Source organism: Lontra canadensis, unplaced genomic scaffold (genome assembly GCF_010015895.1).
Source record: "Lontra canadensis isolate GAN:19392208 unplaced genomic scaffold, GSC_riverotter_1.0 scaffold51, whole genome shotgun sequence".
Classification (NCBI taxonomy): domain Eukaryota; kingdom Metazoa; phylum Chordata; class Mammalia; order Carnivora; family Mustelidae; genus Lontra; species Lontra canadensis.
In genome coordinates this window covers 13115405-13216954 of record NW_022631045.1, presented here as the reverse complement: position 1 = coordinate 13216954, position 101550 = coordinate 13115405, and the positions used below count along the sequence as shown (strand labels likewise).

At 39.7% G+C, this 101550-nt stretch overlaps 1 protein-coding gene across 6 annotated transcripts; it reads right to left on the bottom strand.

The window, feature by feature from the left end:
* Positions 1-15900: 15900 nt before the first annotated feature.
* On the bottom strand, positions 15901-79376 carry RNASEH2B (ribonuclease H2 subunit B). Of its 6 annotated transcripts, none has more exons than XM_032874108.1 (11): positions 79213-79376; positions 55101-55172; positions 53211-53318; positions 49063-49139; positions 44827-44941; positions 37574-37638; positions 35680-35785; positions 32874-32955; positions 31132-31174; positions 26917-26997; positions 15901-16552 (listed from the first exon to the last, which is right to left on the bottom strand). In XM_032874108.1, the coding sequence occupies exons 1-11, from the start codon at positions 79262-79264 to the stop codon at positions 16520-16522; spliced, it is 834 nt and encodes a 277-aa protein (XP_032729999.1). In that variant the 5' UTR covers positions 79265-79376; the 3' UTR covers positions 15901-16519. The 6 variants fall into 6 exon arrangements, with proteins under 6 accessions (XP_032729999.1, XP_032730003.1, XP_032729998.1 ...); XM_032874107.1 differs by lacking the exon at positions 15901-16552 and adding an exon at positions 23841-24275; XM_032874111.1 differs by lacking the exon at positions 15901-16552 and adding an exon at positions 23841-24275 and having other exon boundaries at positions 53211-53332; positions 79213-79235.
* Between the last annotated feature and the right edge of the window lie 22174 nt (positions 79377-101550).

Genomic DNA, 101550 nt, shown 5'->3' with positions numbered 1-101550 from the left:
GTGAAAGGAAATAATTTTAATTCCCAGCCCTGGGAATTATGTGAAGCAATAGAACAAAAGCGGTATTCCCCAGGGCTTTTCTGAGAGTAAGATGGAGGGGGAAAATGTAAAAATCACAGGAAGGGCAGAGCTGGGAAAGATAGGGAAGCAAAGCAGAACACAGCCAGACACCCAGCTTCCTCAGCCAGTTGCCTTCAGGACCCAGAAGGCTCCTCTAGGCGTCTCTCTGTGGGGATGGAAACACCTTCTGCCTCAAAGACTTTTGGGATATTCTCAGAGGCTTGGTGAGGGGAGTGGACAGGAAGTGGAGATGTGGGTACGGCTATGCATCTGCATTTGGGGATGAACAGAAAATTGCTTCTATTTTACCTAGATAATAAAGAAAAGCTGAAGGCACACGTGATGTTGTGATTCACCCTCACTAGGACCTTACTTGGCCCAAGAGGCATTAAGTGTTTTCAACCATTCCCAGGAAAGCATGGGTAGGACCTGACTGCCCCCAGCTAATCCCGGGGGCAGAAGGGGATGGGAAGACAACAAGAGTTGAATTCCCTGCCCCAGGCTTCTGGGAGGCAACTGTGTCTTGTGTCTGGCAACAGGCAGGTGTGACCCATAGTTCAGCAAGGTTACAGCGAGTCAGGGTATGCGGAGTGCAAGGGGCAGAGTCCAGAGATGTGGGTTCTTGTCCTGACTCTACTGCTCAGTATCTTGGTAACTTAGCCTCACCCACTATGAAACAGGCTTAGTGACAGCAGTCCTACCTACCTCCAAAGTTTTCTTGGTGAAGATTCAGTAAACTATTAGAGCACCAATAGGACCACGAGACTCACAGTAATGTCGCTACTAACAATTATTAACCATCAAACACATGCTAGGCCTCATATATGTTACACGTTACTTCTGTTCCTGGCAACAATCCCATACTAAGTCAGCTCTTCCAGGCCCTACTCCACAGATGAAGAAACAAATTCAGGGAGATCCAGTAGCCTGAGACTACATGGCTGAATGCTGGACAAGTGCCTGAGCAAGATACATGCTGCTCGATGTTGGGGCATCAAAACATTCAGGACCCTGGAGCCGGGTAGAGCCACCTTTCAATCCTGGCCCTACCACTTACCAGCTGTGTGAGTTTGGGAATGTTGCTTAACATCTCTGCGCCTCAGTGTCCCCATTGTAAAATGGGAATAATTAGAGAACCTGCCTCGTAGGGATGTCAGATATATACACAAAGCATTTCGAAGAGTTATCCACACTTTGCCAGCCCTTTTCAAGTGGTGGGATTTTTTTTTTTTTTTTAATGCTCTTAGTAAGTGATTTCCCTGCTAGAGCAGGGACAAGGGAAAATGATCCAGCTCATGATTCTTGTTACCTCCCCTGTGTACTTCCCTTCAAAGTCCTTTAGCTCAGCTGTAAGCAAGAACGAACCCACCCAAGACCATGAACCCTGGTAGGTGGTAGCACTGTTGGAGAGAGGACCCAAACGGTTGTTTGGTAGAGTGGCAGCTTTTTGTTTTGTTTTTGGAAGAAGAGAAGGGGCCCGCAGCCTGGGCTCCCCGCCGGGAGCTTGCCTTGCTTCCTTGGCCCATAGAATATGCCACTTAGCTGCCTAATTATACCCAAGATGGCCAGAAACTGGGAAGCAGGTGCCCTTGCCCTGGTTGAAAACGGAGCGGATTCTGTTCAGTGTTTATTATGACTGGAATCATTATTTCCAGCTCTAAATGAATAACCACATCCTGCACTGGGTATCCTTCTGGAGCCTACTGTTGACTCCGGAGTAAACACTGGCGGAGACCAACTTCAGGTGCCCAGGGAAACCCAGCCAGGCTGCCGACATGCTCTGCGAGCCCCTGGCACTCTCAAGAGAGCCTTCCTTCTTGGATGTGCTTCTCTGTGTGGGAGCCCTTGGGGGCCCACATGCCAAGCTGGAGGGTGTGAACATCCATGAGGAGGGCAGCTCAGCGTGGGGGATGGCTGCACCCCTGCATGCCGCTGCAAGGGCTACGCTCCAGCAACATCTGGTGGTCGGCCTGATGTCCATCCGCCGAACATCTGGCTGTCACTCCAGAAACAGACTGTAGTTTATGGGCCACAAATGCTTTACTAGCCAGGGAAGGCACGATGAGTCCACGCTGAGCCCCCTCCAGGCTATAGGACCTTGGAGGAGAAGCAGCCCCCTACACACACCTAGAGCCTGTTAGGTTCATTTCAGGCGGCAACCCCATCTGGCTCGAGCCCCTCAGCTCCCTGCACTCCAGGCCATGGTCCTGGGCACAGCAGACTCAGACCCAGGCAGATGGCGGGTCCGGCTTCTGACCTGGTCTGGCTAGCCAAGCACTGTTACAGAATCACTGGCCTCCAGCCCACCAAGAGAGGTGGACACATTCATTAGTAAGAACTTGAAAACATCATCCACCTTTCTTCCCTAAGGAGCCCAGGGCTTAATGGAGAGCTGCTACAGCCAGTCCCCCCCCCACCTCCCAACCCTTGTACACCAAGTCTCTGGAGATGAAGTTCATGGACGCAGGTGGAGGGGACTCCAGTACGTCAGGATGTCCCTTCTGCTGCTCCTGTCCCCATCTACCCGGCTTTCTCTTGGGTCATCTGAGCCTGGTTTCTGAATGCTGGGGGCCTGGCAGGGGCTGGGGTCTTGCCCCTCTTCTAGGTACCACTGCTAATTCTTTACAGCAAACCAGACTCCCCACCCCTTCTTTCTCACCCTGTCTTTTTTTCCAACTTTTCCTTCAGCTAGAGCTGTGTGTGAGAGAAAGAAGGCGGATCATGTGCCTGGCGGAGGAATGAGATCATTTCTCTCCCCTCTTAGCAGGCTTGCTGTCTGCTAGTCGGGGTTACTGGAAGAAAGCGGGAAAGCTTGATTTCCACAGAGAGCCATCTGGCTCCACCAGACTCACGCTGATGCTAATCTGTGGGTTTCTTTTTCTTTATTCTTTTTTTTTTTTTTTTTAATTTTTTGTTCCTGGGCGTACTTCATCCGCAGCTGCACTCAGACCTGGTCCATCTGAAGGCAAGCGTGCATTCGGAGCCTGTGTTTTTTACACCATTACGCACGCCCTGTCCCCTTGTAGGTGTCAGGACACCATTGTTACCACTGGTGGGTCTATGCAGTTGTAATGTCAGCGCTGTACTTTCAAATGGAAATCAGGCAATTATGCTCCCCATGGAGAAATCTGACAGATGCAGAAGTTTTATACCGCTGGCTGTGCTGTGCGGACAAAGGCGACCCGCGCTCCCAGGAGATGGGGAAATAAACAGAATATGCTTTAAGCGTGCAGAAAAATCTAGGAACTGTGGGATGGGAGTTCATAGATCCTGTGGCTGTTTAACTTCCATACAGGATCGTGATAGGTCGATGAGCCGCTGAACCCATCCTTGTGAAGGCGGCATTAGCAACCCTGGGTACAATGTGCATTCAGACACCGGCAGACGCCGCTCTGTGCGTCTGTTTCTCCGTTTCCAAACGCACAGCTTCAGAGTGTTTGCCCTTGTTTTGCTTCCCTCTCAGCGGGGGGCTCAGGTTGGCCTATAGAGAAGAGGAGCTGCTTGCAGCCCGAGGTCTGTGGGATGGAGCCGCTTCCTGTCAACATTCAGTGTTAGACAGGCAGGTGCTCATGCTGGAAAATGTGGCGGCTACGTTATCGTGGCTGGAACTGGTCGTGTACTTGGCATGTGCCCAGCCCCAGCCAAGTGCTCTGGTCCTATGAGCATGAGGTAGGTAACTGATTTTACGGGTGGGGAAAGAGGAACAGGGACGCCTGGATGGCTCAGTCAGTTAAGTGTCTGCCTTCAGCTCAGGTCATGATCCCGGGATCCTGGGATCGAGCTCCCGGCTCTGCGGGGAGCCTGCTTCTCCCTTTACCTCTCTCTCTTTCATGAGTAGATAAATAAAATCTTTAAAAAAACGAAAGAAAGAGGGACAGAGCTAAGTGCAAGACCTGGGCTTTAGTTCAGACCCCTCCCTACCCCCTGCCCTACCCCGCACATCTCTGGTCTTGGCTCTGGCGGTTTGGCTGCAGCCTCACTAATGGTTCAACAGAGAGTGGCGGGGGTGGGGGTGTGTGGGGTGGGTGGAGAGGCACACTCGCTCATGTGCCCTTGACAAAGCCCGTGATGTCAGACACATATAGTTGGAGCGAACCAAATAGGAGAGACCTAAATAAAAGTTCAAACTTAATGTTTCCCAGTAGATATACAGCAGTGGAAATGAATGATTCGTTTGGAGCCTGAAACGTGCAGTAAGATTCATCACTCAATGTGTCTAAAAATGAGTTTAAATTCACTTCTATTACCGAAAAGTGAAGTGCCCCCAGATCCTGGTCATCGCTTTCTTCTGTAGAGGAAGAAACAACTAGCAGCAGGCTGTGGCTCATGGCTTTGGACTTCAGGAGTCCCTGAATTTCCCTACCACGTGGCTGCCTTGGACTAACATGAAAGCTGATGACAAACATAATCGAGAGAAAAGGGAAGACATTTTATTTTTCTGAAAATGTATTTGTAAACTAAGCATATGACAAAATTAATAAAACAGCTGTATATAGTAATTGCTGCTACTTTTCCAGATCAACAGGTGCCATTTTGAAAGTCCACGAAACACCATTGCAGGGAGAAAACATTAATGGAACAAAACCAGAGGTTTCAGGAGATGAAATATTTACTAACTGGCTAGTGACTAACAAACAGCAGTCACACATACAGCACTCTCTGATTTCTTTACCCAAGGGTGGAAAAACTAAGAGGATTCAAAACTTTTTAGACTGTTAGCTTGGTCTTAAGTTAGGAAAGAAATTAAATATCTGCTTATGGAAAAATTAGCTTTACTTTTTCCATCTCTATTGAGTACATTTGATTGAAAATACAAGAATAATAAGCTTGCATTGCAGAAATGAAAAGTATCGTTAAAGTAGTCTCATACATAAAGACCTTAATCCAAAAGGGTTGAAGACACTAGTGACAAGCATAAGAGACTAAAGTCACAAATCAATCAAGAACAGGTCACTTAGGAGCCCGAAAAAGCAGCAGGAGCGTTACCCCATGGGGGGTTGGATGCGCCAAGTTGAGTAACCCCCAACACCACCCCGGCCTTGTGTCATAGAGACCAACAAGCACTAAGGACCCAAAGGAGGAAAAATAGGAGCAAAGAAAATGGGAAACTCATTTAAAAATTGGGAATTAAAATTTTTGAAAATCCAAAAGAGCTAAAGCAGAGAGGTTAATTAGCCTCAAAATATATGTCATAGCTAATGTCATTCAATTTGTTAGTGTCCAAGATCAGTTATTAGCATATAATATCTTTCCATAAAGAACTTGGCTTAATGTCTTCATCATAAGTTCTTTACATATCAAAAAGTATTTTTAATTAAACATTTGACAAAAAATAAATCAGTTCAGAGAAATCTCTAAAATATTTTCGGATTCAATTGTTTGCCATACCAAGTTTTTTGTTTTTTTTTTTTAAACCTCTGATTAAAGACGAGTTTGGTTTGTTTTGCTTTTTTCTTCTCCTTAACACATTTATTTGAAAATATTATTGTAATCTTGTGATTGTGACATTTTCAAAGTGAGTATGATTGGCAAAATCAGAATTGATTTTGGCCCAACTCTTCCAAAAACTAATGTGTGTGTGTGTGTGTGTTTGAATATGAACCTGGCTCTCAGGTAACATGTATTGTAAATGTATTGTAACTCTGTATGTGACTTTGTGTGCATATCACCACAGTACTTAGCATCTTAAGAAAAGTGAAGCAGGTTGCTATCCAAAGAGGGTACAATAGAAATGTGACAGTGCAGGAAAGCTTTCCACCAACCAATCTAGCAAAAACATACCAAATTTCTTTTTACCTGATTATGGACAATATGCACTTTGAAAAACCATGCCATTTATTAGAAGAGGAAATACATGAGACAGTGAGCAGACCATATTAAAAAAAAAAAGAACACATGGGATTTTTCAGATTACACCTTTCACACCCTCAAGAAAAGTCTTTTCAGAGGGAGTCCCAGTTACTCAGTTACTCATGAGTCACAGACCTCAGCTGGACTGAGTTGAAGGAATGATTGAAGGCCATTGGTTTAGATCAAAATGGTAATGGTAGTCATCTTTGGAAGCTAGAATTATGGGTGACTTCATTTTTCTTAATCATGAGTTTCTGAGTCTTCCAAGTAATAATGTGAAGCATTCACAGCATGATGCTTAAATGAGTGGGCACTGGAGCCAAGCCATGAGATTTGGAGTCTGGCTTTATGGCTCATTGTCTTATCCAAAGCATTTTCCACCTTTGGGCTCTCCATTTCATCTCTGAAAAACAGAAACCATCATAGGGCCTATTTCAAAAGTTGTTAGGATGACTAGTGAGATAATGCTTGCAGAACACCTAGTATCTTCCACGTGTAACTAACTGTGTAATAAATGTTAACTATTTAAGAAAAATCCTTTCCCAGTCCACGTCTGTACAGTTTCTTACAGAAAGAGAAAAAGTGGAAACCCTAAGTCTCATTTATGAAGTCAGTATAATTTCCATATACCATCTCCCCTGATCCCTGGTGTACGTGAGCAACCCTTCTGTTCCTTCTCTTCTACAGTTGCCTGTGTTTTTCATTCATACATTCATTGCAACCTGATGCTAGTTTGTTTGTTTATGTGTTCTGGAAGGAGCTGCCATGGTCAATTTCAAGCTACCAGTGGTTTAACAAATGGCTTGGAAAACTCCTGAATATTTAACAATTAGCATACCACTGGCTAATCTTCTATTTTGACAATTTTGACATATTGAAAATTGCATTTGAAATGGCACTTTGGGTTTGACAATGAGGAAAAATAACCCCCTTCTCCATACTCTCAGACCATCACAAATAGAACAATTAATTTGTAGGCAGTATTATTAGTGGGGGCCATTGACTGTAACTAAACAGATGACCAAATGGACTATTTTCTGGGTTGATTTTTATTATTGTGATGGTGAAATGAAGATTTCTTGGAAACCAATGGGACTGTCAAAATAGAGCCCATCACATGGATCCCCAAAGAGCTCCAGCACCCTGAGGAAATGAGCAGGGTTGAGCAACTTTGCATTTCTTTAAGATTTCCAAGTATTTTGTTTTCCACATCAAATTTTCCAAATTCAAAAGTCAAAGTAACATAAAAAGTCATATATTAAGATTTTTTTTCCTATCTCTGAATCTATCCACCTATTGCTCTCATTATAGATAAGCATTTTTAACTGATTTCTTGTTAATATTTTTTTTATGAAAATAGCCACAAAACACACATGGGTGTTTTTATTCCCCACACCTACCGACTTTACACAAAAGATGTTATCTACATTGTTCTATACTTCGTTTTTTCACTTAACAACAGAACCTGACATTTTTCCACATCGGTATATAGAGAACATCCTGACTCTTCTTTACAGCTGCATGTTTTCATTATGTGACACATTAAAGACAGCCCCATTTTCCTTGTTCCTCTTCCCCATCCAGAGGTAGATTCTACTTCCCTCCCCTTGAATATGTGTTGGTCTTAAATTATTTGTTCAATTAGCAGAATACAGTGCAAGTGAGCCTGTGTGTGGAGGTTAGGCATGAAGAGGCCTGCTGTCTCTACCTTCTGACACTCTCCTGGGAGAAAGATGCTAGGGGAGAAATTGGACTCCCCTGAGACCATCAGGCTGTGCGGAAGCCAAGCTAGCCACATGGAGAGACCACGTGTGGAGAGGTGTTTGGCCAGTCCCTGGCTATTTAAGCCATGCCAGCCTGTGTGCCAGACGTGGCAATGAAGACCCTGGAGGCCTCCCATGATCTCAGCCCGGCCAACATCTGACTCTAACCCCAAGATAAAGCCCAGCTGAGTCCAGCCAACCCACAGAACACTGAGCGAAGATGATGCATTTTTGTTCTAATCACTATATTTTGAGGTCCTTTGCTACATAGCAATTGGTAACCTGAACACAATATGCAGATGCACATAATTCACTTAATTAGCCCCTTCTAGATCAACATTCGGGTTGTTTCTGATCTTTTGTTATGTCAATCAGTGATGTCATGAATAATCTTACCTATATATTGTTTCGCACATGTGCAGGTTTATAAATTCCCAAAACTGGAATTAGTGAGTCAAAGGACATGCATTTGCAATTTGGTGCATTTTCATTCATTTAAAGTGCCAAATCCTTGCCCATTTTCCTACTGGTTTGTTCTTTTATCTCAGTTTCTAGAAAATGGGTTTTTTGATATGAGGTACAAATAGTTTTCCCAACTTATCTTGTCTTTTGACTTTGCTTCCTAAAATTTTTGCTAGGAAGAATTTTATTTTTAAGTCTCCCATATTTCTTCCATTTCTTTTATCTTTTACCATTTGGTCTTTGATCCATTTAGAATTCATCCCGATGCATCTAACTTTGTTTTCTAAATTAGTACTTTTAAAATCACATATTAAATAGGTCCATATTTTTGTTACTGATTTGAAATGTTACTTTTATCATATTCTAAATTTTAGTATGCATTTAGGTCTATCTGTAGTATTTTTATTCTGATTGTCTATTCATCTGATATCACACTCTTAATTTTTGTAACCAAAAACTATCATTTAATATGTGAGATGGCTAGTATGTGCCTTGTTAGTCTTGTTTCAAAGAATTCTTCTGAATAGTCTTCCTAATTAATTTTCTCATGTGAGCTTCAGAATCAACTTGTTGAGTCACAAAATAATCTGGCAGTATACTAATTGGAATTACACACAGGGACATTTAATTTAGGGAGACTTGCCATCTTTTTTAGGAGGGTCACTCCTTTTATCCAAGCATATGGTATGTCTACTTTTGTTTAAAACTGCTTTTGTATCTTTCAAGATCAGTTTAAAGTTTTTGTTTCATAAAGATCTGGAACATTATTCTGGTTATTTAGCTTTTTTTGTTGTTATTCTGAGTGTAAAAAGGTCTTCCATTACATCTCCTAACCAGTTGTTTAAATGTATGAAAGCTTTTAAAACTATTTATTGATTTTATGTTAAGCCATTCCATTAAATTCTTTTTTTTTTGTAGTCTTTTTCAGATTATCAATCTTATTGGGTCATCCAAGTATACAAACATTTAATTTGCAAATAATGATAATTTTATATCTTTTCAATTCTTGTGGGCCTAATTTCTCTTTTCTGTTTATAACATTTTTAGCTTATTCTTGACTTTACTAGGAATGCTGTTGGTATTTCTCCTTTAAACATAATGTTGACTTTCAACTTGGTTTATGTTAGCAAGTACACATCTGTTCCTATGTCACGGATTTCCTTTTTAGATCAATAGTGGAGGTTGAATTTTACTACACATCTTCAAATCATCTAAAGAGATAAATACATAGTTTTTTCTTTGGTCATTTTTATATGGGAATTCATGTAAGTAGACTTCCTAAAATTGAACCATCTTTGACTGGAATAAATCCCCCTTTGTCATATTATTATTATTCTTTTAATGTGTCACTTGAGTCTATTTCGTAGAATTTTGTTTTGTATTTTTAAATAGCTTTGGTTTTTAAAAGTTGTACAATTATTACCAGGTTTTTGTATCAATCTTAAGCTCAGTTCTCATGTCCTGTTTAATAAATCTTTCCTACACCCATATCCATTTCATTTTGTTTGGTTTTCTCATTTTTTTATCCTCTAAGCTCCTTACTGTGTTTTATCATTGTCTATTTTCTCTCTCAATTCATCTTCATTTCTTTGATGGTTTATTTTTTCTCCCATTTCTCCCCTGAATTTCTCCAGCTCACTCTTGGTCTCTTGTCTTGCTGTCACTGCCATTGGGTAGGACAGTCCCGCCTCTCCTTTGTGCCCCGGCTTTGTAGAGGTGGGCACAAATATTTATGACTGTGCCATTAAATATTTCACATCTGTAGTAAAACACCTTTTACTATTTTCATCCACTCTTTGGCAGCACTTCACCCGCCATTTGCTTTTCCTGATCTTTCTCTTGTTTCATTTCTTGAATCTCTAAAATAATTTGGGTAGATTATTTTTAATGTCTCACCTTGGAGGCCCACGAGTTTTTCTTGGACCAAATATTTGCAGGATCACATCCTAACCTAGTAGGGATTTTCGTTTTGAGTCAAGGTTTTGTGCATGAGTTTTAAATCTATTCTCCCCAGCCAATAAAGACAGGCAGCTATGGGGGTTTTCAAAAAACACCTCTCTTCTTTTTTGCTGCTTGCAGATAGGGCTTGCCCGGCAAGAAAGAGTGTGTGTGTGTGTGTGTGTGTGTGTGCTTTCATCTCGTCATTTCTACTTTTCACAACTAAATTGGGTCCAGAAAGTTCTTGCTGCCCTTATTTGTGCATTGTTTCCTCGGTAGTGACACATGAAACTCAGATTCTGCTCCTCACCTCACCTCTCCCTTTTTATGAAGGTATTTTTCTGACTCATCTTGATTTCTGAAGCCATACAGTCTTCTCTCCTCTTTTTCATGCCCCAGCCTGCTCCCCTGCTGTGTGGGGAGCTATTTTTTAAAATTATTTATTTATTTATTTATATTTGCTGTTTTTGTTTTTGCAATTTCACTGTTCTTAGTTTTAGCTCCCTCTCAGTTTTGCTGAAAATGGATATTTTATTTTCATTTTTTATTTTACTTTTGCCTTCCACAACTTCAAAGAAGGGGAGAGACAACTCTCCCATTTTTATACTCAAACTGGGAAAAGTCCATGGACATTTATATTTCAAATTCAATGTGAACAGTCTAAAGGATTGAAGCCGTGAATTTGGTGAAAATCTTCTAAAGGAAAACAATATGCGACTTACTTTCCAGAGCATGGAGATGTTTTGAAGCCTAGGATGTATTTAAAGTATTCAGGATATTTTCTTGGTTTATCACTGGGGCAAATCATTTCTCCGGACTTCATTTCTCCAACGAAGGGAAGGATTTCTAAAGCCTTACGGCAGAGTGGACAACCCAAGGTTTAACTCTCAGAAATGAATCACAGATGGTGGAAATTAGGCTCAAGGATACTTAGATGGGGTAGAAGACCTTCCTGGTCTAGAAGCCCAGTGTTCTTCCCTAAACAATTCTCTTCCATGTGCTGGCCTGTTCTGCCAGAAATGCATGGACTATGGTAACATTTCCAGTCCCCAAGCCCTTTGGCTCCCCTCCCTTCCTTCCTATCTCCATGGCAGTTATTTAAAAACCAGACATTTTAATACACATCTTATTGATATAATCAAGAATACAACCACGATAATTAGATCCACTCTGCTATTAATCCCCCAATGACCAAATCCAGGGTGTGTTACGGTAACTACATTTTGTCTGTTCAGGCTAATGCTCTGGAAACTACTCCAAACAAAGGGGTATTCATTTACTCAAACTTTAATCAAATAATTGTAGGCAAATTAGCCATTTTTAAATCGGACAAAACACGTCTTTTACCGAGCTTATCTTTTAAAACAAGACAAAACAAATAAACAAAAAAACCCATTGGTACTTTTGATCATGTTTTAAAAACGTAACCCTGCATTTCAACTGTTTTTCACTGTTCACTAATGAAATCAATGCAAATAACCTTTATATTAGTTAAAAGAAAAAATGTGAAAAATTCATTTTCCAAAAATATATTTGCTTAGAAATTCTTTTCACCTTATGAACTTCCTTGGCCTTATAAACCTGTCAGCAGAGCAAACTAGGAGCCAGTTTCCTGCAGCCATAAACCCCACCACCCTTTTTATGAGTCTTTATTCTTCGGAAATGTAAACTCTTGTGCTGAAAAGCATTCACTGGGAAGATAAATGAGTAGTAAAATGATTAGTGCCCATTTAATGGTTTCTTACCTCTGGGCTGGTTTACAGCTGAGAGCCGGACGGATGGGCTTTGAAAGCTGACTTCCTCTCCGCACCTGGGTAGATGGAGTCTTCTGGGGCCTTGCCTGGGCCTGCTGACCCCAGGGCCTCTGCACAGCTGCTCCTGGCAGGACTCTTAGTCTTTGGGGTGTCTCCTTGGAGCGCACCTTCTAACCACAAATTATCTTGAAACCTGTCACTGCCATCTTCCGGTCACAGCACCAGGCCGGGAGAAGGGAAATGATATCCCGAAGAGATTCTTCACACCCCTTGGGAGCTGAGACTGTGTCCTCCTGCGACATCACTTGCTTCTCCTTCTGAGGGAGGGGCGGGCCCTTCCGCCTCCTGGCGCCTCGCCTCAGGCCACGCCCACCTAGATCCTAATCATTTCAGTTCAGGCTCACCTGCGGGTCTCTCCTCCGCCACCCCCTCCCCCACACCCCCAATCCCCAACGCTCTCTTTCTGTGGCTCTTCTCTTATTTTTGTGAAGCTACATTTCCTGCCATTCGACACCCCGCAATCCCCATGTCTCCCTTTCTGGGGCTCTGCCCTTCTCATGTGAAGCTACATTTCCATCCGCTTCCAAGACCTCCACCGGGCTTTCAGGCTCTGGGCAAGCTTCCGTCACCCAGCTGACCTTGAGCTGCTCCTGGATTCCCTGAGCAGCCATGCCCAGGGGCTGCAAAGTTAGGATCGCTCACAGCTCTGCCAATTAACAGCTGATGGGCTTCCGAGCCTGCAGTCTTCCCTGGAGAAAAGTTTAAAGATGGCAAATGGATGGGCTTACATTTGAAGGAAGAGAGGGCTTCCCCAAGACAGTAGGTACCATATGCATGCTCATTACTGAGAATGAGCTCTTGCCAAATATTCAAAATCCGTATTAAAATTAATTGGCCTCAGCTTATATATGTCAAGCGACGCGCGTAAAACAGAGCGTGGTACCGAGAGCTGGTGCAGACTGCGGTAATGGTTGAACACACCGTTCTCAGGAATGACGGCACCAGGATATTCTTAGGAGGGACCCACTCTGAAATCACCGATTTTTATGGTTTTGAGTTCTTCTGCTTGTCCTAACTAGTCCCCTCTTCTCATGCTGTTGAGATAAAAAGGTGGTGTTTTTTCTTAGTGTGCCTGCCCACTGGCTGTGAGCTAGGAAACCAGAAACGAGTTTTAGGAAGTCTTTGAAAATAAGAATAAATTGGCCTTGAGTGGAAGCCTGGACCTTGTGAAATACAGTTTTCAAAGGCAGGGTCTGGCATGGAAGGGCAGGGCTGTGGGGGCATTGGGAGGGGCTGTGCCTTGAAATCCCAGCGCCCAGACACTGCAGACCAATTCTATCAGACTTTGCAGGGGAGAGGCCCTAGCGTGAGTGTTTTTCGAAACTTCCAGATGACTCCCAATGTGCAGCCAAGGTTGAGAAGCCTTCCCTGGTGCCCATACTGTGTGTCACTCTATGTGATGGGATTACCCAACCTGGGAGAGAGGAGATGGGAAAAGCCAGGGAGCTTGCATCCAGGCCATTGCTCCCTGTGTCTCCCCCACTTCAGCTGCAGAAAATTCTTCTTGAGAAAAAAGGTTGACTGGCTTTGACTGTATTAAATTTCCTGAATCATTTTTTATTCTGCTTTTTGGGGAAGAGTGTACATTCTTTATTTGTGTCATGGGGATCTAGTGAAAACTGTAATATTTCTTAGTTCTTTGGAGAATTTTCACAGGATAGATTTAACTCCAGCCCTCTGAAGCTGTTTTCACTTTCACTTAAAAAATGGGTAATAAACCACTTCATAAATGTCAAGTACCATGCAATGGTGGGGACACAATGGTGGGTTGAGGGGTCCTGCAGACAACTCCCATGTTTGAATATCTGCCATAAGGACTCACAGGAGTTGTCAAATAGTTGGATTCACAGCTTAGATTTCTTACAGTGGTGTACTAAGGGTACACAGCCAGAGCACAAGGGACAGAGACACTGGTGGAGTTGGGAGCAATCATGTACCGTCTCCTTAAGCTCTCTCTCCCTCCCTCTCCTTCCCGTGAGGGGTCACAGAGTGTAGCTAAATCTTTGCACACATTCCTGATTGTCTCCTATATTTCTGACAGTAGGTATAGCTGATGCAAAGAGACTACAGCATTTTAAGGCTTTTGATATTTTTTTTTCCCAACTTGGCCTCCAGAAGTTGCCCTTTTTTATATCCTTCCTAGCAGTGGCTCATTTCCCACATCCTCTCTGGCTCTAAGCAGGACTGTTTTCTAGAAGTCCTTGACCATCTGACAAGGAAGGAATATTTCATTTTATTGAGATATCAGTGACCCACGTGTTGAGGGTGAAACATGTAAGTCCGGTTCAGCTCTATGGAAACTAGAGACACAGGCCATATGGTCTCTGCCTTCCAGGCTGCTCACAGGCCAGGTGGGGAAGAGCCTTATGCTGTGGTAGCAGGCATGCAGAGGAATGGGCTTTTTTGAAAGGACTGGGGTCTTATTGCTATTGATCTACTTTTAGTTTTCCTATGAAGTATTTCTGAAGGAAATACTTCAATAGAATACTTCAATAGAATCATATATCATATAACATATATAAATATATACCAATTTAATAAAACAATATAGGTAAAACAATAAGGAAGTTTATGGAAAGTGGGGGGCTGCCAGCTAGAAAAAGGATAGAAACTGAACTTTGGAAATTGGATGTCTAAGAAAAAAAGCAGATTCAGGGCCAAGGAAACAGTACCTAGAGGGGCCTGGGCAAAGGTAGGGGTAGGGCTCATTTTTGCCTATGCTTATCTTTTTAACTTTTGGGGGGAACTATATCATGAATTACTGTGTAAAGATTTAAAGAGTCATGAATTTTTTATAATTTAGGTGTGTTGAATTTAAAGTGTTAGTAGTTCTTTAAAGTTCAGAGGCCAATGGAGTATGAGGTTGGGGCACAGGTAAGAGAGTGGGGCTTCCTGTGACAACTCAGCTGTCACCAGTATTCGGTGACTTTGGTCACTAAGGAGTGGGTTACATTTGAGGCAGTAAGTGAGTGAGCAAGTGTGTGTGTGTGTGTGTGTGTGTGTGTGTGCAGAGGTGGGGAGTGGGGAGGGAGGGAGAGAGAGAGAGAGAGAGAGAGAGAGAGAGAGAGAAAGGAAGCAATAGGCCAAAGACACAATTGGACAGTGGAGCCAGTGGAAGACACAGAACTGTTCCGACAAGGCTTTCTGAAGTTGGGGCAGCCTTATACCTGTGGGAACATGGTGCCCACACAGAGGTTTCCCAGAAGTGTCTTTCTGGAGGAGAAAGAGATAAGGGACAGCCAACATGTGGCTGGTTCTCCTGCCCTGAAATGAGGTCCTGAGAGGCAAACCGATTTGCACAAGGAGGCACAACACACTAAATCTCTAGCGTGGGCAGTTGCTTTGGGCCAAAATATACACCGGCCTCCAATGACTGGCCTTGGGATGATGCAAGGAGAGGACAGAAAAGGCTAGATTTAACTCCACAACTGTATGTTGCACTCGGTGTCAGACTCTTGGTTCTTACCCAAGTGGCCTGGAGTCCAAACAGGTGATTTCTGCTTAGCGCTCCCTCTTGGAAGCCTGTCATACACCTGATTTCCAAAGCAGGCTCTCAGAGTTGTGTTTTTGAAGAGGAGGGTTCACATATCAACTACAGAGCATCAACTACAGAAATATTGAAAGGTCTTCAATGTTAAAGCAAATTTCTCTGTGTGAAAGGAGGTGTGGAAAAGACGACAGAGCAGTTTCCAGAATGAGGCTCTATTTACCTCCTGGAATTAGAGAACCAGAACAAAGTCGTTTCTGGAAGAAGAGGTTTGGGTCCTGAGCGAATGCAGGAAGATGACTGAGTGGGTTCTACCCTACTCCTCTTGTGTGTCATGTGGATGTGCCAGCTCAAATCTCTGGGTATTTTTGCACAAATCTCTTTACTACTGTCCCCTCTCCCCACCAATGTATACACTGTGCATCAGAATTCCCCACTAACTTACTTTTTGGTCTCTACTTTCAACTTTCCCATGTCTTATGCCCTTACTTAAAAAAAAAAAATAACACACATACTAGACTTCTTTTAAAAATGAATCAGTGTTTATACCTCCAGCAGATTGTAAAATGTACATGTCCAGGTATCATTTTAAATTAGTAGCTGCCAAACTGATAAGGAGTAAAGAAAAGTCAGGCTTTTTCTTTTTTCTTTTAAGTCAGGGTAGGAAGTTGGCTCGTCAAAGTTTTTACTGTGGAATCAAGTTTTGATAGCACACATACCTACCCCACGCTCATCTAGCCCCAAGAGGGGACACAAGCCAACAGGGTCAGGTTTCAGAAACGACCCCCATTTCACCATGTACCTTCCTCTCCCACTGTTTTGAAATGAGAACCATGATACTATATCATGGGAGACAGGCCAGGGCCGAGGGGTGACATGGCTTGGGTTCTCACACTCTGGGCATTCTGGGGGTGCATTCAAGTTCCATGACAGAGTGGCCTCAAGGACAAAAGGCCATTCATTACCCACATGCACTAGTGGTGTTAATCAAAGAAGTAAATCTTTACTGGTTAGTTCCTTAAAGTACACCTTTTGGCATAAGCAGAATTTCTAGAAAGTGCAGAAGAAAAAATCTTAGCCCCTTGAGAGTGTCTTAAGTTACAGAAGAAGCAGCCCGGCTTTGTGTTGGACCTGCTGTCACTCTGTCACTTGCCCCTTTTCTGTCTTTGTGCTGCCACCTAGAGAGAAAAGGAAAACATGTTGTATTCTGGCAAGCCGAAGTAGTCACCTTAAATCCCAAGCACTAGCTGCACCTTCTAGAACAAAGAAGCAGGGTGGGCTGTTTTAGTTCTGAGAAATAGCAGCCTTACACTTTTGCTTCTGAGGGAAGACTTCAGGTAAGGGATGGGGTCCCCGTCCTGGCCAGCCTCCCTTCCTGAGCTCATTCTGGGGCTACAGTTAGTCTCCTGTGGGAGCGTGCATGGGTAGGAAGCATATTTTCTTTCCACTGTGCAAAGGGAGTGAAATACAAAATCTTCACATCACCCAGATTTGTGGAATGAACACCATCATTTCAGAAGAAAACCAAAGATATAAGAAACATATGAAAACAAGGTTCTAAGTTGAGTAATTCTTAAACCCTCTTTCTACTCACTTCCTTTTTCTTTCATTTTGAAAGACAGATGCTTTTTTTTCCCTCTAAAAAGTAGGCCAATGTATAAAAAATAGATAAATGTAGATTTGCTGGGAGCAGTAGTGCCATTAGTGGCCCCTAATGTTGCTCTAAAGAATACCTTTAATGCGTTTAATGACGACATGCAGCTTTCTGACTGTATACAAGGTCAAACAATTTACTGTGCTGCTATGAAGTTCTCAAAAATATTTTTTTAAGTTGATGGAAATCATATTTCTATGCCATAATGTGGAGGAGTTGAGGTCAGACCTTCCCTAACCAGCTGCCTCTGCAGGACCCTGTCACCCTCTGCCCAGCCTCTTCCATAGACCGCCCCCTCACCCCACTCCTAGAGCAGAAACTTCTGACATGCAACTGACAGTTGCATTTCTAGTGCCTAGAATATTTGGCATGTAGTAGGTGCTCAGTATAAAGTCTTAAAGGGATACATGAATCTAAGCTTATCCCTGGGCTTTTTTTCTTTAGAAAAGAACAAATCACAAGACTAACTTTACTTGTATACATATTCTGATTAAAACACATGTGTAAGGTTAACAATTCTTTGAACATCTATGAAGTCAGTTCCTCTATAAATCATATTTGGTGATCCCTCCCTCTCAAATAGGCTTGATTAATGTGAGACCATCAAAATAACATTAACAAAAGTTCAGTAAATGTGAAAAGGCTGACAGCTGAATTAAAGATCTGACATGCAAATACACCAGCTGAGTAGCTTTACTTCAATTCTGGCCCATCACTGTCGAGGATAAATTGACCAGCAGAATTCATTTTGAATAGAGCAAGATGATATAGCACAGTAAATCTGATTTTTCCTTCCTTAAAATAAAATTCACAATTAAAAGACTTGTGAGGGAAAAAATGGCCATAAAGCTACACACACAATGGTATGAATAAGAAGCTTAGGTCAGTCAGTAGAAAGGAAAGAATCCTGGACTTGAGGGTAAAAGGGCAGCGGTGGAGCCTGCCACTTTCAGTCCGTGCCACCTACTTTCACCAACGTGGAACGGGGTATACCCCCTTTCCGGTCTACCTCAGGGGTTTGTTGTGAAGATCAGTGTTGCTACTGATAAATGGTTGCTGCAGACACCGTAAAGGACTATTAAATATAAAGTAGGGAACCTCTTTGTCAGTCTAATGACCCTGAAGAGTGTATGAATACCAGCATAGGAAAGGTGTATAAATCTTGTCATTTCTTGCCATTATTCAGATGAGTCAAAGCCAATGGCCATCTTCCAAGGACATTAAGAAAATGCCAGTGCCCTTCCCATCCTGGACCGGGAGCTCTCTGTCTTCCACGAAGAGACTGACTGCATCTAACTCTGGTGCTCTCCAAAGCTTGGATTAATCCTGGAAAGAGGGCCATTTGGGAGGATATATTTGATAACAGGTGTCTAGTCAAGCTAGGTCATCTTTAATAGCAGATGACGTGACTTCCCAGGTGTAACGGAAGTCAGTTCCTCTGGGGAGAGGGAGTTTGGTGTGGAGAGTCTGGGAGTCAGAGGTACTGAGCTGACCTTCTGGTTCAGCTCTTTATTAGCTGTGTGACCTTGGGCTTTCAACTGTAAAATGGGGAAATAATACCAATGGTGCCATACTGTTTCTGGAAGGAGTAATCACATAAATTCATGTGAAAAGTGCTTAAAACCTGCAAAGCACTTGGTCAGCCTTTGTTAGTACTTCCCGATAATTGTGCTCTTCACATTTCTTTTTACTACAAGGTAATGTAATCTATGGAAAATGAAGAAAAGAGGAGAGAGCCTGAGAGCCAGAGTATGGGGAAAATATAAATTGAAGATAAACCAGACATACAAAGAAAAGAATGTTGATAATCTGAGATCCGTTTCAGAAATATGTATGGTTTGACGAAAATGATGGAGGTGTGTGTACATAGCGGTTTTCTAGTTTGAAGAAAGTTTTAGAAACCTACCCCATATCAGCACATTAATCAAAAAGATAAACGATGTAAGTAATAGAAGCAAAGGGCCAAGGGATTTAAGCAAGCCCTTTCGGTTGGCTGTCACTATCCTGGCTGCTATGGTGCCCACCCTATGACTCTAGCTGTTGTGGGGGTTAAAGGACTTACACGTAGAGCAAAGAGCTCAGAACAGTACTACTCCAAGAAGGTGGTAGATTGGTTAATAGTATTGCATTATTGTAAATTTCCTGGACTTGATAATTATACTATGGTTATGTCAGGTGTTAACATTAGAGGAAGCTGGGTGAAACGTATATGGAAACTACTGTTTTTGCAACTTTCCTGTACATCTAAAATTATCTCGAAGTAAAAAATAAAGAAAAAGAAAAAGAAAGAGAAAGAGACCCAGAAGTGACAGCGATGATGCAACCAGTAGACATTTATGGAGTTATTGTAACTATAACAAAATATTTAAAGAAAACACAATGAGAGAAATGGAAAGACTTAAAAAAGAACCAAATAGAGCATCTAGAACTGAAAATTCCCATATTTGAAATAAAAATTCACTAGCTAAGGTTAATGGAAGATGAAACACTACAAGACAAAGTAAACTTGAAAATACAAGGAAATTGTCTAACATGAACATAAAATAAAACAAAATCCAGAAACTCAGTGAAAGGATGGTGGAGTATTATCAAGTGGTCTAACATACATGTAAATGAAGTCCTGGAAGCTGAGGGGGTGAAAAGAAAAAAAGCAGAAAAATATTTAAAGAAACACTGGCCAGAAATTTTCCAAATTTGATGAAAATTACAAACTCAAAGATTCAAGAAGCTCAATATACCCACAAACAAGTTAACACAAAGAAAACCACATCAACACATCATAATCAACTTGCTGAAAACTAGTAATAAAGAAAAAAATCTTAAAAGAAGCCCAGGAGGAAAGGGGACACCCTTTAATATAAAGTAGAAGAAATACAAAAAGTATCACAGATGACTCATTAGACATAACATGAGCCACAAGACAATGATTCTCTGACAGGATCAAAGAAATTACAAAATATTCAGCTAGATTAACTAAGAAAACAAAAAAGATACACATGACCAACAAGGTATGAAAAACGAAATGACTACAGATGCACAGATATAAAAAAGATACTAAAAATATGAGAAATAGTTATGCCAATAAATTTGACAACACAGATGAAACAAATACATTTCTTAAAAGACATAAAATTACTAAAACTGGCATATACACATGCAAAAGAAAATTAGAATAGCTCTATACCTATTACAGAAATTGAATTAGTAATTAAAAACTTCCTTAGAAAGAAAATTCCAGGCCCAAATGGCTTCATTTGTTGAATTCTGTCCAATATAAAAGGAAGAAACAATTACTAATCTCATATAAACTCGGAAAATAGGTGATGAGAGGATATTTCTCAATTCATTTTCTGAGGTCAGTTTTGCTCTGATACCAAAACTAGACAGAATTATTACAAGTAAGGAAAACCACAGACCAACATTCTTCATGAATGGAGATATAAAAACCCTTAACAAAATATTAGGAAGTAAAACACAATACTGTATATGAAAAGAATAATACACTATAGACCATGTAGGGTTTATCCCAGGAATATAATGTTATTTTAACTTTCAAAAATCAATCATTGTACTTTACATATTAAAAGACAATCTGTTCTTAAAGGAAAGCTACATGAGCATCTCAATAAATGAGGAAAAAATATGTGACAAAATTCATATCCATTCCTGATCAAAACTCTTGGTGAACTGGGAATAGGAGAGAAATCTACAAAGACCACACACATTGATGGATAGAAGGAATGAGCACATCCTGTGCCTAGATTTTGGTTTCTAAATATCATTCTCCATGAAAAGGAACCTTGGCTGTTTAGGAGAAAGGCTGATTCACAGCTTGAACAGAAACAGTACAAGCGCCTGGAAGATCTGGCACAGAAGAAGAAACCCACTGGACAAAATACAAAATCTACAATTCCATACTGATATAAGTTCATAAATGAATAAATAAGTAGAGAAAGAAAGCTATTCCTCTTAAAGAAAATGTCAGCTAAATATGAAAGAAATAAGTAAAGACAAAATGAAGGAGTTAGAAAAATCACCAGTCGATTCTAAACCTTGTCGGTGAATGATTGATAAGGAATAGCATACTTACAAGTCCCCGAGTATTTCCCACAAATTGCCTATTAATTACAAAGAAAAAAGTAGTAACTCTACAGTGGATAAACCTGTATCAAAGTGAATGAAAGTGAATGTCACTGGAAGTGGGTCACACTAGGGCTCCTGAGATAGTTCACTGAGAAAGACACATCGTTACCTCTGTGGGTACCCATAAGGTATTGCTTGAATCTAGTCAAGACGAAACGTCAGGCAAACTCAAAGTGCGGAACATTCTGCCAAGTAACTAGCCTGTACTCTTCAGTAATGTCAAGGTCAAGTAAGACAAAGACCAGGTGAGAAATTCTCCAGATTAAAGACTGTAACAATAACAAAAAAGAAGTCTCAGTGCTAAACAGTTTTACCATTTTCTTAAATATGGCCCAATAATAGAGTGTTCCTATGCAAAATTATTCCTTCCAGAACACTGGTCAAAATGGGAAGGTTAGCACGATTCTAACACTAAAACCTAACAGCAACATTGCTTTTGAATACAGAAGAGAAAATTCTAAGTAAAAGCCCAGAACAACAAATTAACAGCTAGATTTGACATAGCTAGCCCAGAAGCATACACTGTGGTATTCTTTATACAATGTCAGGGAGGGTTTATCATGGAACTCAAGTACAGTTCAACAGCGATAAAAACCCCCTCCACCTCAAGAGGTGCTAGAAACATATTTGATAACAACCAACACCAATTACTGATTAAAACTTTAAGGAAACAAAGTATGAAAGGAAATATCAAAAATAGATATTCTTTATCATATTAACAACAGCTAGTGTCAGAATTAATGGTAATATACATTAATCAAATCACAAATCAGACCGATTGACTACTATTATTACTCTTCACCCTGTTCTGGGTATTGTCACCCATGTAAAAGGATATAAAGGATATCAAAGAGGTATAACTATTAGAATTGCACCCATTTTTTTCCAAGATTACATACCTTATATATCAAAACCCCAATATGAATATAATAAAGTTAAACTAATAGTTTAGTAAATTGGTTATTTAAAAGATAAATATGTAAAAATATAGAAGTTTACCACAAAATATCCAGTTAGAAGATGTGACTAAAAAATAGATTTCATTACTAGACAAAAATACCCAGATATATGCCTAAAAAGAAGTATTTAGAACCTATATGAAGATGAAGAGCAAAATGGTAGCAGAAGGTATGGTTAGGATTTTAGCAAATATAGAAAAATCATACATTCCTAAACAGCAAAAAGGAATTTTATAAATATGTCTGTTTTTCCCCCAAATAATTTATGTGTCTAACAAAAATCTCAATAAGAAATCCCATTGGAACTTACTCTTGAACCCTGACAAAATAATTGTAGAGCTCTAATGGAAAAATCAACAGGTAAGAAAACAATCAAATTAGAGCTTTATCTCACAGCATATTTAAATATAAATTTTGTAGATGATTTAAGTAATTAAATATAAAACAAAAAATTATTAAAAAATCATAAGAAGTGACTGGTTAACTTTCCTGCAAAGGAAATGTATGTAAATCGATGTAAAGGAAAAGTTTATATATATATATATATATATATCTATATCGAGAGAGATATAGATATATATATATATATATATCTAATATATAATCAAGTGAATATATATATCTATATCTCTCTCGATATATATATATATATATAGTGGTATGTTACCATACACACACACACACACACACACATACATATATATGTGTGTACCTACATAAAAACCAAAAACATCTGCATGACAAAAAAATCATACACAAAATTGAAGACAATTTGCAGACCAAGAAAAAATTTATAATGAACACAGTGGACAAAAACTAACATCTTTAAGTTATAGAATATCTCTAAGAGTCCATAAGAAAAACACTGACACTGCCACAATTTAACAGAGGACATACACAGATAATTCTTTAGAAGATGATGAATGGTTAAGTAAATGTGAAAAATGTTCAACATTATTACTAATGGGGATATGTGAATTAAAATGACAATAAAATGCCTTTTTCCCCCACTTATTTGCAAAGCTAACATTCAAAGTTAACAAGGAGGCAGTGAATAAGATAACTGAAACGACCATGTGTTACAGTGTAAGATCCTGTATGCTTTCTATGAAAGATCTACCCACAAATACGTATTTGGACAATTCTGTTACAAACTGGAAAGCCCACATCTAAAATCCATTCTAAGGGATCAATAAAAGTTATGAACCAAACATTGACGTGTAATCTGATTCTTCAAAGAGTGAACACTTGTAAGCAATTTAAATGTCCAAAAGAGGGTCATGGACATTAAATAATCACATATCCAAATAATTAAAAAAGGACCATCATTAAAAAAGCATATTTATGAAGAATACTTTAGTAGCCTGGGAAAATGCTCACAAAATGATGTTGCCAAGAAAGAAGATGATAAAATTACTATTACAATTCCTTAAAAAAATTATTATTACAAGAACACGTGCCATATGATCTTTGGGTAATGTCACGTTGGGCGATTACAATTTTAATATTATGCATTTCTCTATTTTCTACAACAAACACAGATTCATAGGACAGAAAATATTCAACAGAAGATTTACTAAAAAGTCAAGGCTTTGAAAAAGTGGTGGTTTCTCTGATCGCAGTTATCGGCTTTCTGTCAGTATGCTGAAAATCATATTGTTGTCACTTCCATGTGGCAGAGTGGCTTAAAAGAACAGGCATACACTCAAATATTGTCACACGCCAGTTTATTGAGGAAACTGTGATGCTAGCTAGAGGTTAACTCTATTCACTTGATTACTTTTCATGATGTCAAACAAGAGTCTGAAGGCTACAAGCCATGAAGTTACACAATGACTTTCCCACATTTTGTTCAGAAACACAAAAACCAAATACCAAGAAATGTTTGACTCTGAAAATTGCCCTCATTTTTTTTTTTTTCCCCAAAAGGTGGTAATTAAGGGTCAGGAGGCACAGTGGTGTGGGGAAGGACAAAAATGGAACATGGAACAGGCAAATATTTTGGCTAGATTTCATTTTCCAAAGTTTCAGGTCTCTCCAATTTTTTTTTTAATTTTTTGTAGCAAAAAAGGAATCAATACTTTTCATTCCACTCTTGTCAACTTTAGCCAAAGCCTTCTGAGCTGCAGTCATTTTGCTATTTTTCTGTTAAGGAAAATAAGATAAGAATTATTACAAATGTAACTAACCTTTATAAATCGTACATGCAAATCAAACAAGACCATGCATGCATGTCTCAAGGTTCATGAAGAGAACTATTGGCTGCTAACATGCTTCATAAGGGAGTTATTATTATTATTATTATTTTTAAATCTGATTTCCATTCAGAATTCAGACCTAAGACACAAAATCCAGTAAAAGAGGCGGGAGACCAAACTGCCACCTTCTAAGGAGTGGAATGCTACAGCCAACGGTTTACTTTACGGGGATAATTCTGGAGGGTGTATGAAGTACAATAACACCAACAAAGGAGCTGACACAGGCGCGATGTCAGAGAGGAATGCCAGCTTGGCGGTTCTGCGCAATGAATAATTCACCACCATGGGCTGGTGCAATTTACTCATAGGCTCTACGGGAAACCAAGGACAACACTATTATATTAAAAAAATAACCCGTACCGAAGAGCATCCTGGACAAGCAGGATGACTGCCCCAGTTTTCCTCCAACAGAGAAATACTTGCCAAAAAGCTGACTTCAAGTAACTCTGCCTTTGAAATTCCTGGTCCCTGTGTTTTGTTTGTTTGTTTTGCTTTGATTTGGTTTTGTGCCATATCCTGAACTAGCACTGCCGGCAGATGAACAGCCGCTGACTCTGCTTCAGTGCATCTCACCTTCTCCAGCAGAAGCAAACCTGATGGGACTCAGCAAAGGGAAAAACTCATCTGTCTCCCTGAGAATGGGGAGACAAAGTCACTGTCAAAGAAGCTTTTAAAGGCACAGTATATGATCCCTGAAATCTTGCTTCTCACATTCTGTCACTTACATCTTAGGAGGCTTATTTTTTGGCTGGATGGTGAGAAGTGATGGCTCTTTGTGACCAGTTATCCTCCATATTTAACTGACACATCCTGGCCCAGCCCTATTTCCCTGGGGCTGTGCCCAAGTAGATGTAACAAAAAGCCACAGTTACAAGGGTGGGGCAGAATTAGTACTCGCAGAGAAACTCAACATCCCTGCTTAGGAAGCCATGGAGATAATTAGCTATCTTGTCAAATCTCAGCTGGGATTATCCCCCTGACATCACATGCCCAGATAAATTACATATAGATCAAAGAATAAAATCTATAAAAAAACATTAAATGCTAAGGAAAGAGAATGTTGTTAAAATCTAAGAGGACGTGAATTTATCTTGGGATGGACAAAGTTGAAGCATAAAAATAATGAGAAAGTCACAAGGAAAAACAATTCCTACATTTTATCCTCAGAAAAACTTAAAACTTTAAAAAATCGAATAAAAGGCTAAACACAAATTACAGAGTTATTTGTACCCTATATGTCATCAGGTGTTAATAATTCCTAATCTAGAATGAGCTCTTAAAAATCAACAAGAAAAACACTATCTCAATATAAAAAACGGGCAAAGGACATGAACTGACAACTTCTAAAAATGCAAACTGGCAAATAAGCATTTGGAAAAACAACTAACCTTTCTCATCGAAGAAATGTACCCTAATTAGACAGCCAAAAATTTTCAAGAATAAAAATAATATTCAGTGTTGTCAAGAAAGCAAGATGAGCAATCTTGTAGCAATAATGGCTGGAAATACAAATTTCTACATTTTTGGAAAGCATTTTACATATATATTGTGTATACACACATACAATCAATCATATATATGATTATATATATGATATATATAATATATAGTCATTTACATGACTATATATGATAAAATATATATGATAAAATCACATATATTATTATATATAATGCAATATATAGGATAAAATCAAAAGCATACACACACACACATATATATATTCTCTCAACAATCATGGAAAGAGCTCATGTTTTCTAAGCCCTTACTCTTAGTTCTAAATTGTGTGTAATGAAATAATCAGAGACACAGACTATAAATAAGAATGTTTATCACTTCATTAAAACAAAGAATGAAAAAGGCAGAAATAACCTATGTGTCCAAAAACAGGGGAATGACTAAATAGATTATATGCCCTATAGTGAAATAAAATAACACAAATGATTGAATATCATGAAACCATTAATAATTTGTCAGAGAATGCCTAATGACATGAGAACATTTTCACAATATACTACTAACTGAAGAAGACAGAACCCCAAAACTATAAATATATTAAAATGCCAATTTTAAAAGCTGTATATATTTATATAATGTATGTATTAGATAAAAATTTGTAAGAAAGGTTACAAAAATATTTGCTGGGCTGATTGCTGAACGGTAGGGTTATTAATAATTACTGTCATCATTATAAGTTCGGGGAAGCTTCCAGGCAGTAGAGTTGACAGAAAATGAGCTGTGGAAGCTCCCCCCGTCTGTTCCCCCCCACTCTAAATACACAGCAAAGTGTAGGCATGCTCTTGCTAAGTACAGTGCCTTGCCTTGATTCAGAAAAAATCTTCCTGGCATGACATATTCATTATCATTCATAATTTTGAATTAATTACTGAGTCACAGAAAGGCAAGTTCACAATCCTTTGTGGTTAAAATTGTAACATCAGAATCAATCAAGCATGAAATCACTCCTGGATGTCCTCAGGGCCACCTACTGAATCCAGGAATATGCCACTCCGGCTGGACACACATACCTTTTCAGTCTTCAAATCTTTCCTGTTAAACTTAGTGTAATCTTCTTTTGCTTCTACAGGCTCATCAGATAACTTTACTTTCTGCAATGTTAGAGCAGTGAAGTGATGTCAAATGTCACCTTGACATGTCAATCCATTTTTTTAAAAAACGGTGGGGTCCATTTGGACCCGCATCAAGGCCAAATGGAACAGTAGTAGACCCTGCAAAGGGCTTACTCTGCATTTTGTCAATTATCTGGGGGAAAGAAGCCACATATCCCTTCTGAGAAGCAGCGTCGGTGGTGGGGGGATACGCTAGGGTGAGTCCGTGACCTAGCCCATTGGGCAGTCTAGCGGTACTGATCACATATTTTGTATGTACCGGGACTGGGAGGCATTTAGGAGACTGCTGACTTACAGACAGTCTAAAGGGGTGAAGGCAGGCACATAAATCAAAGATAAAAATTCCCTCTAAGGGGGCCAGGAGTCCAGCCAGAAACACCACTTCATTCACCTTCTGGGCTGGTGTAATGTCCATTTAGGAATAAGGCACATTATTCTGTTATTACCATTTTTGTATAGCTTCATGTTCTTACCTCCTTTCAATTCAATTATCTCATTTTGTCCACACAGGGACAACCCTGCAAGGCAAGCAGCCAGCGGGAGAAGGAAGCACAGAGAGAGTAAACAAATGACTTAAGCCCACTTAGCAGAGGACAAGGAGTGAGATCTCCATTTCTGGACAAGAGCTCTTTCCATGAGGCCCAGTACAACTAAGTCCACATTTACTTCATGTTTTCACCTTTCACGTGGGCATTCTGTACCAATGAATGTGAGAGCCTTGTCAAAAGCTAGACTCTGGCCTTAATGTTCACATTATGGAAGGAACTGTGACACATTTACTATGTAAAAGGCCCATAACAGGGCAGGTAAGTCTTGATGTTTAACATAGAGAATTGACTGCATGTGACCACAACTTGGATTTCTGCAGATCTTCAAGCTCTTTGTGGAGACACCAGGGTTGAAAGACCCAATGTGGATCTTCCCTAGGAAATGCAGATTTATTCCCAGCCTCCCTCTTCATAACCCAGCATTTGCCAAACAAAGAGCTGTGGAGTTAGTTTTAAAACATGCCATGGCAGATGTCTAAAACCCAAAGGGATAAAACAACATGTCTTGAAATTCTTCACTGTAAAGAATCAGGGGGGACCTCCTGGAAATATAGAACATCATACGGCAACACTTTCTCTTGGTCACACAGCAATCTCCAGCAAATGAATCTTCAAAAGAAAAAGACTAGCTTATCACGAATGAACTACTACCAGCAAAGTAGGTATATAAGCAACTTTCTTAAGAATATGTTTCTACTTAAAAATTAAGATCAATAAAGGGCGTTTAGGTGATGCATATTTTTACTAGAAAAGTATCTTCAACCAGGAAAGTGGAACTCACAGGTCATAACGACGAAGGCTAAAATTGTCTCAAACTGCAAAAAGCTTTTAAGTTATAAGATAGTTTGTGTTCTGCTGTGGCAAAATGTTCTACTATAGATGTCACTATAAATGCTTGGGCATAGTCACTTTTTGCTGGTAAGACAAACGAAAAATGTCCAAGACAAGAGCTAAAGATGAAAAGTGCTTCTTTATAAGTATACAGAGGTGTCACATATACAGAGATGATGACTTGTTCAGGTGTTTTAATAGTATCAAACAGGACACCGGTAATCAGTGGTCAGAAAAAAGATGACTATGGTCAGCCTCTGCACTGAACTTTTTCTAATGTTACAGCACATGCTGATTATGTTTGAAAGAATCACAATTGTTACACTTATTTGAACTGTTCTTATTTAAAAGACCAAATAGGGGCGTGTAGAGTCCGACTCTTGATGTCAGCTCAGGTCTCTGTCTCAGGGTTGTATGTTTAAAGCCCGCGTTGGGCTCTGTGTTGGGTTTCATGCTGGGCATGGAGCCTACTTTCAAAGAAAGAAAAAAAAGACCAAATCACTACAGGTCTGGGGGGAATATTTCAGAAGAAACAGAAAATGGCTCAGAAAGACAGTAACAAAGGCTGCGACTGAATGGACACAGTTCTGGCAAGAGAAGAGCCAAGAGCAGAGCACCATGGGAATTAATGCCAGGATGGATCTTATTCTTACAGATGATCTGCAGGAAGGAACTCCAGAGTATCTCCAGTCCACTAACTGCACTCAGCTCTGCCAGTGATAAATGCAAACGATGGAAAAGCGCAGGGGCTGGAGGCTGAGTGTCGACACAGGCAAACATGGGATAGTAAGAAAATAATGCAAAACATATTAAGGATGCCAGGCTTTATGCTATCTTACACACAGATACAAAGACATCTAATAGCCACTGAAATGGATTTGCTGAAAACCATCAACTGTATGACTGTAAGAGTCGATCAAATCCCGGACGCAGACAAGAAGGCTGGCAGAAGATGTTATCCTAAGCTTGTTTAAAGGTGGTACATCACCTGTACAGTTTGCACTCCAGACACGAGAGCCCCAGCCAGACATCACAGACTGAGAGACCTCGAACAGCAACTAAGCAGCCCAGGAGATGAGGCTGAGGTTTAGGAGAAGCAGGACTGTGAGATCTAGATCAGGGCTTGGCAAACCGCCTGCCAGCCCAGCCCCGCCAGCCGCCTGTTTTTATAAATGAAGTTTGGCTAGAACGCCACCGCCCGCATCTGTTCAGAAATCGTCTGCGGCAGTCTCTGTGCTCCCACAGTGGAGCTGAGGAGCTGTGATACAGACCATCTGCCTTGTGAGGCCTCCAACTGTCACTATGTGGCCTTTACAGGATAAGTCTGCCGACCCCTGATCTGAATCATACACTATGACATCACAAACGATTTAAAGTTTGGAAATTAAAATAGGCAAACAGAAAACCGGGTTAAAAGTAAATGTAGGAAATGCATTACCCTGGATGGTATCAAAGGCCAAACCTTCAAGAACAGGCTTTGATCCTTCACGAATGATCTCTAAGTTACTAAGGAAGACAGATATTTGGGAGAAAGAAAGATGCTTTGTTTCTGGAAGGAGAGAAGTAAGAGAGGAACAAATATGCCCATCTTCTTAGTTCCAGCAAGGCAAGCATGCCTCTGTCCTCCAGAGCTACTGTCAGAGATGAACTACCAGACTGGAAGAAACATGGGTCTTACCTAGAAGGACCTTAGGCCTTACAGCAGCTGACCTCTGCCCAGTGCTATTCCTCCCAAAGGAAAAGGATGGCGCTCCTTTGACAGCCTGCTGAAAATGGCCACCGCTAAGGCCGACGCACTTGAAATTTTCTGTCCTTCTCATAAGTCAAAGTAATGAGGGCTTTCGGAGCCGCCACAACCTCCAAACAGGACATGAGACACACAAAAAAGAAAAAAAAAAAAATCCAAGCATGTTGGCCACCTTGAAGGCCGGGAGAGAGGAAAGTTCTTCAATATGCACTTTTCAGTCTCGAGGCATCCATTATTCTGTTGGCAAGAGAATGGCCTCACGGACGAGCTGGTACGTGTATTTATTTCCCTGTCTCTGAGCAGCGCTCAGTTGTCTGATATTAGGCCTGGACTGAAGGACCCTGCGGTTTGCCATCAGGTGCGGTTTACCACTGGCTTCTCTGCTTTCCGCATCTGGGAGACAAAAACAAGCTGTGGCCCATGGGGCCAAGGAGCTGTGGGTGGCAGTTTGAGAACATCTGGAAGAGGAAGGGTTTTTTGCAAGACACAGTTGCACTGATCATTCCTAGCACAGAAAGAAAATGTTTGGCTATCCTTGCTCAAAGGATTCTTTGTGTGGCAAAGTCATGCTCTGTTCGCCTCTGCACCCATAACAGTTAGATCGGGCAAAATGAGTTGTAGTTATCCGTCAAGTATTCCTGATGATTAATCAGGGTAATTGCGGGACCCGGCTAACTCAAGAAGGCAGAATCTTAATTATGTATCTATGAGACCTTTAGGTAGGTATCTGGTACAACCAACTCTTACCTGGTTTTCTCAGCACTACAAAAAAAATCTACAAAATCTTCAAATCTACAAAATCTACAAATCTACAAAGATAAAAAAATACTGATGGAGAGCTCCTTACAACCTATAATCCACACAACATCACTCCACCCAAGGAGGATTTAGTATGCTTTAAAATGGACTAGAGTGCACTAAACCTATGTGGTAAAAATGTACTATTTTTCCAAGTCCCCCAAAGATATCTTAGTCACAGCTCCTTACCTTTGACGGAGGGTTTGGCAATGACGCTGAAGTTTCTGGAAGCCTATGGAGTAAAAAATAAGAATCAGTCATGGTTTTTCATAGACAAGCAAACAGAGAGACTGGGCCAACGGACTTAGCAAGTGCTACTTTCATGGACTAGCTTCACCTCCATGTGTCCTCCTGGACTATCACCTCAGTGTCAAGAATGACATTTCTGTAAATGAAGAAATCTTTATTTTCTTCACATTGGAATTGTCTGAACTAAAAAAAAATAAAATAAAATTAGAACTCATTTGTTACAATGGAACTGCTTTTCTTTAGCCTCTATAAATTTACATTTTGGCATTGTAGTATTTTTTTTCCTTCATAAATGACAAATCCAGCATATGTATATTTTTTATTTAAATACAATTTAGTTAACATAGAGTGGAATCCAGCATCTATTTAAAAGTAAAAATTATTTTAACTGTTGACAAAAAGTCAGACAAACTTGACTTTTCTTCAATTAAAGAGAAGTTTAATTGACATATCTTTCTACCTGAATCTTTAACCAAAAGCTAATCACTTCAGAGGAAAGAAAAGAATCTGAAAAATAACGGGAGTACAAAGACATAGGTCATGAATGAGATAAACAGCACAGAGGAACCCAGGGAAATATTAAACAGAAAGACAGGGTTATCGATTTAAAGCAGGTTTTCAAACACTTCAACTACTATAGAAACCAGTTTCCACTAATTGTTTTTTAAAGTAGGAACTATACAATTTGCTAAAAACAGCAACTATAGATCTATTAAGAAGCCACTTAAAAAAAAAAAAAAAAGAAGAAGCCACTTTATCTTCATGTATCAGAGGAGAAAGCTATTATAAGAATCAGGAAAAGCTATTATCACACCCATAAAATCTTAACAATAGTTGCTAAAATCGAGAAAAGAAACACATTCTTTTCAGCCTAAGGTAAAGTCTTTATGTTATATTAAATATCTTTATGAAGGACATAACACAAATAAATCATTCATAAACCCATTTTCTGCCCTCAGACACAGATTGTGTTTCATCCTTTGAGTTCCAAGAGCTAGGCATAATAAAGGTACTTGGCAAACATCTCATGAAAGTGAAAGTGGTACAAAACCTTTAAATGTAACTTTCAAAAATATTCTAGGGGCACCTGGTGGCTCAGTTGGTTAAGCATCTGCCTTTGGCTCTGGTCATGATCTCAGAGTCCTGGGATCAAGTCCTGCGCTGGGCTCCTTGCTCAGCAGGGAGTTGCTTCTCCCTCTCCTTCTGTCCCTCCCCTCCACCTTCCCCACCCCTGGCTCTTGCTCTCTCTCTAATTAAAAACCAAAATCTTTAAAAAAAAAAAAATTCTACATGCCATCTCTTATTTTCTTCTAATCTTTATTTCTCTTAAAATGGTCACAGTGCTCACTTCGGCAGCACATATTCTAAAATGATCACAAAAAACCACATTAGTGAAGTCTAACTGGGGATAAAACTGTATACCGTTTACACTCTAAAATCACACCAACCCATAATTCCAGTCCTGATACTCACCAGTTTCTGCAATCAGTATCCACCAAATCATTTTGTTCCAATAAATCAGTGTCTACTAAAAACCACCTTCAACCATAGAGTCTAGGAGGTAACTCAAGAATAATTTATGAGAAGCAGTGATGTGATAGAGCCATTAAGGAACCTATTGTTGGGAAACCAAGAAGCACCAAGGTACTTCCTAATTATGGCTAAAGATGAACGTTACTTACTTTAAATACTTCGCTAAGTCATCACTTAATTCTTTAGGGATGTAATCAGATATCAGGCCATGAGCATAACGAATATAATCCTCTGAAAGAGAGAGAATGGAGAGTGCAAAAAAAAATCAGTTGTAATTATGGTAATTTTAGTCAAATTGATCAGAGTTAAAGTTCTGGCTCTCTCTGGCCTTAGAGACTCACTTAAGCTCTTAGCCTCCATTTTCCCATTTGTAAAATGGGGATGTGATCCAAGGTTGCAGCAGTGAGCGATTTCATGGATGCGATATGACAGAATATAGCAGATGCCCACCGAATGATAGTTTAAAACAAAAATTCAGGGTCTTTTTCTTAGTTGAGGCCTTTGAATACAAATAAAGCTCGAAATCAGCTGTAACAGTATAACATATTCATGCTTATGAAGACTAATTGTTTTAGGTCTGTTTCAATATAGAATGAGTCTAATTAGTGAATAGTAATGAATACATTCATTTAAGAGACGTCATAGATGATACGTCTCTGTCAAGTACCTGAACATCATATATACTCTCAAACTAATGTCTTCAAAAATGGAAAAAACTAAACTCAGCAGAATGTATGATCATTAATTCTAAAGCACATGGACACTTAGTACTAAAATGAAGCCATGGTATGGAGGAGATGCAGTTATAGAAGTCAGAATCTGTTTTAAAGCCCTGTTCTTTAATTCATATTTTATGTAGAGTACTAGAGGATAATCAAACTTTAGATATGGGATGATCACACGGGGAATATAAGCTACCAAAAGCACCATCTCAGGTTTGTTGCTGGGATATTCGTTTGCTTCTTTTTTTCCTTCTCTTCTGCCTTCAAACTAAGACAGTAATTTGCCTGAGCATTAAAGTGACTGCTTTCTGGAGCACAAAGCCTCAAGGTCTTCAGTGAGAGACCTTAACTACCAACATAGTAAAGTTATTTACTGAAAGTTATTCACTGATAACTGAAAGTTATCACTGGGCCCTTCTTAAAATGTGCTCTTGGTTCTAGGTTAGTAATTATCCACTAAGTCATGAATAGACAAAGGGAATTAAGAAAGTGAACACGTTATTTGTTTGCCACTTCTGGTGGCTTACTGAGCTACAGATCTAAAAAAAGGAAAACTTACTTTATGGCTATGCCTTAAATGGCAATATAGCCTTGCCCAGACCATTATGTTTAGAGACTGGCACAAACACTGGATTCAGAGCAGAAGATGTGACCTCCTAGCTAGGACTGGTGACTTTGGATAAGTCATCTACTCTCTGAGACCACAGTTCTTTACTTTTAAATGAGATCTGCCTAAATAATCTCTAACATCCCTTCACCTTCTTAAAAAAAAATCTAGGGTCCATCTATCCATTTGACTCAACTCCTTCTCTTCTGTTAAAGCCAATCAGAAACCATGAGAGCTGGTAAACTCGGGATAGCCAAAGCTGTCCACCATTTCCAGAACAGCAGGAGTCCTCTACCATCTATATGTGCAAGCTAGATTTCTGCAAATCAAGGACTGCCTGCATTACCTTCAGTCACAAACAGGACCCTGGTCCTAGTTTTGTTTTAATGATGACAATCAGATGCTTTGGAGTTGTATGCCCACAACAGGGGAACACTGAATTGGAGCTTAAAGTCAGAAAAGTTTCTGTCCCACCATTCGGGAATGTTAATTGCATTATATAGCTGTTTTTATTCAACTACACATACAAAAACAAGAGGACACATACTAGAAAAAGCAGAAGAATGTACGTTAATAACCTAAAAGAAAAAAATTGCCAAGGGAATCAATTTTCACCTAAAATCGACATACTAAGACCAATAGTAGGACATATACTTTTTTTTTTTTTAAAGATTTTATTTATTTATTTGACAAACAGAGATCACAAGGAGGCAGAGAGGCGGGCAGAGAGAGAGGGGGAAGCAGGCTCCCTGTTGAGCAGAGAGCCAGATGCGGGCCTCAATCCCTGGACCCCGGGATCACGACCTGAGCCGAAGGCAGAGGCTTTAACCCACTGAGCTACCCAGGCACCCCAGGACATATATTCTTGACAGTAAGATGCAGAGAAGTGCAGCCCCTTGGAAACCCAGGGCCACACAAACAGTAGGACAAAAACAGGAAGCGTGTGGGCTTCAGAGTCAGGCAATCTCCGTGGGTCGCTCAGCTTCACCACTCACTCACTGTGGGACTCTGGGTGCAGCTTCCAGACTCTCACCGTCAGATGAGACTTAACAGGGAGGGTCAGCTGACATCCTGTGTGTCCACAGGCCACTCAGGCAAAGGGCTTGGCACACAGAACACTCTCAATAAATGACAGCCAGAGCTGTTAGGCTGGTTATTGCTATTAGTGCAAAATAGTATACGTGCCAAAGGCATGATTTAAGTATCAATTAGTGACAGAAATGATCGATGGTAAAAATATTCCTGTGTTCTGAACTGAAATGCACACATGCCACAAGATCTAAGAGAACACAAGGCCAAGATAGTGAAGCTTCTGAGACACTAAGATGGTAAAATCAGGGATGCCTGGGTGGCTCAGCCAGTTAAGCGTCTGCCTGCAGCTCAGGTCATGACCTCAGGGTCCTGGGATCAAGTCCCATGACCTGCTTCCTGCTCAGCAGGGGGTCTGCTTGTCCCTCTTCCTCTTCCCCTCCCTTCCTCCATACTCGTGCATGTGCCCTCTCTCTCTCTCTCAAATAAATAAAATCTTAAAAAAAAAAAAAAAGATTTTAAAATCACAAGACAGGCATTTATACACCAGCAACTTACTGCAGTCAAAAATGATTTCTGACAAAATGACTTACTTACCTTCCTTGTCACTGGAAACCTGGTCCCCAGAGAAAAATGCATTTGCCTGTACCCGGGCACTGACATTTATGTTATTGATTTTTAAGGCTGATACGGTCTGATGAACCTGTGAAGTAACCAAAAAGGAAACATCAGGGTATTTCCAACTAACGTTAGAAATCCACCACCTTCCAGATGGTTCTCAATCCATTTAAGATGCAGGAAGAATATCTGAGGATCTAGAAATGTCTTCACTGGTATCAGACGAAGAGAGATGGCCACAGCATTTTGGCATGATGTCATGACATGGACTTTTTAAGGCCTACACAATATGAGAGCACTGGCTCTGGAGTTGGGCTGCTTGGGTATGCTTTGTGACCATGGACTACTTACTTAACCTCTCTGTGCCTCTATCTAACGGGGACATGAGTAGTATCTAATGCATAGTACAGCGGTGAACATTAAATGAGTTCCTGTAAAGCCCTTAGAACAGAACCCGGCACAAAGTTAATATGCAATCATTTTTCTAAATAGAATAAATCATAAATTTTCTGCTTCCTAAAAATTTAAGAAAAGAGACACAATCAATAAATATAAACATAACTTTGCTATTCATGTCATTATCATTTGCTAAGGACAAAAACTAAATGCCAAGATCCTTCTCAGGACTTACCCTGATTCTTCACTTACTATTAATGCAGATAAGGGTGAATGGTGGGGGCACTTTTGAAATCCTTCCACTACTTCGGATAGGAGTGACCTAACTCTGCAAGGTTCATTTCCATGTTTCCAGGTTCTCCATGTGCCCCATAACATGATATGACAAGCATGTTTTTACATACAAGATATAAGAGAATCTTAGGAATCCATACTATACTGGTATCCACTGAACTTGAAAAACTTTGTTATCAATAGACTTGGTCTGGTGAGATTCTTAATGAGTGTCAAAGTACACAATTTTCTTAGACCAGTGGCTTTCACAGTGGTTTGTTTGTACTATAAACACAGCAAGAAAATACACAGCAACCCAATAAAAATATATGTTTCAAAGAATCATACTTAATACTTGTCCTTACTCTGTGCTATATTTTAATACATCCCATCCCATCCCATCCCATCCCATCCCATCCCATTCCATCCCATCCCATCTCATTCCATTCCAAGAGAAATACTGGCTGTGACCCACTAAATCAATTTGAAAAACACTGCCCTAGACCTGATAGTCTAGCTCTAGCATTTTAGGATCACTAAAATCCCTCGAGCAACCAGACGCCGAGAGTGAGGCACACTTCCTCTGAGCCTGAATCGCGTCTGCCTCAGACCCCTGCCTTGCTGTGTGAACGAAACCTCTGAGACAACAGCAGGACTAACAGCAGCAAATGTGCATCCACATTACCTGGCGTGGAAGACGCAAATCTACCATCACCAAGTAGTGAGAACTTCTTTCGTCCAATGGTGAGGATCACGGGCAATGGGGATACAGGTCAAAGGAAAATGTCAAGCTAACTCCAGAGATGAGTTAGGGAGGATGAAAAGTAAAAGATTTCTTTTCACATTTGGATATCTTTTTTTTTCTTTTTTAAAAGATTTTATTTATTTATTTGACAGACAGAGATCACAAGTAGGCAGAGGGGCAGGCAGAGAGAGAGGAGGAAGCAGGCTCTCCACGGATCAGAGAGCCCGATTCGGGGTTCCATCCCAGGACCCTGGGATCATGACCTGAGCTGAAGGCAGAGGCTTTAACCCACTGAGCCACCCAGGCGCCCCTCATATTTGGATATCTTTATATAGGTTTTCTCTTTTAGCTGGATATATAAGATGGCCATTTGATTCACACTTAGCACCTTCTCTAAACAGTTTTTTAAAAAAGAGCATTAAACTTTTTTTGCCATAAGGTATTAGAGATGTACTATACCTTTTTTTCCAGCCACTTTATTGTCTTCTCTTTGCTGTACTTGTAATATTTCTTTTTGTCTATTTCTGGATTAAGGAGAAAAAACCAGAAAAGTGTATTAAACAAAAAAATAAATTAATAAAGCTATATAAAGACATATATATATATACACACACACATATATATAATATCAACAATTTAAAAATGTTTCATAACAGTTTATACTCTTGAAAAACTCAATTTATAAGCCTAAGAGCATACTTGAGAGGTTAAAAAAAATCCCCAAACAGAACTTAGGCACCTCAGGTTTCATTCAACCAACAAATGAATGGGAATTTAAGCAAATCATCAAATAATACTACAGTTCTCATCCCAAGGAGAAATTTTTCTCTTTTCTTTTTATTATATCTTTATGAGATAACAGATGTTAATTAAACTTATTGTGGTGATCAATTCATCAAACCTGTGAGTCAAACTATTATGCCTTATACCTTAGACAATGATGTGTATCAATTACTTCTTAATAAAACTGGAAAAAAGTATGAAAACAAATCTGTAGAAAATCTCTAATTTTTACAACTCAGCAAATTAACATGCTAAGGAACCTTCATTTTTGGAACTGATCTGAAGCTTAGTTCAGTATTTTCAATGAGACTTCTTTTCTAAAATAAGGATGGAAATCCCAAGAAAGGAAACTGAAAGTAAATGCGGATGCGCTGCAGACACTGAGGGAAAAAATCTTGTTAACTACTTGGTACTCTCCTGGTGGGATTAGCAAGAAAGAAGAAAAGATTATGCCTATCTTTGAATGCATTACCAGTATAACCATGACTATGTTTCAGGAGAATTTGGATTTATGATAGGCTTGACCTGGCCCTTTTTGGGGATAAAAGTGCCACCTCTTCTAAGTTACACTTCCGTCCTTCACAATCCACCTAGCTTTACATACTTTGACATGAGCTGTTATTTCCTCGGTAACACTTCATTCATAGAGTTTCTTGCTTTCTGTGCAATCGGCAGAGGCAGAGGCCTGCACTCCCAGCCTCCTGCCTCATGCAGGAGTGATCTTTGGGACCCCTGGAAATCGTAGGGCCAGATGCAAACTCCCCCCATGTGACTTGGCTAGCCATGTAGAATGGCATTTTCTCTTTCCTCCATATTCATCATGGGAGATGGAAATGCTTATTCAGGGATCATTTTCAGCAGTCTGTTACGTTGCTTGCCTTCCATGAAATGGTTTATATATATGGGAGAGGGGCTGGCCTTAGCTCCTGTATGTGTCCTTCCCCATTCCAGCCTGTGGTTGTTAACACTGTGGGCGATAGGAGGCAAGATGGAGGGAGGGCTGGGCCTCTGCACCCATCTCCTTGGGATGTGTCAACAGGAATCATGGAGGAGAGACAGTTGCAAATGGCATTGTCAGAGTTTGAGGATTCCAAGGGGCAACAGTTGCTGTGCGGGAGTCAGGGGCAAACCTGGGCAAAGAGCCTGCTGTGGAACCAAGGCAGGTAAAACTGGACTCAACTTCCCTGGAGACAGTGTCCCGCCCACGTACAAAAATAAGGGGAATTCTAAGAGCACACAGCAATCACTCAATAAATATACACTGTCATGTGGGTTAAAACTTCTAAAGAAGCTCCCTTCATTGCCTGAGATAAATCTCCAAAGAAGTTCAGTGTAGAGATCTCTCCTAAGAAATCCCATCTAGACTCTTCTACTCACTTCTCTCTTGCCTCTGATGTCCACATTTCTTGAAAGAATGTTCTACAACGTTTCCTTCCTCGCTCGCACTCCCTGAGACCCTTGTAGGCCCTTCCTTAATCCTCTTGAAAATGCTCTGTTGGTAGAAGTGGACACCACAGGCTCTGGGCCATACTGCCTGGGCTCTGACATACCCAGTGCAGATTGATTTTCTAATGTTCAACCAACTCTGCATTCCTGCGATAAATCCCACTTGGTTATAATATGTTATCCTCTCTATACACTTGATTTGCTAATATTTTATTAGGAATTTTTCAGCCTATGATCATAATGGATATTGGCCTGGTTTTCCTTCTCTCTCTCTTTTTTTTTTAAGATTTTATTTATTTATTTCACAGACAGAGATCACAGGTAGGCAGGCAGAGAGAGGGGGAAGTGGGCTCCCTGCCGAGCAGAGAGCCTGATGCAGGGCTCGATCCCAGGACCCTGGGATCATGACCTGAGCCAAAGGCAGAGGCTTTAACCCACTGAGCCACCCAGGCACCCCGGCCTGGTTTTCCTTCAAAAGTAATTTGGTATTGGGATAATTCTGGCTTCATAAAATTAGTTGGGAAATATTCTTTTCTCATGTAATTTCTAAAAGGTTTTGTGTAAGTATCATTATTTGAGTATTAGTTCTATCTTAAGGCATGGCAGAATTCATCAGTGATGCTAATTGGGCCTGGAGGTTTTTTCCTAGGAAGTTTTAAACTGTCAGTTTACTTCTAACTGAATACTCCTTGGACAAGAATAAGCACTAAGAAATATCCAACTTGGATATCCCAGGATGCTACAAAAGGACCAAGTGCAAAAACTGCTTAATTTTGAAATTCGCAAATTTCGATAAGGGGGTTCAAAATATTCATGAAGGCCACGTGTTACCCAAAATTATGAAAAATACCATGTCTGTTCACGTCTTAAATTTAATATTCGCAAGAGTTAGTGAGTTAGATAATATGTGCATATGCTGGAAAGGTTTCTTTCCTTAATGTGTCTGGTGCCTATAAAACTGGTCTCAAACATCTGGAAAGATTGGGTTTACAAAATAAGGATGGAATAAAAGTGAGTCCACAATTAAATAACATGTTCAGCAATTGGGTAATCGGCTCACAATCCTGAATTTCCCTGATGTATTATTGAACAAACTGCCTAGAGCACATTTTCACATCTACTTTCCCAATGTTTTCCATAACAGAAACTCATATAGTCTCTTTTTTTTTCCTGCCTCCTGGGGACAGAAACTTGGCAACTGTACTTGGGGTATTTTAATCAGGTAAGTTTTCCTGGCTCTTCTTGTTAATCACATCAGACAGACCAGTGCAGCTCTGGCTTGCAATATGAAACAGTGTGACACTCAAGATGAAGTTCATAACCCTTTATGAGGCCCTTCCCCTGTCATCCCTCCACTGAATGTGAGCTTCTTCGGCAAGAAGTGATTGAGCCCCAGAGCTAGCAAACACAGACACATCATCTCCTTCACTAGTAGAGCAGGCAGTGCTATCTAAGGTCACCGCCATTGTCATTTAGGATACAAACAACTGGGGCTGGGTTTACTGGGCAGGGACGAGGTGGGTAGGGGGAGGTGCTCATAAACCTAGAGGCTTAACCAGATCTTTAATGCCACAGACTTCTGAGACAGCATCTGAAGTCTAATACTGAAACAGCTGCCTGGGGAATCTGAGTGTTTCAGGTTTTGCTCTATCTGCAGAGTGCCTATGGAGAGAATGGACGTTAGAGACCGTCAGCTCTCTCCTTCGTCTTTGCTCCCTCTCCTGGATATCACCTGACCACTCCTTAGCAGTCCTCTTTGTTTCTTTTGAAAATCCTAGCAATAAAATATGGAACGGAACCAAACAGTAATTTATAAATGGACAGTAAGCTAAATTCGAGTAGGCAGCTGGGTCTATCGCTGAAAGGAGGGAAATGGGCGCCTGAGAATAGAAAGCTCACTGCCGGGATGAGAATCGTCTTTTCCTTATGTTATCATAGTTCTCCGTCTTTCCTGTCTCCCTCTTTTTGCCTCACAAAGGGAAATTATGAAGACGGGATACACAAGATTTTTTTTTTAAAATAAGTTTCTGTCTTTACATGAGATACCACCTAACAGCTCCACCCGAGTGTTCTGGAAGGTGTGGCACAGTTGCAAGAAGGAAAGAGTGGCTGTCAGACACAGGCTTCAGTTCTGGTTCCCCGGCTTCTACGTCTTTGACACTAGTCCAGTAACTTCACCTCTTTGAGACTTGGTCTCCTCATTTGTAAAAATGCAGGTTGTAACAATAACAAGAGGCAATTACTGAAAGGATACGATGATAATAACTTTGCATTAGATAGTAGATATTTTTATTATTACCACTTATCCCCAATCTACTTAAACCACTTCAATACGTATTTAGCAATGGACCATCAAACAGATGTGTATGGGTGTGCCCAGTACTTACACATCAGCAAAGAATTAATAATTTCTACAGAAGTCTTAATAGTACTTATATTTACTGAGCTTTTACTGTCTATCCAGTACTCTCTGGGCATTGATTTACCTCTATTACATAATTTAATTCCAGAAACATCTCTTTATGGTAGACACCAGATACTATTAACTGCAATACTTAAATAATGTTCACATCCTGGTTACTCAATAATTTCAACACTATAAAGCTAAAAGAATAAAATCATTGCTTTATTTTATGATACAGAACAACTTTGTAAAGTACTAATTATAATGTATGGGGGATATTCTCAACCCTTCAAAACTCTTCATCTGACAGATCAAGGATACTGAAAAGTTTGAATGATTTCTTCAAAACTGTATAGCAAATATACTTTTAATTTTCCTTGCAGGCCATCAGATCCTGCAATCAGATTACCAGACTGTTCTTAAAGAAATTCTTTCCCCAAAAAGAAACGAAGCAAATACAATAAAATATTAACATTGGTTGATTATTGGATTGAGTACTAAATAATATTTGCAGTTTTTTAATTTGAATTTTTTCTATCTTTAATTTTCTTAAGTTAAAATAATTGTTTTACCAGTCCCTGTACTTTCATTTTCAAAGCAGATATATTATCAGCCTATATATTTTTCAAGTTTCTAACAGACTAGGCCTCAAATTTTTCTTTCTTTCTTTTCTAGTGATAGTAAGGCAAAACATAAAGTGAAAATTCAGCTTAAATTTCATCTAGTAAAAGATGTATGCCATTCTTTCTAAAAGTCTTGACAGTTTCTTCATAATCAAATTCTTCTCCTAATAAATGACATCTGTATATCCTAAAATAATGGAAGATTTAAAAACAAAACCAAAAATTTTAAAAATGAGAAAAAAAATGATATAGAAATAGTAGGATATCTTACATCTCTTAAAAATGCATCATCCTGAAAAAGTCCTCTTCATCAAAATACACATAAACAATCTCACATTACTTGCCTTACCCCTTAACCCAGAACACAAATATGTGAAATATTTTCTTTATGTCAGTTCTGTATACAAGGTCAGCATACTGAGATAGAAATCTTTTCCCATGAAGATCCAAAGGGAAATTCATAGTATTTTGAAGTTTATTTAGAGTTGGTCCAACAAGATAAGCATAGGACATGCACTTTCTCCAGCAGCTGAACTCCAGCCATCAGGCAATGTTGAGGAGTGAAAGAGATTAGGATAGGAGTTCAGATAATGATTTAATCAATGGTCAGGGGTTCCAAGTGAAAGAAGGAAGGAATGAGAGAGAGGGAAGCTCTTGTTTTGAAATGCAGGTTATAACAACTAACAAATGCCAGTGCATTAACACTTTCTGAATCTGGGTTTCTGGGTTTTGGTTTAAGATAACTGCTCTTTATATAGCTCATGTAAACATTTGGGATAATGAATTAATTCCATTTTCAATTTACGTTAGCTTGGCAAAATTAAAATGACTTATACTTATCCCTCATTATTTAAGCTTTCAGAAATGGCTATAAGCCACTTCATTTGTTCACCCACAAAAAGACTGTTAACTCCTCCAAGCTCAGCATCGGGGAATGTCTTTAATGGGACTGTTTTGATAAAACCTTGGTGCCACATTCCAAATCCAAAATGGAGCCCTAAGCTTGGTCAAGGGTGATTTAGCTAAACCTAAAATGTAAAATGTTATCAGCAAGGTTCTCCCCTTTCCCACTGTAAGCTTACACTTCCTGGAACCACGATTTTGTTGGGCTCAGAACCGTTATGGTTGCCAAACCAACCATGAACAACCACAGCTCATCAGCCTGTTGGTTCGGTTCCCACACTCTATGTCCATGTTAACCCTGAAGCTACTTGGATGACTTTTTGGAGACACGGATGCTAAGTTTGTATAGTGTTTCCAACTTAACAAAACATACTCACATATGCTCACATATGCTTTACTTCCTTCTCTCAAAATTCAAATGAAAAGTATCTACAACTCCTCTCTTCAGTAGCCTCAGCCTCTTCCCACCCGTGTCTCCAGGAGGCCACCCTCACCGCAGATCAGGGCACAGCTCAACAGTCATCCCTGACTCCTCTGCTATCTTGACTACCACCCAATACCGAATGACGCTGGTTCTACCACTTGGGGCTATTACCCGCTAGGTCCGGTGCTAAGTTCAGGCTACCATCATTCTACTATAGCAGCCTCCGTGGACCTGACCTTCGATTCTCCAGGTTTTCCACATTATAGCCCTGCCCTGCTCAAACTCTGCTGACGCTCCGCTACCATCAAACAAAGTCAGACACACATTAGGCCCTTCATCATCTGAACCTTGCCCTGCATGGGCAAGGGTAGAAACCCCTTTCCTTCATTCCCGACCTTCATGTACTCCTGGCATTCTATACTCTGGCTAACCTGAACTCCTTAGAGGTTCTTACACATGACGAACTTTCCCATACATCCATGCCTCCGTTATGCTGCTACTCTGACTCACCCTTCAAGGCTCCACTTAGAGGCCCTCTCCCCCAGGACAGCAACACCATAGCCAACTCCCTGCACTCCCCAGCCACCAGATTATAAATCTGTCCTGTGCATCCCCAGAAAGCCAGGAGTTCACTTTGATTACTCTCTGCTCTCACTGCCCTATTTGCATTTGCCCCCAATAGACTCAAAGCCTAGAAAGGAAAGGATAATGTCTTATTTATGACTAGTTTAACTCTAGTGATCAACATATGCTTCTTCGCAGGCATTCAATAAAAACTTCTTGATTTAATGAAGGTACAGGCTTTATGTAATTTTACAAGAGAGAAATCTGAGGCAGAAAACAGTCAAGGAACTTAACTGAAGTCACAGACTAGTTCAAAGAAGAACTGAGACCAAAGCCCAAGCCTCGTGATTTCTGGCCCTGTGGGAGACAGGCCACCATATTCCACTGGTTAGAATTTCCAACACTGAACAGTCCAGTGCAACAGAGGACTAGCACTGACGAGCGGAAGCAAGTCTGAATGACAGCTTCCCCTCCGACTGACATAGAACAGGCCTTATATTCAGAGGGACAGGCGCCCAGCCTTTCCAGCAGCCATAAGCCTGATTTCAAAGGCCATATACTCTACCTTTCTCCTCTGTCACATGTCGAAGTAACTTCTCGAGATCAGGAAGTTTCAGCAACAAGATGCAATTTGGAAACATGTCATCCACCACAACTTGATTTAGGGGCTGGAATTTTCCCTGAAAAAAGACTTCATTCAGTCAGAAGGCAAGCACTCCAGTCAGCAAACTCACACATTAGAAAAAAAAGAAAAAGATATATCATCTCATAGCTGGACCTTTAAACTGAGTTCAAAGTCACTTATCTCACCTAAAGAACCCCTCCACTGGGACAGGCTCCAGAATGGACTCTCAGGTCCCTCTAGGAAGCTCTTGAAAGCCCTGGGGTTCCAACCAGCATACCACCCATATCAAAAGTACAGTCACAGGAGGGAAAAGTTCTAGAAGAGCGCTAGAAGCCGTGGAAGCTTACGGAAATGGTAGAGATTGCACTGGGTTAGTCCAACCCATTCACTGTGAGAAAGAACCAACTGAGGTCACAGAGCAGGGGTCCTAACCATCACTCAGGAAAAAGCCCAGATCACACACAGAGCAAATAGCTTCCCTCCCTATCCTTACCCCAGGGCTGAAGAAAGAAATGCTACAGCAAGGAGAAAATTACCAAAATGAATCTGCTCCTGCCAGAACTATCTGATAGTGCTTCCAAATGTAGACCATGATAAAAGAAAAGATAGCCAGAGGGATAAGTACAAGGAAGCTATACACATATTAAATCAGGCCCATCTCCAGAGTTGTGCAAGGCCTGGTAGCCAATGGGCCAGAATTCAGAACATAGAAGTTCAGAATATTCTTCTTCTCAATCAGGTTATTTTTACTTAACTGTGCAGGAGCATGGAGTCTGTCTAAATCATTACACCCTTGACTTGGAAATAGTGAACTTTATAAAAAAATGTATGGTTCTGCCCATGTCCCACTTTTAGCTCACTCTGCTTTTCTGTCTTGGTGACAACTCCATTTGGAGACAAAGAAACCGTCTGATCAGTTTTCTTTCTGCAAATGCAGCTTTCTTTGGTTTGAAGGGTGAAATCTCATTCATTCAGTAGCATACGTCAAAGCTTGTCATACTTTCTGTTAAGTCAACGAGTGGCAAGAAATGCCTCAATTTCAATACTGTCTTCTTCCTTCAGATAGTAACAATATCCACACATTTTCCAAGTCTGCCTGTCTTTAGATATCTACCTTAATGTATATTCTTTCATGGTCAACAAGTATTTTAAGTATTTAGCAATTTAAAACAATAATCATATACAATGAACTGCCACACAGTTATGTTAATTTCATAAGTAATTAATATTTCATTCTCACTTTCTTTACCATATATACTCAAAAAGGTAATACAAGAAGCAACTTGTTTTGAATATAAAGTTAGTAACAGTTGGGATAGCTAGAAATTCTAGAAGAACTTTTCTGATGTTAAATCTTATGATTAAAAAAGCCCAGGTCAACATTTCAAAAGTGCATACCAATATTCTTTAACTCAATAAGAAAATATTGTGTCTAACATGCAGGGAAGGAAATACCTAAATGTTTCATGAGTTATTTTATAGTGTACTTCAAGTATTTGAGAAGAAAACGTAAGATGGTTTACAGTGAAAGCCAATCACCACTCTGCTTCATTCTGTGTCTGATGACTTGAAACAGCCCTCCGGACTCCCAAGAGGCCCAGGGTGAGGGTAATTCATCATGGTCATGGTTTCAGTGGGACACAGGGAAACAACCCCACAACATGGGGGGAGGGGCTTTAAATGTGCATCAGTACAGGTGCTAAGGCTGGCTGGTGACTTTCCCTCTGTTAATGTAACCTAGAAAACAAATGGGAGCCAAGTGAAGTATTCAACTGAATACTATCAGCTCCTTGCTTCTGGTGGTGACCAGACCATTTCTGTTCATTTAGAGATGAAGACTTACTGTCCTCGCCGCTCATATACCCTAAATATGCTGGCTCCATGGTAGCTTCCAGAGAATGAGCACCATGAATGAAGTAAGGAATAAAACTTCGCCAATCCAGGGTAACGGACAGAGGATGTAGGAAAGGAGGGGAACAAAGAGGCTAAGCTGCTTCCAGAGACAGCGTGACTTAAAGTTCGAAGTCCGTTTTATTGCTTTTGGTTTTTACAGCAAATTAAACTGATAAACCCACCGTATGGAAGTTTTGGAAATTTGGTGTAAGGACTAAATAAGACAAGCCCATAAACATTTAAACTATATAAGCAAATATCAGAGTACAAAGACCAGATTCTTCTAAGCAGTTTAAAATAACACTTATTCCTTAAAATTGTTAATTCACAGATTTTCAGACTGTGGTTGGTAGATGCTGGGGGGTGTCTCAGACCCTTTCAGGGGGTCCAGAGCTCAAGACTATTTTCACAATAATGCTAGGATGCTATCTGCATCTTCAGTGTGCTGACATGTGCACGGCCAAGGGAGGAAGAACTGCAGGCTTCTTAGCACCAGTCATGGCCACGGCACCAACCTGTCCTGCAGCTCCTGTGCTCTTCACTGCCACGCAGGCAGGTAAAAAAAAAAAAAAAAGGAAAGAAAGAAAGAAAGAAAGCCAGTGTCACTTCAGGATACCCTTGATCAAGGAGTAAAAGCAATTACTTTTAGTTAAACCTTGACCCTGAGTGCAAATCTTTTAAATATTCTCTGTGTTAAAAGTGATGCTGAAGCCCCTTCTGCTGCTACCCAGGTGCAGTAATCACCTCAAGGAAAAGTGCTTGCATCACTGAGTCAAAGGCAGAAATAACTACTTTTTGTGGGATACCATTTTTAACTGAAAAAACCATTACGGACTAGTGCTGTTCAGACATGGGTATTTGGCAGAACATAAAAGAAGTGAGCCTGTGACTTCAAGGAAAAGACTGAAAGTACTTGCAGCCGGTGATACAATTTTAACTTCTAAGCCAAAATTAGAATTGTAGAAACGTTTATCTGCTATGACAGCATCCCAATATATAGTTTTCTGATGAGATCAGTGGTGATATTAACAGAGGAGGGAGAGAGAGAAAGGAGATGTGTTAACATTTGGAAGATCTGCAGAAATCGGTGGAGCAGTATTTTCCAAATGACCAAGACATGATATTACAAAGTCCTACATGGGTAAAAAAATCCATTCTCGGTACAAGGCAAACCAATGGATTCTCATGTAAACAGAACACAGGAAATTCACTGACAGGGTTTCAGATTCTACACTGCAATGGATTTCTAAGAAACCACTTCCCCTTGTTGGTTTTTAGATTAGTATCAAAGAATACAGTTATCTGAAAGTGCTATTGTACCAGTCCTCCCTTTTCGGACTCCATGTCTGTGTGAGGCTGCAAATTCTTCATACACCTCCACGGAAACAATACACGGAAATGGACCGAATGCGGAACCAGATAGGAGAATCTCGATGTCCTCTATTCAGCCAGACATCAACAAGATTTGCAAAACTGGAAAACGCCGCACTCTTCACTGAATTTTGTTACTTGTTTCATTAAAAACGTGTTATTTATGGGAACACGTAGTGGGCTCATTATTTTTATTTCAAAATAAATTAATAGAACTATTTTAAGTTTCTCAGTTTTAATTTTTAATGCAGTAAATATCGATAGACAAAACCCACAGGAACAAAAAGCTTTTGGGGATCCTAAAACATTTTTAGAAGTACAAAGGTATCTTAAAACCTAAATGTTTTCGAACCTCTGACTGAAACGATTACTGTTAATGAACGCTTTTATTGGAAGGGTGTATTTCAGTTACATAGGATTCCTTGAGTCGCAAGTACAGCTTCCAGGTTAGTGAGCTTTTACTAGGCACACCCCAGCTGACCTATTTAACATCGCACAGAAAGAAAATGAAAGAAAATGTATTCTTTCCTCTCTTAAGGGCCAGGGTCAGTTTCTTAACATTTGTATTGTATTTCAAAACGAATGAGTACTTAACGATAAAATCCTCCTCAACCTTAGGCTTTTTGTCAAACAAGTAAATCATGGGGCATAGAGGACTAGGCCAGTCATAAGTGTCACAGGTAAAGCAGTCAGAGATGAGTGCAGGTACTCAGGTTTCTGTCAGTGCTCTCACCCACCCCAGCACACGTGATACAGGTGTTCTAGACCAAATCTACCAACCTGAATCAAACCAAATTATATCTGAATTGTTGGGACTCTACATTTGGGTCATTAAAAGGAGAGAAAGAAGATCAAGCAAAAAACGATCTATTCTGTTCCCTCACTGTTAAAGTCCCAAACAGAGAAACTCACCTCTTTACCAGTCTTTCTGAGGTAGTGGAGAAGCAGAAATAGAGGGTCCATGGGTGTGGCAAAGTGGAGAAGACCTCCTACAGATTAAAAAGAGAACAAAAGGATTTAAATGTCTTAGAAAGACAACTTAGTGGGGCGCCTGGGTGGCTCAGTGGGTTAAAGCCTCTGCCTTCGGCTCAGGTCATGATCCCAGAGTCCTGGGATCGAGCCCAGCATCGGGCTCTCTGCTCAGCAGGGAGCCTGCTTCCTCCTCTCTCTCTGCCTGCCTACTTGTGATCTCGGTCTGTCAAATAAATAAATAAAAATCTTAAAAAAAAAAAAAAAGAAAGAAAGACAACTTAGTTATAATCCCAATATGGAAACCATTCCTTGAAAAATATATGTGAAATTCTAAATTCAGAAGCTCTTCTTACATAGGCGCATGATTCTACATGACTCTTTTGAAAGGCAGAATGTGCTACGGTAAGTGTAGTCACCATCTGTCAGCACACAACATTATTACAGTCTTACTGATAGACTCTATGCTGTACTTTTCACTTCTGTGACTTGTTTATTTTACAACTGGAAGTCTGTACCTTTTCATCTCCTTTATTTATTTCAGCCACCCCCCAACCCACCTTCCTTCTGGCAATCACTAGTTTGCCCTTTGTATTTAAGAGTCTGTTTTTTGGGGAGTGGCTGGGTGGCTCAGTCAGTTAGGCATCTGCCTTTGGCTCAGGTCATGATGGGGGTGGGTGCCTGGGATTAAGCCCCGTGTTGGGCTCTCTGATCAGTGGGGAGTCTGTGTGTCTCTATCCCCAACTTGTGCTCTCTCTCAAATAAAGAAAATCTTTAAAAAAAAAAAAAAGAATTTTTTTTAAATTTGTTTCTTTTTTATTGTTTGGTTTCTTAAATTCCATTTATGAGTGAAATCATATGGTATTTGTTTTTCTGTCTGGCCTATTTCATGTAGCATTATACCCTCTAGGTCCATCCATGTTGTCACAAATGGCCAGATCCCATTCCTTTTTATGGCTGAGTAATAATCCATTTTAAGTGTAAGTGTGTCTGTGTGTATCTATCTATCTATAGATATGTATCTATATACATATAGATATAGATAGACATCTATATGTACATATACTATATGTATATATCTATATCTATATGTACATATAGATAGATATAGATATATGTCCTCAGGAAAGGGAAACAAAAGCAAAAATGAACCATTGGAACTACACCAAAAAAAAAAAAAAAAAAAAAGATCTGCAGTGAAGGAAGCCATCAACCAAAGGAAAAGGCAACTACCAAATGGAAAAAGATATTTGCAGATGATATATCCCATAAAGGGTTAATACCCAAACTACATAAAGAACTTGTATAACTCAATCCCAGAAAAACAAATAATTTGATTAAAAATGGGCCAAAGACTTGAATAGACATTTTTTCAGAGAAGACATACATGACCAACAGACCCATGAAAAGATGCCCAACGTCACTCAACATCAGGGAAATGCAAATAAAAACCACATTGAAATATCATCTCCCACCTGTTAGAATGGCTAAAATCAAATACAAGAAATAATAATAATAAATGAAAATAATAAAAAATATAATAAATAACAAGTGCTGACAAGGATGTAGAGAAAAAGGAACCCTTGTGCACTACTGGCAGGAATGCAAACTGGTTCAGCCACTGTGGAAAACAGTATGGAGGTTCCTCAAAAAAGTAAAAATAGGAATATCATATGATCCAGTAATTCCACTACTGGGTATTTACCCAAAGAAAATAAAAACACTAATTCAAAAAGATACATGCACCCTGATGTTTACTGCAGCATTATTTACAATAGCCAAGGGATGGGAACAATCTAAGTGTCCACTGAAGGATGAATGAATAAAGAAGATATGAAATATTTAGAAATCATTTTTTATTGTGTTTTTATTGTGTTATGTTAGTCATCATTAGTTTTTGATGTAGTGTTTTGTGATTCATTGTTTGATGTAACACCCAGTGCTCATTGCAATACGTGCCCTCCTTAATACCCACCACCAGGCTAACCCATCCCCTCTCCCTCCTCCCCTCTGAAACCCTCAGTTTGTTTCCCAGAGTCCATAAAAATCATTTTTAACAGAGGTCCTCCTACCACCCCCAAAAAGGGCAAAGTTGGGGGAAATACTGACAAAACGTGAACCAGGCAAACATTAGGAGACCTGTATGTGTAAGTTTATCTATAAAGCTGCAGTAAAATGTCATTTTCTATGCGTTTGAGGATGAAGCCATGGGCAAGCAATATTATTCTCTCCATGAATAGCTCCTTCTATGGTCTGTGCGTTCACAGCTTGGAATTGCCAATAATTCAAAGCTGAGAAGGTAGTTCCCCACCTGAGACCCCACCCTATTCAGACCTTACCCTATCCTCCTACTCCCTAAGGAAAAGGCAAGAGGAAACAAGTCGAACAAGACTGAACATAAGGAACAGGAGACTCTGTAGTAAGGTTACTATCCAGGCTAGAAGGAAAAGAAGCAAATCAAGAAAACTAACTACCTAGTCCCCACTCCTCCTTCCTTTATCACAGCCTCGCTAAGCTCCTTCTTACACACTCCTTCTTCCATGGAGGTGAACGAGAAGAGATATTTCATCACATGGAACAATAAACAATTCCTTTATCTTTATATTTATTTTGGTTTCAGGAAACATATGTACTTTCTTTGATTCCCTAACAGAGCAACCTACCTATACAACCAAGAAATTCTAACCCTAAATTATATATATGATTTCAATTCACAGAAAGTAAAAAAACATTAAGAAAGTAATTTCATATTATGATATTACTTGATTATTTTTTTAAAGTAGAAGAGAAACTTATGAAAACAACCTATCAGAAGCTCTAAGCTCATTTTATATGAGGCATCCGTGATAGAAATTAGGAACAGGTTTCTAGTTCTGAAAACAATATCCTGGTGGCTATTCTTAAAAGCAGCTCTTTATTCAAGGCTAAGTTTAAAAAGAAGACAATGATGAAAAAAGCAGGCACCTTTGCTATGAACATAAAACCACTCAAATAAATAAGGTCTATTAAAAAGAAAAAAAAGCAGGTACCAACTCAGACAGTCCAGGAGAGGTGATCAATCACTGCCTCCCAATATTTCCCAGTTTCATCAGGATATTATTGTGTCTACCTAGCTAAACCCAACTGCAAGTGTATTACGTTAGAAGTTAGAACTCTCATACTTTGCCAAACGAATAAGCATAGCAGCAACAATAAAAGGGAATATATACTTTCCACCTGCCAGACTCTATCACAGTCCTGCCATTGCATTTTGGCAACTGAAAGCCATTTCAAATATTTTCATGCACACAGGTATATGAAATTTATCACCAACAATAAACTCTTGTTCTGGAACGTCCTAGAAGAAAGACAAATTGGCCTTTCTACATTGGCTCTAAGTGGAGACATACACAGTCAACAGAAAGCAGAGGGCTTACAAAGAAATAGAAAATACTCTCAGGAAACAATGAGAACACAGGTAGAGGGAATGTACAATGGCCTCAACTATCGCTGACTCGCCCTTCCCCCGACTCCTTGAACCATCAGAACATGTGGAATCCTTTCGCCTTCTGACTCAACACTGCCCCCAAATTAGAGGAACATTAAAAGAATCAGAACTTTGGGGTTGGGTATGTGTGTTGGGGGAGTGAAGGGTGGGGACAGTAGTAATTTTATGACGACACGTTAAAAAAATCTTTGTTATATTCTATTTCATTTTAGAAGTGCATCCATTTGCACAGAAGTAAGACGTTAACACCTGAAGATCCTCAAAAGTGTCTAAAAGAAGAACAAAGAGTTCCCAGTCCACACAGTGTACGTTCCCGTGTTAGAAAAATGACCTAATTCCCGACCGGGGAGGCATCTGTGTTTTAGGAGACAAAGTGGAGTTACTAGTTTAAATTCGCCTACTATCTAAGATACATAGATACTGATTTAAACTTGTTCAAACCATCTTTCCTTTCCCCCTGATTAAATCCTGCTCTGATGCCAAGGAAGGCCAAAACATGGACCAGACTCCAAACTGGGCAGATAGGCCTGCACTCCAACGCATGAAGGATGGAAAAGCTAGAGTATGTGTTTAGTTAACAGAAATATATACACTAGTCACTTACCTGATTGGACTGATTGATTTATAAACCAAGAATGGTGTTTTTCCTTGAAAACTTTTATTTCAAACAGCTGCTGTTGACACATATTGAACAAGTAAATGGTTCCTTCCCCTGTTAAGACAGATCTGTTTTTTATTTGTAAGTTTTCACACACACACAAAATCAAAAGACTGTCCAATAGTTCTGAGGAATGTTCCTAATATGGACATAAACATACATAGATATATTCTATACAAACTGACTCTGAGGAAAGTTTATAGCTATTATATACAGATGCTTGTTTCTCAGATCTATAATCCTCACTGAACTTAAACCAATAAATTAAAAAAAAAAAAAAACGCAATCATTCATCTTAACTGCTACAAAGCCTCTCATTGACTCCTCCATTAGATCGCAAGGGGAAACCAGTTCTTAAACTACCCAAGCCTGGCGCTTCTGCCAGATGAACTGAGCTGGCATGTGGGTCCTGTCACCAGAGGGACCAAGATAGACCCTGAGGGCCAGCACTAAGTGAGAAAGGCAAGGGCCCTTTGATGCATGAAATTTTTTTCTAAACACAGCACTATCAAGAACCCTGAGTTTGAATCTATGTGGACCACATGCTGGGCGTGTGCCTTTGAGGAAGTTGTGCAAACCTTTTGGTGCCTCTGTTTCCGTATCTGTAAAATGGAAGCAATAGGGAACCTACTTCACAGGGTTTTGTAAGGATCAGAAAGGCAGAACACATGTAAATTTCCTAAAATAGTATATGTTCAGCACATGTTAGCCTTTATTTTTCCAGTCAATGTAGTAAATGCGAATATTTGTTCCTCTGTTGTTTATGGACATGTAGATAAAACAGAAATTTTACAAGAAGCCTGACTTTTTTGTATACCTTTACTTTCATTAAATGCTTTACAACCTTTACTGCTACCTAAAACTTCTCTAGAAAAAAATGTGAAAAAAAAATTAGAAGTTAAAGATAATAGGAATCTTCAATTCAAATTCAATTCCATCTTGAGGAAAAGGAAACTGGAAGAAGCCTGGACTTTTTGCCTTTTTTGTGGCTTCTATTTATGTCTTTCCATCAACAATGGTAACAAGGCACTACCCAATAAATTTCTCTTGCTTTTACTATTCAATATTGTACCCGCCAGCACAATGTTCTAATTTGCTAAGTATCAGATGTCTACACAAAATCTTACAAAATTAATAACAACCCTATAACATAAACCTTGTGAAATAAATTAACAAAAAAACCCCACATAGAGATAAATATCAGGATTACTATATTTTATGGTATATTTTAATATTTTTGCCTAAAAATTAGGAAACAAAATGCATTGAATATAAAGTTAAAATGAAATTAGTTGCAATAAAATATGTATCTATATACAGTGCTTTTAATATATAAAAAAAATCACCTCTTTGAATGGGAACAAATATACCACCTTTTGGTTAGAACAAAATAAGGAAAGTACCACTAAAAATGAAAACACTCAAAATCTTGGCATGTCAAGTAAAAACTCTATTTTTTCTTTTTTACTCTGGCTGTTTATTTTACAACATAAAATGAATATAAGTGGACATTAATATTGGATAACTATTTAAGAAGAATTGGCTTAAGAAAGCTAGAGAAAAACAGTCTGTTTTCAGAGAGAAGCCAAACACACCACTTTCTGTCTTGTATGTATTTCTGATGAGTGAACAGTTCTATGGATTTAAATTAGGAGAAGAAATAAACAAAATTTATGCCAAGCTCGCTGTTGTCACCCAGCAATGCCAACTTACTTTTAAAACCTATTAAGGAAGAACAAACGTACAAAGGTAAATAAGTATATACACTTTTTATGCGCAATGTTTAAAAAATATTAGAGTTACTGTAATCAGAAGAGAAGGGGGAGGGAACTTTACCTGAACATGGGTTAACCAATTTTACAAATATAAGCCCACTTTTCATCTTCTTTGAAGCATCTTTTAAATATTCTGAAAAGAAATAATGAATTTGTTAAATTAAAAGACATTTGCTTTCTTGCTCACCTTATTTACCTTATTCTCTCTCTCTCTCTTTTTTCCTTCTGTTTGAATGATTTTTCTTTGTAAACTCTCTAACTCCAATTTGGTCGTACCCTCTGTGTCATACTTAAAAAGGCCCTCTCTCCCTCAAGCCTATATGAATCACTTACATTTTCTCCCAACAACGTTGTTATCTTTAATCTATCTGAAATAAAGCTAGGTTTAAAGTATGGAGAGAAGATCCAACTTTTCTTTTTTTCAATGAACTGTCCGGTTGTACCAACGTTATCTTCTGAATAACGTATGCCCGAAATAGTTCCTTTATGCTAAATGTTTAAACTACATTTATAAGTCTGCCTATGGAAATTCTATTTTGGTCTACTAGTCTGTGTCAATATTAGCATTACTACTTCAATATTTTCATTATTATAGCTTTAAAATACATTTTAATATCTACTGAAGTAAGTTCCCTCATTACATTTCCTCTACAATATTTTACTGTCGAAGTTTTAATGGTGTAGATCAAAACACAAAGACCATGACCATTTGATTTATAACATCTTCCATATATTTTGAGTGCACATTCACAGAACGCATTTGGTGACTCTCTCTCTCCAAAAGGAACAAAGGGGTCTCATAATCCAGCAGATCAACAACCTACCAAAGCGTAAATCAGAGAGCTTTGGGGTAAGCAGTGGCACTTCATTGTTTTTATTTTCTGTGCCCCCCCTTTACCCCACTTCAGATCTTCATAAACTTGAATACAGCAAGCATGATTAGAAATCGGCTTACACATAAATGGTTAAAATACAACTTTCTTCTTCAAATAAGAGGAATATTAAATAAGCGAAAGAAAAAATAAACCCCAATTTTGAGATTTCCAATCGCAACTAAATGGAATACCAAGAACTTTATTTACCCTCCCACCTAAAACCATCAATGAGAACAACAACAACAACAAAACATAGGAAACTATTATGTTCATGACACAGGGCATTGAGCCGTACAGGATAGTGATCCCTGAGAGATGGGCAACAATTAAGGTGACCGCTATGATACGCCATGAGGAGTTTCCACCTGCCCCAGGGGGAGGCTGGCAGACACCCTGCATTGACAAGGTGGGGCTTCAGGTTCACTGGGCGGCGCGCAGGAAAGGAGAGAGGTACAAAGAAAGAAAACCCTAGACCTGTGCAGAGGACACTGCCTGAGTATCCAACCGAGAACTGATCAGTACATGCAGGTGATGAAACTACCCGAGGGCTAGGAGATGAGAGGGGAGAGTACCTCACATTCATGCAGGGCTCGGAACTCCAGACAGACGGGGAAGCCTCTTGATTCCAAGGACATTAAAGGGTCTTGCCTCAGCAGCAGGGAACAAAGAACCCTAGCCTGAATGCTGCTGTGGTACCAAGAAACTAATTTTATTTAAAAAGCAAGACCTAAAAAAAAAAAAAGAAAAAGCAAGACCGAGGGGCACCTGGGTGGCTCAGTGGGTTAAAGCCTCTACCTTCGGCTCAGGTCATGATCCCAGAGTCCTGGGGTCAAGCCCCACATCAGGCTCTCTGCCCGGTGGGGAGCCTGCTTCTTCCTGTCTCTCTGCCTGCCTCTCTGCCTACCTGTAATCTCTGCCTGTCAAATAAATAAATAAAATCTTAAAAAAAAAAAAAAAAAAAGCAAGACCTAAAAGGATCAAACTGTTTCTGAGTACCTTCACTGGGACCCAGAATGAAGCTCAAGATTATTTAATAGGAATACAAGAATATTCCTTGGCCAAAAAGGTAAAATTCACTATGTCTGGCATCTAAGCAAATATTACTGGGTATTCAAAGAAGCAGAAAAATATGGCCCGAAATGAGAAAAATGAAGAACCCAATTAATGAGAGAAGGGTCCTGATATTAGATACAGATGTTCAAATGAACAGGCAGGAGCGTAAGGATGGTATTCCTCATGCACAAAAAATTAAGTAGAGACACATAAGTTTTCTCAAAAGACCCAAGTTGAAATGAAAAATACACTAAATGGGATTAATGGCGGAAGAAAAGATTAATGAACTGAAGACATAGCAATAGAAACTATGTGAAATGAAAACACAGAGAAAAAAGAATGAAAAATAAATAGACATTAGGAACTGTGGGACAACTTCAAGCATCCTAATACATGTGTCTGAAAGAGAGGATGTGGGAACGGAAAAAATATTTGAAGAAATTATAGCCAAATATTTTCAAATCTGATGAAAACAATAAACCTACACATCCAAGAAGTTCAATAAAGCCAAAACACAGGAAATAGGAATAAACTATATATCACGATCAATACTTCAAAGCCAGTAATAAAGAGACAGATCTTAAAAGCAGACAGAGTTAAAGAAGACATACTATGTACAGAGGAACAAAACTAAGAATCACAGCAAGTTTCCTCATTGGAAACAATGTAAGCCAGAAGACATCTGTAAAGTACTGAAAGAAAACATGATGATCCCAGAGAAATTACCCTTGAAAAAATAAAGGTGATAAATAGACTTTTTCAGACATGCAGGAGCTGAGAGCAATAACCACCAATAGACCCACACTACCAGGAATGCTAAAGGAAGTCCTGGCAGAAGGAGTAGGCTGCCAGATGAAAATAAGAATTTAAACAAAGAAACGAGAAGCACTGGTAATGGTGACTACAGGGGTAAATCAATAACAATTTTTTTTCTATTACTTAAATCTCTTTAAAGATTACTGACTAAACAAAAATAACAAGTTAGTGTGGGGTTTACAGCATACATATAAACAAAATACATGAGAAGATAGCATGAAGGCCAGGACAGAGGAAAGGAAAGCATACTACTGTATGTTTCATCCCACTGTGTGAGTTTCTTCTGCCATCTGTGGAATGCGTGACATCACCCGAAGGTAGATGGGATCGATATACGTGTGCAATAAACCCCAAAGTGGCCACAAAATTAAGAAAAAATGCTGTCACTAATAAGACAATATAGGAGATGAAACAGAACCATAAAAAAAAATTCAATCCAAAAAGAAAAAGGCAGAAGGGGAATGAAAGAAGTTAAAAAGGACAGAAGAGACAAACAGAAAACAAACAGCAAAATGACAAACTCAAACCTAACCCTATTAATAATCACACACAACGTAAATGTCTGTACATCCTAATTCAAAGGCAGAAATTTTCAGATTGGTTAAAAAAGTAAGGTAATCCTCTATGCTGCATACAGAAACACTCGAAAGCTGCAAGCTGATTCAAAGGAAGAAGATATGCTTTTCATGCTAACACTAATTAAAAGAAAGATGGACTGGCTCTGTTAATTACAGACTTAGAACATTACCAGTAATAAAGAAGGTCATCCCACTGACTGACTTCACTTAGCACCAAAGCCTCTAGCTCCATCCATGTTGCTGCAAATGGCAATTTCATTTCTTTTTTATGGTGTATTCACACACCACCTCTTCTATATCCATTCAGCTATTGATGGACACATGGGTTGCTTCCCTATCTTGGCTATTGTAAATGATGCTGCAGTACACATAGGAGTGCACATGTCTTTTCAAGTTAGTCTTTTCATTTCTTTGAGTAAATACCCAGTAGTGGAATTACTGGATCATATGGCAATTCTAATTTTAATTTTTTTGAGGAGCTCCATACTGTTCCATACAATTTCACTCCTATTTGGAATTTAAGAAACAAAACATACGAATAAAGAAAAAAAGAAACAAACAGTAAAACAGACTCTTGACTGTAGAAGATTGGTGGTTCCCAGAGGGGAAGGGGGTGGGGGGAATGGGTGAAACAGGTGAAAGGGATCAAGAGTGCCCTCATCGTGATGAGCACTGAGTGGTGGACTGTGGAATCACTGTATCATACACCTGAAATTAATATATGAATGTTACTTATACAGGAATTAAATAAGTAAATTTTTTTTTAAAAGGATGTGATTTCCTAATGGTGAAAGGATCAAGAGGAAATCATTCTAAATGTTTAAGCTCACAGACACAGAGCTTCAGGATGCACTAGATGAAAGCTCATAGAACCCTGTGCCCCAACTCCAACCCCTGGCAACCGCTAATCTGTTCTCCATCTCTACAGTTTCGTGATTTTGAGAATGTTATAGAAATGGACACATACAGATTTAATTTTAAGAGTCTTTTAAGACTTTCCTTCCTGCAACTTATAAAAATGTGAAGGATAAAGTTTAGCACTGTTAAAAACTTTTCCACAAAACTAAAACAGCAGTTGTGGTTTTCCCTCCTTCGCCCTGCTGTTTCTCACTATTTCAGCTTCACTGTCTCCATTATGTCAAGGCATGGAAAAAGCGACCTCTCTCCTTCAGCAATACACCTGTGATTTTACTTCAGTACTATAGTAAACCTTTCAACTTGAACTTGGTGAATCATTATTGATTTTTTTGTTTCCTTTTTTTTCAATAGAAAGTTCCAGTTATGGCAATTCTCGCCAGCTCTCCTTCAGCCTTCCCATTCTTCCATCGCTTAAAATGATTAAAATTTATAAATACTAAAAGTCTAAAATATATATTCTTAACAACTCTACAAGGGAAGCAGTGTTTCCATTTTTCTCAGGAAGAGCACTAAATCCAGAGGATTAACTATAGCCTAAAATGTCAAACTGTAAACTTTGGAATTACTAAGTACAAATAAATACTGACATTAATGTGTTCTGCTGCAAATGCCAGGGTTCTCTGAAATACACTTTGAGATGTATTAATGTAGATAATGCTGAAATGTCTACGTAGCATGGGAAAAAAGACATCTTTTCTCAGTTATGCCAATAAAATAACCTGCAGTTGTATTGAATATTTCAACACAGAATTCCAAGCGAGATGCTATTCTCAGGTTGTTTTACCTCTTTAACAACAGAATGAATTTTAAAATTAATCTCTCCCGCCTACTTCACTCATTCAGTTTTTAAATACTGATTAGCAAAGCAGACCCAGCCTGTTCCCATGAGGAACTTTTGGATGTTCCCTGGAAGAAACAGATACTGAGTCAGACAATCATACAAAGGTAGACTCCAAATGTAACAGCTACTAAGAAGAAGAAATACATGGAATTTGAGACCTTAAGATAGAGGACACAACAAAGAAGAGTAGGTCTGAGAAGGCTTCCTGTGCCTCACATTAAGTTCTTCGGTGTGATGGCTAAGAAGTCAAGGGAATTATGCTTTCACTTCACCAGGGAAATCTTCAGGAGGCTCCTGGGCCAAACTCAAGCCACAGAAGGGTTTTGTTTGATGTGCACATTTGAAAAAATTTGAATTTAGGTGCCAATATTTGGAAATCGGGTGATTTTACATAAAGGGCGCACTTCAAATATGTGCTCCCTAGATATGAAAAAAAAAAATCACTAGGCAAAGATTTTGCCTTGTACAATCAAACCTGGCAACAACAAACTAACTTTGTCCAACTCCAGCTCCCACTTCCTAGTTCCCCTCAGTCCTCTGTCCCATCTCGTATGCTCATCGCATGGTCGGGGGATCAGATGCCATGTATGATCTCACTAAACCACGTTTTTGTCTGCTAGAAGCTATGGACCCACAGCACCAAGTATGGTGCTGAATAAAGAACCATTCACTAATAAACACCACCCTCTTACTGAACCTTTTTTTTTCCAAATTACCAATCTTTATTTTATTTTATTTTATTACCAATTTTCTGTTCCCAGTACTATCCTAGGCACTAAGGATACAGCTGTGAATAAAACAAAGCCCCCTGCTCTCACAGCAAGACTGTATTCATAAGGGCTCTTTATCTGCCCCACCCCCACCCCTCATGCCCATCTTCTTCTCCAGTCCACTAAGTCAGTCTCCATGCTCCACTCTCCATGCTCCACCCTCCCCTTTCAATCAACCAGACTTACAGGACAGGGAATAGGGCCCAGATCTACTAGACCCTGGAGGCCCAGGGTGAAGAACATAAAATTCATTCCACAAAGGTGATTTATATTTATAATTTAAATTTATATTTATTTTTTATTTATATTTATTTGTATTTATTTTATTTATTTATTTTATTTTATAAATTTAAATTTATAATTTAAATTATAAAATTTAAAATTTGCTAGGAGCCACATTAAAAATAGGTAAAATAAGTGTCAATAATATATTTTACTTAACCCAATAGGCATTTTCATTTCAACATGTAAAGAAAATTTCATATGAAATGTGTTAGCATGATGGTACTTGTGGATTTTTTACAGATGCCCTCTATCAGATTGAGAAAGTTCCCTATTCCTAATTTTTGGACTGTGTTTTAGGATGAAATAGTGCCATAATTTCTCAAACGCTATTTCTGTGGCTGTTAAGATGGTTATGTGGTTTGCGGCTTTTATTTTATTACAATGGTATGTTATATTGATTGATTTTAGTATGTTGAATCAACATTGCATTCCTACGATAAATCTCACTTGGTCATAGTGTATAATGCTTTTTACATACTTCTGGATTTGGTTTGTTAGTTGTTGAGGTCTTTTGCATCTATGCTCATAAGGGATATTGATCTGTATTTTTTCCTATGCCTTTGTCTAGTGTTGGTATGAAAGCAATATTGGCCTTGTAGAATTACTTGGGAAATGTTCTCTTTCCTTTTTTGGGGAAAACTTTGTAAAGGATTCATATTAATATGCTCAATGTTTAGTGGAATATACCAGTGAAACTATGTAAAGATTGGGCTTTTTTTTTTCCCCTGTGGGAAACTTTTAATTTAACTTAATTTCTTTACTTGCTATATAGATCCATTCAGATTTTCTATTTCATCCTGAGTTGGTTTTGGTAATTTATGCCATACTAGAGCTTTGTCCATTTCATCTAAGCTATCTATCTCCTTGGCATACAGTTGTTTGTAGTGTCCCCCATGATCCTTTTTCATTTCTGTAAGGTCAGTAGTGATGTCCCCTCTTTCTTTCCTGATTTTAGTAATTTGAAACTTCTTTTTTTCCTTGGTCATTTTAACGAAAGATTTGGTAATTTTGTTGATGTTTTCAAAAGGACCAACTTTGGTTTCATTGATTTTTCTCTCTGTTGTTTTTCTATTCTCTACTTTCTTTATTTCTACTCTAATCTTCATTCCCTTCCTTTCTATTTGCTTTGGGTTTGATTTGTTTTCCTTTTTCTAGTTTCTTAAACTGGAAATTTAGGTTATTTGAGACCTTTCTCCTTTAGGCATCTGCAACTACATATTTTGCTCTGAACACTGACTTACTTGCATCCTTTATGTTTTTTATATATTTTGTGTCATTTTCACTCATTGCATTCACTTTGATCCACTGGTTATTTTAAGAGTGTGTCATTTAATTTCCACATTTGTGAATTCCCCAAATTTCCTTCTGTTATTGCTTTCTATTTTCATTTCAGTGTTTTTGGAGAGCATATATTGTATAACTTCAATCCTTTTAAATGTAGTGAGGTTTGTTATGGCCTGTGATGTTTTTTTCTAGAGAATGTTTCATGTTCACTTAGGGAGAGTATGTATCTCATTGTTGAGTGGAGTGTTCTACAGATGTCTCTTAAGTCTAGTCATTGTATAGTGTTGCTCAAGTCTTCTGTTTCCTTGATGATCTTCCTCTTAGTTGTTTAAGCCAATTGGAAAAGGGTTATTTAAATCTCCTCCTATTATTAAATTGCATAAATTTACCTTCAATTCTGTCAAGTTTTGGTTCATGTGTTTTGGGGCTCTATAATTAGGTGTATATATGATTATTGTATCTTCCTAATACACTAACACTGTTATCATTAAAAAATATCCCTTTTTGTGTCCAGCAACAATTTTTGTCTTAAAGTCTATTTTATATGATATTAGTACAGCCACTCCAACTCTCCTTTGGTTGCTGTTTGCATGGTATATCTTTTCTATCTGTTTATTTTCAACCTATTTGTGTCTTTTAATTTAAAGTGTGCATCTTTTAAATAACATACAGGTGGGTCATGCCCCTACACACACACACACACACACACACACACACACACACACATTGTGCCAATCTCTGCCTTTTAATAGGAAAGTTTAATGCATTTACCTTTAATGTGATCACAGATAGGTAGGATTTACATCTGCCACTTAACTTTATTTTCTATATGCCATATGGTTTGTTCCTCTATTACTGCCTTCTATCCTGTTTAATAGATTTTTTTCTAGTGCATTGTTTTAATTCTCTTTTCAATTCTTTTACTATATTTTGGGGGAGTTATTTTCTCAGTCATTGTCTTGAGAATTATACTTAGTAACTTAACTTACAATAATGTAGTTCAGATTAATATTAACTTGAAAACTTCAATTGTAACCAGAAACTTTCCTGCAATACATTCCTTTTCCTCCTCCTCCTTTGCGCTAGTATTCTGTGCCATATACATACATATATACACAGGCATATATGACACGCACACAAATTATATCTTTATATAAGCCCATTAACCATTTTATATCTTTTGCCTTATGAAGTTGTATTTTTAAAAATTTTTTAAAAGACATGTATTTATTTTAGAGAGAGAGAGAGCGAGCGAGAGCATGAATGGGAGGGGCAGAAGGAAGGGGAGAGAATCTTAAGCAGACTCCAGACTGAGCCCAGAACTTGACACAGGACTTGATCTCACAACAATTAGATTATGACCTGAGCCAAAACCAAGAGTCTGATGCTCAACTGACTGTCACCCAGGTGCCCCTGAAGTTGTATTTTAAATCAGATAGAAAAGAGTCACAAACAAAAATACCATGTACTCTCTTTTATAGTTCCCTCTGTATTATCTTTACCAGTGCTCTGAATATCTTGTGTGGATTCAAGTTACCATCTAGTTTCTTTTCCTTTCAATCTGAAGGACTCCCTTCATGATTTTTGAGGGTCAAGTTTGCTAGTGATGAATTCCCTCAGTTCTTCTGTATCTGAGAATGCCTTAGTTTTTCCCTCAGTTGTTTTTTTTTTTTTTTTAAGATTTTATTTATTTATTTGAGAGAGACTGAGGGAGAGAGAGAGAAGAGCAAGCACGAGTCAGGGGAGAGGCAGAGGGAAAGGGAGAAGCAGACTCCCCCTGAGCAGGGAGCCCAATGCTGGGCTTAATCCTGGGACTCCAGGATTGTGACCTGAACCAAAGGCAGATGCTTAACTGACTGAGCCACCCAAGCGCCCCTCTCCCTCAGTTTTGAAAGATGGTTTTGCCAGATCTAGAATTCTTGGTTCAGTATCGTTTTCTTTCAGTATCTTGAACATGCTCTCCAATTAACTTCTGGCCTCTATGATTTCTAATGAGAAGTCAGCGGTTTATTTTATTGAGGATCTCTGTACTTGATAAGTCATATTCTCTTGCTACTTTTAAGATTCTCTTTGTCTTTATCATTTGACAGTCTATGTGTGTGTAGGTATGGATCTCTTTCAGTTTATCTTACTTGGAGTTTATTGAGGTTCTTGAATATGTAATGTTTTTCATCAAATTTGGGAGGTGTTTGTCCAATCTTCAAATATTCTTTTTGCTCCTTTTTCTCTCTCTTATCCTTCTGGACCTCCTCCATACATATGTTGGTGTGCTTGGTGGTGTACCACAGGTATATGAGATTATGTTCTATTTTCTTACTGCTTTTTTTCTTTCTGTTCCTCAGTCCAGCTAATCTTAATTGACCTGTCTTCAAGTTTGCTGTTTCTCTTCTCTGCCAGTCCAAATATGCTATTGAGCCTACTAATGAATTTTTCATTTCAATTATTGTACTTTTCCACTCCAGAATTTATATATTCTTTATAAATTTATATTTCTCTTTATTGATATACTCTATTTTGTAAGGTTTCATTATCATATTTCCCATTAATTTTTAAGACATATTTTGCTTTAGTTCTTTAAATATATTTTTAATAGCTGATTAAAATCTTTGCAGAGTAAGTCCAACAACTTGGCCCCCTCAGGGACAGGTTTTATTTACTACTTTTTTTCTCCTGTGTATAAACCTACCTTCCTTTTTCTTCAGGTGTCCCACACCTTTAAATAAAAAACAAACAAACAAACAAAAAAACTAGACATATTAGAAATATAATAATTAATGTGACAATTCTGGAAATCAGACTCCCCTACCCCAACTCTCCAAGATTTATTGTTGTTGCTGTTTTTTGTCATCATTGCAGTTGTTGCTATTTGTTTAGTGACCTTCCTGGACTAATCCTACAAAGTCTGTATTCTCTGTAACCACTGTTGCCTCAGTTAGTTTACTGGATAGCTAATGATTAGCCTGAGATTTCTTAAATGTTTTGAACAAATCAGCCTCCCAACACTTGCTGAGGAATTCTGCATGTGTTTTGGGATATGCCTGCAACACTCGAGTAATTTAAACTTCTGCCTTAGCTTTTATTAACTGCTTGCTAGGACCTCAAAATCAGTCAGAGGCGAGAGATTAGGGCCTTGTCAGGACTTTCCTGGGCATGCACACAGTCCTGAATATGTGCTCAGTCTTTTAATTTCCTAGGACTATGTCAGAGCTTCTAAAAGTCCCTTAGGGAGATACCTTATCCTCATGTCTCACTTCTAAGTTTTTGACCAGGTCCTTATTTGCCCAACTGCTATTGCCCCCTCAGCAGCTGATCTATTAAACAATTGCCACTGATCATTTTTGACAAATGCCCTGAGGACAAGATATTTCCTGAAGAGCAAGTTCTAAGCTCCAATCAAGCTTTTCCAGGGAACTGCAAGACAGGTCAAACAGGGACAATGCTCTGGGAATGGGACTTCTTAAGAAGCTCCAAATGAGGCCTGTACAGCCCAATGGTTGCAATGCTGCTGGTTTTTACAAGCACCATGTTTGCAAGACTGCTATTTTTCAAGGTTACTGTAGACCTGAAGAGAGGGATATGTGAGCAGTTCAAGTTACAATGCCACAAAGACTGCTTAATGAGATTCAGCAGTTTTTCCTGAATAAACACTTCTCAGATTGTTGGAAGACTTTGGCTAATTTCAAGAGTTTTGAAAAGGTTGATTTTGGCCATCTTTGCCAATGTTTTCATTGCTTTTATGGAGGATTTACCCCCCCACTGGATTTTGATGGCTAGGCATAAGTAAAGAACTCATATTGCTATAAGACTTCTGATAAATTCTTTAGTCTACACCTGGCCTTAGGCACACAAAATTACTTGTGACTATAAATTAAAGGCTCTATGAAAGTTAAGGGTCTTTGCTGTTGTTGTTGTGTTTTTATTTTTTTTTTAATTTTCATTTAAATCTGGAAAATCCTGTATCATCCCATGGACCAGTTTCTCATCCAAAGGCTTAGAAGCTCCATCTTTTTTCTAACTTTTACCTACATCTAGCATAGCTAAAGGATAGCTAAATTAATTAAGGAAGAAAAAAAATCTGTTTTTAGAATAATGGGAAGGAATCTGAAGAGTAAGAGAGTGGGAGTGTGGTGAAGGCTTCTCCTCTATTAACCTAGTTTTAGTTGAGGCCTATTTCTTGATAATGTCTGCATAGAAAGAGCACAAGATCTGGAGACAGAGAGGTCCATAATCTCTAGATAGCTCCCCTTCTTCTAAGCAGTATGAGCTTGGGCATGATACTCAGACTCTGTTGCCTCAGTTGCCTCATTTATAAAATGTGCATAATAATAATTATTTTATAGGTTTTTCTTATGCTTAAATATATGTGAAAGTGCCTAGAATAGGTAATAAGCACTCAGTTGAAAACCAGTTTTCTTTCTCTCAATAATATGGAAACACTAAGAATATGTAGGGAATAATAAGATGAAAGTATAAAAGCTGACGAAATTCTAAGCACAAAATTATCTAATGACCTAACAATTAGCTTTCCAAGAAGAGATTACATTAGGACTGGGATATTTTTTTTTAAAGCCCCAAATATAATGTATTTTACGTGTGAAAATTAAGATTGTATATAGTAAAATACCCAGTTTTTGGCATATGTGACATACTCAACAAATGTTACATGAATGTGTTCTTTGATTTTAGAAAAAGCTCAGTAAGAAATGGTAAAACAAGTTTTGATACTTAACAAGCTAAACTTCATTTATCTAGAAAATTGACTTATATGAAACACCTTCTTCTAAAACTATGCTGAATAAAGTAAGACTTCAAATTATATATTTTTTTAAGAGTAGGCTTTACATTTTCTTTCTTTCTTTTCTTTTCTTTCTTCTTCTTCTTCTTCTTTTTTTTTTCTTTAACTGTTTTCTCTTACAGAAGAGAAGACATAAGCCATGCTGGCCAAAAGAGTGTTTTCACAAAAATAAAATAATTCAGACAAATCAGAAGCAGGTACTCAGTCTTTTCAGTCATTTCAGACTCAGAAATATCTTAAACTTCCCAACAGTCTCTAGCCCTGCCAGTCTAGCTTCTTAGGCCTAACCAATTCCATAGCAGTTTTCTCGCAGTCTTTGTGTTTTCTATAAAAGTCCAATTTTATGTCCCACTGGTCACCATTAACTCTAGCAGCAAATCTTCCATCTGTTTACCATCCTGATCTAAGTACCTCAACAGAAAGGAAAGTCTGATTGCTTCTTTCCTGACATTTGAACTTTAAAGAAAACACACCAGCGATAAAGAGACAACTGTGTCCAATGAATGTAAAACAACGAATAGTGGCTAATATGTACTGGGCATTTACTACACACTGGGCAATATCCTTGATATAAGTTACATAATATTATCCTTATAACAGCTCTATGAAGTAGGTACTATTTGGGATTCCCACTTTTTTGCGTGAGAAAGTTTCCCAATGTTAAGAAACCAGGTCGCAGAGCTATTTAACTGTACGTAGAGCCAAGAATAAACTCAGGCAACCAACAGTTTAAACTATGATACTTCAGAGAAACTCTTACTCTCCCATCTCATCCGTCTCAACTCAAAAAACAGAAGCTGCAGCTCTGAAGTGCAAGAACTAGCTCGTACAACTCTTCTCTCACAACACAGATGTCCCAGACTCCTCTGTCTCCTCTGTGTCCTGCCCGGCCTTGAGGACCAGAAAGTCATCCAGTCAGCTGCCCTCACTTTAGTGCGGCCAGAAACCCACACTGCCAGGGTTGCATGCAGCAGAAGGAAAACGGGAAAGCGAGAAAGAGAAAAGAGTTGGATCAAAAGAGACATAAATAAAGGATGAGAGAAATCTGTTGAGGGACACAAGAAACCTCAAGTGATAACCAGATAGAGTCAAGCTTGACCAAATGTGAGAAAGGGAAACTGATCTTCCTGTTAGAGAATGCAATATCCCATACATAGCCACATACACCCCCGAGATTTCTGCGATAACCTGAGTACACAGTGTGGATCAAGGCATGGACTTAACCATTCTGTAACACCGGCAATTTAGTCAGGAGCTCTTGTAGAAGGCAAAAGAGAACATTATTTTTCATCTTCAGACTACATGGTATGGGTTGTACAGCTGATATGAAGTTAGTTATCAACCAATGTTTAAACTTGGCAGGTCTTTCTTATCCCTCTCTTGGTTAAGACAAGTTTCTCCGTATCATTTAAAGTTCAAAGACATGAGACTGGAGGGAAAGTCACCTTTTTGCCAAGTGTTCTTATGACTTGGAAGCAATGGACATTTGTTCATGGCCCTGTCTGATTTCTGGCACACAGCAGATAAGCTCTGAGAAACACACACCCACTGTTACATGGAAAAGAAAGAACAGACATCAAAGCATCACTTACTTTATTTTTAGATACCGTAGCAAGGGTATTCCATTTTCTTAAGAAGGTCCAATAGGGGGAAAAAAAAATGAGAACATCACTCTCATGCTCATGCAATACAGTGATCTAAATAGGTTCCAGTTCATTTTCTGTAGTCATCGGCCATTAGAACACATTCAAGCCCCTTGGTTCCGTCTGTTCCATTGCCAGGGAGAGCTCCTTGGAAACACTTGGTTAGGTCACAAATACAATGCATGCAAGACAAGTCAGCATAATTTTCAAGTCACTTGCTACTTCCAGGAATGCCAATTTCAGCATTAACTCTATGTCTTCCCTTCCCAAGATGTTACCACTGCCATCAAAGAGATCTGGGTCATGTTCCTGGCTTTGAAGCTTTCAGCTTCCTTGAACACTACAGGAGGCAAACCAAGAAAGCTAGAGAGAGGCATGCACCAGAAAAAATAATTTTCAAGTTATGGGCTCCTCTAAGAGTATCTTTTTAATTTTGAAGCTTTGAAGAGAGAAGAAAAAATAAAAAGTGAAAACTGGCCTTCACCAAAACCAGAGAAGATTAAATCTCCATTTTCTTGGGGCTGCCCCTACCCATAGCCATGTTTTTGGGATCGGTCTCTGTGCTAAAGAAGAAACTGATGAAAAAAATTTAGGTGTGCAGTCAATTCAGAGCCACAGAGACTGACAATACATCAAGATGGAGCTCTCAAAATATCTAGGAAGCAGGAAAATTCTGGAGGGGTTGAAAGGACAGACCTGACTGGGATGTCCAACCATAACCAGGCTGGCTCCAGAATAGGAGGTGTGCTTGGTCCCTGGTCATCAACCTGACGAGAGAGGGAACCCCAGCCCTTTCTGATCCTCCTAGCTCTCCCACCCTGGTGAGGAAGCACCATTTAGTCAGCAGAGTGACCTCTGGCACACGGCAGTGGTCCCAGAGGACCGGGGAGAGCCTGGAATCTCAGCCATTTCATTCCTGTTGAGTGTTGGTCAGATGATCTGACTTCTCAAAGTCTTGTAAAATGGTGATAATAAAGCTTGCCTTGACTACTTCCCAAGGCCACGGAGAAGGTCAGCTACAGTAACATACATTGAAGTGTAGTGCGAAGGTATAGGGGCTAGAAGATACAGACCCTAGAAGATGGACTTCCTAAAAATTACATAAACCCTGGGTAAAAGGAGGAACTGCCCCACCTGTCTGCCACCCAGTCAGAGAGACCACTAGTCCCTGAGAAGCTGCGCAGGCTCGGCTGAGACAAGCCCTGCACACTGGTGAGTGCAGGCCGCGGCTGGCTTTGTGCTGCTGAGCCTTGCCTTGCCTTCTTCTGGAGAAGCGCTCCTTACCCTCAGGTACCGCTCCGTCCTCCCAGTCCCACCTGGTGCTGTAGTGGAGCTGGCCCTCAAGGCTACAGCTATTGGAGGGTGAGGCTGGGCTTGCATGAGAGATCAGAGGGGCGAGTCAGAAGGCTGTCTTAAAACTAGAGACAAGAGAAGAGGGGCAGCTTCTCCCAGGAGACACCAGGAGAGATCTGAGGCTGGTGCAATGTGCAGCCTGTTTTCCACGAAGTGGAGGAAGCTGGTTTGAGAAGAGGAAGTGAACTCTCAAGAGAGGCAGACACTCTGGACCTCCTGGTGCTGCGAGGCGTGTTTCCGATGTTCTCAGACTCTCCGCCCTGCCCCTGCCACCCAGCTGGCCCTTCCTAGGAAGAGATGACCCAGCTAGGAAACTCCTAAAGGAGTACAGGCCAGGTTTTGTAACACAAGTTGGACAGACTGACTCTACGTGAAGCAAACAGTAATTGCCATACCAAGGCAGACTGACTCATGGTCCATTCAAACTGTCATATTATTTATGGCAAGCGCCCCAATGGATGTTTGCAGGAGGTCATGGTTGTCCTAAAAAATCAACCTCGGATGGCTTTTAAGAAATCCCAACATGCCATTGTGTCTGCTAGGGTTCGGTGAATTTATGCTCACCTTCTGGCATCCATTTGTATTTTCAGTCTTTACCCACTCTTAAAGATAATCCATCCAAAATATGTATGCTGTGAAGTAGTACTTATTTGGTATATTTGTTACAATAGAAATAAACTTGCATGTAGAAAGAGTAAATAGTGAAATATGGGTAAAAATAGAAAAATGAGAAAAAAAATTAAGAACACTGACTTCATACTGGGATACACACAGGATAAAAAAACTGGAAAGAAATATTTCCAAAATTGGTATTTCCCAGTGGCAAGATGATAGATAATTTTCTTCTTTATATTTTTGTGTCTTATTAAAGGGTATATATTACTATTCTAATAAAAGAAGTTACTGGGCACCTGGGTGGCTCATTTGGTTAAGCAACTGCTTTTGGTTTGGGTCATGATCCTGGAGACGCAGGATCGAGTCCTGCTTCGAGCTTCCTACTCAGTGGGCAGTCTGCTTCTCCCTCTGACCCTCCCCCCTCTCATTCTCTTCTCTCAAATAAATAAATAAATAAATAAAATCTTTAAAATGAAGAAAATAAAAAGAAGTTACTAAAAAAAATATTGGGAGAAAAATGTCTAAATGAAGATTTAAGATTTTTTTTTTATTTGACAGAGAGAGAGAGAGAGAGAGAGGTGTCACAAGCAGGCAGAGAGAGAGGGGGGGAAGCAGGCTCCCCACCGAGCAGAGTACCCAACGTGGGGCTCGATCCCAGGACCCCAGGATCACGACCCGAGCCAAAGGCAGAGGCTTTAACCCACTGAGCCACCCAGGTGCCCCTCTAAATGAAGATTTAAGTGCTCGAAATTGAGCAACAGATACAGCAGAGCCTCAACAAATGCCTTAGGCTTCTGCAGGAAATCAGCTCTGGCTACAGACTTTGGCCAACTTGGATCCTAGTTGTTCTAGGGGCAGATAATAAAACAGTCCTCAGAACATATAGATCTGACTCTTTCAGCACACAGCCCATTCCACTTTAGCAACAGTCATACCTGGAAAGTAAAGTTACCTTTTAAAAATATTTAAAAGGCACATACAAAGGACTTCTGAAAAAAAAGGCTGGAAGTCCTAAGTGGCATACTCTGCTTCCAGAGACACTGGGCAAGGATGGGCTCTGAAGCTTAAGGCCAAGGCGCCCAGCATTCAGAAGCCAATGGTGGTGACGCAGGACGTACACACCTGGATTCTCTCCAGCCGCTGGCATGTATTGGGGGTTCAATACATCTTTATATGAAAATGATAACGAACTGGGGAACCTGGGTGGCACAGTTGGTTAAGTGTCCAACTCTTGATTTTAGCTTAGGTCATGATCTCAGGTTCGTGAATTTAAGCCCTGCTCCACACACCCCCAAAAGATAGTGAATTGAATAATTATGATGAAATGCATAGATAGGTCGAAGAGGTACCACTAGCTTGCACACTAACAGTGGGGAGGCTCAGAGGGAAGATGTCTTGGAAGAGCCATGGGCTGACTTTAAAGGATAAGGAGGCATTTGCCAGGCAGAGAATGTGGAGAAGAGCAGCCAGAGGTCTAGGCAGACCCAAAGTCACTGGGCATTCAAAGAAAGAGACATTGTATAACCCCAATATCCCTCAGTATTTTAGTGAGTGTTACAGTGAATAAGTAGTATGAGTACATAGTGAAATAAAAGGCAGAAACAGAAAAATGAGAAAAATTTAAGAATACTGGAATTCATTTTGTGATCCATACAATAGCTTAGCTTTGTGGAAATTAAAGTCGAATGAGCCTTGAAGAAAGGCTAGAATTTGGACAGAAGTGGAAAAGGAGGACAAAGGGCAGTGTAACAAAGACTAGAGGAAAAAACTGGAATGTGAGACATTTTTCCTTTCAGTGAATGTTTATTCAATGCTTACTCTGTCCCAAGTCTGGGGCTAAGAGCTTGGGGTGCAAGGAAGACCTTTGGAGACTGGGACTGTGCTCCCCACTGTAAAGATGAAGAAATGGAGACTTTACAAAGAGGATGCAACTTGTCGGAGGACATGGATCCAAGAAAAAGCACAAGCCCAGTTTTAGCTGTGTTTTATTATAACACGTTAGAAAATACTGATGAGTTGTTTGTTATCATGGTGAAAGCTTAGAGGATATGGGGGAAATCCATGCAGCTCCTTTTCTGCTATTCAAATTAAACATTATGTTTTATTTAGGTAAATACCCAGTACTAGAATTACTAGATCATATGGTAGTCCTACTTCAAACTTTTTGAGGAACCTCCATCCTGTTTTTCACAGGGGCTGCACCACCTTAAAGGCATTCCCATCAACAGTGCACGGGGGTTCTTTTTCTCCACCTCCTCATCAACACTTATTATTTCCTCTTTTTGATTGTAGCCATTCTGTAAAGGTAAGGGGATATCTCATGGTGGTTTTGCTTTGCATTTCCCTGATGATGAGTGATGTTGAGCACCTTTTCCTGTATCTTTTGGCCACCTGGATGTCTTCTCTGGAAAAGTGTCTATTCAGGTCTTCTGCCCATTTTTTGATCAAATTATTTGAGGTTTATTTTATGTTGAGTTATAGAAGTTCTTTATATATTTTGGAAATTAACCCCTTATTGGATATAATGTTTGCAAATATATTCTCCTTTCACTAGGTTGCTTTGTTTGATGGGTTTCCTTCACTATGCAGAAGGTTTTTACTTTGAGGCAGTCAAAATTTTTTAAAAAAGCTTTTTATTTTGATGTGCTTTTGTTTCTCTTACCATAGGAGACATATCTAAAAAAATGTTGTTATGACTATCCCTATGTTTATTGCAGCATTATTTATAATAGCCAAGATATGGAATCTAAGTGTCTATCAGTAGATGAATGTATAAAGAGGAAGATGGTATCTCAACACACACACACACACACACACACACAAAACTGAATATTACTCAGCCATAAAAAGGAGAAGATTTTGCTATGGATGGACCTAGAGCGTTTTACACTAAATGAAGTAAGTCAGACAGAGAAAAATACCATGATTTCACTTATATGTGGAATATAAAAACAAAACAAAATAAACAACCTATAAAAAACAACAACAAAAAAACAACCTATAAACCTCTGACCTATAAATACAGAGAACAAACTGATGGTCACCACAAGAGGGGAGGTGGGGAGAAGGGCAAAATGCGTGAAGGGGAGAGGGAGATACAGGCTTTCAGTTATGGAATGAGTTAAGTCATGGGGATAAAAGGTACAGCTAGAAAGTACAGAGTCAGTGGTATTGTAACAGCCTTGCATGATGACAGATGGTAGCTACAGTTGTGGTGAGAATGACATAGGTACAGAGTTGTTGAATTATTATGTTGTATACCTGAAACCAAGGTAACATCATGTGTTAACTATGCTCAAATGAAAAAAAAATAAAACATTTCTTACTCTTGTTTTATGAAAATTTATTTCTGCCTCAGAGGATAAATACATGAGAGTTACAAGTTCTTGTAAGTGTCCTAAATCTTTTAGAACAATTACTAGCAGGACAGCATCAGGCTCAGCTTCATCATACCAACTGACAACTGACTAAGCCCATCCCCTCCAGAATGTGCTCCGCAAGCAAAGGGAGCAGATCTAATGACCATCTAAGAAAGGTCAGTGGGGCTCCCACCAAAAACAACTTTGTAAAGACAAAACCAGCCTCAGGATTTGTGTGGGAAATACTACACATGCTCCATGCGGGGGAGTTTAGAGACTCCCACCCCGCAGAAGGCCTGCAGAAGACTATCAGCAAAAGACATATCTTCCAAGAAGCTGAGCTTCACTACTCAGAGGTTGTCTACAATCAGCACTTGAATTGTTCCCCGTCCCTCACCCAGCTAAGTACAGTTTCCTCCCCTGTGAATAAGCTCTTTTGAAAGTAAGGAAACTTTCAGCTCACAGGCTGGATTTCCAAACACAAACACGCACGCACGCAAACAATGTTGCCCAAGAACAAAAAAACCCACCGACATTTTTCTTCTGAGATTAACCTTGTGCCTTGTACATACAGTTATATGTACTGTATGTACCTTGTATACAGTTATATGTACTGTATGTACCTTGTATACAGTTATACATACTGTCTTTAGGGTCACTGAAAAGTCATTTAGATCTATAGCAATTCTTCCTTTACCACATACTTTCAACTGTTACTTTTTTCCAAATAAGAGGTGCTTCTTGTGGGCTTACAAAAAAGCTATAGGACTCTAATCGGAAATAACATTAATGTAAATTGTCTCTACCCTTAAATAGGAAAATCAGTTTTGCTTTTTCAATTTGATTTCTTTTTCAATCATTTAATTAGAACATAGTTCTAAAGCCTGCATTCATACAATGCTTTCAAATCTATTTTTGTATTCTATTTGGAGAGACAAATCTGATATTATTTGTGAATGTATGCTCTCGCTCATAAAAGGCTCCTTAAGTCATCTGGGATGACTAAGGGAGGCAGACCACCTGTGATTCTTATTTCCAAAAAGCAATCCATCCTCTAACCTCACAAAAGCAGGCACTATTCATGCTCTGGGGAAATAAATAACAAATAGGATTCTCCCTCAAAATACTTTTCAACGTGTTTTTTTTTGAGATAAAGGGGAATAACGTCATTGCAAAATTTGCCTACAGCTGAAGATGTGATGTGGTCTACTTTGATCTGGGGGGCTGTTTAATCAGGGGGCTGACTCAGACATGCTTTCAGACCAAGCTAACCCAGATGAATTTAGTGGTCCTGAGATCATTTCTGTCCTTCCTTTTATCCTTCACACAACATTAGGGTTTCCCGATGTTTTGACATCTCCTTGGAGCTGATGCAGTCACAAGGTTCAGCCATGCCAGCAATCCACACAATCTTGTACCCTACTAGGCTCCGTGGACCTGTTCCCAGCCCACCTCTCACATTAGGGTAGATTTCAACTCAGCAGAACTGACCAGTGTAGAAAACGTGATTAAATGTTAAAAAATATTAAATGTTAAAAAATGTTAAAAAATGTTAAAAAATGTTAAAAAATATGACTTAAATGTTAAAATGTTAAAATATGTCTTAATGTTAAATGTTAAAAATGTTAAAAAATATGACTTAAAAAATTTTACTTTTGGGGGCAGCAAAGAAGGATAGAAACTTACACCAAATTCTAAAAAACAGAGATGTTGATGGTCTCTTATAGTAACTAAAACTGCAAATAGGGTAGTACCCACAGACCATTTTGGAGAAACATTTAAGACCATTCCAAACTACAAGAGATGCCTACCTTGCTTAAACGGGAGGCAGTTCTGTCCCCACTGGCCTATGAAAATCAAGTCCCTAAGTCGGACTACTTCACAGGTATCCCTTCCAAGTTCCAGCTTTTGTTTTTCTGGGACATCCGACTTCTCTAAAGAAATTGAAAATAAGAGGCCTACACAGTGCTTTTTAATATATTCTTCAACATATAACACAATGTTATTGTAGGCAACTTGATAAACAAACGGGAATTAAATGGCGGGAAAGAAGTATCATTCCAAGGTCCAGTGGCTGTGCATTTGTCTCATGGATAAATCTCTGAAGTTCTATTTGCCTCTCAGCTAATGCGCTTATATTCCAGTATGCAGAGTAAGCTCTTCAGATCCCAGAAATTTTCTAAAACTGAATACAAACTGCTTCCACCAAATGCTTTTGAAAAATTCTTATACAAATTTTTGTTTTCTTTCTTTAGGGCCCAGCTTCACTATAGCTATGGTGCTCACTCCACCCAAGATGTATTCTCCTTCTCTCAATCGTACAACTTACTGGGGCTGATTTCTCATCTGCTAGAGACAACAACAACAACAAATGTGTATTTGTGATGACAGGCCTCACAGCCTGTGCTTCCATGTGCACCCCTGATGATACTAATTCTGGCCCCCACAAAGAGAGCTAAACCTGAGGCTGGCCAATCCTGCCTCCCGGCCCACTGCCAAGGGCTGTCCCTGTACAGGGCTTCCTGGTGGTGTCTGCACACCAGCAGCATCAGCATCACCTGGGAACTTGTTTGAAATGCACATTCCCGAGCCCCCTCCCAGAGCCACATTATCAAATACTCTGGGGGTGGGGCCCAGTTGCCCAGGTGATCAAGGAAGGCCCTCCAGTTTGAGAAGCATTGTTGCCTGGCAGGAAAATCCACCAATGTTTGTACACTCAAAGCCTGCAGGTGGCAGTAAAGGCCGGCTAGAAGGACAGGAGCAGGAAACAAGTTGAGTTTCAGAACCTGCCTGCCTGATAACACCGGGCCGCAGCCGCCAGCTCAGCCACTCCAGTAAGTTCAAAGGTCATAGGACATCTCCGCTTGGAACAGGAAGCTGACTGAAATTCTCACAGTGCTGCAGTAAACACATCAAACCCAGGATTGTCAGGGATGCAATCAATATGTAACTATTTTTGAAGGTTTTTGAGTTTAATACAGTGAGGCTACAAACACACCTCAAGAATGAAAATGTCAATATTGATCAAACAGAACAACGATCAAACAGAAAATAAGAAACTCAAAGTATCATCGGCCCTTGTGTGTATCTGAATCAAAAGAATGCCCTTCATTCTGCAAGAATGATTAGAGTTCCTGCCCTTAATATCTCACTGAATTGATGTAACAAAAGCAAGAGGATTTTTCTAACATAAAGCATGTTTACAGGTAAGCCTTTGCTAGATTCGGCCAAAACCCCGAATTTTGCTTTGATGGCTTTAATATACAGACATCTATAGTGAGGACATGGACTAATGGGAACTCTCCTACACCGCTGGTGGGAGTATAAATCGGTACAACCACTTCGGAAAACCGTTTAGCAGCATCTGCTAAAGCTGAACACACAGGTACCTAGAAGCAGCAGTTCCACTCCTGGGTATATGCGCCCCAGGGAAATGAGTGTCTCCTTCTACCAAAAGCCTCATAAAAGCATGTTCTTAGAAGTATAACTCACAATAGTTACAAAGTGGAAACATTCCAAATGCCCACCCACCGTAGAGGAAATAAACATGAAAGTTCATACAGTAAGACACACACAGCAATGAAAACACAAACCACCCGAAAAACCAAACCACTGCTAGACACAATATGGATGAATTTTAGGGATATAAGGCTGAGTAAAAGAAGCCAGACCTAAAGGAGTACACACTTATCCAAACAGGCAAAACAAATCTCTAGTGACAGAGGTCAGTATAAAGGCTACTAAGGCTATCTAACAACAGGCATGAGCTCGCTGGAAAAGTTCTGTATCTTGACTTGGGGTATCATTACAGGGGTATATACATATGTATACATGATGAAAATACAGGGGTGTATTCGCCGAAATGCACACTTAAATTTGTGTACAGTTTATACCTCTTTATAAAGGGAGAAAAAGTTAAACACACACATATAGAAATTATACTTGGCAGACTGTCACATTTTCAATAATTTTCAATATTCATCATAAAAGTCTAGGTTCCTGAGTAACTATCACATCGTCAGAGTATTATCTGCTGTAAAAATAATGCATTTACTGAGCTAAATCTAAAATTAAATACAGTGAACAAAGGATATTCCTTATTTCCAATGTTATGCCATCATATCAATGTATCTACTATAATGGGGTCAAACTTCTCCAACTTGCTCTCCCTAGTCCCAAACCCCTTTCATTCTGACATTTACTGGACTCCATCATGTTTGGAAACTGACTGACTATCCATTATCCCAAGCCCCTGCAAACACCGAATGGTTCCTCATCACTCAGGGGGTGGCTGAAGCCTGGTTCCAGCATTCCTGTCATGATCTACCCCCCGGAATGTCTTTGAACCACCTTTGTCCTAACCCCTACCACCACCTGGCTTCCCTCCTGCCTCCTTCCCTCCACCTACGGCCTGGCCCAGGGCTGGTGCCCTATAAAAAAGTGCAGGATCCGATCCAGTGGGAACCCAGAGGTTGGACCAGCTGCCCAGTGCAAGAGTGAGGGACAGCTAACTGCACCCCAAAGCAGACACTCCAGGGCCCCACTGCGTGACCCGAGACCGTGAGCCCATGTCGCTGCGCGTAGGCCTGGGCCCCTCCTGCGGCCCACCCTAGTGGAGGCAAGACGCTCGGTCCGTTTCTGCGCTTTCGCATTTGGGTTGTGAAAACGGCAGCTAGCTGTAACGAGCGACCAAGATGAGGAGCAACAATCTGAGAAAGAATCCCGTCCCGAACCCGGGCCCGAGGGGCGCACAGCACCACTACGCACCGCGCAGGGAGGCGCAACCCGCTGGGGAGCGTGCGTCAGGCAGCGGGGGCCGAGGGCCGACGGGGGCGCGCCGCGCCGCTCCAAGTGGAAGTCCGGCGGTGCGCCGTCCCCGTCCGCCGGTGCGCCGTCCCCGTCCGCCGCTCCGCGCTCTCGGGCCCGGCCGGGCGGGGCGAGCAAGAGGACGGGCGAGGCGCGCTGCTGTCGCGGGCGGCCGTGTTTACCTGGCAGCAGGAACACGTGTTGCCGGGCGCGAGCCCCGTTCCCGCAGTCCATGCCAGCCGCCTTCTCCGGGGCGCGAGCCCGACGCCTGCAGGCCCGGCGGCGGCAGGCCTCACCCGCGGGGCGCGGGGCCTGCCACGAGCCGGCGGAAAATGGCGGGAGAAGGGTCTATTCCGGGGAGCGCGGCGCGCGGAGGCGCCGCCAGAGCCCGGGAGGCGGCCCGCGGGACGAAATTACTTTCGTTTTCGGAGCCAGCCAGCTGCGCCGGTTAAGTTTTTAAATTTAGCTCCAGGCCGAGGCGACCCGAGGGGTGGCGCGTCGCCCGCCGGCCGGGGAAGGGTCGCGGCCTCTCCCCTCCGCGGCGCGGCCAGTGGTAGGTGCTCGCCGAAGGCGCCGAGTGACGCGGCGCGCAGGGCGGCTGCCCTGGGACGCGGCGGCGGGAGGGGTCGCCTGGACCCGCCGACTGGTGGCGCGGCCGGCGGGGAGAGTGCCGGGGCGAGACCCGGGTCCCCGGGGAGCGGAGCCCCAGGACAGAGGAACCTCCACCCCCGGAGGGCTGGAGCATTCGCGCCCACCCGGCGGGGAGGAAGAGCCTGCAGCAGGTTCCCTGTTGAGGGCGACCCCTATCCGATCCTAATCCTGAGGTCGCTCTTGTCAGTGTATCTTGTTCAGCAGTCGCGTTCTACGTTGAACTTAATGTCAGAATATTTTGTTTCGTGATTCATAACGCAATGTAAGCAGTCCTCAAACTGGGTTTAGCCCTTACCACTAAAAAGAAGTTAGTGTACGATTTGAGGCTCAAAATACGAATTTGTTATTTTAGAAGACTCTTGGTAACGAGTTAAAAATTGCATTTAAAAAGTGATGTTTAAAAAGAGTCATGAAATTTGGAGATTTAAACTTTGAAAAATAAAATTTTGTTTGAAACAGCAGTGCCCGGTACATGGTCTTTAAAAGGAGGATAATAAGTCCTTCCTTCATAACTTTAAAGAAAGGTCTCCCTCTCCCTTCCATTTCCAGTCCCCCTCCCCGGGGGCAATTACTGTTAACAGTTCATCTTCTGTTCTTCCAAAAATTTTCCTTGCACCATACAAGTCCATGTCTTATTTTTTTTTTTTTGCACAAGTGGAAGAATATCATTACATAACTTTTAATGCACTTCATTTTTCTGGAAGATAGTTAAATCTGGCAGTACTAGATCTCAGTCTTCCGAAAGGGGTTTTAACTTCAATTCCATTTCCCACAGGGGGTGGCAAATGCAGTTGAAGTTGACTGCAGAACACCCCTCTCTGGCTGAGGCGGGACATCGCAATGCCAGCGCTGGAACAGTCAGAAGATTAGTATTGCTCTGATCTCTTCCCTCCCCCAATATTATACCATGGGAAAAGTTATGGTGTGTAAGCTAAATCCCTAGGCACACCGTAATCATTACTAACAGCTACGAAAGAAACGTTACCCACAGTTCCCTCTCTCTGACATGCAGAGTTGTTTTCATTCTTCTCTGATCCTTTCCAGCCCTTGGCTGTATGAATATGTATTTGTTATGTGGTTGTTTCACAGAGTAAAGACAATTTTGTCTGCTTGTCTCCCTTAACGTTGTCTCCCTTAACGTTGTCTCCCTTAACGTTGTCTCCCTTAACGTTGTATAAATGGGTTTTCCACGGCATCCAGAATATTGTTAATGGAGACATTATTTCACACTGTTTGTTAATGTACCAAGCTTACTTAACCATTCCCTAGTGAGCAATATTTAGATGATTTTAAACTGTTATTATAAATAGCAATGAACTAGATGTACACAAAGCAACATGGGTGCTTCATATCAAGAGAAAAAAAAAGAGACAGGACTAGATTCACAGCAGAATACCAAGTAGATAAATTAAAAACACACATAAAACAACACTATATCTTTTCATAAAGATACATGTACCTTTAAGAGCATGTATCTGACACAGAAGGAAAGGTCTTCAAAATGGAGGAGAATGGGGAAAGGGACAGATAAGGAATGAGTAGGCAAGAAAAATCAAATAAGAGAGGGGCCAGGGCACACATGGGCAACTGTCACTATGTCTTATGAACTGGAGAGTATAATTAATCCTCTGATATTTAGGTCCAGGGACAAAAACTTTTTTTTAAATGTGTTGCAACAAACATTTCTAAAAAATTTTCTTTATCCACTTAAAAAAAAAATTATTTAAGTACCTTCTCAGAAGGTTACCAGTGGGGATATAGGAAACCGACTCCAGATTCCTGTTGCCCTCGGGGTAAATAAAGTCCAAGGTATGAACCTTGGAACACAGGGACCCTGAGATCTGGTCTGGACTTGCCCCTCTAGCCACACTTCCCATTGCCTCCCCTCCCTGTCCACACTGTGGCCATGAGGACCTGCTCTTGCCACATCTAGCGCTTGACACTGTTCCCAATGCTGGGATGCCCCTGCCTCCCACTAGCCTCATTCTTTCACCTTCTCTCTCACCCTCCACCACTTAGCCAACTTCTACTCATCAACCGGGTCTTAGACAATTCCTTCTCTACAGCACTTCTCCTGCTGCCCACACTTTCCTAAGAATGAGAGAGATGCCTCCAGTCTTCCCAGTTAAGTTACTAAGTAGTTGCGCTCAATCCTCCTTGAGTTTCTTGAGGAAGGACAGTATCTCGTAACTCACCACTTTATCCTCAAAAAATAACAATGGCTGTCTCTCAGCACTAACTGTTACAACACCATGCTCAACACTTAACTCAGAAGATCGCTTTCCATCCTCCAAGCCTAAAGGGGAAGTATTAGTGTGATCCCCACAGTTTATGGAGGAAGAATGTAAAGTTTAGAGAGATCAACTAATCACCCAAGAATGCCCAGCCAACAAGGCAAAGCAGGAATACCAACCCAGAAACAGATTTTCACCCTCCCTCCCTCCTTCCCTAGTGTCCAAACCTAGGGCAGAGCTTACCAGCACCGCATGAGCTTAGCATGGATCTTTTGAATAAACACATGTGTGGATAGATAGGCAGTTATGGCCCAGTGTGGCTTGTGGCATTCCTACATTTGATAAATAAGAACAAACTGATTATATGGAGTATAACATAAAATTTTCCATAAATTAATTTTTATACCAGTTACACTAACATGCAAAGAGACAAGTAGGTCATTTCTCAAAGAATAAGAAACAGCAAGTAGAAAATTGTGTGGAGAATCACAGAAGCTCTTCTACATGCCGGAAGCAGAGATGTTCATTTTCTAGTTAGGAAAAAAAAAAAAAAAAAAAGGAACTGGGGGAAAAAATAAGTTCAGAGTCAGAATTTTAGCGATGCTTAGTGATGACCAAAGCAGAAAAAATTCTAAGGGTAGAGAAAGGATTTCTCTCTCTCAGAGATTATTAAAAATTTATGAGAATACTTCTTTCAAAACAAAATGCAAATGAAAAGTCACATTTATCATCACTTTTAGCATGAGAAAAAATTGTTGCTTTGTGTTTGCCTTATTGCCAAATATTCATCTAGTGACAGTAAAGAAGGCATCAGCAAGCATAAGCTGGGGAGGAGAAAAGGATCAGCTCTCAAAAGAGCCAATGGTTTAGAAAGGGGGCCACTGAGTACAAGTGAGCCATCATTTCTAGGGAGAATATTTCCTTTACGTTCACTCTCTTAACCTACCCAAACTAAAATTGGATTGTGCTTGTTGCAGAGAGGCAGTGGGGCTCACATAAACTAGTGAGATCTGCTGGTTCTAGAATAAGAATGACTGAAACTGTTAGGAAAGGAAGAAGAGCAACCCCTGATATCGAGAAGCTGGCCCCGGGGCTCACAGCTAGACCATGTGACTGTACCAGGAGACAGAAAAAATTTCCCAGAATACCAGCCTCACACAAGGCTGCCCTGAGACCAGAATAAAATGAGAGAAAGCCAGGCCGCCTCATGATTTTGGCAAAGCACAGAAAAAAAACGGGTCACTGTGGCACCCACAAAATGCCACACACCTCCTGGCTTAGCCAAAATGAGTGACTGCTACTTCTTTACTATATACGGCCTTCTCCTCATTCCGGCTTCCCCTCCCTGTAGATAAGATTCCCTGAGATACCCAATCATGAATTGCCCCACTTTCCAACAGCACCCAGTCTGGAAGTAGTTCTTGCTTCCTTTGACTCTCCCACCAGGTCACCCAACCAAAGCCCAAACCCTCCAAACCTTCCTTCTAACACCCTCTTAGTAAGACTCGTGATTTTCCATGGCATGAATTCACCCTCCCTGCAGCAAATAACAAACTGAATTTGTTCAACTATCCGTGTGTTCCTCGTAGTGTTTGACTGAAGCCTTCTGACGCCATGTTTATACATTTCAGTCTCTGTGTGTGTGTGTGTGTGTGTGTGTGTACAGTTATAAACATTACATGTATTTACATAAAATCAAGATAGCAAGAAAATTCAGGAAACTCAAGCTCCCTAGAGATATCTTCTGAAATATCTGTAGAGATATTAAGCAAATGAGTCAGATAATCAGACCATTACATCTTTTGCTGCATGAAAGCCTGAATAATCACCATACACTTCAGAAAATTTTAATAACTTGGTGCCCTAGTTATTCACTTAATTTGCTTTTATATACGCCATTAATATTTTCTACAGTGCAGTGCTTTTGAGATGTGTTTTTAAGCCATGAATTACCTAGCAAGTCAATTAATTGAGAAATGCTAAAATGTTGGCTACTTTTCATTAAAATATTTATTTTCAAAAGGAGAATACACACTCCTATACAAAGTTTGGCCACAACTAAGAAGAAAAAAAAAAAGAGTGGTGATTAAAATCTAAACATAGTTGTTCTTTAATTATTTCAGTTAATATTTCAATTTGATAATAGAAATAATAATTTCTAGTTTCACTTTACTCTGTAATTCCTCTTGTCTGTTTAAACAATAATATTCTGGTTCCCTTTTGGTCCTGCTTCCTTTCACCACTGGTCTCACAATTAAGAGGCTTAAGGATACACATTCACTGATAACATCAAAGCAGAACATTTCTGTGGTTTTCTGCCTACAAGTAAAATACTCTTCAAATAGTAATGAGATACTCTATTAACTCACTCTGTCAAACGATCTGAAAGTAGGACCCACAACTGTTAAATATAGCTAATGTATTGCAAAAGAGTAACAGTTTTTCCTGGTAGTGTGACTTCTACCCAACGTTTTGCTCAACAGCAAAAATTAGTAATATTGATTATTTAAAGAGGAACTTCTGCATTCTGTACAGAACATTTAATTTTACAGTAACTGTTCTACTTACATTGACTATGTAACTTTTCTGAGATCTTAAAATCTTTGTAAGTCCATGAAAAATCCTTCATTCTTTAAGAACCTAATAAAAGGACTGTCCTTTCAAAGTTCTTTAAAACCTTTAATTTAAAGTTTTATAGTGATAACTGTAAATGATTTGGCTGCTGAACTCTGTTACAATTTTTATTATGTTGTACATTGTATCATACATTATCATTTCTCTATTTTTAGCATAAACATGAAGCACTCTTTTAAAAAAAATTCATCAAAGTGTCTAGACAGAACAAATGAATGTGGTTAGTTCATGAATACCCCTAATTCTTTAAGTTCTTAATGACATTAATAAAACAATTATCTTTTAAAAGTGCTTATACTTTTTTTATTTTTTAGCATAAATATTAATGCACTAAAAAAACCCACATCAAAACTTCTAGACAGAACAAATGAATCCCATGTATTTCTTATCAAGATCACCCCCCAGAGGTAAAGAATGTGTAACCAAGTAAGTACCCCTTGTTCTACAGAAAAAAAACCAAAGAGATTTAAAAAAAATAATTAACATTGACTTCAATTGTGAAAGAATTTCCCTAAACTTAAAGACTGCAGTTTTTTATTCCACGGCTTTGGCCGTATTGACTAAACTGTGACTAAATTGACTAAAATATGACAAACCTATAATGAAACCGATTTTGTCATCTTTCTTGTAGATGGGAACCATCCAGACATGTTTCCATTTATTTAAAATGTAGCTTAAAATAAAAACAATATTAAGAAGTATGAACAAGGGGGTGCCTGGGTGGCTCAGGGTCCTGGAATGGAACCTGAGCCTGAACTGGGGTCCCTGTGCAGTGGGCACAGTATGCTTTTCCTTCTCCCTTTTCCTCTGCCCCTACTCTCTCCCTCTCTCAAATAAATAAATAAAATCTTTTTTAAAAAAAAAGTATGAGCAAGGTATGGTGCAATGCTTCCAGTTTCAGAGATAAACACCGAGACAGAAGAAAGCTTTACAGCTGAGTTCATGTTCAAATTGCTCAAAGATCAGTACAGACTGGGATGAAGGAAGTGTAAGTTTGGGGACAAAAGGGAAAAAATGATAATGCTTTCAGCTTCTCACAGAATTATAACAGTATGCTAAATAAAGAGGCACAGATTAAGATCATGATTAAAAGAAGTAGCCAAATTTTTAGTCATCCCTTTTGTGAAGCTTTTTGTTATATCTTGTTTTTGGGTTTTGTGCTATTTATATGATGTCAATCTATTTGCAGTCCCTCGCTTTTGTGATTTCTAACATCAAATATATCTTCTGTGAGTCATCTCATAAATGGCATCCCTAGTGCAATTATGTACAACCCAAAAGTGATATTTCTATGGTTTCTTCTCCAAATTATTTATTTCACAGTCCTCTAGCTTTTAAAAAACTTACACTACTTCATATATGATCCTCATAACACAAACTAGATCCAAGTACCTTTTTTTTTTTTAATAAGGACAGAAAGACATCATTGATTTCCTTAGGTGCCAGGACAAGAAGTCCCTGCTTCTATGTTGCAAAGTTTGAAGTGAGAAATAAATGAACTGTAGCAAAGACCTAACCCTCTTGCCTGGGTGGCAGAGCTAATCCCCCCTAGGACTTTCATTCCCTAACCTGGGAGGCTCCAAAAATAAAATTTCAGGGCCCATCACACTGATCCTGTTATTTTTCTCCTGAAGTTTTATGTTGTAAACCAAGTGATCCTGCAATTTATTTTCTGACCTCCTTTACGACTTCATTTTCCACATTGGATAAATAGGCGAGCTCAGCAGAGGTACAGGTTTTGATGATTCTACCTAGATTAGTTCTATTATATCTACAAATTGTAACCAGAGGCTCATTTCTTAACTTGTGCTGCACTCCTTGGGGTTGCATTCCTAAAAGTTAGTCGGAGGCCCTTGGTCTAACGGCTTGTCAAGCCAGATGAGGATTGGGCCTTATAAGGAGAAAATGTTAAGTTAGAATGCCCACTTTCTAAAAAAAAAGAAAAAAGTTAGAAGCTTCTGATAAAAGGCAAAAAATAACCTATTAATGCAATAACAATCTCCTGGTAATATTGAATTTGAGGCTTGTTCTTGATGTGGGCCCCTCTTGATGTGGGCCCCATCTAAATCTAATCTACAGGATTTATGGACACCTACTCTATGCCAGACACTGTCCTGTTTGGGCTGTATCAGTAAATAAAACAGAAATACCTGCCTTTCTGGAGTTTACGTTGAGTAGAGGGAGACAGACAAGTAATACACATAACAAATAAATTCTATAGTACAACTGTGATGGGCTAGCTCTATGGAGAAAGGAAATATAGTGGGAAAGGGGGGTTGTGAGTATGAGGAGAGTTGCAATTGTAAATCAAGAACTCAGAGCGGATCTCATTGAGAAGGTAACATTTGAGCAAAGACTTGAAGGAAGAAAGGCATTTAGGTAGGTACATATCCAAGGGAAGGAAGGGTGTTCCAGGCACCGGGAATAGCTCATGGGAAGGCCCATGCTGCAGCTCTCATGGCACATTCAAGGACAGCAGAAGAGACTGTACCTTAAGTGGAGTAAGCAGGGGAAGAAGTAGTAGGAGATGAGGTTAGAGAAAGGATCTTGCATACCACTGAAGGGGGATGAATCGGACCTCTCAGAGGGCTGACCAACGAGGGCTTAGAGGGTGCAGAAATGCATCAGAAAAGGACTTTGATCAACAGGTGGCCAAGGGAAAATGGTAGAACAAATGAGGGCCCTTGGAGCTATAAATTTGAAAGAAGGCTGGTGTTGTTCAGAATATTTCCAGTGTTGTTCAGAATATTTTCCTGTAATCCACAGGAAGAAATACATTTTATAGCATGACCCAGCATTCATACAAAAGACACACACAAATACAGGTTTTTACAAACCAAGACTTATAGGCAATACTTATCTGCAGTTGGAAGAGCATTGCTATCAGTAATGTGATCAGTTTGGCTCCACTCTAACACGGGGTTGATGTAATCAACAGCATTGACTCTGATCCTGCTTTGGCTAAACACTGCACAGGGCCTAATGACTTTAAACATGGAACCACTACTATTAGCTCATTAATCAAAATCCAATGTATTTATAAGATTTTCTGCTTTCATGACAGCTGTCATTATATAAAAATACTGTGTGGGCTGGATCACTATTAGGAAATGTAAAACATGTAAGATTTGGGTACATCATTTCTGACAGGCAGCCAATATTTATGGTAGTTAGCTAAAGAGATTTTTCTTCAAATAAACAAATGTTTAATGTTTCCAAAAAAGCATAGACATAACCCTAATTAGTAAATTTGCTAATAGATATTTGTTCATTATCTCCAGACTAATCTTTAGTTACATCTATCTACCTATCTATCATCTATCTTAGATAATACAAATTTAAGAACTGCATCTCAAAATGTTTTGACAGTTTCTCAAAATGTTTAAGAGCAGCTTGTTTTATGAACATATAAGCACTGGTACAAATACAAAATTTGTTTTCAATGAGATAATAGTTTTAAATATTTTTTCCCCTGCAAAAAGTTCTTAGATTTGCCACTGGATAGGTTTAAGTCTATCTGTGACTTATTTATTTTACAAGTGGAAGTTTGTAACTTTTTTTTTTTAAGATTTTATTTATTTATTGCATACAGAAAGAGAGAGAGAGAGAGAATGTGAACACAGCAGGGGGAGTGGGAGAAGGAGAAGCAGGCTTCCTGCTGAGCAGGGAGACCAATGGGGCGGGGGAAGTGTTGATCCTGGGTGTCCAGAAGTCTGTAACTCTTAATCTCCTTCACCTATTTCATACATCCTCCCAACCACTTACTCTCAGGCAACCACCAGTTTCTCCTGTGTATTTAAGAGTCTGTTTTTTGTTTGTTCATTTGTTTTATCAGATTCTACATATAAATGAAATCATATGATATTTGTCTTTCTCTGACTTATTTCACTAAGCGTAATGCCATCTAGAGCCATTCATGTTGTCACAAATGGCAGGATTTTATTTTCTTATGGCTGAGTAATATTCCATTTTGTATACATATACACTCACACCTCTTCTTCATCCATTCATCTATCAGTGGACACTTGGGTGCCACCATACCTTAGTTATTGTAAATGATGCTGTAATAAACACAGGGGTGCATATACCCTTGCAAATTAGTGTTGTTTTCTTTGAGTAGATATCTAGTAGTGGAATTATTGAATCATATGGTATTTTCATTTAAAAAAATTTTTTTTTTTTTTTTTTTAGGGGCGCCTGGGTGGCTCAGTGGGTTGAAGCATCTGCCTTCAGCTCAGGTCGTGATCTCAGCTGGGATCGAGTTCCATGTCAGGCTCTCTGCCCCGTGGGAGCCTGCTTCCTCCTCTTTCTCTGCCTGCCTCTCTGCCTGCTTGTGATCTCTGTCTGTCAAATTTAAAAAAAAAAAAAATCTTTAAAAAAATTAAAAAAAATTTTTTTAAAGATTTTATTTACTTATTTGACGGACAGAGAGACAGAGATCCCAAATAGAGAGGCAGGCAGAGAGAGAGAGGAGGAAGCAGGCTCCCTACCGAGCAGAAAGCCCGATGCGGGCTCTATCCCAGGACCCTTGGATCATGACCCGAGCCGAAGGAAGAGGCTTTAACCCACTGAGCCACCCAGGTGCCCCCATTTTTAAATTTTTTAAGGAATCCATATCATTTTCCAATTTACATTTACCAATTTACCAATTTACATTTCCACTAACAGTGCGCAAGTGTTCCCTTTCCTCCATGTCTTTGCTAGTACTTATTTCTTGTCTTTTTGATAATAGCTATCCTGACTGAAGTGAGGTGATATCTCACTATTTTTTTTTGTTTTGCATTTCCCTGATGATGAGTGACATTGAGCATCTTTTCATGGGTCTGTGGCCATCTGTATGTCTTCTTTGGAAGAATATCTATTCAGGTTCTCTGCTCCCATTTTAATTGGATTATTATCTTTTGGAGGGGGGGTTGAGTTGTGTTGGTTCTTTATATATTTTGGATATTAACCCCTTATTGGATTCTTGCAATTGGACATTTGCACATATCTTCTCTCATTCAGTAGGTTGTCTTTTTGCTTTGTTGCTTTCTTTTGCTATACAAAAAAAAAAAAAGCCTTTATTTTGGTGTGGTCCCAAAAGTTTATTTTTGCTTTTGTTTCCCTTGCCCAAGGAGACGTACACATAAATATGTTGCTGAAGCCAATGTCCAAGAGATTACTGCCTATGTTTTCTTTTAGAAGTTTTATGGTTTCACATCTCACATTGAGGTCTTTAGGTTCAAGTTTTACAGTACACTAGAATCATTCCCTCTGAACCACTTACTACACAGCAGTGTCCAATTTTTTCAACAGTGTTATCCAATGAATCATTCTGCAATGATGGAAATGTTCTATATCCGTGCTTTCTGTTAAGATAGCCACTAACTGCTTGTGACTGTTGAGCACTTGCTCTGTGGCCTATATGACTGAGAAGATGAAATCTTAATCTTTTCTCTTCCTAATTTATCCAAATCTAAATAGTCATGTGAGGCTAATGGCTGCCATATTGGATAGAACAGTTTTAGAAAGAAAAGCTGAGCAAGCCACTTTCCCACTTAAACCCCACCAAGTTTCTAATGACCTTTCAAATAAAAATTTAAAGCCCTCAGTTTGATATTTAAAGCCAAGATGAGCTGACCCCTACCTATTACTTGCTAACTGTAACCCCGGCCTCCTTGTTCATCTTTACGTTCCTGCGAACTACCACAGTCCTTCCACCCTCAAGGTGCTGATATAGGTTGCTCTCTCCACCAGGAAAGTTCCCTCCACCGCCCACCCAATATTCTCTCACATGGATTATTGATTCATGGACTCACTCATTCAGCAAATATTTGTTGAATTCCAACTATGAGCCAGACATCGTGCTAGTGAGTGACACTAAGGCAATAGAACAAGACAAAAGAGGCCCTCTGTCCTCCTGGAGCTTATAGTCTAGTTAGTATGACAGACTTTTTTAAAATAAATAAAATGATAGTAATTTGTGATAAGCTTCTTATATCTGGGGTCTGAACCAAACCAGAGAATAACTGCAGTGAGGGAGAGGATTGTCAATGGATAGGGCATTTTCAGTGGAACCCTGAAGGGAAAGGAGCTACATTATGTGAGAATAGGAAGAAGGGTCTTGGAGAGCACTTATCACAGGGGTAGTTAGAGCTTTCCCCTGTGATTACATATTTATTTAAGTCTGTAAGCTCTGTGAGGGCAAGAACTCGATCTTGTCCTATTTACTCATAGTAAGAGGCTGGCATAAAACTGATGCTCAGTAAATGTTTGCTAATGGATAGATAAGTACGTTTTCTGAAGTCTAAAACAGCGCAATTGTTTTAGAATAATTATAAAAGGAAAAATCATTAATGATTACTAATTATGATTCAGTTTGGCTTATAAAGATAACTTTATCCAGTCTTTGAACCTTTAAAGTACAAAGTACAAAAGAATTTCTCAGGAATCAAGAATTTGTTGATATTCCACGAATTCTCAGAAGGTCTTAATGAAGCCACTTTTCCTTGAGTCTCATCTTCATGCCCAAGTTCTTACTGTTACTAAATTAATTATTAAATTAAGCCTAAGCAAGGCCATTCTTTCCGTTTGTGCTTCAGATCCCCTCCTGGCTATTCAGATCAGAAACATGTCAGCTTAAGATTGCACAGTTCATACTTCAAGTCCCCACCTACACTAGTCCAAACAAATAACACTGTAGGTATGAGATAAAAATTGAAAAGGCATACCTCGTGTTGTAAGGTATCCCTATGGATTACCTTTAGAGATAAACGTAGGCATACCTATGGATTACCTTTAGAGAGGAAGCTCGGAATAGTAACTTGGGGCTAGCTTTGCAGGCTTACAGCTTCTGAGCTGAGAAGCAGGCAGAGGCAGCTGGGAGTTCCACTGTGTTGAGTACCAGAATTAAAGGTGCCCTATGTGAGATGGGGTCAAGGTAGTCCCATTACTTCAAATCAGCAAGTGAGGTAGGGATGGAAAGAGGGATATTGGGATGAGGGAAGACACAGACATGGCCCTGCAGCCAGGAACATTGCAAGGCCCTCTGTGACTAGGTGACTGGATCTGGGAGCTCTCCAACATGACCAAAGATGGAACCCCTGAGCTACAGATATTAGACTTGGCTCTGAGTTGGGAGCTGGGTGGAGGCCATTACAAATTTGCTAGATAAAAGGGCATGAGTAGAGCTGGAGGTAGGGATGAGCAGGACAAACAAAAAACAACCCTTCAAGATGAGCCTCTAATCGAGAATTCCAAAGCACAAGAGGAAGAGGACAGTTATCACTCAAAGTGTGGCACACAGAACCTAAAAGAGGAACATGGATTCTCTCAAGATGATATGAAAATAGCAGAGCAATCTGAAACTGATATTGAAATAAATGTTTCAGAGCCCCAAAGAGATAAAAGAACACCCTCACAAGAAAAGACAAGAGATCATAAAATAAAAACGGATGGAAATTGAGAATATAGATACATATATATAAAATCCATTAAGATTCCTCAAAATAAAAAAAAAAAAACACAGGCATTGAAATAAATACACAAAGTAGAATAAATTCTAGGCTGAACACAGTCAAACAGACAAGTGATGGATGAGAAGGCAGTAATGAGGAAATAACCAAGAAATCACACATGCAAGTTGGTGGAAATAGGAAAGGGTGGCTAGTAATCATGGTGGCTAGATTAAGAGGCTCCTGCAAGAGTTCTGGAAAAGATTACAGGGAATGGGAGAGAAGCTAGGCTTGGAGAAATAATGGCTGAGTATATTCAAGAATCATTGAGGTATTTGAGTCCTGATGGGAAAGTGCATGGAGTTTGTCTCCCATCTCCTGCCTTTCTCTAACTCCTGAACCTTCCAGGGTGTCCACTGGAACTCACTGTGGTCACCCCCTGAATCCTTTATATCACAATCTCTTCTGTGAACACTCCCATCTCCTACTTGCTCTAAAGCAAACTTGGTTCACCCAAGAAAAGGGTTTTCCTGGAAGCCCTCCAGAGTTTTCTCTCTCATCCCACCTTATTTTGAGGTGGGATAAGTGTTCTTGTTCCTCACTGCTAGGAAGAAACTTTTATGAACATAAAATGAAAGGCAAAAATAAAAGACTCTGAAAAAAAAAAGATTGATGAATTTGACTACATTAAACAGTTTTTTTTTAAACCTGTAAAATATGACAAAGTTAAAAGGCAATCCACAGACTGGGCAAATATATTTGTCATGTCTTAACTGACAAAAGATTAGAAAAACAGAATGTATATATTTTTAAAGCCTGCTTATCAATAAGAATGACAAAACAGACAGATGGGTAAATGCCACAAACAAATAATTAACAGAGGAGGAAATCCGAATGATCAACAGACAAGAAAATATGCTTACCCTTCATGAACAATCAGAGAAAAGACAAATAAGACATCAAGTTTACACCTTACTGAAAAAAATTTAAAACCCTAACAGTATCAAGTGGTGAAAAACTCAGAACTTTTTAGTGGAAGTGTGACTTTCTATAGGCAATTTGGAGAGCAAATTTTATTATCTAATAGAATTTAAGATGTACATATTCTATAATTCAAGATTTCCACTTATAAGTATTATATCTTAGAGAAACTCTCAAATATGTGCTCATTCTGATCTGTACATATATGTTCAATATATAGTTTGTAATAGAGGAAAATTGGACATGTTTTAAATGTCCATTAATAGAAGAATGAGTAAATAAATTATATCACTGTTGTACAAAGGAAAACCATATTGCCAGCTTCGAGAAATCTTAAAAACACATTCTTACGTGTAAGTAAATATCAGAGTGATACATACACTCTGATTTAAAGAATACAAACACTCAGGGCACCTGGGTGGCTCAATGGGTTAAGCCTCTGCTTCAGCTCAGGTCATGATCTCAGGGTCCTGGGATCGAGCCCCGTATTGGGCTCTCTGCTCGGCAGGGAGCCTGCTTCCTCCTCTCTCTCTGCCTGTCTCTCTGCCTACTTGTGATCTCTGTCTGTCAAATAAATAAATAAAATCTTTAATAAAAAAATAAAGAATACAAACACTCAAACATGGAGACTATTATATCCCATAATACATATATGTATATGAAATGTGTGTATGATATATGTATATGTGATCTACATATATATGTGTGACCTAAAAACTGGACAGGAAGAATATGCACTTTGCTTCAGGAGTCCTTACCCTTCTAGAGAGAGAATAGGCCATAGTATAAAGGGGGCATCAATTATATCCCTAATATCTTAATTTTTAAAATAAAATATTTAAATATTTTATATTTTATAAAATATGACAAAATTTCTCTGTACTTTCTGAATGCTTGAAAATTTAAAGGACTTGCCTTATTACAGTCAATAGAACAGATGGCTATTTACTTTAAAACTGAGACCAGATATAAAACCCAATACCACATCCTAAATTTGTAAAGAAGACAGGCTGGTTAATAACATTTTTTAAAAATCAGTTATGTGGCGTAGACGTGGTTTTCAGCAGAGGAAGTCCTGGTCCCTGTTTCCACTTAGGGTTGTGATAAAGGGAACGGACTTGGGTTCAGCCAAAGAGATTTAGATTAGACACTAGAAATAACTGCGTATCTCTGCAAGACATTGAAGATTGCCTAGGGATTTGGAGAAAGAGCTTTGCTGAAACAGCTGAGATCCTGGCCTGCTTGGAGCTAAAAAGGATTACCAATGTCATCAATGTCCTTTGAAATTTGAGTTTCGATCTGTGCACTTTACAGATAAGAAGATCTTAATGGATCTCAGAATCGACTGCAAGGCAGGAAGGACACCAAGGAAGAGAAGAAGAAATCTTGGTCCTCAGTCCTCATAAGAACATATGCTAATAAGAAGCTATTATACCCTAAAGGACCAGTGGTGACCGGGCTCCAGGAGAGCGTGATGCAGGGTCAGGTGCAGTTTTCTGTGTCCTCCAGGTTATTTCTAACCACCTGTCAACAAGCACTTGTAGAGCAACATTCGAATTCCATACTGTACAAGGGGCTCCACAGAATGAGTATAGGAAAGAATTACTTCACTGCTTGTGCTTAAAAAGTGTGCAATCAAATCAGAAGAGACCACTGCATTTGAAAGCATTAGAAAAACATAACACAACAGTTGATAATCCAGGCTGAGCGCACCTGAAGGCAAGGAAGGATTATAGGCCGGGCTCCCTGTTATTGAGGAGGGATTTACGATGAGCTTGGACAGTCACAGAAGAGCTGAGGACATTTCAGATGTCCGCTAAAGGTGGGCTGAGACCTGAGGGAGCAATGTTCGTGAATATCAGAGAGTGCTGTTCATGGAGGGTCGGGCTATAGTGCAGATGTTTCGGAGAACACGGGAGGTGATGAGGTGACATAGTTGATTAGCTGTGTGCGGTCACCCAAAGCTTTGGAGTTCAGCCAGCGAATTCCAGAACTAAGCACGGAAGCCTGGGTGTGTTCTTGAGTCAGGCAGGGATGTGCTGAGACCCATGTTTCCAGGTTTCGGCAGCAGTTTTCGCCATTAAATGTTTCATATGGATTAGGTAGAAAATAAAAGGTCTGCATGTTTTTCTGCTTCTTTTTTATATTAACATTTTGGATTCTTCTTGTTGCGAAATGACTCCTCTTCATGGCTTTAGAACGCACTGAGATAAAGAATACCCCCTCGTCAGACGGACGACTTCGCCTGAGCTTTAATCTGGAGCCTAAAACCTTAGTTTTTCTTTAGATTTTCACTGCATCTTGGCGTGATTTCTCAGAAAACAGCAGTAGTGGGTTTAACGTGGCAGAGCTATGAAAAATTCAGACTTCCTAAATAAAGACTCTCAACAGTTTTATGTCAGATCCCAACATAATGCTTACATAATGCTCATCTGCCACTGGGAAAGGGCATTAGGGTTACGCTTGAAGACTCAGTATTGCAGAGCAGGGGCTGAGCATGGAATACAGAGCAGGAAATGTAGGCTCTGTCCTGTCTCTGGGTCTCCTCAGCACTTCCGGAGTCAAGTCAGGTCAAGTCACTTTCCCTACTCCAGGTTTTATCTAAGACTGATGGGAATTAAGTTTAATAAAATAAAAAAAAACAACAATTTTCAGCTCAAACTTTATATAAAGATACATTTATTTATGTATCTGGGGTTCTTGCTTGAGCCCAAGCAGGTACATTTGAGGGCATCCCTGGGCATATCTGGTGGGTTGGTAGAAAAAGTCTAGTCCCAGTTGCATGAGGAAGAAGTCTTTTGGGAAAATAACCTGTCTTAGAGAGTCAAGCACACACACTGGTTCAAAAACAGTTCTCCAGGGCGCCTGGGTGGCTCAGTGGGTTAAGCCGCTGCCTTCGGCTCAGGTCGTGATCTCGGTGTCCTGGGATCGAGTCCCGCATCAGGCTCTCTGCTCAGCAGGGGGCCTGCTTCTCTCTCTCTCTCTCTCTCTCTCTCTCTCTCTGTCTGCCTCTCTGTCTACTTGTGATCTCTCTCTGTCAAATAAATAAATAAAATCTTTAAAAAAAAAAAAAAAACAGTTCTCCAGCACTGGAGAATGGAGACAATAGGGAGTATGTTGTTTACTATGTAGAGCCGCTGTGGCGCAGCCCTTGTGGACCGGTGGGGGAATTCTAGGAAAACTTCAGAGATATTGGTGTACAAATTGCTCAGAAGACCACTTAAATCAGTCGAGTATTTTCAACTGCTAGGAATCAAAATCCCCGACTCAAGCTGGCATAAACAATAAGAATATTTATTTATATAACTGGATTCCAAAGGTAGAGAAACATTAGTTTCCTCTTAAGATTGGTTCTGTTTCAGGGCACCTGGGTGGCTCAGTGGGTTAAAGCCTCTGCCTTCGGCTCGGGTCATGATCCCAGGCTCTCTGCTCAGTGGGGAGCCTGCTTTCTCCTCTCTCTCTGCCTGCCTCTCTGCCTACTTGTGATCTCTGTCTGTCAAACAAATAAATAAAATCTTAAAAAAAAAAAAAAAGCAAAGATTGGTTCTGTTTGTGCTCACAATTTGGTTGCCAGTGCCAATGGGAGTTACCTACTTCTTGGTCTATCTGAGGCATCACATACAAATCCTTTTTATGTTGCCTTTATCTTGCCAGATTCTGTGCCTTTCCTCATCACTGTGGCTAGGGGACTACCACTGACTTGAACTAATCAGGTTCTATTGTTGGTCACCTAGGTGGTGCTCAAAGCACCCTGAGACTTGTGGAAGAGGGGTAGGGTTCTGAAAAGCACTTAGGTCCTATAAGGTGTTAATGAATATTCTGCAAGCAATGAACTTTTCTGAAGACTCTTAACTAGCATCTGGATAGCGTCTGGAGAGGTGGGGAGAAGAGAGCATCTCCTAGTGATTGAAAACACTTACTTTGAGGACACCAGAACACAGGGGTTATTGCCACGAAGGTTTCTGTGATAGTTTTCTAAAAGCTGAAAGGACATGGTTTTCTCAAACTAATAGGTTGTCCAAAATATAGCTTTGGTAATTTTGATGGTTCATGTTCTTTAATATGAAGTTTCTCATTCACTGCTACCGACTTGGGCAGAAATCACATGTTCCATACAGCTGGAAGGAAGCTGCCTAAGAGAAGTTATCCAGTGTGTGTGAGGAATGGAGATGATTAAATGTATAGATGGGGAATCTCCTGGCTGGGATTTGGGATACATGAAAATTCAAGAAATGCATTTGGATAGACCCCTGGGGATTTGGCTAAAGCAGAGAAGAAGAGATATTTTTTAAAGATGGTTTTCCCTTGATTAATGGTATAATTATGCTTTCAATCATGAATTGAGCCCACTTTTTGGTAGGTGGGGTTGATGAACTGCAGAAATTCTAGTTCAGCTTTACCTTGGCTCACGGCATCATTTTAATGTTAATGCCGATTGATTGATGCCAGCCTCTTTGTTTTAGGGATAAAACCTCCTGAGCTTATTAGAAAAGCCATGTTTCCTACCTCATTCAGTGCCTCTACTTTGCATATAAACAGGGAACTTGGTTGTGGCCTAACTGAATTTCTATGCACAGAAGTGTGGTTTCCTGATAAAGAAAATGAAATGCTGTCTCCATGTCATTATGAGTCTAACATGCATGCTAACTTTTTTTTTTTAAACTGTGTATCTGACTCACACCGAAAAATCCTATTTCTACTCCAAAGGAAAAAAAAAAGTTAAATTTATGTTACATGCCTGTAAGGCATTTTAAAGTTAATCGGGCCCTTTGGGTCTAATTTAATTTGTGTAAGATTGCTGTTGATGATTAGAATAGCTATTTAAGATTTTTGTTAACAGTCTGTTATGTGGACTTAATGGAAATACTCCAAAAGCAGTCTGTTCACTTTCCCCTGTCAAATTCAGGTTACAGAGCCTTCACAGATGTTGTAAGTAGACATCGATATGAAAAGGGAATAGAACACAAATTAAAATCATAAGTGTACTCAAACTGCCAATGTTGAGCTTTGGTTAAAAACATCTGTCACATAAAAGCAAACATTCAGAGCCATTGCGTCTTGTAACAATTGTCTTTATTTTTCATATCTTTGGCATTTTCATCATTTTATGTTACTGCTCCCTTTGGAATTTTTCTTACGAATGATTGCTTTCTTAACACGGCTGATTTCTCTATACAAATAGTGTTTGTAAGGCTTTGGTACCAACACTATAAAGTGAAAGAATCCCAAAGATAGCTGGAATTGTAATGGTCTCACAGAATCAGAAAACTAACGCAGAGCCCTGGGAGAAAGTGAATGTATTTAACTCATACAGGCTCGTTTTAACTCAGTGAGCTCTCTGAGTCCTTCTACAAGGTTCTGTTTCCTCATTTACAATTTACAACGTCCTTACAGACATAAAATGACCATGGACTTGGTCCAGTTCTTGCATCTCTATAACAGAGGGGATTCCAGGATGCTCTAGACCCGGTCTCCTGTTATTTGTTATAAGCAGACAGGTGGGTTTGTTTGTTTGTTTGTTTGTTTTTCCAGATTTAAAACTTTATTTCTCTCATGACTTTGTTCCAAAGCTTTCGATTTTTTATTCCTTTATTCTGTTTTAATTTTCTGTTATCCAGGCTCTGCGTTTCCAAACCACAGACCCTCTAGTTCATCTTCGCCTTCTCGCTTTTCTCTTCCATCTCCTTGGTTTCCTTTCCCCTCTTTGACTCATGTTTCTTTAATAGAGAGAGAGATTTCTCAGGGCAAATGAGTGTCCTGTGAGCTGCAGTCCGCTGCTACAGCGGAGCAAGAGTGAGGAGGCCATGAGCACCTTCTCTGCGCCATGTTGGGCTGTCCAGGACACCCTTTGCTTCCTGGATGGCAGTGAGGGAGGGACAATGCATGGATGTCTGAGATTGTAGCAAATACTTTGAAAATAAGCAGTCCACTCTTTGAGTGGGAAGTGGTTGGACCAAAATGCTGGCCTTTATTGATTCTTGATTTGCTTTTAATGGTGATAGGTTATGATACTATAATTAATACATGATAATCAATCAGGTGACCGAAGATTAAACTTATGTGGAAAGCATTATCTTGATAGGTATTTGGCTGGAGGTTTGCCATAATGTTCTCTTTTCCTAAAATGTCTTTTAAAAAGTATTAATTTGGGGCCCCTGGGTGGCTCAGTTGGTTAAGTGTCTGCCTTCAGCTCGGGTCACGATCCCAGGGTCCTGGGATGGAACCCCACGGAAGGATCTCTGCTCAACAGGGAACAGGGGTCTCTTTCTGCCCCTTCCTCTACCCCTCTCCCATGCTCGTGTGTATGCGCACTCTCTTTCTCTCCCAAATAAATAAATAAAATCTTTGGAAAAAAAGTACTAATTCATAGAAGGGGAACATAAGATTTAGATTAACCTTATTCCTTAATTTGGGGGAAAAATCCCTATTTTATCTTGTTTTATGTAATGGGTAATTGGCATTAAGAGACTAAAAAATGAATAGAAAAGGTTATGGATCATGCTGCCCCAACCTACTCTCTTCCTGATCAGCCCAGGCTGGTCACCACGCTCTCCTTCCTTAGGCTGTCATTTGCACCATCCAGCAGATTATAACCTCTCTCGCTTTCTTTTCATGCAAAACACAATCCCTTTTATACTAACATATTCAATGTCATGAACGGTAAGACTCAAATACAAGGCCCAGTGATCACATTTCCCTCCATAACTAATTAGGTGATTGTACAGTTTGGTTAAACCTTTGTTCAAATATATTTTTAAAGATTAAAAAAAAAAAACCTAACCTTTTGTTTCTATACCTCTGACAATAATGATAAAAACAACTTACCTCTCCCATTCCTACATGTCTATCATCATTGTGACACTCTTGAAAACAGGGGAAACAGGATGAAAACAGGGCATCTCTGGAATTATAGCAGAAAGATCTGGCAGCCTTTCTGTCTGTACTTGGACTATGGAGATCTACTTTGAATGTGGGCTCTCTTTGAAGGCTCAGGCCACCCTCCTGCATGGAGCTTTACCTGCTGTGACTCTATCTTAGGAGCTGTGTTTTCCTCCCTGTTGCAGACTTTCCTTGTTTCTGCCTCAGTGCATAGTGTGCTGGTAAAGGTTCACAGTTGGTTGGGGCTGAGGGTGCGGGTATAATGTGTAGCATTTGCCAATTCCTGTGGTATAAGTACTCCTAGCACTGCCACTCTCAAGCTATCACCTTGACATCAGTAAGTCCAAAATTGGGAAGTAATATGCATAATGGGCTCTTGGGAGCAAGAACATGCCACCTCAGAGATTATTAAACTACTGTTAAAAACAAGACAACAGATCCAAAATGGAGTCCCTTGTGCTAAGCTCCACATCACCAAACTGAGATTTGCTTACAGTTCTGGCTTTCCCAGAAACTGTCAATTTGGAATCGCCTGACCAGTACTAGTTAGATAGACTACCTGATAGACCTGATAGACCTGTCTTCCCCCAAAGGAAAATAATCTTGCAATAACCAACATCCTTTTTTGCCTAGTATCAGTTCTTTTATCCTGCTCCCTTCTGGCTGTAAAAGCCTTTAATTTTGTATGACTCCTCAGTTCTTTTCTATCTGCTACATTGGATACTACCTGATTTGAAACCGTTTTTTTTTTTTTTATTTGTTTGTTTGTTTGTTTTTGCTTGAACCCTTAAGAATTATAATATGCCTTAGTTTATCTTTTAACACTAGTCACCAAACATTTACCTACTGTGAGTCCACTACTTCTGTTATGTACCGTGGGAGGATACGGTGTATAAAATAACATCCCTGACAAAGCAGAAGGAGACCCAAAGCAATGGCCAGAGAAAGACGGTATGCAGTAGTGATCACCAGCTCCCCCAAAGTGACTCAGAAAAGCTCAAAAGAAGGGCATCTTCTTGGAGAAGAAGTGCCTGAAAGATGCTGAAGATTTCACTGTGTGGTGGGAAGGGGAGAAGCCATTCCAAGCAAGGAAAGGCTTGAAGGCTGAAATAGTCATGGTACATTCTTAGAAAAATACAACAGATTTCAAGTCACCAATACTGTTCCAATGACCACAAATGGAAAACTTTTTGTACTATTACAGAATATTTGTTTCCCATTTACCAAGCATTTTTATACAGAATGTTTTTTTGGAGCCTCACTAAAACCTTGGGAGACAGGTAGAAAAGAATGGGTTATTATTATTATCTTCACTTTATAAATAAGGAAACTTAGAGTAGGGGAAGTTGAGAGCCTTCCTGTGCTCCTATACGCCCAGGTCCAGAATGCTCTATCCCACACCTCACTGTCTGCCATTTTGAGGGTACTGCTCCGAGGTCCTTCGTTAAGACGCACATCCGTACAGTGGGCTCTCAAATGGCAGAGCCCCTCAGGCATGACCATCATCTATTTTTCTTTATGAAGAAACTGAAGGACTGCCTCAATGGCTTTATAAAGAAGAGTAAAATCTTCTAACAGTGTCATTCTTTACAACATGTGTTCAAGATACTGTGAAATTACTTTGAAAGTAGACTAGTTATCTGACATGAATAAATAAATAATTTTTTAAATAAATGCTTTTACTTTATTTATTATTCCTCCTCTGTCT

What these genes read in the sequence shown, in the direction of transcription:
- RNASEH2B (XM_032874107.1), bottom strand. Translation starts at nt 79,264, where the DNA reads ATGGACTGCGGGAACGGGGCTCGCGCCCGGCAACACGTGTTCCTGCTG. An exon ending in ATTGGTTAACCCATGTTCAG is followed by an intron (nt 53,319 to 55,100) that starts GTAAAGTTCCCT and finishes CTGTCTTAACAG; the next exon opens with GGGAAGGAACCATTTACTTG. An exon ending in TAAAGTGGCTGGAAAAAAAG is followed by an intron (nt 35,786 to 37,573) that starts GTATAGTACATC and finishes GTTACTTCACAG; the next exon opens with GTTCATCAGACCGTATCAGC.